This window comes from Chroicocephalus ridibundus, chromosome 9, assembly GCF_963924245.1.
Source record: "Chroicocephalus ridibundus chromosome 9, bChrRid1.1, whole genome shotgun sequence".
Lineage (NCBI taxonomy): Eukaryota > Metazoa > Chordata > Aves > Charadriiformes > Laridae > Chroicocephalus > Chroicocephalus ridibundus.
This window is the reverse complement of record NC_086292.1, coordinates 44,622,988-44,766,993: the sequence shown is the minus strand read 5'-3', so window position 1 is coordinate 44,766,993 and position 144,006 is coordinate 44,622,988. Positions and strand designations below refer to the sequence as shown.

General features: G+C 43.6%; 1 protein-coding gene and 1 long non-coding RNA gene across 16 annotated transcripts; one reads left to right on the top strand and one right to left on the bottom strand.

Annotated features, from left to right (window-relative positions):
* Window positions 1–23,832: 23,832 nt before the first annotated feature.
* Window positions 23,833–37,649, bottom strand: NR2F2 (nuclear receptor subfamily 2 group F member 2). Of its 2 annotated transcripts, none has more exons than XM_063347312.1 (3): window positions 37,186–37,649; window positions 28,602–29,129; window positions 23,833–25,463 (listed from the first exon to the last, which is right to left on the bottom strand). In XM_063347312.1, exons 1-3 carry the CDS (start codon window positions 37,226–37,228, stop codon window positions 25,189–25,191), a joined length of 846 nt encoding a protein of 281 aa, XP_063203382.1. In that variant the 5' UTR covers window positions 37,229–37,649; the 3' UTR covers window positions 23,833–25,188. The 2 variants fall into 2 exon arrangements, with proteins under 2 accessions (XP_063203382.1, XP_063203381.1); XM_063347311.1 differs by lacking the exon at window positions 37,186–37,649 and adding an exon at window positions 31,025–32,607.
* On the top strand, window positions 35,325–72,236 carry LOC134521150 (uncharacterized). Of its 14 annotated transcripts, none has more exons than XR_010072652.1 (13): window positions 35,325–36,238; window positions 36,324–36,487; window positions 44,464–44,511; window positions 49,971–51,190; window positions 53,244–53,428; window positions 54,627–56,066; window positions 56,231–56,450; window positions 56,926–57,021; window positions 58,415–58,904; window positions 60,051–60,908; window positions 69,723–69,849; window positions 70,983–71,161; window positions 71,705–72,236. It is a non-coding gene; the product is annotated as an uncharacterized LOC134521150 (long non-coding RNA). The 14 variants fall into 14 exon arrangements; XR_010072653.1 differs by having other exon boundaries at window positions 35,326–36,238; window positions 58,415–58,519; window positions 58,626–60,908; XR_010072654.1 differs by having other exon boundaries at window positions 35,326–36,238; window positions 58,415–58,546; window positions 58,821–60,908.
* The last annotated feature ends 71,770 nt before the right edge of the window (window positions 72,237–144,006 follow it).

Genomic DNA, 144,006 nt, shown 5'->3' with positions numbered 1-144,006 from the left:
ACAGTCCCTCTCCCCCCTGATTATTTTCTTTTCTTTCACAGGAAAATTGGACGGTTTTCCAAGCCCTCCCTCCCTTCCCCCCCCCCTTCCACCCCCCTTCACCGCTTCCCACCCACCCGGCGCAGCGCGGAGCCACCGGCGCTGCGGTGCGGGGGAGCGGGCGGCAGCTGCGGGCGGAGAGGGGCTGCGCGGAGCCACCCGCACCGGCTCCACGCTTCACCTCATCCCCCTAAAGCCCCTCCTTTGGCCATTGCCAAAAAAAAAAAAAAAAAAAAACAAAACACACCACCCCAAAACCCCACAGGCCTTCGCCTGTGCCGCTTGGCAGCAGCGGAGCCGCGGCGTAATAATAATAATAATAATAATAATAATAATAATAATAATAATAATAATAATAATAAGAAGTAGTAGCAAGAAATAAGGTGCATCCCTGGGCTGGATTTGCGAGGGGCGTGGTGCCCTGGGAACAGGAGAGCTGGTTTCTGGGAGAGATGGGGAAGAGGGGGGGAGGGAATTGCAAACATTGCAATATCCAGTTCGGGATTTAGGGAGAAAGGGTCTCCCGGGGGCTGCTCGCCTCTCTCCAGCATCCTCCCCCCCTCCCCACTCCGCAGCCCGGAGATGCCACCCGGCTAGGAGATTGTCACTGCAGCGTTAGGGACGAGCCCCCCACCTGGCCCCTCTCCCCCCGCCCCGCTCCGGGCAAGATGCCTCCACGGTACCGGGTGGTGATGGGGTGGGGGAGATTTATTTATTCTGCTTTTTTCATCACAACTTTGCTTGCGGGAGGGAGGGGGAGGTGGGGAGTGAGGGGAGAGCCAGCTCTCGCCAAGGTTCGCTTTATCGCGAGATGTGGGCAATTAAAATAAAAATAAAATGAAATAAAATAAAATAAAATAAACCCACCCTCCAGCTCTTGGTGAAGTTGGATTTAGGGGGTATCCAGCCCCCCGACTGCAATGTCCCCATGTTCCCTGGGACAGCTCGGTGGCAGCGGCGTGTCCTGTGTGGCCCCCCCACTCCTCCGAAGCCCCCCCCGCCCCGCCGCGTCTCCCCACATCCCTCTGCTCCCGCAAGCAGCGCCCGCCGGCACCGGCAGCGTAACGGCAGCGCCCGCCGGGGGCAAAGAACCGATCCCCGGCCCCTCCCCAGCCCTTACCCCCGGGGAAGGGGCGGGGGGGGGCACAACCCGTGGGCTCCTCCCGGCGCGACACAGGCAGCGCAAAACCCGCGGCCGCGCTGGCCGCCGGCTCCGGCCAGCCCTCCCTTTCCTTCCTTACCTAATTAGCAGCCGTGGGGAGCGCCCTGATTAATTTAAATGCTTTTTGTAACACTGTAAGGGCGAGAGATATGTCTGCGGCCGCAGACGGGTTATATTATTTTCGGGCTCAGGTTTCGGCGGCGGCCGGCCCGGGAAGGGGGGAAGCCGCGGCGGGACCGCGGAGGATGCGCTTGTGCTTCCCGGGAGATAACGTCGCCCCCAGCATCGCCCCTCGCCCCCAGGGAAGCGGCCAGGCTTTTCTGGAAACTTTGCTCCAAAAGGGTATCCTCGTGTTGTGTAACATTTTCCGAGGATTTTCATTACACGTTCAGCCAAAGGTAACACAATCATAGAGGGGAAAGTTTCTTTCCGTGGCCTTTTTCCCCGCTGCCGGGCACCCCGGGGCTGGCCGGGGCAGGGGACTCGCTGGGCCCCAGCCCATGGCGAGGGCATCTCTGGGTTGGTGGCCCGTGGAGGAAGGGGGCGGAGGGGGGAAGAAGGAATGAGGGGTACAAGGGAAGCTGGGCCGAGGTCGCCCCCACAGAAACTCCTACCGTAAAAATAAATCTTCGCCTGCCTCTGCCTCCGCATCTTCCGCGCAAATAAACCTCGGGGAAATCTCCCCGGAGCGCCTGGAAAAATACACGGCGGGTGGCGGGGGAGGGAAGAACTTCCCCCACCGCCACCCCGGCCCTCAGCCGAGCGGCGGGGCAGGGGTAAGGCCGGGCCGTGCTGCCGGGACAGGCAGGGAGCCCCCCCGCGCAGTGCGGGGGGGTGGCCGCGCACGACCCGGGGGTCGGCACCCACGCACACCCCGCTGGAAATCGCTGGGTTTCTCTGGCAAAGCCGTCGGACCCAGCCTTAGTCCGCAGCCACCAGCTGATGTTTTAAACCTGGAGGGGGGTGGGGGGGGGACGACACGGGGAATTAGTGGGGCAATCTGCACTCAGATACTTGCAACAGGTATGGAAGTATTTTACCTTTTTCCCAAGCTCTTCTCTAAAGAGAGAGGTGGTTATTTTTTTCCAGAAAGAGCTTCTTGCAGAGGGATCAACTGTTGGGTTTGTTTTCTTTTTTTTTTTTAAAAAAAAGGGAAGAAAAATGTATTTGCGTCTCAATCTTTTTCAAGGATAAAGAGACTTGAGAAGAGCAATGTAAGAGACAGGTTCAGCTTTGGAGAGAGTGTAGTCAGCCAAGAAACTTCAAATAAAGTCCTTGAGCGGTAAAAGAGAAAATGCGGAAACTTTCCCAAAGGTCACCTTTAAAGTAGCAGAGAAACTTCTCTCTCAAGTTCTCTGCTCTTGCATTTCTCGGGGGGAGGGGGGGGGGGGGAGGGGGGGCGTGTGGGCGCCGAGACTTGCCTAAAATCGATACCACTTTCTAGAAGAAGCCCGGGTAACATCTTTTTCCCCCCTCCCCAGCCCGCGGACTGCCTTGGCCGTGGCTGGTCCGGCGGCGGGGCCGTGACCGCCCCACGCACACCCCCGCGGAGCGCAGGGCTCGGCCGCGCACCTCCGCCCTCCCCACCTTGGAGGGAATAAAAAAAAAAACAAACCACCAAACAGAAAAACCGCAGCACTAGAAAAATCAAGGAAAGTTAGTGCTGGGAAACGAAGACAAGCGCTTTGATTTACGCTATCTCCAGGAAAGAAAAAATGGGGGAGAAAAAAGCAATAAAAAAATCTATCCCGGCCCTATATTACAGACGGAATTCCCGTCGTTTGTTTTTCTAATTATAACTCATTTAAAAACCATTTTACAACCTCAAAAAAAAAAAAAAAAGTAAAAAGTTTAGAAAAATCCGAGAAGTATTTTTTTTTTTTTTTTTTTTTTTTTGCCCCAGAGCAAAGACAAACCCTCCGCAGCCCCGAGCCCGGGCGCAGCGGGGCCGCCCCGTCCCGGGTCCCGGCGCCGGAGCCGGGCCGGAGCCCGCTGCCGCCGGCGGAGCCGAGCCGGGCTCGGGGAAGGGCTCAAGGGGAGCCCTCCGCACATGTAATCACAGTCATTAATTCAGTCATAATAATTCATTAGAAAGGAGCGTTAATTACTTCCTTTGCAATATTTTGCAGGTTGCAGGCGAGCCCGGGAAGGGACGGGAGGGACCGGCGATGTCCTGCCCTCGCCGAGCAAGGAGAGGCTTCGCCAGCGAAAATTGTCTTTTTTTTTCCCCCGAAAAGAATCGACCTTTTCCCTCCTGTGTTATTCCTCCTGATTTTTTTCTTTTCTTTCCTTTTTTTTTTTCTTTTTTTCCCCCCACTGTGCCTACTAGCATTCAGGTAATAAATTAATCAGGTAAAAGAGGAAACGGCCCATATTTCTTTTGAAAACGTTCCTGCGTGCATTGCCTGGCGGAGGCGGGGGGGTTTAGTACTCGGATCAGTTTGGCCTTAAAAACCAGTAACGCGGCGAGACTTGTGTTCAGAAGGCCTCTAAAAATGGGGGAAAAAAAAAAAAAAAAAAAAAGAAAATAGCAGATGCCTCCCTTTCCCAGCTGGATGTTTGGGATCGTTTAAATACCCCTTTTTTACCTTCGAGGGTCCATAATAAAAGCGGTGAAAATGACACTGGTTTCCGTACGAGGTGGAATATTTGCTGCTTTAAGGTTGTTATTTTTCGCGGCGGGGAGAGGCTCGGGAAGGGCTGCAGCACCCAACGCCGGCTCAGCTCCCCGCAGCTCCTAATGCGACAGTGTATTAACTCCTAGTTAAGCCAGCAAATAATATTGTTCATTCATCTTTTTCAAAGTTGATTTATAGCAATCGACAGGTTAAAGCGTCATCTGACTTCATTACTTTTAAAAGCTGTCTATTTCAGAACTGTCACTTTTCATCACTTAAACCGAATAAAACGGTTGAAGAAATGAATTGAGAGAGACTTGGAGATCGTGTTTATAATTCTTTGTCTCGACGTTAACATTCCTAATGACCTGACCTGCGTGGGGAACCTGTGTGCCTAACGCGGAGATTAAAAACAATAATAAGAAGAAAATCAACACACCGGGCTCCAAAAGTTACGGAAAAGGTGAGAAAGTGGCAGGGGACAGAGGAAGATCAGGACAGAGATGCCACACACGCCCTGACGAAGCATCATGTATGAACATACATGTACTGCCCACGCCCAGAAAGGTGGAAGTTAGCACTGGGGTAGCAGTAAATAATCCCCTTCTCTCCATTTCTTCCCTGCGCTCTGATCAAAGCTGTTTAAAATATGGAGGAAAAAAAAATAATAAAAAAATAAAAAGGTATCTCGGATCCATTTATCCCACTGAGTATTTTTCATACACCATTAAGGCATTATTTTTTTCGAATGCACAACCGATCATTTCGGAGAAGGTCGCAGGTATTGTAGGGAAAGGATAGACCCATAAAAGATTTTTTTTTTTTTTTCTCTTTTAGAGAAGTTAAAACAGTAAACAAAAAAATCTAAACCCCAGAAATGCAATCCGAAATGACAGTAGTCGTCAAAAGCGTTCAGGAACTTCCCTGACCACGTTCAAACTGGCTACTTTGCGTTTACTTGCCATGCTGGGAATTCACCTTTGTAGGAGTTGTGCTGCCTGCGCGCTCAGGTTTCCGTAGTGTATTTCGCTTTATAAAACTGTTGCCAAGAACAGGCGTTTATTAATAAACCCGCCACCCAAGTGCGACGGCTGCAGGTCGCTTTCAGGGGGCAAACCTGTGGGAGAGGAAGAATTATTTTAAACAAACTACACAGGTTGTCCCCCCTGCGTTTTCTTTCCCTTAATGCCGTGGGCGTGCTCGCTTGCCTGCTAAAATAATAGTGGCCCCCCCCGTAAAAACGGAGCAGGGGTGCCCGGCTTCCCCCCGGGAGGGAGCCACCTCCCGCCCCCCCGGGGCCCTGCGGGGGGCCAGGGCTAAATTGGGGTGGGCAGAGACCGCGGAGTGTCTCTCGGAAGGTGGGTGCTCCCAGGTTAACGGGTGGGGTGCGAGCGCGGATTGCTGTCGCCGGCCGGGCTTTGTTTTTTTGTAAAAATATGTATTTTTTTGATGATGGTGGTGATGAGGATGATTTTTGGCGGGGGTCGGTCCTCGCTGCGCACCCGCGGGGCGCGGCGCAGCCCTCCCCGCCGCGCCGGGCCGCGGCCGCCGAGCTCCCTATCGCCACCTCGCTGCGCAGAGGCGCAACTGCAGGGCGCGGGGAGCCGCGCACCGGCCCCGCGCCCGCGCACCCGCGGGCCCTCCGCGGCGGGGCTGCGCGGGGCGGGGGGGCAAAGCGGAGGGCACAGTTTCACGGGGTAACACAAGCCGCAAGGTTCTGGGGAAGCTGTAAAAAATAACAGATAGTTTTTCTCGCCCTCCCTGTAAGACCTTTTTTAATCATTATTTATTTCTTTTTTTTTTTTTTTTTTTGACGGTGGTGCCGAACCTTTCAGGGAGGTTGAACTCAGAAGTGTCCTGTAACGCAAACAACTACAACAGACTTGTAATTTCAGTTAAAATGAGCAAAACCGAAGGATCACTTTCCACCGGCTCTGACACGAGCGCACAAGCAACGCCTGCCGTAATTCCTGCACCAAAGAAAAAAAAAAGAAAAAAAAGAGGCATATTTAACTACTTTGTTTTGACTGATCAAAATGGCACTTACGAGACAGAGTCATTTCTTTAACTACATGGAGCACGTATAACTACGGCATTTCTCGGGATCCTTTCACATTTTAAAATCTCTTTGTTTTCCCCAGAAAAAAAAAATAAAACAAATGTAAATGGTGAAAAAAATACATCAGCCTTAGCTGATACAGTCCAAAATTCCCGCATGGTTTAAGGGAATAATAAGCAGTTGAATAAGCAAATGGAAAGAAGAAGATGAAAACGTAAATTCTCGCAATAGTTTCAGCACTCGGAGGACTCTTTTGGGAAATTATTAAAAAAAAAAAAAAAGGGAGAAAAAGGGAAGAAAGACCCCCCTCCAGGCTCACAATAGGGCCAGTGTCACATGCCTATTTCAAAGCGCCCCGCGGATGTCTGCGCGGGCCGGTTCGCAGGCGGGTGGTGCGCGGGGACGTGGGTTTTGGGGGGGTCCCTTTCGGCCTTGCTGAGGAGGGAGCGGTGGCACAGGCAAGGGCGGGGGGAAGGAAAGTCCCCATCTCTCGGCGCTGGCTTTGGGTGACCACGGAGGGCAAATATCTCCCGGCTCCTCTTCGCCCTCCTGTTTGCAGAGAATTCCTGCCCACCAGCACACATGGCGGTTGTTTAGCATGAAACGTGCTATTAAGTATTGATTAAGAGCATCCACATGTTATTCCGAGAATATAAAGACCTATTAAGAGCCATTTGACTTTACCAGAAAGTAGCGAATATTAGTTAATGAGTAATGGAGAAAATAGAGAGGTGCGGAGCGGCCGGGCCCCCGGCCGGCGGTAGCACAATTGGATTCTTTCAAAGAAAGCAGAAAAGAAGAGAAAAATCGCTCTATTTTTTAATTCCGGCGAGAATTTCTACCGGGAACAATATAACCCAGCAGCTGCGACAGGTGGAAGAGAGATAATTGAGCAAAGGCTGCTTTTGACAATTAATATTACGGAGAGATAATGTCCCCGGTCCGCGTTTGTTAAAAGCCGGGGGTGCGAAGGGGCAGTGCGAGGGGATGCAGCAACACCCAGAAATTATGAAAAACACTCAGAATTAGGAAAAAAAGAGAGGACAAAAATAAAAAAAAAAAACAGGAGGAAGAAAAGATTATGTAGAAATTCTCCCTGCCCGGTGCGGACAGCGGATCCCCCGGGCTGAGAAGTCGCCTCATCCCGCCTTGCCTGTCCTACCTTTTTTTTTTTTTTTTTTTTTTTGTTAAGAAAAGAGTATTTCAGGTAGACAACTTAATGCCCGGAGTCTTTTTTAAAAAATGCTTTTATTGCTATTGCACTTCCTACCACAAGATGCAGAGCAAGTCAGCGGAGTTTGTATTACAACTATGTCATAATGTTTCACTGATGCAAAACATGTAGCCAGAGGGGGTTGCTAATGATTCCTGGATTAGAGAGAGGGAGAGCGAGAAGTGAGAAAAAGAAAACCTGGTTTCTTTTTTTTTTTTTTTTTTAAAGCTACGTAAAACCTGCCCATTAATATCCAGCACTTGCAACATCTCAGTATCTCGCACAGACACGCGGATCTGCCATGAGCCTTTTAAACACCGCAAACGTTTTGCATATTCCACCTATTAATTATGCTTGCAGCCTATTAATTTCAGGAGGCTCTTTTCGAGAGGAGACAACTTCCAACTTTCTATGTGTGTGGCGGGGCGGGATCCCCTAGGGCCAGGGAGTTTCCACTTTGGATGGAGACCGCTGCAAAGTTGCCGTGTCCCAGCTTCCCCCCCCCCCCAAAAAAAAAAGTCTCTCCCCAGGAGACGCAAATCCTGTGCCCGTGCAGCGGGCTGGCTCCTCTCTGGGTGTGCAGCTCCCCTGGAGCGATGAGAAGGGAGGTGGGAAGGAGAGATGTTGCCGCGATTAAGGAGCAGCCTGCAGAGATGCCAAAGGGCACTGTTGGGCTTTCCTCGCCCTCCTGCTGCGCTGGACTCTAGGCCCGGTCGCAAAGGCTCCCCCGGGCAGGGTGGGAGGTTTGGGAGGAGGGATGTGACCGATGTGGGGGTGCAGAGCCCTCCTGCAGGGTGAACAAGGAGAGAAGGGGGTCGGGTCCAGCCCCGGCCCCGGGGGTGGCCGCCCCGGAGCGGAGCGGGGGCTGCGGTGCTGCCGGGCTCTGGGTGCCCGTTCCCGGCCGGCTCCCCGCCGGCACGGTCCGTTTTCTCCGCGGCCTCTCCGGCAAGGCTGGCTCCGGCAAGGCTGGCTGCGGCTGCAGCTGGAAAAGATTTCCCCCTTTGACAAGACATTTTTCTTTCTTTTTTGTTTCTTTTTGTCTTTTTTTTTTTTTTCCCTCCTGATCGCGAACCTCTGACAACAGCGTGGGGAGCGACGGGGGCCGCGGGGGGCCGGCCGGTGCCCAGGCGGCCCGGGGGGAACCGGGCGGAGGGACCGGGCATTGCCACCTCCTCTGCCCCGGCACCCACGGGCTGGAGCCGGGTACTCCTTCCCGCAGGCTCCGGGTGCGATGCCCGCCGCCCATCCTCATCCTCCCCTCTCGGGGCAGCCCGTCCGGCTCTGCCCCGTTCCCCGGGGTGGCTCCTGTCCCCGTCCCATCCTTGTCCCCTCGGCCCGGCCTGACACCCCCCGTGCGAGGCCGGATCGGGCCCGGCGGGGGCTGGGGAGGGACCTGCGGGGCAGAGGCGGGTGCGTGCGGGCACAGGCGCTGCGGAGCTCAGGTGGAACCAAAGAGCCCTGGAGCATCCTCGGCGAAAGGCAGGGGCGAGACACCGGGGGAGGAAAGCGCTCGGGTGGCGGTCACAGCGCCGGCGACCTGCCGGCCAGGGCTGAGCTTTGCACCTAAATCCCGCCTAAGCAGGACCCGCGGGCAGGCCCCAGCCCTGGAGCCCGTCACCGCGGCTGCCACCAGTCCCGGGCACCCCTCAGGGATGGGGGGGGGCGGCGGCAGGAGGTGTCCGACCCTTTTATCTCCAGATTTCGCTCAGAAGAGATGAAAAATAAAAAGTTTCAAATGTGACCTAGTTCCATCTCCCCCTCCCCCTTCCCTTTAGATATTCACGTCATCTATTAAAGGAGCGGGGGGGGGGGGGGAGAGAAGGGAGAAGCTAAATTTACGAGGTCTGGTGGGTTCTGGAGTCTGGGTGCTGGGAAACAGGTGTTGGCAGTTCGCTAGAGTGTCAGTCAACTTTTGGAGATGAAGTCATTAGGGAGGTAGTCTCCTCGGAACAATCTGGTGGTTTCAGTCGGAGTTAATTTATACCGAAAAAAAAGAGAGAGGGGGAAAAAAAAAAAGAAAGAAAGGAAAAAAAAAAAAAAAAAGCCTGTAGAAATACCGAAGGGGACAAACATAACGAGAACAGATTCACACTCCTACAGATTATGCCACTTGGAAGTCACATCCTGAGAAAAACAGCCGGCTATTGCAGAGCACCGGCGCGGGGCGGGCGGGTGCTGCGGGCGGGGGTCCGGCCGGCCCGGCCCGGCGGGGGGAGCTGCCCTGAGGACCCGGTAGTGCAGGGAGGCGGCTGAGGGGGGCGGGGGGTGTCCCGTCCAGTCCGCGGCCCGCCCCGCACCTCCACCGGCTCCAAAGGTGACAACTGTCCGGGAGGCGACTGGCCAGGGTCACCTCTGCCTGTGCCCCTCCCCACCCCCCGCCTCCTCCTGCCACCGGGGCTGGAAATTGCCAGTGACCCTGAACTGTTTCCCGGCTGTGTTTGAAAAGGGAGGCGATCCGCGGGCCGAGACAAAAGGTTTCATGTGCACAAATACAATCTACTTAAGGCCTAAGCACGGCTCTGCTCCGAGCTGATGCCGCACGTCGGCGGCCGGGCTCGCCGCCGCTCCGAGCCCATAAGCCAGGGGGCGGCGGGGAGGGGGGCGGCGGGGGTGGGGGGAGCCGCTCCGGTGGTGGAAGAACCCGGCAAAGGCGTGGTCTGAGGCTCTGCCTGTTAGGCAGGCATCATAGCATATCATTTGCTTCAAAGAGATCGGGGGGGGGGGGGGGGGGGCAGTGGTGGTGGCGGCGAGAAAGGACTGATGCTCAGATCCGATCGCCCACCCCCCTTTGGAGTTGGGTGACAAATCACCTCCGTTGTATCAACCACTTGTTTCTCTTAGTATCGCGGGGAAAGATTTCATTAATGCTCCTCCGGCCCCCCCCTTTCTCCCCCCCCCCTCCCCTCCCTCCAAATCTATTCTCTTGCTCAGAGTGTGTCTTCTAATCATAATTAAAATCGTCTCATATACATCGGCGTCTCTTGTGTGCATATTGAATTGCAGGTGACTGGGCGGAATGTTATTTCACTCTAGTCTCTCATTTTTACATTTCCACAAAAAAAAAAAAAGAAAAAAAGAAAAAAAAAAAGCAAAACAACCCCGGCGCTGCCTCCCCGGCCGCAGATAAGGCGTATTGTGAATATCGATAGAGGGGAGAAAGGCGATATTCACAATCGATCGTTTAACAGGCAGCCGTCATGCATCATGTTCAATTCCACGGCAAGCCCGCTACTTCACTTAATATAATTAAGATTAAAACTCAAGTGGTGGCGGAGGGAGCGGCTATCGCTGATTTGCAAGGGCAGCAGCCGGGATCTGATGCCCGAGCTCAGACGGGCAGGGGTCACTTTTATATATGAGTGATTTCCACGTTATATCGTATCTACGGGTCGGTAGGTGTGGGCTACGCGTATGCGCAGCGATGCGCGTAGGTTCGGCTCTGACACTGGGCAGAAAGCTCACCCAGATGACTCTTTTTTTTTTTTTCTCCTTAAAAGCAGAGAAAGATGATCGCCGGGCCGTTATTTACAGTCCCATAATTAAGCCAATATGATGGTTTTGAACCAGAAACCCAGTCCCACTCGCGGTGGAGCGAGGGGGGCTGAAGCCAAGTTTATTGTCTATCATTTCAAGGAGGGGTGGGGTGTGGGTTAATTTACGCGCTATTATTATTATTTCTGTGTGTCTGAGGCCACAAGCAAAGCATAAATCGAGGTGCTGGGTGTTTATGCCAGGCGATGTGACAGCCTGGGTGCAAGGCAAGGAGGGACTGTGGGAGAGTTCAGGCGAGGGCTGAACCAGCCTCGCACGCAGGGCTGAAACCCGTGTTTTCTCCCAGGCTTACATGGGGGGTTATCATTCGTTTCTTTTTTTTCCTTTGATTTTTTTTTTTCTCCTGATTTTTTCACCCTTTTTTTTTTTTTTAAACAAACAGACACGCTTGGTTCATTTTATTTCCCGACACCATATTCAGCCCCTGCGCCTTAAAGTCTCCTTTAAGCGATAGGTCGGCGTTTACCTCCTCTGGAGCAAATGCAAAATACACTTCAGCTTAAGGGCTGGAGAGAAATCTCCGCAAGCAGAAGCTCTGCTGAGCAGCCTGGTGCTGCTGATTATATAGTGCAACTTGAAATGATCTCAGCCGGTGGAATATTAATCAAATCAATCAGGGTTGACAAATGAGAAATATTTGAGGGAAGGTGGTAATTTACAACTTTGTTATTAGTTAAGAATCTCCCGCCTTGTAAGAGTAATTAATAACTCTTGGATGGGAACAATTTGGAGACAGAAAGGAGACAGCGTCTTGAAATAAAACAGGATAAAGAGAGGGGTTGAGAAGTGAACTGCGCCTCCGTGAAAGAGAAATTGCAAATGATTTTTTAAAAGATGTCTACGGGGGCATTATATATATAATATGTATATAATGTATACACACGTATAAATATGGCATAATCAGCGAGAGGGCGAGCGAGCGAGGGAGACTAGACAGGAAATAAGTACTGAAAAATAAATGAAAACATTGATTCTTGTGGTCACATCTCCCGTCCAAAGATGAGACGCAACGTTGGATTTCAAAGTACTTCAAAGAAATGATACCCAATATGCAAAAGTGCAAGTCAGAAACCAAAGGAGTGACTCCAAACTGATTTGAGAAATGTTTTCACCCCCCTCTCTCTCATTCACCCGCACACGCTCTCTCCAACGCCTGATAAATGTGAAGACCCCTTTTCTCCCCAACTCCCGCTCAGATGGGAAAACTCAATTGTCTGTAATGTTTATAGTGTTAACCCTACTTATCTGCAGAACCCTCCCCTCCCCACCCCTCCCATTTCACTTTCCATAGACACACATTGATTATTAGACTGTATGGACCCCCCTCCTTTTCCACAACCCCACCCTCAACAACTGACCAAAATAATGTCTTGTTGGAAAACTATAAATCATTTTCGTGTTTGAATCCCTGAAGACTCTATTTAAGTAAATAGGCTTACTGTGAAACAATGCATAGATCCAAGTCCTTCTCCGGATTGCTTCCAAATGCTGCCATCTCCAAAACTTTTATTTACAAGAGAAGAAGAGGAAGAAGGGAAAGGGGGAAAAAAAAAAAAAACAACCCAAACTTTGGCAAACTTTATCTCTTCTTTATTATAAGCTTCAGCCTTGCCTTGGTAAGCCCCAGCCTGTTCTACAAAAGGTGGCTAGAGATTGAGATTTATTGGTTTCCAAATGAAAAGATTCATTCGATATAAGAGGTTAACTCAAAGTTCCTTAAACCGTGACTAGCATTGGCAAGGAGCTTTGCCTAGTCAGCACAAAGGCAGTTCAAAGAAACCTTTAAAAATACACACAGATATACATACACACAAACACACTCTCACACTTTAGCCTCAACTGCAATTTTCTTTTCATTTTTGTTTCTTTCTGCCATTACAAAGCCCTGAGCCCCTTTGTAGGTAGCTGGAGGGGTTTTTTTTTTGGGTTTTTTTTTTTTTTTTTCCAAGCTGAACTTTGCCATTTTGGTGTTGACCAACCCCCTTTTCTTTTGCAACCAGTGAATGAAAAGACTCAAGGAAAAAAAAAAAAAAAAAAAAGAAAAAAAAAGATTAAGAAGTAAACGGGATGAGCAAAAAAAAAAAATCCTTCTAATTTATAGCGAGCAGAACAACGTTTAAAAAATAATACAACCCCAAAGAAAACCCCAAATCTGTACAAAGAGGGGGGGTCAGGCAAGGTGACACGGGGGGAGAGGAAGGCAGCGAAGTCGCCCCATGGTGCTGGGGGTGCTTGAAGCGGGGTGCGAGGCTTTGGGGTGCTGCCGTGCCCCGTGTCCCTGCGTGTCGTGTCCCTGCGTGTCCGTGTGCCCGGCCGGCAGCCGCACACAGCGGCAGCCGGGGCTGGAGGGCTCCGTCCTGTGTGTGGAGCCTGAGCTATGGAGATGGTAATGAGGGAAAATTAACCCGGCCGTTTGTTACATTGCAGAGAGATCAATGCCTGACCCAGGGCTGAGGGATAGCTTACTTCTCTAGGAAAGATATGAGATAATCGCTCTGGAACACGCTGGTGGCGAAGACAAACAGGGACCCATTTGAATATCGCCTTTAATAATAATAATAACAATAACAATAATAATAACAATAATCCTCTCGCCAGAGCGTGCTGGGAGATAAAGAGCGGAAGGTGTTTTCAGCGCTGGCGGGGTGGCGGGGTGCGGGGCTGCGGGGGGGGCGGGCGGGCGGTGCGGGGCCGGGGGGCGCCGGGCCGGCAGAGGATGCGCGGGGTGCCGGGGGGAGAAGCCCCGCCGCTTCCCGGGGGCTGCCGGCTTCCCGCGGCCTCGCTCCGCACGGGAGGAGGAGGAGGGACGGCACCTCGGGGCTGCCAGCGAACTGCGGGGACGTTAGAGTGGGGAGAAGCTGACCTTTCTGGGATTTAATGGTTTGGTGGTTGTTTTTTTTTTTTTTCCCAGTGAAACCTCGAAATAAAACATGAGAAGATGAAGGGGTTGGACAAATTCAGCTGGAGGAAAGAGTGCGAGCTGCTGTCTTAAAAGCAGCCAGCGGAGGCTAATGAGACCTTTGGGGTAGGAATAGTGTACTTTTTTTTTTTTTTTTCCTTCCTAAGTAAGACATCAGTAAACCCACAAAATTGGAAATAGTGACAGTGTAAAATGAATCATCCTCCTATAAAGGGAATAGGAAGTACAAAATACGAGGGGGTAGGGGAGGGTGTCTATCAGGCGTGGATCATCATAAAAATAATTTTCTAAAAAGGCAGCTAAAGAAGGTAGCAGGGTTCTCCCCATGTTTCGAGAGACAATACGGGCAGTGTGATGTGCTCTGACCTGCCTCCTATTGTACAAGCTCGCCCTTGGCTTCAGCGAGGGAAAGATCGGGTTTTATCCTGAATAAAGTCCAGCAAACTTTGCTGGATGGCAGCCCTTCCTCTCCCTCCTCCGTTGAGCTTCATTCAGAGTCGATGTAAAACTAGCCTGGATGTCAAAAGTCTCTTTTCAGGCTTTTCCCGCAAGATATTTCGCGTATCCTTCTCCCAGAGTTCTATTATTACTATTATTGTTATTAATTTTGTGACCCCCGCCTTTTTTATTTTTTAAGTTTCTTTTGAAGGTTAAGTGTAACCGTCAGCCGAGAGGATGAAATTTTAGGTCACGGTGCAGTTAATTTCCAGGGGTCGTTAATTAGTAATGTTGCAGGAGCTAAGGCAGAAACTTCTCGGCTGAGATTAGATTATGTAGGAAGGAAAACCCGCGAGTGGACTGGAATCCATTACATCTACAAGCGGGGACGACTTTCTTGCCCAGAAAAATAAACCTTGCAAAGAATAGGGACGGACAATGATGTCCAAAGGAAGAAATAGAGGGCGGTGGGATGATTTGGGATACCCGGAGCTGAACCGACCTGAGCCACGGCCGCTGCGGCCCCAGTGAGTGGGGGCAGCCCCACTCCCACGGCGAACCGAGAAATGTGGTGTGGAAAAGGCTCTGGGGCAAAGGGAAAAAAAATGGGGAAGGAGGGAACATCGCACTTAAGATGACTAAACGGTTTGTGATCAAGGGAAGGGGGCGGCTGGTGAAGCCGCTTTCAAAATTAGGATTATCTTTAAACCTGGGAATTAAGAGTGGCTGAATTTGGCTTCGCCTGCGGGGCGGTAGTTCGTGGGTAGCGAAGGATAAAGTTTTAACCCTAGTATCTGACAAATAGAAATAATCACCGGAATGGTTAAAAAGGCTCTGGGAAGAATCAAACGGAAAAAAAAAAAAATAATAAAAAAAATCGCGAAGCTGCCCGAAAGGGAAAGAATGGGAAAACGCACGGAAAAAAGGAGAGAAAAATGATTCTGTGATGCCTGGATATTCCGACAGGAATACATGCAAAATGAGAAATCGGAGAAGCGAGTCTGTGCAGCCTGTCTGGTCTATATGGCAGGGACTTAAAAAATTACATCTGGAGCAGAGCTGTCCTTGGCCGGCCGTTTTTACGCTTTGATATTTTATTTATTTTATTTTTTTTTTTTTAGCAACAAGTATCCAAGGATCTAAACTAATTGATTCTGGAGTTTCTTGGAATTTATCCAAAGAGCAATATAGTTTTAATTGTATGTTGCTTAAAACTCCATTTCTCGAACAGTGTGAAACAAGTCATAAAAGTCATAAAGCGTATCACTGTTTTTTCCCCCACCCATAAATACTCAGCCGACACTCGCAATTCTCTCCTAATACTCCTGAGGGGTGCAAAAATAATTTCGAAGACGTGTAACTACACCATAAACTTGGAAACAACCCGTTTTAACTGATTTAGAAGGCACTTCTGATTTTATTTTTTAGGGGACAAAGAACAAAAATATAAAATTAAGACACCCTCCCAACTGTTTCTACTTACCCGCAAGCAAGAAAGATTGCAAAATCTAATTTTAAACCAGAACAATAATGTTCCAGTCCGGCTCAGGGGGTAGAACTGGGTTCCTGTGCAAAGTATTTGTGTGGAGATAAAAAGGCCTGTAAAGTTTATATACATTTCTGTTTTCCTCATCCCTCACTTGGAATCCCAGCCAGAAGCATCCCTAGCTAATCAGCCAGAACCATCCTCAAAAAAGCGAACTTTTTTTTTTTTTTTTCAATTAACCAACAATATATTTTCATCATTAGAGGCCTTGGCTATAAATATCTGACTATTTCTCTTAAAAAAAAAAAAAAAAACCAACCCTGACAGAAGAATCACTGCCTCTCCCCCCTCCCCCCCCCCCCCCTTCCCTGTACACCCACACTTTTCGTGTCTAAAATTAGCAAGAAAACTATGCACTGGAGAGAAAGTGCAATGTAGCTGAGGCAGGGAGGCTTCATTAGTTCCTGCAAAGGCTTGGGTTGGAGCTGGGGCCGGGGAGGCGGCCATCAAAGGAAGCCAACTGCATCTTTGCAGATCATTTTGGCGCTTCAGAGAGCGATTCAGGCTGGAAATCTGTAAAATCCACGCAAACCTTTCTCCTCTCGCTACTAGGCACCCTTTGACACAGTTGTATTGAAGTTGGGGCTGGAAGGTCCTTGGAGGTCTCTGAGTGTGACAGTACTTAGAATAGCGGGTAGATGGCACAATTTTCTAACATTTAGAGAGAAGAACCCACGCTGGGAGCAATAAGTCCATTTAAAAGCCCTTTATTTAAAAGGAACAAAGATAACTGACAAACAAAGTACAGAGACATCTCAATGAAATTTCTCGAGAAGAATAAAAAAACTCTCTGCAAAGGAAAATACAAGTTCTCGGGTTTATTTATTGTTATTTTAAGTACAATACCGAAATTAAATTAAATTAAATTAAAATATAGATGTATCTAGCAAGCTCCTAGAACTGCGGATGCTTAAATCGGGTATCCAGGGTGGTAAAATATGAGCAGCTATTTGAAAGGAAGGAAATTTAGAAAATAGGGTTAATGTTTCAGAATGAATACAGCTCTCGCATGCCCGTTGTTTAAAGGAGTCCATCAAATCAGCACATGCTTTTTTTTTTTTTTTTTTTCTTTTCCAAGGCGAATCGGCGAAAGATGTGGTCAAGGGGGGGGAAATAAGACCAGGGAAGGACGCGGGGGGGTGGGGGTGGGGTGAGGGAGAAATCTGAGGTTAGGAGCTACTTTCTAGGAAAGGGAAATAATCTTAAGGGCGCTATGTGGCTGCATTTCAGTAATTTTTTTTTTTTTACAGTGCTTGAATTCAACAATGAATGGTGGCTCTTTCTGAGATCATTCCTTTTATTCGCATACAGGCTAATGGGTAGGGTTCAAAGCAAGGGCTAAGAAAAAGGAGAGAGAAATTTCAGCAGAGGTAGGCAGCATCTCCCCGGGGCGGGGTGGCTCCTCAGAGCCGCTCGCAAGCGTTTAGGAAACGACACACAGATAATTCGGGGACAATTTCCCCCCACTTTTATCATCCATCTTGGACTCCGAACCTCGACGACTTTTGATACCGAATGCACGGATCGTCGACATTTTGGGGCTGAAGGAAAAGAAATAAGTGAGAGGGGGGGCGGGGGGGGAGAGGGGGATGCTGAGAAATTAGGCATTGATCGGGGTTTGATCGAGTCTGGGAGCTTCCACTAGCAATAGGCAAGCAAACACTCCCAAAACAGAGACAGACACACGCTCCCAGCTTCACTGATTATGTTAAAAAGGGGGGGAAATAAAAGGGGAGGGGGGGGGAGAAAAAGAAGAAAAAAAAAAAGCAATAAGCGCTATGTTCCCTCGAATCTGTGGTGCTGTAAAGAAATCAGTTTCCGTATAAATGATTGTATTTGGGTGGGTGCTTTTCCGACTTATTTGTTGAGTAAATCTCTCTCACTGCGCTGAAGGCGAATCCCTGTTGATAAATCCATCATTACCGTTTGGATACAGGGAGACAGCAGCGCCACTAAATTTATCTTACATTTGTAGCGCTTTAATAGACATTTATTAAATGCTTTTAGAGAGAGACGTGGGGCGCCTGATTACGTCCTAGTTATAGACAGAACATAAAGACACACGTTAACAGCAATTTGCAAGAAGGCGAAGAGAGAAAAAAAAAAAAAGAATAAAGAAAAGAAAACAAAAGAAAAGGCAAAGTTTGGGAGTAAAGCTGCTCGGAAACAGTCAGTGTTCGCCTTTCCGTACGGCCGCTAAATACCAGCTTTTTCTCCTGCATTTCTCAGAATATTAATCGTGGCCTATATATGTGTGTGCATGTATACATGTAGAGAGTATAGGCCATCCACCCGCATGCATGCAGATGCGCCCGTATGGATCAAACAAGGCGACGCATATTTCTGTTCCGTTCACCAACACATCAGAATACAGGAGAGCATTTACAATAGATTCATCACCCTCTTTCACACTCGCCCTCCACCCCCTTACCTCCCTCCCCCCCCCCCCCGCCAGCTTTTAACTCTAATTTCAATCTTCTTCAACTGGAGAATCTCCAGGGACCTGGGCAAACTTGTGTAAAATAGTTAAACCAAGCGTGTTTCAAAGAGGATTGTTGAGTTCCTCTTCCTGCCTTAATAAACCGAAAGGCCCAGTTCAAAGAAAACACACTGGAATCAAAATTCAGAATATCGCTCGACTCACGGGGCTAGAGCAGGCTCGGAGCAACGTATGCAGTTTCATGCGTTGGTGGGCACGTAGTGCCAAACATTTCGCCCTGCTTTTTGTGTGTGGAAATCCTTCCTTTGGGCTTTTTCTCCCTCTTTTTTTTTTTTTTTTTAACCTTTCTATTTTTCTTTAAAAATCCCTTCTTCCACTGTCTCTCAGGTATAGGCTTAAAGCCACCTCTTGCTTTTATAAAGTTAACCCGCTCCTGCAGAGACCTGATCAAATTCGCCTTAACGCCGCTCGGCGCCCAACGCTCCGCACCGCGGAGCCTCCGTCTTAGGAGCAGTGATTTATAATTTATATTTATTTTTTTTCGGATGTCTTGTGAGGATCGGCTCTGCGTTATCTTCCCACCATCCGAGTCACTCCAAGGACAGCATCGCCCGGATTTCACATCTAGCTCGGAGCTTATCCTCCTCTAATACCCCGTGGGTCGCCTTTCGCGGGGGTACAGGGACACACACACACACATCCACGCAAACACAGAGTTGATCCCCGCACCTCCAGGGGAAAAAAAAAATTAAAGAAAGAAAAAAGAATAAAGAAAACCAACACGCGAAACCTTCCCCCCACCTCTGCCCTTTTTCAAGAACACTTCTTCTATCTAAAAGTTTCCAAAAGAAAATAAATACAAGTGACACTGTGCTGGGGGAAAGCTCATTAGTTCGTTGTCCGACTCTAATAAAAGAACAGAAGTGCAAATTATAGAGTTCAGCTTCAACACACGCTCTGTCAACTAAAATCAACCGAGTGCAGGCTTGATTCAAATAGCTGCGAAGTTGGTCCGCAATTCAAAACCACCTTCTCCCTCCTCCCTTCCCCTTCCCACCCCACCTCCACCCTCCGCCCTGCCGCAGGGACATTTGGTTGGAAAAATATTGTTCCAAGGAAGGTAATGATAAAGCTTAACATTAGGAAGAGAAGTGCGCAAGCTCATTTCCCCATCGGTAATCCCAATAAAACGAGCGTGGTGCTTCGCTGGGAAGGGCTGGGATAGGGGCTCTGTGCGTGTGTATGGATGAGGGGGGGAGGAGGGACAGGACTCCTGAAATAACATCTTCTTTCCAGCAAGGTAGAAGAAGAAACGGCCCCTTTGTTTTGATAATTAGCTAAGCCCAAACTGGGAAAGCAGATGTGTTTGCTTAGCTAATCATAAGACAAGTTTCTTTCAAAGAACTTCATTGAGCGATTGCAATTGTGAAGGAAGGAGAAGGATTTCATTTTCTTCTCCCTTCTCCCCCACCCCCCTCTCTATTTTTATTATTATTAAAAAAAAAAAAAAAAGAAACAAACCCAAAACATTTCTAATACGATATAAACGCTTCCGATTACCTAGACGGGCAGAAGGCAAACCCTGGCCAGCAGAGCAGCGGGCTCGCCCCCCGAGCCGCGCAACCACCCCGGGCTCTCTCTCCCTGCTGCACGTTACCACGCCAGATCTGTTGACATTTTACTTGGGGGGGGTGGGGGGTGGGGGGGGGGGATGGGTAGAGAGAGGGGAGGGGAAGGGAGGGGAGGGGTGGAAAAAAAAAAAAAAAAGGAAGAGAAGAGAAGGGGGAAAAATAAAGTTTTAATGACATGTATGACATATTAAATTAGGCAGTTTTACAATTGGGTTTGAATGCGATGCTAACTGATTACAACTGTGTTATCAAAAGGGTGATAAGATTTATAACTTCGTGAGCACAAGCCTCTCCTCTTAATGACAATAGATGTTCAATAGCAGAAATCTGCTGGTTTCTATTTTCCAAGAAGAGACGCTGTGTGTCTCCGTTGCCCCTTTATTACCGCAGGATTCAAGATCCTCTCTAAAACAGCTTGGCACTTGGAAATCCACAGGCCAGGAATACCTTTATGGTCCCTATTAACTACTGTGTTATTTACACTTTCGCTGGTGCTTCTCACTCAATACCCGTATCACATACGATGGATAACACAGCCTCTCTCCTTGCCTTTCGCTGGGTGTTTTGGGTTTATATTTTGCATTTCTTTGCTTTACAAAAGGGAAAAAAAAAAAGGAGGGGGGGGGCGGGGGGAGGAAAAAAACCCCAGCAGCTCTGTCTCTTACACCCCTCTCCTCCCCAGCTCCCTAAACCAACACATTAAGCAAACTTTAAAAACTGGGTTCCTATTACAAAGCAGCGCCCAGGACTAACTGCTTTAAAATTACTGCATAATTAGATTTAGTTGAATTTCACCATTAATTAGGCAGCCGCACTGCGGGGAGCCTTTGAAATCTGAGAAAATGGGAAAAATCATCTGAAGCACGTTTTTTAAACCCAACTTCAATAAATCCTGACAAGGCCTGCATTTCTCCGTGTATCTCTTTCCATTCTACAAAGCAAAGCGAAGCGCGCACGATCCCCAGGACCCACTAAAGTTTTAATTAAAAAATAAAATAAAATAAAACAAAACAAAATAGAAATAAAACCCATCTCCAGTTCCACATCCCGCTCGCTATCAGCGGCGGCGGTTACGGAGCGCCTCGAAACGTCCCCATTTCTCCCCTTCCCTTTTTCCTCCCTCTTTCACCCTATTTTTTTAATATTTTGCATTATTATTATTTTCGCTTTTTAAGGCACCTTCCCGAGGATCCCGCTGTCTCTGCAGGCTCAATCCCTAAATATAACACCCCGGGGTAGGTCTGACTCCGCTTCAATGGCCATTGAGCCGCGCTCGCACGGGGGAGATGCTTCCACAGGTCATTTACATGCAGATGGGATCCGAGCTCCGGGGGAAGATACCCCCGCCGGCCCCGGCCCCGCAGCCCCTTCCCGCCGGCCCCGGCCCGCCGACCCCCCGGAGGACGGGGAAGGGCGGGGGGTGGGGTGGGCGGGGGGTGTCCCTGCGCGGAAGGATGGGGGTGGGGGGGAGCCGGGGACACCCCGTTCCTCCGCGCCTATGCTCCGCGCTGCGCGGAGCGAGCAGGGCCGGGGACGCCATGTTGGCTGAGCTCATCGGACCCCGCGCTGCGCGGACTTTCCCACGCGTCGCCCCCCGCGGCCGCGCAGCGCTCCGCGCTTCCCCCCCTCCTCCTCCTCCACCTCCTCCTCCTTCTCCCCCCCCGCCTTCCTCCCTCCCTCCCTCTCTCCCTCCCTTCCCTTCCCTCCCCTTCCCTTCCCCGGCCGCCGGCGGCGCGGCCCCACGGGCGAGCCCCGCGGGCTGCGGCGCTGCCCGGCCCCGCCAGCCCCACGGGCGGGCTGGCACCGCCCGCCAAGCGCCTCCTCTCGCCCCAACCCTCCGCTTTTGTCTGAACTTGGGAGAGCCGCCTCCTCTCCGCGCCCCCTCCGCGGTTTACCCCCCCCCCCGCCTCCGTGCCCCGCCGCCGCTCTCCCGGCGGGGTCGGGGAAGGTTTGGGAGAGCGGCGGCGGGGAGGGAAGAGGAGGAGGAGGAAGAGGAAGGGGGTGAGGGGGTTGAAGAAAACCTTTCCCGAGATGTGGGTTTGCACCGCGGGCGGCTCTGCAGCTTTTCGCTGTCGTTCCGGGTCGCCTTTGGGTCTTTCCCCTCCAGTCCCCGCGCCGGTGGCAGGGGCGGTGGGGAAGGAATAAAGCGAACTAAGATCAGATTAAAGGGAAAAAAAAAATAATAATAAAAGGGAGGGTTGGGAAAGGGGAGGGGGGGAACCGCAAGGAAAAAAAAAATAAATTAGAGACTTAAAGGGAAAGAGTCGCCATGTTTAGCAGCTTTTTTTTTCCTTAAAAAAAAAAAAAAAAGGATCTCCTCAATTCCACATAGAACAAGCTTCTCGATCCCAACCCTCCTCTTTTGTCCAATTCAATCTTTGGATAGATCTTTTGTTCTAACTCAGCATGAAAAGAAAAACTTTCTTTAAATGCTATAAACTTAAAACTAACTGAAGTCCCTAAACAAATCCTCCTCTGAGCATTCCAAACATATATACATGGGGCCTGTGTGTGTGTGTGTGTGCGTGCGTGTGTGTGTTTTTATTTAACCCTGGTGCATTTTCTGTTTACTATTATTCTCTGTGAACCAAAGCTTGCTGCAAGAAACTTATAAATACAGAGATAGCTTACAGGCTTTAAAACATAAAAAGCAGAGAATGTTTTGGATTTGAAAATCATAAATTATAATTTAATGCCAATAACAATTTACAACAAATGGTTGTTTACAATAAACTAACACAAAACAAACAAGTCAAGATCCTGTGTTCTTAGTAAGCATAAAAACTTCACACACACACACTCACATGGATAGCACTTGCAATAGAAAAAGCTAAATCTAGAGGTCAGCAATCCCCTGCAATAATAGTATATTTATATATTTATATATATTTATATATTTATAGAAAAGGAGCCATGATTCAGATGTAAAACTCTGCTCAAATTCACAGTCATACGCCCCTCTGCCCCCAGTACAGATGTGTCTAACTGGAACACACTAAAGATCAGGGTTTAATCGACTTTACAGAATGATCTCTCTCCCTCCCTCTCTCTCATTTTTTTTTGTGAAACCACAACATGGTGTAGTTACGTGTGGTAAAAAGGGAGAGGGGGAAGCCTCAGACAAGAACAAAATTGCAAGCTTTCACATACAAAGCATCTGCTATAGACCAAGGGGAGGACGGGTTGGGGGGGGGGGGGGAGAGAGAGAGAGGAGGAAAAAATAAAATAAAATAATAAATGACACGCACACGCACACACGAAACAAAATATCAACCCCTTGCAAAACCACATCATCTTGCCTTCCTTCAGATTTTGGTTTCTTTGCCTGCTCGGGATAGCACTAGGATTCCCAACTGGTGTGTCCGATCCTATGCCACTCGCCCAGGCAGGTCCCCACCGCCATCAGTGGGAGCGGTGCCCGCGCAAGGGCTGCAAGAGAGGGCCCTGGAGCGACACAGGGAAGATGCATGTACGCCTACGCATGTATGTATGCAAGTATACATACAGACACATAGCCCATATGGAAAATATAGAGATGACCCGTGGTCATGCTTTCACAGTCTAAGGTTAAAAAAAAAAAAAAATAAAAAAAAAATTCCACTTGAGAGTATATATACATTAAAAACCGACTCCTCAGTGCTAGAAGCTAAAGCCACTCCATTTGAAGACCTCTCAATGACAACGATAGATGACAACTACGGAGTATTATAAAAAATCACACATACTTAAAAGAAAACTCATTGCAAACAACTGACCTATATTTACAATACTGCTATTACCTTGCTTGAATGATCTTGTGCGCGTATGTCAGACATTTACAAAAGATTTTTCGCCCCATTCTGATCATAAAATAGATACTGATCTCCAGATTTCTAATACTTTTTCACAACAATACCTTTCCTACGCAGGCACTTAAGTGTGACAAAAATAAGGGCCTTTTTTTTCCAGAAAATCCATTTTTAATTAACAGGAGGATTAGATGAATGGGGGTTGATGGTTTACCATTTCAGCATAGTACTTCCTAAAACCAGAGATAAACCACGAACTTAAGTCCTCCACCCCCATCCCGGAATTAAACAGGTAAATACACTACAATACATCTGCTACAAACTTACTGTGACAAGTAAACAAATCAATCGCCTATGGACTTAAATGACTGCAAACTATAGAGAAGTAATGTGGTTTCTGAAAGACATTTATGACAGCCAAACAAGTTTCAGATATCAAATAATATTTTAATTTCTGAATACTTTCAATTTTCCTTGGAATATAACACACAAAGACTCGACCAAACAGTTCAGTTATTATAACTTTTACAGTATACAGAAATGTTGCACTTAAAAAAAAAAACCTTCAGTTTTTTTAAACACAAAACTGTAAACTCTAAGATACTGAATCAATCACGTTATCTATAAGTGCCAACAGTGTTATTTTGTCATGCTGATTTCAATGGTATTTTTTAAAAAGGGAAAATATCAACAATTATTATAATACAAAGGGCTTGCAAATATACAAACAGATAGAGGAGTTTAATAACAATTCATGATGAACTATGTGGAACCCAATTCAAATTACAAAAGTTCACTTTGCTTGTTTGTTTGCTTTTTAAAATCAAAACCGTAGTGTGTCTTGGACACAAATTCCTTCTACCTAGAATAAATCCCCACAGTTCATTTTCTGTCCGAAATATCAAAAAACCTAGATTGGGGGGTAGTTATGTGACACGTGTGGTTCATTCGGGTCTATATAATTATAGCTCTCTCAGCTTCAAGCTAGATTTTGGGTCACCACCTTAAGTGCGCTTCCATCATTGTGTTGTTGAGGGTTTGTTTTTTTTTTTCTGTTTTCCTTTCTTCCTATGATACTTTCGTGGACTCAGTTTTAATTCTTTCAGAACATATATTTTAAGGATACACAGTTTTTTATTTTTTTTTTTAAAGAAGCCAAGGTTATATCAAAAATTATTATAGAACCACAGAATAAACTGGTTTGAAACCAGAAAAATACAAAAAAGAACAGCTATAGGTACATAGACACATAGGACAATTAATAATTTGGAAAAAAAAGACTTACTTTCTTCCGTTCTGCTAATTTTCTCCAAATTTCCTTTAAATGCACTTTAAGCGAGATTTTTTAAAAAGTTTACCCCAAAAAAAAGAAAAAAAAGAAGAAAAAAGAAAAAAAGAAAAAGCCCACCATCGGTTCTTTTCTTCTTCTTTCTCTTTTTTCTTTCTTTCTTTTTTCTTTCTCTCTTTTTTATTTTTTACAAAAAATGATAAGTAGCAAGTTTGTGTTTTTTTTTTCTGAACGACACGGGAGTTTTTAATGCATTCTGTAAAAGTTCATTTGACAGTCTCTTTTTTTTTTTTTTTAATTCACAGTCCATTAATTTTTTTCCTGTCTTCTCTTAGCAAACTTGTAACATCCTTTTACATCCTTTCTTAGCAGAAGGAAATTTAAGAAACAACCAGAACCCAAATGTCATTTGCTTTCCTTTCGCTCTCTTTCATCTCCCTTCTCAATTTTAATTTTTTTTTTTTTAATTTTCTTTTTTTTCTCTCTCGGATATTTTATTGAATGGACATATAAGGCCAGTTAAAACTGCTGCCAGACAGTAACATATCCCTGATTAGGGTTTCTATGGGGGTTTTACCTACCAAACGGACGAAAAACAATTGCTCTATGACAGAAGAGGAGACAGTGCGAAGGGAGGGGAGACGTAGTAATAGCTTCCCGAATCGTGTTGGCTGGTTGGGATACTGGCTCCTAACATACTCTTCCAAAGCACACTGTGACTTCTCCTGTAAACTTTCAACATGGGCTACATCAGAGAGACCACAGGCATCTAGAAGAAAGTGTATTAAAAAAAAAAAAAAAAAGAAAGAAAAGAAAAAAAAAAAGAAAACAATCATCAGATTAAAAAGTTTTTTTTTCCAAAAAATTTTTTGATTTGATTTTTTTTTTTTTTTTTTTACTGCTAGAATTATGTGTAGATCGTGCGCCATCACCTCGCCCCCCAGAGTTTAAGTAGGTTTTACCAAAAGGGACAATCTCTCTCTTTCTGTGTGTGTGTGTGTGTGTTTGTGTTTCTCTCTCTTCTGGAGGGTCTCCTGTAGGATTGAGAATCTCCAGGATTCGGGATTTCTAATGGCACGACAGACCTGAGGGGTTGACAAGGAGGTGCTCGCCAAGCGTAATTTCGTATATCTATATTTTTAGGGAGAAAGGCTGGGGGGCGGGGAAGGCTTGAGTCGAAAGGGGGGAAAGGGAGCCACTATTTCTCCCCCCCTTGGAAAATAATTGGGGAGAGGCTAACCATGTGATGAGAAGGAATACTAATAACTGTGATAGAAATCATAATAATAACAAAAAACTGGCCCAGCCAAAGATAATGGCGCCCCGGATCCAGCAACAGATTCTCCCCCAAAGAAGACAACGCGTTTTTCTTCAGTCTTTGAAACTGATTTAAGTGGCCCTTTAAAACTGATCTTGTCAGTTTAGCCTATTCAGAGGCAGCCATGCAAACTGTGATCTCTCTGTTCATTTGAGCTGTTTCTTTTCCCCCCTCTTTTCTTTTCTCTTTCTTTCTTCCCCCCCCTCCACTCCCCCCTCTTTTTTTTTCCTCCTCTTCTTCTTTTTAAACCTAAAGGCCCTTACAAGAAGAAAACTCCCTGATAGGGTCTGGACATTTTTTTTTCTTTTTTTTCCTGATACGCTAAAATACAATAAGTTCCCTTTAAATCAGAGACGTCTGTGCTGAAAGAGCACAGGTTGTGACCTGACCTCCCTGTGGCTTTCCTAGGCACAGGGCTAACACATGCATATTCTGCGAGTCATTAGAACCCAGATTTTTTTTTTTTTTCTCTTAAAAGAGGCTGCAGCAAACATTATATGCATCTATGTGCGTCTGCTTTACATCAGGGAGCGTTATTGGGGTGCTGCAGGAGCTGCACGCATCACCCTATTTTTTATTATTTTTTTTTTTTTTGCATGCGGCTATCTTCCCCAGAATCAGATAACAAGAAACGTTTATCTAGTTGGGAGGCAATTTACACGCCAGGCCTCACATTTTGAAAATAGTAATAAATTAAACAGTTGCGACAGGATCGGACGATTGTTTTCTCAGAAGGCTAAAAAAAAAAAAAAAAAGTAAAAAAAAAAAAAAAGTGATTGGGGAGAAAAGGCAGGATTGGAAATAAACTCCTCGGTGTGGGTGTGAGCTGGCCAGGGGCTGGGGAGGGATGTGAGCGTGTGTGGGATCCTCGCTGAGCGTTTGAGCGAGGGAGAGGAAAAATGCATCCTAGAAAACGATAGAAAAATAAAATAAGCGCCCCACGTCCACCCCTTCCCACTCGGGATCCCTCTCTCCCTGTGGCTAGATGCGCCCCGCTCATTGATCACCTTAGGACTTTAGCACGAGTAATTTGGGGGGTTGGGGGGGAGGAAAAAAAAAAAAAAGAGAAGTTTTTTATGTGTAAAGCAATAATATATAAAAGGAAGTTTAGGTCACGACCCAGAACCTGGACAAAGTCCAGAAAATGACTTCGTTCCCCAGACCCCCTTTAACACAACAAGGAACGGATTGTGAGCCCTTCTTTTCCCACATAAACTACATTTTTTTCCTGTTTCCTGATATCAGGCTTTAAAAAACTCCGATGAGTAATTATTTTACAGGTCCTGCTTCCATTCATATGTTTATCGCGTGGCCACTTTCCCAAGCTTTCCAATGAGTTACAGAAGAAATATATGTATTTTTAAACTTAATCCCCGAACTTCTAGGGCTCCAGCACATTGGGTTGCCGATGCAGCTTTAAAGTTAGCAATCTGAGATAACGTATTGCACAAATTAGCGAGCAGATTTTTTTTTTTTTTACCCCTCAAAAAAAAAAAAAAATTTAGCCTCCAGAGTTAATATCAGGTTTATTACTCACCCAGGTTAAACTCTAGTGCAAGCTAATTAGATTTCACAACGCACTCAATTATTGCTTTATAACTCAGGCACTATTTCTAGGCAGCAAAAGTTGACACATATTTCCCCCCCCCCCCCCCCCGCTTTGATTATCTAAGAAACACCTCGAGGTCTTTTCCTCGGGAGAGGCATGGTTGTGCCACCCCGGAATTACACTGCGGAGCGGCAGCTTCAGTCTCCTCTTACTTTTTCATACTATCCCTGTCTACTTATGGTAATGATCTTTTCGCACCCGCTCCTCGCTTTGGACTCTGCGGTTCCTGCTGGGTACAAATGCAAACTTTTCCCCTTCGCTTAAATGACACAGAACTGCTCACTGCCACATTCTGTTTAAATCAGAGACAGCTCTTTGGAAAGTTGATTTATTTTATTTTATGGGATAGCAGGGAACATATTTTAAACTCAGCTTTGCGCATTTAACTTTTTTTTTTTTTTTTTAATTCAATTTTTAATCCTGCAGGGCTTTTTTCCTTTCCTGGCTGCCCATAAAATGATCCTCTTTTTAAAGTGGTTTCACTGATAGGACGGCTTGTATTTAACAACATCAAACAGATTTTGCTGCTGTTCGGATGCGTGTCATTAAATGCAACAACCCAGAGCTATACTGTTAAATAAAATATTATTTTCAATGGGAAAGGCGCAGTCTCTCGTGGCGAATGGGTGCCTCTCCCCGAGCCCCCTGTTTCCCCATCCCCAGCATTATTCCACTAGGACTGGGGTGCGTTTTAGTTGTCTTTTTGTGTGTGTGTGTGTGTTTTATTTAATTTTTTTTTAATTTTTTTTTTTTTAATTTTGCATTCCCTCGAAGATGGGATGCTCAGATCCGAGGCCCTGAAGAGGAAACCACAGGGCACCGTTTCCTACAAGGAAAGAGACCGCGCTGGTTCTCGGGGAGGGCGGGGGCGGGAGCGGTGATGGGGTGCAGGCAATAACACTTTGCAAGAGCAAACAGTTCTCAGGGGGGGTCGGGGCGGGGGAGGAAGGAAAAAGGAAGAGCAAAGAAACGCTGCCTACCTGAGGTGAAGAGGACTATGGCCTTTAAACAGCTATATTCTGCAGAGTCGACATGCAATGCTTTCAGTTTTTCTACTTGCTCTTGGAAGATTCGTATGTGGTCCATAAAGGCGACCACTCGGTCAGCAGACATTGGCGAAGCGTGGAGGCCAGCAGCTGCCAGGAGCGGAGCTACGTGGAGGGGCATGGAGCACTGGGCAGCGTTGAGGACAAACAACTCGCTCCAGGTCAGCCTCAGGAGGGCCACCTGGTCTGTGATCTGGAGGTCTGGGAAGAAGGGGATATTCCTGGCCCACTCCACCGCGCTGAAGAGCATCCTAGCTGCCAGTTCACAAATGTTCTCGATGCCCATGATGTTGTTGGGTTGCATGCACTGACTGCCAAAGCGGGAGGTGGGGTAGGGCTCTGCTCTCAGAAGAAGGGAGATATATCCGGATAGGTAGGAATGGCAGTTGAGAGGGTCCCCGTTTGTCAAGGCGAACTGACCATGAGTTGGCTGTGTGGGTGGCATTCTGCCCCTCTGGACCGCTGCAGTAAATAAAGAAGAAACTACAGCTATTAATATCTGAATTGCGACCATCGGTTCAAATACAGCCTGCTTTGTGTGCTTGTGCGTGCCTGTGTGACACCGAACCAACTCAGATGAAGGGGGAACAGGCAATTTTTTTTATTTTTTTTTTTTTTCCAGCCAGAGTTCGGCCCGTACCCCGTTTTAAGGCTCCGCGGGTTCCCGGGTCAAGTAAAAGCAACGATAAAAGCTGAGCGATGCTGTCCGCTCGGCCAGGACTGCCTGAAGGAGCCCGAGATTCCCACTTCCCAAAACACACCACAATTCAGTTATTTCCCCCCTACACACACACCGCCACCCCTCCTTCAAGAGATGCAGGATACGTCTTTGTGTGCCCGGGTATTTTTCGTCGTTACACCTAAAACAGCTTATTGATTTGAGGCTGGGAGAGCGGGATGGGGAGGGAGAAGGGGGGGGAAGAGAGGGAAGAAACACTTCAGTTCAAAATCCCCGGCGCTGGTCCCACACGCGTTTCTCGCCCACTGAATATATTGTTGCTGCTGTTATTATATCCCCCCCCACCCCCCCGCAGCCTCCCCTTATTAAAAAATATCAAAGGAGGCGAGATCACCCCACAACATCCCCAGCAGGTCCCCCGGCGAGGCTGGGGGTATTATCCAAAGGCACCTTCCTCAGCTGCCCATGGAAAGTGGGCCTTTCATTTTGTTAATAAATTTACACGGTGACAGCGAGAGAAAAAGGAGCGAGGAAAAGGGCTCAGAGGCAGAGAGACGGCAAGAAGGGAGAACGCCTAAAAATGTGCTTGATTTATATTTGTTATCGCCCGTATTACAAGGTTAGTTACTCTTGCAGAAACACAAAGAGAGGAGCCCAGCAAGTCCCAAGCCCCCTAACCCTTAACCTACATAGCAGCGTCCAGACACAGAGCACGCACTGGAAAACTGCAGGCTCACATTTCTCGTCTAATTTTATATCACAAAGACTCGACTTGCAGAGACCCGAGCACCCCACACTTACTTCTGGGCTGCTCCTTCCACGCACACCCCCCCCCCGCCTCCCCGTCCCTTCTACCCCCCCTCCTGCCTCTCCCGGAGGGACGAGAAAATAGGAGGAAGAAGAGAAAAGTGAGATAATAACAATCGGGAAAGGCAGGCACACGGCACTATATATATATATATATATACATACACACACACACGCGCGGATATGTGTGTGTATATGTATTTTTAAAGGAGGAAAAATCCGGCTGGGAATCCACAGTGGAGTGCTGTAGAGCCTCGGTAGGGTGAGTCCCATTGTAATAGTAATTTGAACCGCCTGTGTAAAATTGCAATCTAAGGCAGGGTGCTGGGGGATATATATATATGTGTGTTTGTGTGTGTTGCATCTCGTGAGGCTCCGTGTGTGTGTGTACACACACGCACAGAGACACACACACACACACACACACACGCAGAGCTGCTCGGGGGACGGGGGGGAACGCTGAACATGCAGGAGGAAACATGAAGGAAAAGTAACCACACGTCAGGATAATCATCTCGCTCCTAAGCAGCGTGAAACTAAAAATCCACTTCCAATAAACCTCCATCAGCAAAATCAAAACAAACACAAATCAATTACGAGTGCAGGAGAAAGCATGCAAGAGCCCCTGCCTCCCCTGCCCACCCTCTCCAACACCTCTTTTCTTTCCTTACGAGAAAGTTGCTGTCTGTTTATTCGGGGGGTGGGAGGGAAGTGGGGGGGGGGGAGAGGAAAGGTTCTGGTTGGGTTTGGGGAGAGAAGTTAAAAATAATAAGAAGAATAATTAAAAAAACAAAACAAAACAACAAACCAAAACCAAAAACCAAAACGCAGCGAGTGAAAAAAAATTGCAAAACAAATGAAATCCCAATACCTTCCCGTCTCATGCCAACTTTGAGGCATTTTTTGAGGCGGCAGTACTGACACTGATTGCGGTGGTGCTGGTCAATGGGACAGTTCCTGTTGGCACGACAAGTGTAGCTGAGATTCCTCCTTACACTCCGCTTGAAGAAACTCTTGCAACCCTCGCAGGTAAACTGGCCATAATGTTTGCCACTAGACTTGTCCCCACAAACCACACATTCAATGTGCTGCTGCTGCTGCTGTTTGTCTCCTTGGTTCTGCTGGCTTGGCGGGTTGGTCTGGGCTGGCGTGCTGGGAGGGCCCCCGGGCCCCGGGGTCTGAGGGGTGTGCGGGGCCCCGGCCGGAGGTCCCTGCACCGGCGGGGCTTGCGAAGGCTGCGTTCCCTGAGCTCCGGGCACATCGTCCTGGGGGTCTCGCCACGCACCGACTACCATTGCCATATCTATTGGACACCGTTGCCAAACTTCCTGTTCCCCCTTTATTTTCAAAGTTTGTTTGCTTTGCTTTTCAGATCAGCTTTGCAACAGCAGTCAGTCTTTTTTTTTTTTCCTCCCCTCTCTCTCTCTCTCTCTTTCCCCCTCTCTCTTTTGTTGTTTTGCCTTTTTTTTTTTTTTTTTTCAGGAGGGTCGGCGTGGGGGGGATCTCCCGGTACCGGCGAAGGTGCAGAAGCACGGGGCGATGGAGGTGTGTGTGCGGGGGGGCGAGTTGCGAGTCGATTGTCTGGGCTCCAGGAGAGCAAAGTAAAGGGGTGGTGGGGGTGGGGGAGAGAGGGGGAGAGAGAGAGAGAGAGAGGAGGAAAAAAAAAAAAAAATCTCTTCAAAGATCTCCCTCTCTCTCTCTTAGAGCTGATCTGCAGCAGAGTAGTTGAAGGAGGAGAGGCGGGTGTCTGGGGGCCAGGTCCAGGGAAGCTCGCAGTCAGCCATTCAGGAAAGCCATCAAAATAAGAATGAATAAAAGGTTAAAGATTACACACACAGCGGAAAAAAACACGCACAGCTGAGGAGACTTTTCTCGGCGCGGAGAGCGGACGGTCTCGCCGTAGTTTTTGGAAGTCCAGCTTGCAGCAGCAACATCAACTGCGATCGCTTTGTTTTTGTGGGCTGGTGGTGGTTGGGTTGGTTGGTTGCCTTTCCTTTTTTTTTTTTTTTTTTTTTTTCCTCCTCTTTCCTCCTCTCTCTCTCTCTGCTCTGTCTCTCCTCCTCCCTCCTTCGCTCGCTTTAATTCTTCCTCTCCGCCGCTCCGCCCGGGCGCTGCTCTCTGTTCTCTCTCTCTCTCTCTCCCTCTTTTTGGCTCGGGGGTGGTGGTGGTGGTGGGGGGGGGCTGGCTGTTGGGTTTGGTTTTTTTTTTTTCCTCCTCCTCCTCCTCCTCCTTTCCTCGCTTTTTTATTATTATTATTATTATTAATAATAATAATTAGTATGATTGTTTATTTGTTCCTCCTCGCCGTCCCCGCCGCGCTGTGCCCCGCTCTCGCCGCGCTCCGCCGCTCCTCCCCGCTGCTGCCGCCGCCGCCGATGCCGCCGCCGCCGCTCCCCGGTGCCGCTCCTCCCCGGTGCCGCTCCCCGCCGCCGCTCCCGCCGCCGCCGCGCTGCCTTATGCTGCTTCTGCCGCCTCGCAAGTGGGCTCTCGCCTCCGCGCCGCCGGTGCTCACGGCGCGGGCGGAGAAGGGGGGGGGGGGGGGGAGGGGGGCGGCGGGGCGGGAGAAGGGGGGGGGGTGTGGGGAGGGAGGGAGGGAGGGAAGGAGTCAACTCGCCAGCGCAGCGCCCAGCCAGCCACGGTGATAAAAGGGGGGGGGGGGGGGGGGGAAGGAGGAGGAGGAGGAGGAGGAGGGAGCGAGGGAAGGATCACAACCCAGCGCGCAGCATCACCCTCGATGGGAAGGGAAAAGGGGAGGGGGGGGCTCTCCCCGCGGTGATTCCCCCCCCTCCCCCCGAAAAGAGGTGCCCCCCCCCCCACCCCGTCTTTCCTCCACGGCGGGGCGGGGCGACCGAGTGGCGAGCGACCGCGCGCGCGCGCGCCCCCCGCTCGCCCCGCCGGGCGGGAGAGTGAACTTTGACACGGCTTTGCCGCGCGCGCGCGCGCGCTCGCGTCGCCATGGCGACACCCCCCCCTTTCCTCCCCCTCCCCCGGCCCCGCCCCTTATAAGGGCAAAACCTCCCCCCCCCCCGCCGTTCACCACCACCAACCCCGGGCCGGCGCTTGACTGGCCAGAAGAGAGCTGTGGCCCCGCCCCTCCCCGCCCCTCATTGGGCCGCGGCGCCCCTTGCGCGGCCCCTGCCATGGCCGCCGCCGCCGCCCGCGCGGTCCTAGAGCCGCCCGCCGCCGGCACCGGGGCGTCCCCCCGTGCACGCCGCCCCGCGCTCCGCTCGCCCTTTGCTCCTCGCCCCGCTGCCCCGTCGTGTCCCCCCCCGCCTCACCTCCACCCCCGCCACCGCCGGCGGGGCGAGGGGTTAAGGCCAGCCCGGCGAGAGGGGAGCGGAGCGCCGCCGCCTCACCTGCGGCCGCCCGGGGGTCGTGATGGGGGGGAGGTAGCGGGGACGGCGGGTGAAAATCGGCAAATTGATGCTAAAATGAGGTAAAACTCCACCGAATAAAAGAAAAGCGAGCGTCGTCGCCGCGGGGAGGGGAGCGGCCGCCGTCTCCCCGTCGGGCTGCGCAGGTACGCGGGGTCCCGGCCGCCGGGGTCCCGCCGGGGTCGGCGCGGCACCCCACGGTCTCACCCCGGGCTGACCGGCGGGGGCCGGGGCCGGCGACACCTGCGGCCGACCCGGCTCACACACAGCGTCCCCGGCGCTCCGGCTCCGGCTGCTCGCACCGTGTGCCCGGTCGCCGGCGGGGTAACGGGGCATCGCCGCTCCTCCCGGCCGAAGGGACGGCGGTTCCACGCAAGACACCGTCCACCCCGTCCCCGCAGCGCGATGCGGGGGGAAAAACCCTGGAAAAACCCCGAAAAAAACACGCCACGCCGCTCCGCGGAGCGGGACACCCGCATCTTTTCCCGGGCAACCTCCACGGCACCGCTACATCGCTCTTCTCGACCCCTTTAACTTAATTTTGGGGTGTTTTTTTTTCGGGTCACACGGTGACACAAGCCCTGTGCTACAGCGGGAGCACCGCTAAATAGGTAACCGACCCAAGTACGCGGGGACAGCCCTGTATTTCCCGCTGAATTCGGCTACCGGGCAGCGGAACGGGGGCTCGGGGTTCATCTCCCGGTGCAAATGGCCAAAAGACACTCGGAACAGGCGAAAGGACGCAGAGATAAAAATAGAAAACATGTTAAAATAGACGGATAAATGCCCGCCCGGCCGATTCCTCCTCTGCAAACACACGCGTGTGTGTGTACGGTCGCATTCGAGCCGGTGACCGAGCACGGACGTGGGGACACAGACCTGTGCGCAACCCTGTAAGGGATTAATTGCCCCTCACCTCCTCACACACACTTTTTCATGTTGCCACATGCACACCTCCTCCCCCCCCCCCCCCCATCCTGCCGCAGAAATAATATATGTGGCTAAAGCCTCAGGTGCTGAGATGATTGGAAAGTTGTAAAAAGCACCCAGACTTGACAGTGTCCTGCTTAGAAACCTGGTGTGTTAAAGACCCCACGGACCAAGGTGTTCTGCGGCTCAATTTCAAAGACAAGGCTGCAGCATTCCCATTGATCCTGACGGAGGAAAAATAACCTTTCCCCGAAACAGGGACCAGGAGGGACTGGAAAGGCAGAAGTGGGGAATGGAATCTTTCCCCGTTAAAATGTGGGGAACTGCCTTATGATTTCCGAATAACCCAGAGCCGAGGAGGTCACCTTTCGGCGAGGGTGGGAGAAAGTGGGGGTTCAAAATGCGGAATAGTCACAGATTGTTGCTGATGTTGAATTTCCTGGGGGGGGGGGGGGGGGGGAAACAAAACCAAAAAACCCAAACAAAACCCCAACCAACACCAACCCAACACCAGCCTTTTCTGTCTCGAATCTGAGAAAGTAAACAGGATTAATTCGCCATATGAAAAAACATTAACGCCGTCTTAACAAACGCAGAAATCAGAAGGGAAAGCGGTTTAAACAGGACGTACAATATTAATAGTTTGAACGTATGATCGTAAAAATGAAAAGCCATTGATATACGCTTAAAAGCCGCCGTATACGCTGATTGCTCAAGCATTAATGAAGAATGCCCCAGATTAACTATTTGCTCTTCGAGGGATGCAGCGATATAACTATCTATTAGCACCATTAGATGCTTTGCTATTTATTTGAAAACACCCCTGCGAGTGGGTTAAGGCAGAACAGATGAATGTAAAAATGAACTGCAGCTAATTTCGCTAAATAGTACTCGAAACCTGAGCGCCTCGCAAAGAAGGGGGAGATTCTCAACTGTCCTTCTCTGAGCCTAATGACAATAGAAATGCCCTGTTTTAAAAGTAAGACCGTATTGGTTTTCCAAATAAACAAATGCATCCCTCCTGCCATTTTACTGCAGATGTAAATTTATTTTAATGAGAGGGAATGGAAGGATTTATTTTGCTAAAATAGAGTTGGGGATAGAGCCGGTGTAAATCTTCAGGTTTAAAAAAAAAAGAGGGGGAAGGAGGGGGAAGCTGCTTTCCTGGCAGAAAGCTGCCTAACAGTCCTCTAATTCTTTCTAGATTAAATCGCAATATGAATACAGCATCGAACAAATACCGAGTTTCGCTCTGAACTCAGTGGAAAGCAGTTACGTCTAACAGAATTCAATGAATTCCTCTTCTCCCTCAATGTAGTATGTGTGTGTTTTTCTCTTCCACCACACTGAAGTTCCATGAATAGGGAAAGTGGCTCCTATTGTGTGCCTCTGAACTTCCAAGTCAATGCAATTTTTAACCACTGGCTTGTGGTACTTTGAAAATCACCAGGGGCTGTCAGAGTTGGGTCCTCTGAAAAATTTACAGTGCTAAATCAGAGCATATGCTGTGAGAGAGGAAAAAAAATTGCTTAAGATTGGAGCAAGTACAGTATCTGGCTGCCCCCTAGTGTAAGTCTCTTATCTGCCTAAAATTCAACTTTAAAAGAAAAGGATCTCTTAAAGGGAAACGACTTTTGGCTCACGTATGCATACGAGAATGAAACTTCTGTACATTTTAATCTGATTAATTCCTAAGGATTTAAAATTAATTGGCTTGGGCACTCCTAGACCGGACTATAAGATTTCTGCATCAGGGTTTCTGCGAGCGCTGTACCGAATAGGTATTTTTAAGGGATAGTGGTAAGGGATGGCGGGGGTGGTGGTGGGGAATCCTGTTTTGTGATTTTTTTTTTTTTTTAAAACGAGGAACCGTGCCTAGCATGCTGTTGTCAGAGCAAAACACTTTTGCTGCTTAAAGTCAGATCTACGTCTTTTGCAATAATACTTAAAAAAAAAAAAAGAAAAAAAAAAAGAAAGGATAAATAATTGCCTTAAAGCCTCAGCCGAACTGCCAACCACACCTTCGGATGGTGAGTATATTCCAGCTTCTTTCCATTGTACTTGCTTAGCCAGAGAAGGGACCGGAGGGGGAGAGGGGATCTCGGCGCTATACCTTCACCACCGACCTCTTTTTCTTTTTTTTCTTCTTTTCTTTTTTTTCTACACCCCCCCCCCCCCGCCCCGAAATAAATGCTGCCAGCTGCACACGGCGACACAATTCCGTGTAGTTTAATACCTATCACTTAAGTTAAGAGACTTGTTCCCCCCCCCCCCGGCCACCCCCTCCCTCCCCACCAGGTCAGTCCGCCGCTGCCCCCCCCCCAGCAGCCCGGAGCCCAGGCAGGGGAGGCTGCGACCGGGCTCTGCTCCTGGACGCTGCTTTGGAAATGACTTTGAGGCGTTTTGCCTCCCCACCTCGGACCTGGAAGCCGATTCCGGTCGTTGGGGTTTTGCTGGCTTGTTTGTTTGTTTGCTGCTTGCTTTATTTAGCTAAAGGACGTGCTAAACTGATGGTGCTGCAATTACACATACTTGGGTCTCCCCCCCTCCCCTCTTCCCCTCCTTAGAGCAACCCACGTAACCTTAGAAACGATCGTTTAAGACGTACGTTAGCTAACATTTGCTTTTTTGGATTTTTTGTTTTCCTTAAAAGAGAAACACAAGAATCACAACACATTGCCCGAAAAAAGTGTAAAAGAAGAAGAAAAAAAACTATAAGTAAACATACCAAAACCATATTTGCCTTGTTCAAGGTCCCAAATCGCTTGCATCTTCCTTTTTCTACCTCTCCTTTAGTTTGGCAGGTGAAACAAACAAACAAAAAAAAAATAATCAGACCGCTGTTTGCCCCCCAGAAAGATGTGCCTTGGGTAATTAAAGAGAAGTCTCCTTCTTGGTGTTTATCTAAGCGATTGTGCAAACTGATAAAAAAAAAAAAAAGAGAGAGAGAGAAAAAAAAAAAGTAAAGTTACAGCCTTCAGGGGGAAAAAAAAGGAGGCAAGGTGAAGGGAATAGATTTCCCACAACCTAAAGGGAAGTGCTTTCGATGTATTATTAGCGATCAGCCTTGGGAGAGAGGAAAAAAAAATCCTGAACACACTCTAACTTTACACAGACAAGATTTCAGGGGGGGCTTTGTACATAGCTGCTTAGGAATGTGCGCCTCGCCTTTAAGAAAAAATCCCCAAGCCCAAGGTAGGAGATGTCTTTGAGTGATCCTTGTCTCTCATTTCATTCCTTAGAAGGAAGAGCGTCTCGCTACACCTTGTTTGGAGCTGGAAAGGCGAGACTTAAAAAAAAAAAAAAAAAAAAAAGAAAGAAAAATTGTTCATAACCCACCCTTCCAATTGGGGAGAAAAAAAAAAATAAGAGAGGGAAATCTCCTAACTTAATGACTGAGGGGGTAGGATGGATGCGACCGATTTCAGCTCCCCCCCCCCCTCCCCCCTTTTCCCCCTCCCCTCTCCCCGGCAAGGGAAAAAAAAAAAAAAAAGAAAAGGAAAAAAAAAAATCCAACCGCAAACAACTAGAGGCTGAACTATCAACACATGCACCGAAGGGGAAAAAATATATAGTGTCCTGTGTAGGGTCGGCAGGGAACGCAAGCACACGCTAAAGCAAGTTGGGAAAGAATCCGAGCTAATCAGCAATCTCTTTCTTTCTCTCTCCTTCTCTCCCTCTCCCCCTCTCTCTCTCTTTCACTGCCCCTGAGATCCCGGCTCCAAAGAGGTACTCCACATTTTTTCATTACCAAAAATCCGTTGCAATAATCATTTGTTGCTAATTGAAACCCTTGGAGACATTTTTCCCCACCCCCTTCACAAACATGGCAACTTTTAGACATGGGAAGCACGTTTAGTTTTATTTTATTAAAAAAAAAATAAAATAATACGGTTAGGAGGAGGCTGAGTGCTTCACCCACGAGAAATATCAGCTCGTCAGCCCCCTTCCCCGGGGGGCGGGGGGGGACGGGGACGGGACCCCAGTACAGTGAGGGCTTGGGAAAATTTGGAATACATTATACCGCCTTTGGCAGGAGAATACTCTCCAACTAATGGATTCCTGCTCCTTTTTGTGTGTGTGTGTGTATCAGTGTGGGGGGTTTCTGGAAAGAGGGGTGGTGGTCGTGGTGGTGGGGAGCCGAGCTTTTATTTTAAGAAACTGTTAGGGTAAGAAGTGTGTCATACTTGACAAATGGAACAAACGCTCTTCCATTTCTTGCTTGTCCTTGCCTTAAAACAGGAATTAAGTTAACCACAGTGCTGCATGTTAATTGCATGTTTACTGGGCTAATGAAAATTACAAAAGGGTTTTGCCACCTCGATCAGTGATGAAAAAGTATGAAGGCGATTGTCATTGCAGCCTTCGGGGAGGGCCGGGGCGGGGAGCGGCGGGGGGGGGCCGGGCACGAACAATATTGATCAGAAGAAGGATAAATCTTTTAACTGCTCGTTAATACCATAAATATGGTCTACACAAGTTTCCACTCTTGTTAAGTCTAATCAGTACATGGAAGATGGAGACAGAGCCCACTTGAATGAATTTTTATTATTGCCAGAGGGGTATTTGCATCTGTGGGCTCTCTCTCCTCCTCACTTTGTGCCCCCTCCCCCCCCCCAGCTCCAAAATCCCCCCTTTGCCGAGGAGGATCGTGAAGGTGCGCAGAAAGCATAGGAGACAAATTCCAGCTTTTTGTCCTTTCTCTCCTTTTCCAAAAGCTCCTTTTCTTTAAAGCTGAACGGGTCGTGGTGGGGAAAGCCTAAAGGGGGAAGACCCCTGCCTCCCCCCCCCACCCCCCCGTTTATTCCTGAGATCCGTGGATGAAAGGATGACCTAGTAATTCAGTTTGATGATAACCATTTTCATGCTTGAAAACAAACTGCCAAATTAAACCTAAATGGAGAGATCAGTGGGAAAGGTAGTGGGAGCAGGGCATTTCGAGATGCCCCCCCAACCTCCCCGACTGGGATTGTTTGGCAAAAGGAGGAGGGAAAGGCAATTAAATAGACTAAGGATGATTTAAATCCCAACCAAAAATAATTCCAGGGAGAAGTTTCCCCCCTCCGGTGTTGCCCAGCCCTGGATTTGAAAACTTTGGCCCAACTTGTGGCGATAGCTACAACTTTGCTCCGCAGGGGTCAGAGGTGAGGGCTATTTTAACCCTAAAAGCCTGCGAGTGACCAAGGTTGAGGCTGGGCTCGCAGCACTAATAGCCATAATTACCTCCTCCCCTTCCAGGGACATTCCTCGCAGCAGCAATGTTAGACGCCGAATTGAAGAAAATCCTGGAGCTGAACATATCTTGGGGGGTAAATAACAGCAATATGAAGGAATTTCAGAGTTCTCCCTTTTGCTTGGGGGGATTGAAGCCCTTTTTTTTTTTTCTTTTTTTTTTTTTTCCTCCTTTTTTCCCCCCTTGCCAGCATTCCCAAGGCGCTGGGTCTTTGTCTTAGAAGGAATGGAGTGTCTGAATGGTGTGAAAGGGACAGAGAGGGTCGCTTCAAATCGATTTTACTTGTCCTCTCTGTCTTTTCGGATCAACGCCCTTCAATGGACACATAGGTGCTCTTTCAACCAAAAACTTGTGCAACATTTTCTGCCTGTATTGGTGCTAAATACAATAAATGCTGGGCAGATTTTTTTTCTTTCTTCCCAAAGCAGAAAGCACCCTAATTAAATTGTTTTATATGGACAGTCAGGACAGACCAATTAAGTATGCATTAGTATAAAGATATATTCGAGAGATAAGCGCTCTATAGGAGCCCTGTCTAGGCAAGGTGTGTAAAGTGTCCTCTCGAAGGGAGGCTGTAAGCAGGGTTTCATATGGATTTTTCCCCTCCATTGCCTCCTATACTCGAGTAACGGACTGAATAAGTTAGCGAAAAGCCATTAGTGAAAGTGGTTTCTAAACAAAGTTAACAGGTGGATGTAGCTGGCTTTAGGTTTGAATAAGACTCGCACATCCATAATACACGTATAATACCCGGCCATATATTTATGCGGCACGTAATGTACATTTACAGAGAGAAACGCCTGCGACCTATAGGTTGTGTGCGAATGCACACACACACACACACACACACACACACGGAAATAAAATAAATCGCTGGGCACTTCCGCAGGCTGCAGCACAGGGTGTGAGTGAGCACACCCCCCCTGCCCCCCCCCCCCGCACATTACAGATATAACTGTGTATCTATTGTGTATAGGCACCCAGCCCTGCATCAAAGGCAGACACACGCACACCAGGCGTAGCTGTCTCGCCTGGGTGTGCTGCACAGGCAGCTCCAGCGGCGGGCACACAGCGTACAGTCCTGGGGTAATTACAAGTGGAAATATTTCCTATTCGAGGCATAGGCTTTCCCAGGAGTGAAATAACAGATCAGGACATAACATACACATACACACAGACGAACTTCTCTTTCTGTCCGTTTTATCACCCTGGGAAAGCTCTCGTGTACGGTTAACCACAGGAACCGGGCTTTAAGCTCTTCCCCATTTCCATTATTATTATTTTATTTTTTCTTCACTGCAGATTTTCCACGTCGTTCAAAAAAAAATAACAAAAGCGAAAAACCAAACCACCCTAAACAGACAAACAAACAAAAAAAGCCATCAGCCCCCAGCCCTGCCTCAGCCTGATCCTGGGGCAGGCAGAGCTGCGGGATGCGATGATGATGAGGAGGAGGAGGAGGGAGGTGGGCTGGAAGTTGCTGGGGCACCCTCCATCCCTGGGCACTTCGTCACCCACCCGCCGAGGCAGAGCTGTGGGAGCGGGTCCAGCGCCCGCAGATGCTGCAGAGTGGGACCGGGCAGTCGCCCCTTTATCGCGACATTGCACCGCAGAGGCAGGACAGGGTTTTGCTGGAGGGGCCGGGGAAGAGGGGACAGGGGGGTGAAGGGATGCGGAGCAACCGTGAGCCGGCTGCCCGGCGTGATACTCATTTTCCACCAGCGCTTTGGAATTGTTAGCCCATCAAAGGGAGATGGGAGACGGGGAAAAATAAGCCATTCCTTGCTTAGGTGCTTTAATGTCACGGTAAGCAGGTTAGAAACAGACGTTTTTAAAGCCTCGATTTCTCTTTACTGGTTACCTTCGAGGATAAATCATAACAGACTGTATGGGGGGCAAAGAATTCATCTAAAGGAGATCTCAGCAAGTCACTACCCGGACAATAGTCCACCTCCTGTTGGGTTGTGTATTGATCAGGAGAGGAGCTGAAGATGTCGCCACACTAAATATTTACTGATCACACACAAATAGCCGGGACTTGAACGATTTTCTCCTGTGAGGAGAGCAGAGAGAGAAGGGTAAATCATTTTATTAGTGTGTATAAAGCAAAGAGCACACTCTGGCTTGGAGTGTTTTAAGATGTGTCTTCAGCTGGATGAAAAGAGTTAGGGAAATCGATATGGAGTGATTAGACGAGCCAGTCGTGTCAAAGAGAGAGGCTGTGAATTTCATGGATTTGGTTATACCGGGAGGGGGAAAAAATATGGAGAGATTAAAGGGAGGAACCCATTGTAGCAGAGCCAATGAAAAAATAATATCTAATCAGACCCGGCAAAGGTAGGGACGGGATAAGACCCACATTTCTAAAGAATCACATCAGCTGGAGAGGGATCAGGGACACAGACGAAAGAGGCAAACGGGGGGAGAGCAGGCGAGTAGGAGCCTCGAAATGCTACAGAGCAAATCCAGGAGAGGCAGAGAAAAAGTCGCCTCTGTAGAGCAATGCTGAGAGACCACGAAAATGGGGACAAAAGACCCAGGAGCGAGGGGAAGGCGAGGGCTGGAGGAAACGGGCGCCTGGCTTCGAGGTGGAGTTGAGAGGTCTCCAGCCCCGGGTGCCCACCAGGCAGGGAGGTTTCTAGCAGCAGAAGCGAGGGCACAGCCAGTTCAGATGCGAGGGGTTTAAATCCTTCTCCTACAAGTTTGTTCTCCCCTCTCCTCCTTCCCCCCCACCCCCAAGCAAATGTGGTGAGTAAAATGGATTTTAGCGTTTAACCACCTCATTTTATCCACGTAATGACAAGGCTCGTAATATGTAATCTACAGATTACTGCCGTTCGAGGGTGACCACAAATGACATAAAAATAAAAATCAGCGTTTCTGCAAATGACAAAATGGCTAAAACCAAGCCGTGTTTTTAAGTGTCGAAGTTGGGGAGCTGCTGCTGCTGCAGGATTGTGTCGGTCATAGGGAGCGCTTCGGCCGTGGCTCAGGTACAGCCCTGGGGTGTCTCGGCGGATTAAGGAGAGCTTTGCTGGAGACAAGCAAATGCCTAAGTGCCAAAGGGCAGAGAGCTGGGACCAGGGCAGTGCTCTGCCCAGCGACGTTAAAATACATTCTTTAGGGGTGCTCGGGATTTTTTTTTTTTTTTTTTTTTTCCTTTCTTTTGCCTCGAATCAGTGATGTTTGGGCCGTGCTCAAACGCTGCCTCCTCTCTGGGTATTTTTTCTCCAGCAGAAAATAGGATGCGACTGCAGAGAACTAAGTCAAAGGGGCGAGAGAAAGTTTGAGCCGCGCTTTAAATGATGCTGATTGCTGGGAGGGAGGGAAGACATCTAAAGCCAGGAACGGAGAAGTAAACCCGATGTGAAAACAGCTTTTCACTTCTCCTCCAAGTGCTAATTTTGCTACTGTAAACAAACACTGAAGTTAGAAACAGCTGCAAATAGCCTGCCGGGCACCCAGGGTGGGGGGGTGGGGGGTGGGGAAATGACTTTTGGTCATCTCTCGGGCTGAATTTCACCCAAAACTTCGCTTTCTCCCGAAGCCGGTGGCTGATGCTGGTTTTAGTTGCGGAGAAAAGGGGTGTGTGTGTGGGGGGGAAATATAGGCATATTAAGCGCGTTTCATATGAGCCTATGGAGCGCAGGCAGCTCGGCTGGATCACTAATGCAACAGGAAACCTCGGGATAGACTCAGCCTAATTAACAGTTTTCCATAGCTGAAGCGATTTTTAAGAATCCCAGTGGATTAGCCCAATATGTTCAGGTGTGAGGCTACGAGGGCCTATAACTCCTTTCACTATAATCTTATAACCTCCTTACCTAATTCCTTAGATTGCAGATAGGAAGAGTCTGACCCCGGAGGTCGGAAAGAGCTTGGTTTCATTAACCCTTCCCTCCCCAGCGCTGCTCCAAGGTTAACTGCGCCAGGCTCTGCGTTTGGGGGAGGGAGGGCAGAAGAAAGGGATTTGCAAGAGGGGGTCGATCCGACGGTGGAGAGGGGGGAGGCTTAAAATGATTTCTGCTCCCTTCATTCCCCTCCCTTGAGCCAAAGGAAAAATGGAAATGGAACTTTTCTCTTTCCCATGCACCGGGAGGTACATAAACATAGAGATATTTGTGAGACAATTCATTCCCTTTACACCATTTCAGAGGTTCGTGGTTTTTTTCTTTTCTTTCTTTCTTTTTTTTTTTTAATTTTTCTGACATTTCTTTTTTTTCAAACCTGGAGGGAATGAAACATTCTAGAAACGTCAGATACTGCAAAAAGCAAAGCAAGCCTCCATCTCTAGGACCAGCAGCAATCTCTTGAGCTTCTTGTCCATAGTAGAGCTGTAATCTTGAAAGAAAAAAAGAATCCAGAAAAGCTTCTCAGACTGTATTTGCCTGGTAACACACCTGGTTTATATTTTAATAGGTAGTTACATTGTATTGATTCAGAGTACATCATTGATGTTGAAAGTTAATAACTCTCAAATTATATCTATCTGCCTACATACATAATTGCATACACAGTATAACACTGTAAGAATTTGCATTTTGCAGCACATTCTTTGTTCTTAAATCTTTTAACACATTGAATTGTTCCTTTGAAGAAAACGCTATTGAACCACATGTTTAAGGGAAAGATGCTTCTAAACTATATGTTTAAGCAATGAAATTGTTGAGTGAAATACAGGTTTCTTTGTATTTCACACAAACCTTGCCATACGCCAGTCTTAACCTATACATCTGAACTGCCTTTTTTTTTTTTTTTTTTTTCTTCTCCCAGTCAGAAGGCAGAAATATGTGAACTGCTGAGAGAGGTGGGTACTTTTTGGTAAGTATGTTTAGATACGATCTTCAGATACATTTATTGTACTTTCAAATTCTTTGGATACTAATTGAGCTAGCAAACAATATCCCAGCTGAACGTCTCAGCTCCTTCCCTATTTAACAAGCTCTTAATACAGAATTATATTGTAGCCATCCTTCCACTAAACAATATAGCTGAGGAGTCAGCAAAAAATAAAAAAAGTTAAAACCAAATTATAATTGCTGCCTTATAGCTGACTCCTCTTCCTTTCTGCAGTCCTAATGAACTCTTTAAAGGTTTTTTTTTATTATTATTTATTTCTGAGTGACAGATCAAAAATAATTAGCAGAATCAGAAGCTTGGAATAATGTGTTTCATACTGCTACTTATAATACTAGCCCAGCAGCTGTAAAAAGGAACCATTCCTTATTTATTCTGCTGTAGTTTATAAATACAGAAAGATAGATCCCTTTTTTTTCCCAGGGCCTGCCTCAGAGGTGACATAAATAGGCATTGAACTATCAGGAAAAAAAAAAAAGGAAAAAATGAAATAAAAGCGAAATAAACCCAAAACCCTGGACGGGAATAGAGACAGACCGATAGACACATAACTGCATCTGAACAACGTTACGTACCACTTTAGGGGATGGTGAAAAGAAAAAGATCGCATATTTATAACCTCATAATTACAATACATCCTTATCTCTTTCCTCTGAAAGGTTGCAGCTTTCTTGGAAATATTTTGAGTGCGTATTTTAAACTCCGTGTCCCAAGTGAAATTAAGATGGGCTGTTCTATCCAATAGTAAAATACTTGTTTGCAATTTAAGGTTTAAGTTTCAACCGCCTATCAGTCGCCGTATCATTTTCTTTATATTTTACCTCCTTACGTTTGGAGACTTTATTTAAAATGGTGCTAGTTTGCATAAAATTCTAATTTCTATTTCTAAGAAATCAATCAATATTATCCCAAACATTCCCCTGTGTTTGACTGAGGTAAATCGGATGCGAATTTTTCCCATTCAAAGGGTTAAAGCTAAACTGAAAACTTTAAAGCAAAGGGATACCAGCGAACAGTGAAAAACGGCACGTCTGCTCTCTCTTGACAAGCTTACATTATATCTCATGTAAGGAAGCACAAATTTTTGAATCTAAGACCAGTTTTAGTTTTTAATAGGAAATAATTACATGCAACTTTATTTCCAGAGAGAACGTCCCTTCCAGCTACAGTGTTTCGCTTTGATCTAAGTATTAACTGGTAATAAAATAACCATATTTTGGATCCTAAGCATATTGACGCTTAGAGGAATGTTATGCTTTCAATCAAATTCTAACTTCAGATTATCCAAAGGTATTCATCCTTCTTTTGTCAGAAACCAATTTGCTCTTTTACTCCTGCAGCTCCTCACACGTGTTTTAGTATATACTTTGTTATATTTTACAGTAGAATTCGCACTATCGAGGTGGAAAACCTTTAGGTGGAGCGAGATTATGTTCCAGCCTGGCAATTTGGGCCGTTTCTCACGCAGGTCCCCAGCCCAGCCCTTCTTTACACTTGTTGTACACCACCACCATCACTCATCTGCCGGGCCAACTACCGCGAACCTCTTCGCAGCAGTATTTTGTTTTCAATCTTCAGGTTTATTTATTTATTTTTAATTTTTTTTTTTTTTTTTTTTTTTTAAAACCTGGAGAATCAATCATTTGGACCCATCCTGAACAATTAACCTCCCCTTTATATTACAGCCCCAAGTGCAGTACTTCATAAAGACATGAAAAGGACATCCCAGACAGCAGGACCCGAGCCCAGGCTTGTCACAGAATATAAAAGGAGAGAGAAGGGGAGTTTTTATCTCTTTGCCCCGCCAACTCTTAATAGTTCTAAGTTTCAGTGTGACAATAAAACAGTTTTGATAACACAGCTCATGGGTTTCTCTGCCACATGAAGTTTTCTTAATAATAAAAAAGAAGAAACTTTATCCCTGCTAAATTAAAATAGGGCAGATGTTGGATATGGTTCATATTAGCCAGCCTTTCACCCCTTTGCCCCTGGCACTAAAGTTCTGACTTTTTCTTTCTACTATGTCTGTTTCTAACTGAAAGGCATTATTCCTGCCCCAGCTCTCTTCTTCTGTTTGTTTTTTCAGCGTCTAAAATTAAACCTATTCACTTAGTAATATACATTCTATTTCAGATTGCTAAACCTGGCCAGAGAGGGGAAACGCTTTCCAAAAAGTGATGCGCCACTGACCTTAAAAGAAAACATGAGGCAGAGAAAGCTGTTCTTAAAAGGTTTATTTCTAGAGAGTTTTGTAGCTCTGTTGACATTATCGGGATAATGGCTGTATTGCAATGGGCTTTCAAGGCCCAAGAGGTTTATGCTTTCCTCTGACCATAAGCATAATAAAATTTTAAAGGTGCACGAAGCCTCATCGCTTTAGATATTTAAAACTGGATTGGAAAAACCCTTGGGAGACACACATTAGAGTGGACAGCCCTGCTGAGAACGCAGGGGACAGACCAAATAAAAAAAATACCCCAAAGCCAAACCTAAATAACAACCCCCCTCCATTTTTTTTCATGCCAGCTCTATGAAAATCCTGGCTATTAAACTCCCAAGGATAGCACGGCTCTTTTCTCCAGGGCTGTGAAGATAGAATTTATTGACCATTTGGAGCGATCAAGTTTAGGCTAATAAAAGGCCCTCTGTAAGCAGAAATGCCCAAGTTGATGTTTGGCAGAGTTTTCACCGGTAGAGTTTATATAGGATGGGGGCTCTGCGCGATTTGAAATTACTCATATCTCAGCAGCCGAAGAGGATTTGACGTACAGAAGTAAACGTTAGTAGGCAACGGCTGAAGGTTAATCAGCATCGCTTTCTGAACTGGGAGGTTGAAAGCAGGAAAAAGTGAAAGCTGCTTTCTCCAGCCCTTCCCTTTGCTAAGGCGCTGCTAACTTTTATGATTTCTTTTTTTTTTTTTTTTTTCCCCTCCCTCTTCCTCTTTTACTATCTGTCTTTGTGCCTGAGGGCCAGTGAAAGAACACTGCAGATTCTAGATTGCTTTCAGAGTTTCCCTTTGCTGATGATGGATTACCATGTCAATTTAAACGGCATAGGATTAATTTGTTTCAATGATTTCTCTTTAGGCTGAATGCCAGTCTTTTTTTCTCTCTCTCTCCCTCCCCTTGCGCTTCATAACATAATAATAATAATAATAATAATAATAATAATAATAATAATAACAACAACAACAACAACATCACCATCAACAACAACAATAATAATAACAATAATAATAATTCTTCCTTAAAAACCCCAACCATTTTTGCTATCCCACATTAAAAAGACAATAATAGAAATAGACAAGTTAGGTGTAATGTTGCAACACAGTTATAGGTTTGAGTGTTTTTATCTCATTCTAAGGGACTGAAGCATACAGTCAGTCACATTAAAATGAAATTGGATCCAACGTTTATTCAATAAATACTTGTCTTGTAGGTAATCCAGAGCAGAGTGCTTTTGACACATAAGGACTTAATTTGTCTTGGATAACAAGTTATTAATATGGCACATTTAAACTTGCCACCTACAATAAGGTCATTTAGATCTATAATGCGATTCGCAGGAGAACTCCATAAAGGCAGCAACAAAGTTTGCAACTGCCTCCCCGTTCGTGGAGCGGACGCGCGGCTCCCGGTTTGCTCTTTTCAGCAGAAAGTTCAGAGCAAGTCGGAGCCACCTCGAGCCCAAACGGTGCGCATCCGCTCCTCCTCGCCAGACGAACACAAATGGGAGGAAGGAGGGGGGCGGGGGGGGGGGGGGGGGAAGGAACCCAAACACACATTTTGGAATGAGTAAGCTTTAAAGCTGTGCCCCGTCTGCTAGCAAACTCATCGCAGCTTTGAAAGGGAAAAAACAACATTTGGTTCCGAGTGGAAATTCGCCCGCATTTGCACCCTACCTCTTCCATGTGCTTTGCAATATACTTGCTTTTCATCACAAGCGAGGAAGCTGGAACGTAATCCACCCATAAATGTTATTGCTGTAATTTGACGGCGCTGTGTTTGTTCGTGCATTAGCCGTATATGTAAAGCGAAGCGGGGATGTACGGAGGTGATCCCCGTCCAGCCTGAACAAACAGAGGTGCTGCTGGTACAGACTGCGTCTCCAACCCCCAAATACTCTGCAATTGTTGTAAAATTTGGAAAGCTGGAGGGGGGGGGTGTTGAGTTTCAGACTTGCCCTAACCCAACAACTCCTGCAAGAGGTGCACCAGGAGGGGAATATCGTGGGCATTCGATGCAGGAGGTGTTTTGCGGCTGGCAATTCCGTCTCCACGCTGTATGCGTGAGCTTTATTCTGATGCTTTTATGTATTACGCTCTCGGTAGCTCTTGCCCTGGCAGATTCTGTCTCTTTAAGTAACTAAATCTCATTTTTGAGCTCTTCCTGGGAAAAGGATGTTACACATGAGTAGAAAAATGCAGGCAAGAAAGGCTAATTGAATGAAAAGAGAGAATTAGGTTAAAAATAGAGTACAATCTAGTATCACATTTTCACTAGTGTAACCTGAAATGAAGGTGTCTCCAAGTCCCTAGTGATGCCAGAGTGTTTAGATGTTGGGCACAGATGGAGACACCTATTGAAATGTGTCTGAAGAAGATTAATAGGACTTGTCAGTGTTGGGAAAGCACTGCTTTGCTGTAAATTTCTACTAGCACAAGATGAATTACCGATGAATGCTCAGTTATCAACCCCATCACTATCATTGGACACTAAATCAAATTGAGCAGTTATCTACAATCAGAAAATTTCTTTTAAAAATAGGCATACACCTTTAGGCTTAAACTCTCTAATAAGACAATATCCTCTATGGTACGTGTGTGTTCACGAAGGGATATGATTTAAAGTTTCTATACAAAAAGCTTCTGTTCGGAAACAAACTCCAAGTTTAGTGTGAAATCAGGGTTGTCAAACAATAGAAGATATTCAGAATCTACCGGTCATACACAATAATGTTCTGCTGGGGACCCGATCCAAAACGGGTTTTCATGCATGTCATTCGATTTTGGATCCGTCCCTATTTGTGAGAGGTTTTTTTTCATCGCTCCTCTCCCCTTATTTTTGGTGATGATAAAGAAACCTTCTCTCTACCTTAAAGGCTGAGCATCCAAATCATGTATTCATGCAAAATAGCTGTCAAGACTCAGGATATACGTATAATAATAACACCACTCCCCCCTGCCCCGCAACATATTTAGGAAATTGCGGCTTAATATAATGAAATACGTGACGAAAGAATCAATGAATGATATTTTTAACTGAAAATATTTCCTTCTGTCCTTTATAAAAGGGGAAACTGTCACAAGCAAAACTATCCCAAGCATTTACCAGCCCACTGATAAAGTCTATTAGCTGTATTTACCATGCGATGCTGATGATGACAATGGTTTTAAACAAGTCTTGTGTATTTTTAATTTCTAGGATTTCTTTCCCTCTCACCCAGGAATTCTACTACTTTATCCAAGGAGATGTATCATGGCGTGTTTTCTGAAGTCAATTTTTCCCTTTTATTATAGAGAAGGGCAGTCATTTATGTGTAGGGAGGGAGACGGGTACGGTGCCTTTATCTGATCTGTGTCCCCAGCCCCGGCTACAACCTTCATCGACGGCAAATTCCCGCTCTGGAAGATCAGGCCCTACCTGGGCTACTTCTCAGCCAAGGAATGTATCCTTCCCTTCATCTCCACATATCTTACCTGTGATGTATGCTACTTTTTGAGGAGGGAATAATACACTGATATTTACCACAAAAGCGCAGCTTCAAAGCCTTTGTGTGTTTCTCATCTCCAGCCAAAGCTTATTATTTACCACCTTAGAAATCTACCCGGCTAAGGGATAGTAGCAGTTACTGTCTTCGCTTTTACATCCTAATTTTCACGCAGCAAATGCCCTGCATTAGGGCCAGATTCTCACTCAGATGGAAGTTATTAACTTTAAGCAGAACGGAGCCGATTTCAGCCAGCCCCAGCCCGTGCCCTTCTAACTCTGTCGCTTTACAGCATCCCCTTGTTTATTTTATTTTTTTTTTTCTTTGGAGGGCATGATTCTTTAAACTTGTTTGTTTTATGCAGAGCAGCAGCTGATTCCTAACTTTTTTTTTTCCCTCCCCACAAACACATAAAGAGAATATTAATAGGGAATATTAATAGAGCCGAGTGCAGCACGATGCTAGTTAGATTGTAGTAGCTGAGAAATATGAACTAGTGAACATAATCCATAAACTCCATTTGGTTACTATAATACTCCAATCTGTATTTATTACAACCCCACTCTGATGCTTATACAACGGCAATTGCTAGATTTATACACTCTAATGGTTTCACAATAGGAAAAACCTGTGTTCTTTATCTTTCTTTTCCTGTCCAAAATAACCCCTTCCACATATACTTCAGGCTTCTCCGGACCTTGTCTGGGTTTAATCACAGGCTGTGGGACAAAATGTGCATTATTAAGAAATATAAATATTTTCAGAAGCAATCAAAGGGTTGAAAGATTGATTCGGCATGTAGATTGGATTTAATTCGAAGCAGCTTTGTTCTAATGAGGACTACTGGGATACAAAGACGGCAGCCGCTTATGGCCACCAGTTGGGAACTTCGACTCGCTGCAGCAACCTGTCAAGAATTTCAAGAAACTGCCAGGTATTACAAAGCAAAGTGGTGGGGAAGCCGGTGGTCTATTGTTTTCGGCCTCCCTTCTGCGGCTGGATTAGGATTTCATAGTCCTTGTTTTACCGAAGTGACAATTAAGGTTAATTTCTTGCTGCCCACGGGGCCAAATCCCGCAGTCCCTCACCTGGGGGGAAACCCCCATGGACTTTATGGGGGGGCTTTGCCTAAGGGAAAGGTGGCAAAGCTTGGCTAAGCCCCAAGAGCAGCAAATTTGAGAGCTCTGTAGCAATTTGTCCTGCTTCCAGAGCCGGCGTGGTTGCTTTTGCAGTGACTTTTTCTGTTAGACGTTGCCACCCGTGCTCCTAGATACGACAGAACCTTTTTGCACAGGGAGCTGGTTTTTTTTCCTCGCAAAAGCATCCGGAGAAATACAGCTCCGTGTGGGCTTGGAAGCTCCCGTGTCCTCATCGGCTGACCCAGCAGAACTGCCGGACCCATCCCGCTTCCCTGCAACGTCCAGCAAAACATCCTCGAGACGATGCTGAGCAAAACGGGATGCTTGATGGCTTTTTCCCTTTAGACTTAAGAAAACCCCAACAGTAAAATTTCCGAGGGCGCCGTGGGGGGTGTGTGTCACGTCACAGGTACTTGGGGAGCACAAGACCCTGGCAGCTTTCCTAAACGTCGAGCGTACAGTCAGAATCACAATATATACAGGATCAAACACCGACCAGCTTCTCTCTCCCCTTAGCCCACCCCCCCTCGCCTACTTTTGTCCATAAAAGCAATAGAAAGAGAGAAAGCTTGAATTTTCTGAACTGTTTCACCCATCCACAGCTGGAATTCCAAAGTGAAATGAAAATGCCTTTAAAATCAACCCTACATGGGAGCCTGAGAGAACAAGTTTTCCTTTGTTGTAGGGTATAGTATTATTTGCTGTAGGTTTTTGATATACATTCTAAATTAGGCCTGCAAAGGAATGCTTCATCTTTAATTCATCACTCTCAGCTGAAAGAGATTAGCAATGTCTAGCACGCACCCTTCGTATGGTGCTGACCTCATCAAGTATGGCCTGAAATTAATTAGCCTCATTCATTCCAAATGGAAAAGGATAATGGAGCTGCATTTTAGAGATGACCATCACAAATTGTATGCAGCATATTTAAAATCCCTCCCCCCTCGCTCCCCTCCCCATTTTAAAAAAAAAAAAGCTATGTAGATTAAAATTCTTTCCAGAACTTGCAATATGTCAGAATTATCGAGGCATTAGGAGCAGAAACCACTCAGTTTTTATTTGTGGAACTGGGAGCCACATTTTGTGTGTGTGGCTGTAAAAGCAGCACGCCCGTCTTAATGGCAGAACACCTGGAATTAATTTGATATTTCCAGGTGCTCTGGCAAACTGGGGCATCAAGCACTTGATGTTTAAACATTCTTCCACTGGCTTGCTTAAATCAATATGAAAGTGGTGTCCCTTTGTCATTCATACGTGCAAAGTGCTAGCACAAACTCCAGCTTGGCTTCAGAGTCCTACATCACTCATAATCTAATTAGAAATCAGAGCAGAGCTGAAGCAGCATTCTTTGTGGATTCTTGGGCAGCAAATAGGGATACTTGGCTTTTGTTTCCCTCCTCGATTGCATCGTTCACAAGCTTTCACACCACATCTCTAAAGGTGGTTAGGTGCCTCAAGATGTTGACAGACATGAAGGACAAGATTATTTAGGTGCCTACCCCGGGTGATTTCAAATGGAATTAAGCAACTGGATATTACTGGGGGGGGAGAGGGGGGGAGCAGGGGGGAAGAGAAAAATAGGGGGGGGGGAAAGAAAAAGCTTCTAGTGCGTATGAAAAGCTCTAATTTGTTGTCCTAAACTCTAGCAACGTGGGTGATGTTGTTTTCCAGGGTAAAATTGCCTGCAGGGTAAATTTACTGAAGTCTGCTAATTTTTACTGAGGTCAGCGGGTACTCAGTTTTGGGCAGCGCAGCTCAGCTCCTCCCTGGATGGGCACGGCGGTGGTGTGAGCTCCGTTGCTTCCCAAGAGACAGGGAAAGTACTAAAGAAAGCGGGATTTCCCACAGGAATTTGGAAGATGCCCACGTTTAAGACAATGATGAGGATTGGGCCAAAATCCAGATCCAGGCTGGATTCCTCCATCTGAGTAGTCCTGTCTCGACCTACGACCGCTGATGGATCGCAGCGACGTGGACCTCTCCCTCTCCTTACCCCCCAGCACCAGATCACCAAGAGGGGCTGAGATAACGCTGTGAGTAAGAGTCACGTTTTTCCTCACACCAAATAATTCGTTGTGAAACTTCAGATTTTGAAATAACAAGGTCAAAAAAATGGCCTGTATCTGCAATGCCAGGGCCTGGGGAATGTTCCTGCAGTTAGCACACCCAAGGCTGGGTACGCAGGGAAAACATTTTGTGATATGTGCTGTAATCACCTGATAGCCAGGAAAATTGAGAATTAATTATTTCTCTTCAACACAAACAAATATTTGTCTTCCAAAGACTCCATTCATTAAGACTGCCATTGAATCCAGGATTGAACCCATTGTTATTAATTCTAAATGAATTCAAGTTCGTCTACCATGAACAAAGCTGCTCGCCATCTGATAATCCAAATTTGCTCAGGAAAAAAGAATGAGCAAATGTTAGAAGCAGCAGGTGAAATCATACCACAGTTATTAAGCCTTCTTTCAGGGGAAGAACAGGATAGATTAAATTGTTATGTTAGGCCATGTTGTGAGTCCACGTCAATTTTGTTTGAGATCTTATCTTAGCTCAGAACTGTTTCCTCCTAAATTAAACTAAATGCTGAAGACATGAGAAGCATATTGACCCAAAGCTTCAAAACTTTGGACTCAGCAGCCTTCTGATCTTTTGTCCATAGAGTAGCGAGTTGTAAAGCTGTGGAATATTAAATAATCATGATTATCTTCAACTTGCTTAAGTTCATTTGTCATGCTGAAACACTGGCACGGATTTTCCTTACTGTTTTTTCAGAACAAGACATTGATTCTGCCTGAAAGCTGAATTCATTTGCCACTGATCTTACAGACTGTGGTCCTACACTAATATTAAGTCTCGTACACTAATCATGGTCCGTAATTCTGTCTCTGGTGCTCTGAGTCTCTCTTTTGCAAACACCTTTGTCCAAGAAAACAACAAACAAAAATCTTACAATCAAAACGACCGAACTATGCGGGTACTTCGATCAGCTGTTATCGTGCAGAAACAGTTCTTGAGATTCAGAAATGCAGGGTAAATCACCTGGGATAAGAAATCAAATTTAAAAATGAGCTGAACAGACATTTTAAGGAATAAGTAAGTTTCTAAATAAACCAGCTTTTTAATTCCACCTTTTCCGTATTAGTAGTGCGAATCAATATAGTCTGCACTTGGAGAAACCAGGTGAGTTTGAATTGTCATAATTAAATATCATCCTGTTTCTTGCAGCACAGCCAACCAAGGAGTTCTACTCCTGACTCAAGAGTTTTCTAAGGTAGGGACAACTTACTAACTTTTTACAGCAATGATTTAAGCTCCAAGTGGTTCCATCATTTTTTGGAAAACAATCTCTACCAAAACGCGCAACACAATTCATCCCCGGTGTCAGGGCACCAAAGAGATGGAGTTGTAGGAGAAATAGTATTGTTTAGATGCTTTTCAAATACAAACATAACAATGATACATTAAATAATGCAATCTACTCAACCGGACTTCCAATTATCTACACGCAAACTGTGCCTTCATTCATCACTTCATTCACCTCAGCTGTAACGCTGGTTCGTGGTAGATTTTAACACTAAGCCAGAAGTTTGAATGGGAAGAAAAACAAGGAGAGTGCAAAGCTGTATATTAGCTTAGACAAGTAGGATGTCATTGCCAGCCTGAATTTGTTGATGACACCAGGCATTAAGCAAGTAAATCTTTAGCCACTTGAAGCAACAGTTCACTTACTTTCAGTAATGACGTCCAGGAGGCAACGCAGTGGATTTACAACAGTGTGTAGCTATGTACTAATAATGGCCAGTTAGTCCCAACCACAAAATAATGATTCAAAATGGAGGTTCACCTTCACGCTGAAAAAAGTATGTATTTTTTATAATTTTAGTCTCATTTCAAATGTTCAAGAGTCTGGGTTTGATTTTTTTTTTTTTGTTTTGTTTTGGTGGTGGGAAAGGATTTTTGTCTGCAAAATATTGAGCTCACGGAATCATTTGGCCAATTTCCATCCTCACCTAGCAAGGACTATGGAGATGTTCAGTGGTACAAAAGGGCACCCAGCTCCCAGTCTGTGCATTTTTGAGGTCAGGCCTTTCTGTGGGCTGTGGTTTGTCCCCGTTTCTACCAGATATCAGTGATCTACAGCGGTTTTTCCTAAATCACCGGACATTGCAGATCCACACACACACGGTGAGCTCACGTGCTGAAAACAGAAGTGTGTTGAGCAGCCATCATAGTTCTTTGTCCCAGCTAAATTATTTGTCTCCCTTTCTGCAAGACTTTCTTTCCATACATCCTAATTCTACCATCCTTTTCCCCTAATAACAACATAAATGAGTACTCTATAGGTGTAATTACGATAATAGTTCTTTTACCGCAAATACTAGAAGCCTGTAACCTGTAATTCACTTTTTCTGATACTCGTCTATTCTAACACTAGACATGTTATTTTAAAATGTCTAGGACCTGAAAGCGAAATTTATATAGTGATATATAACAGCAATGGAAACTAAGCCTCCTCCTTAGCTCAGTCTTTAGAGCTATGTTGCATCTCTTTGCCAACTGATGCCTTGTTCACCTATAAATATCATACCCACCGCTCCCACAATGGTTCCAACATCAGAGTTAAACAGGAGGAAGCGAGATACGTCTCCATCTGTTTAATTTAAGGTAAGAATCTATGAAAACCCAAGACAGAGAAGCATGCAATGTCTTCTCTTGCATTATTGCATGGCAAATTCAGGGGAAACAGGGACATTTGCTTCTCTGCTGTGAATCTGCCGTCTCTCTTGTAACACCAGCTACCCTTCTGCGATTCTGTGATTCTTTTCCAGGGATGAACCCTCACAAGACCATGATTGGAAAGAGTGGGGAACCAAGGGCACAGAGAGACGGTTGATGCAACTGGTTCTCTCACTGTCCCTGTACGGTGGTTCAGCTCTCAGTCACAGCACAGGGTACCAGAGGCTGGAGGAACACCGCATGACCCGCTCCTGTCCTGCCTCCTCCTCGTCAATCCTGTGAAGTGTACGAAGCCCTGAGAACCAAGCCAAGGTGAGCGCATGACCAGCCGTTTGCTCCTCTCATGGTCTCTACCTGAAGCACAGCGCAAAGTTTCATCCTTTGCTTCTGCAGGTAGGAGCTCAGTCTAATTTACAGATTCAGTGTTGGCGATGAGCAAGACAGTAATGCTGAAATAACCCGTGTGAACCTTTGCCCTCTTCTAGAACTGACGTTCTTTCACCATTTTCTTTCTATTTTCTGGATGAAGCAGCCAGCACGAGGAGGGCATGCTGGTGCACATCCCACTTGAGAGCTGAAAAGAACAAACTGACAAATATTTTTAATATGCTGCAGCTTATCAACATCCCAGTGAATACAGGGTGAATGATATTTTCCATTGGTTATTCATAGATGTACACGGATACGCTGATAAACTGCCATTTAGTCCAGAGGCTGAACAGAAATAAATCGCCAGATAAAATACATTATTCCTAGTAGGTTTTTATGGAATGTGTTCTTGCCCCAGACTCCTCCTGGAACGGGCACCGTAATGCTCCCTGAGACCTGGCAGCCCTTCGAAGCGAGCATATGGTCTGCTCAGCTCTTGCAGTCCTGGTGCACGGTGAGTAAACACGCCGCAATGTCAGAGCAAACAGGAGGCTGTTTAGTAGCATGAAATTCTGTAGCCACTTCAAACTTCAGCAGCACTTCAGAAATGGACGGATTCCCCTTCTCTGCTGTGGCGTGCGCCGTTTGCAGGAGAGGTAGGAGAAAACTGAGACCATCTCTTCGGGGGCGGATGGCGTCTGTAGCCACCGCCCATAAGGCTGATGCTGCTGTGGAAGGGTCCTGGTGTGTCAGAAGTTGCATTTTCTGGTGATACTACGATTTGGCTGCTTTGTTTTTCTGAGCTGTCCCCTGATGCAACGTAACTTGTGCGGTAACTGGAATAGAGAGAGGGACCTGAAGATGAAAACCCCGCTGTTGATCAAGGCTGGCGAAGGGCGGAACATTAGCTGCAGTAATTGTATTTCGGAGGGAGTTAACGAAGCCGGGCTCGTCAACGCGAGCAAACAGATCTGGTCCTGCCTCTGCGCTTCTCGCACTGGCAGAACATTGCACTGAAATCACTGGAGTAGGGATCGGGCCAGGAATGAGTGGCTGAGTTGCAAAGCAAATTAATTCCTGCCAAAAAAGTTCAGCTATGCTCAGAAGTATGTAAAGTGTCTGATTTGAGAAGTGTCAAGTAGCATTTGTGACCAATTATCCAAGATGAAGGGGGCAGAGCTATGTTTACATGTACTAATCTTCAGCCAAAGTTTGAAAACTCCAATTCATGGACACGCATCAAATTTCCGTTCAGGCTTGGCATTTGCCTGTATGCACGCACGCACATTGCTCGGGGATGACAGGAAAACATGATTACGACTTGCAAATAATACGAATAAAAAAAAAAAAATGCTAAGGGAGCTGCCATGCAGCAGCAGCACGGTAATTAAGCCTATACTGTGATAGGCGAAAAAAATCACGGGCCACTGTATGAGTCAAATAGCTTTATCAGCTGAGCTGAAATATGTGTGGTGTGTCTGTATTGTTATTTTTCCACAACCTGTGAAGCTCTGGGAAATGATCTACACAAAAGAATAAGAAGTAAAAGCTGCCTCTGCCATCTTCTGTTTAATTAACACAGGTATACTGACTTAATGCAATTAATCGAGATAGTAGGGATTAAACAGTAACTCGGAGTTGACAGCGAGAATGTTATCGCTGCTATGGCAGAGAAGGGCTAGAAAATGATAGTGGTGACTAGAAACTTTGTGAGTGAGAACAAGCTGTTCTGGAGTTTGGGGTGGGTTTCGGAGGTTTATGCAGATCTATTGAAATCTAGGGGCAGCTGATTTTTCATGTGGCCAAGTGTTTATCTGCCCCTGCCCTTCCCCTTCCCCTCTCGGACCTTCCAGGGCAACCCCCAGCTTGGCAACAACTTTTAAAGTGATTCCTCTTTCTTCTAACAGGTTCCTGATGCTAAGGGTCTGACCTTAAAATGTGCAGTTCACAGGGCAAGAATGGGTACCGCAGTGAGCTTCTGGCCTTCAACCCTTCCAGATACAGCTATTTTGGTAATCAGAAGACTATATTCATGACGGGTGAGCGAACAGAGCCTTCCAGTGAAGGCTTTCTCAGCACATTAACGCTATCACTGCTGGATGCTGTGTCCCTCTTCAGGTTGCCTGTGTCTACTTAAGACCCTAAATGCAGATTTGCAGAAGTCTGCAGCTTTCTGTAACTTCATAACCACGCCTCAGTGCCTGCTGCACCTAAAAATGGAACCATTCCTCCTGGGCATTTCCACGTAGACTTGGGGAGAACCGCAATCACGTGCCGCCGTGAGCAGTTCAGACTTGGATTTCTCGTCTGCAGGAGAGGCACAGCCTGGTTTGCCACAATGCAACTGTCCTCATTAATGTACTTCAAGCCCTGATGTACTGGGACCACCGTGGTTGGGTAAGAAGATGGCTGACTTTTCCGGGCTCATTCTCTTGGCTTAAGAATGTTAAATTGGGTGATAATGAGTAGTAACCGTGTCTCTTTTTATGGTGAAGTTGACACTTGCCTTCTAGTAAACAGACACAGAGATGACCCTCCTCATTTCGCACAGGTCACCAAACAGCCCCGGAGATGGTAAGGGTTATTGGCCATTTACCAAACTCTGTTTGACTTGGGTTCATGGGTGAGAGATGAAAGGCGCTATATTGCATTACCAATCCCTGGGGCCACCGGGTCTCCCTGAAGAAGCATTTCATTTAGCAAGGCAACCGCTGGCCCATGGGAATCGGAGAGTTAAGAAGAGGAGGATGCAGTTTCAATTGCAAATGCTTCCTTAGGGCAGATGTCTTAAAGCCACACGGAAACTCACTGCTTCAGTGTCCCAATAATTGCCCCAGGACACTCAATGGCCAGCAGATTTTTCCCTTAATTAATCTCCCCTTCTTCCCACCAAAACATCCATTAGGTTACTCCTGGTGTTTCTGCCTCTGCCCTATTCTGTTTTGCTCCACCTCCCTGGGGGAGATGCCTCATACCTGGGGCAAGCCCAACGTGGCGGGTATGAACTGTTACCTTTTCTAAGAGCTTCAAAGTCTAGGCAGCACGTGTTCTCCCTGTCTCCCAGATGAAATAAACTGCCCTGGTATCGCACGTAGAGCTGTCGGGAGCTTGGGAGCAGAGAAGCCTTCTCCCAAACTTCCCAAACTTTTTCAATATCCTAGAGCCGAGATGCTGACTGATTTTCTTGGCTATAGTGGAGTGGTCCTTGCTATCAGGGTAGTCCTTTTTACAGATGATGGATGCAGTGCTTAATGCTGCAACGGTTACAGGAAGAACATCTGCTGCTCAGACAGACCAAGAATTCAACCCGGGCCCGTTCTCAACTTCTTACGATCTCAAAATCCAGTGCTGTTCCAAATTCATCAGCACTGGTCAAAATCCGCTTTCACTTTCCTCCCTTGCTGTTTGTGATGCGAATCATGAGATGTTCAGGAGTCGCATTTGTTGTTTGAGAGTTTTACATCATGGGTGTAACACTGCATCTGCTGAGTCAGCAGTTCTTTATGTGCGTGTTTGTTTATTTATTTAATACTCTGTTTCCAGCAAGTTCTTGTTACCCAGTTCCTGCTGACAACCAGGGAAGAGGCACAAGTCAACTGAGAAAATGAACGACTTCAAGGCAAGTGAAAAGAATAGTAAATGCAGGCCATTCATGTGACAGGATCCGATTCATTTTTATGCCAGGGAGATTTTTTTTAAATGGGACTTCTCCCAGTGGAGAGCTCACAATGCTCAAGGCCCGCTTCACTATAAAGACAATACATAATTATTTGGGCCTTATTATTATTTTTTTTATCACTCGTTTTTCCAGTCATGTGGAGCGAGGGCACAGATGAGATCAGGACCCAGTTTATTGCCTTGCACTGTTCAGATCGTACACTCACTGTGCTGTACGAGCCTATAAAAGGTCCTACCTGTCTGCTTTATGGAGGCAGACAAATGCACCCAGGCGGAAGGTTGAAGTGACGGGTCTGAGATGGCAGAACCCATCAGCAGCAAAAGTGGCAACTCAGCCTGAGACACTCCTGTCGCTGGTTGCTTTAGACGTCTTTTCTTCTTACGTTTATTTTGAACCACTGAAATGATGAATTGAATAAATGCCACGTCCTTTGAAGCACTATTTATTGTGTTTATAGAAAACAGATTATCTGTTCTCTCAGGCTAGTGGAGGTTATTAGGAGCGATAAACTCATCAGGAAAAAATGTAGGGTGGGTGTGACGGAGAAACTTGTGTTTTATTGCGCAGTGCCATCTTAATCCCTGGTTGTGGCGTGACAGACTACGCGCTCTCAGTGATACTGCGCCATCCTGTTCTCTGCTTTCAGGCTGGGCTCATGAGTTGGATTTGGAAGAAGCAACTTTCCTGCAGATATGTGGCTGGAATACGAAAGCTATTCCAAGGTAAGCAGATTTTTGTTCAATTTGGGTTTTATGCAACGTATAAAGTCCATACGACGTTTGTTGTTAAACCTAGCCTAGTTGTGAAACTGTTTAACCACGACTTGTTCAATCCAATAAAGCATACCTGTGTACCATAGCCACACCTGCTCTAGTTATATATTAGAATTATTTCACCAGGTCAGCCCTTTGAGAGCTGGCATTTCATCACAAAGGATTCTATAACACACATCGGTTGTGCTATCTCTCCACTTTCTCATGAACTGGGTGATTTTCTTAAGTCTATTTACATTTTACTTTATCATAACACTTACATATTTTCTTATTTTAATAACTGAGACAAAAATAATAATTTTTAAATAATTTTTACAAAAATAACAAGAGCTACAGAACAACTCCCAAAGACTGAATGGATATCTGTGATAATTTCTTCTTCAGTACTTGCAGGTCTTGGGTTATCTTATGCAACTTTTCCACTTTGACTGGAGCTTTACTCTTTGGTAGTTTTGCTCAGACGCAGAAGGTAGCGATAACAGATAACAGCGTATTAGAGGTTTCTTTACAGATGAAATCAATGAAGTGTCCTGAAGTGTAGTAACTACTCAATAGCAGCAACTTCTGTGATCCTCTGTGCTACTGCTGCTGCTTTGAAACAATTTATTTAGTCATTTGGACTTTAACTACTCAGACACATTCCTTCCTGCTGCAACAGCAGTGATACAGGAAGGCGCGTTTTAAACCACGCAGTCGTGTCCATCCTGCATTTCATGAGGGGTTATTCTTGTCTCAGAGATGAATCATTCAAATACCCTTCCGCGGATTCCAGGTGAGTTACTCACATTTAGATGCTTCCAAGTAATACACAGAAAGGTGCTGAGAAAATTACGAGTCTCTGCCTAGTCAAAAAAAAAGAAAAAAAGCTCAGCGAAAGTAGATCCGAGGAAAATACTTGTCCTAGTGCTCAAAATCTTTCTAAGGAGACCTGGGGCCAAAGGGCTTCTGCCTTCAAAAATGTGTGGCCATCAGGAATGCACAGAGCTTGCTCTACTGACTGACCCATCAGCTGCTCTCTGTCCCCAGAAACAGTTCAGGAAATGACTGAAAGTATCTGAAGAGATAAAAAGGATAATTAAGTTTCATTGTGGGAATAAGAGGGTAATCTGTCCAGACAAATCTAGGACCTAGTATTGAAAAATGTAGAATCTGAATATAAAAAAATGAGTAATTTTGAATAAAGATGTCTATCAGGACTGTAAATTCAGAGAGTAAAAAGGTAGCTTTGCTTAATAGACCATCTCTCTCTCCATCTTCCTCTAACTCATTTTCTTGTTCTCTTTCTTCCTTTTGTGTGATTGCAAAAAAATACGCGTGTAAAATCTGATATTGAGAATGCTTGAGCTTCATTTCAATCTTCTCTTCTCAAACTGTTTTGTTCCACTGCGAAGATTCCCCCTACGAGATAACCTCAGCCATGACCGCACTGGGCTCGCGGGGCCACTTACTCGCAGAGAGAACAGCTATATTTTGAGGAGCCTCTGAGGTAGCCAGCTCCGCGCTCTTCTGAGGCTCTTAAAGATGTTTTGGAGCTGGCATGAGAAATCACCTGGGACTCAGAGCAGATCACAAGGTGCTTAGGATGATATTTTCTCTGGGCCTTTTTTCGCTGAGCAGAATTGCTGCACTATAAACAAATGCGAGTTTTGCCTCATTCTTAGATACCGTGAGTTATGAAAGCCCACTCTGGATGTAATGAATGTATAGATCATTCTGACCAGATCATAATCTACGAGTAAATAATGTTCCCCAAAAATGTATAGGTGAAATAAAGAACTTCTTGCTACTGTTGCTATATTGGTATCACGGATTACTGATGAGGCCAACATGATCCTGAAGCTCTGTGCTACTGATGTTTAAATACAACGCAGAGCTAACTACAGGGTTTGGTGAGAAAATTCCTTCCTGGATTAGGATATTGAGGATTTATACTGCTGGAAACAGAACAAGAAACTATACAAAATTTACCTGTCCCTAGACTTTATCACAAGCCATAAACTTCTGTTCGCTGACGCGTTCATCAACACTTATGAAACTTTCCCATTGGGCTTCCCTGATTTTGGTAGTGATATTAATAAGCAAATCATACAGAAATTTTCAGAATGAGTAGGATGTGATATAGCAAACTCCTGTAACACCTATGACTCTTCACTGTCCGTGGAGGAAGCCTGAGGATACTGGGTTGTCTAAGACCTATGGCCAATTGTTAACACAGTCTCTAGGCCATGGGAAGGTCAGATTTAAAGAAGATGGCACTTAAGGGACATCTGCGTGACACATGCTACAGTGTCCAGAGATCGGAGTCTATGTATTTTGCTCTAAATCTAGAGAGGAAGTCACTAGAAAAAAAAAAAGGGAGAGAAGCACGGGGGAATAAAAGTACTTTTGAAAGAGAAGAAATCTACATTTCAATGAAAATCCTTTCAAGGCATTTCAAATAAGAGTCTGAGAGAAATAATTACAAAGTTTGGAGAGAAAGAACGTTAGCTTTGATATCTTTTTCTTCTATGAAGCAATTAAAATAAGCAATTTTTCAAATACTAAGCAGAAAATTACTAATGGCTGAACCCAAAAGCTTTCATTTCCTTCTTGGGGCCTTTATTCTTCTAAAAAAAGACAAAAAAAAAATGTGAAGGTGGTTTTCCAGATAGATTAATGCATAAAGCAGTCGCTAGTTGGATGTCATAAAAACTACAGCAGCATAGAATAGCTGAGATTAAGAGCTAGATCTAAATCATGCAACAGTCCAGTTAATATCAATGTCTAATTAAGAAATGCATAAGAAGTCTGTAATGTTGATTTGATGGAGAAAAACTCTAATAGGGTTTCTTTTGGAATTTTCCATTTCAATTGCTGTGTAGACTTTTAATGGATGTCCTATCCGGTCTTTGGTATTAGCAGGAATCACGCTCAAATTAAAACCAAGGCCTAAAATGGAACACAGGTAGACAAATTAGCTCATCTGCGAAGCAGTCTGGGTAGAATGACAATGTGAGCTCAAGCCGAAATTTTAGTACAAATAAAAGAGAACAAATGTCTCAAATCCGGTGTGGAAACCCTATCTGCTTATCGCTTTAAACAATTTAAACCCCTGTAATTTTAAACAATGCAATGTTAGCCCATTTCCCCGCCTCACTAAGCCCACCGCAATCCCTGACAATTCATATTTAGAAATCCAGACCACTAAGCATTATTAATTAGCCTTTTTAAATAGGAAGGCTTTCTATAGTTATGTATATTAGTAGTACGTAGAGGTGGGCTCTTCTTTGCTTGCAATGGGATTTACAGCCCCCGGTTCCCTATCACTACCAATTAATGCCGTAAATCTCCCACTCCTCTCTGGGTAACTAAAGCTCTTAAACTCTTTGAGCAAAACTAAACCTGCAGCATCCGCTGCGTCACACACCTCATCCGGGATGTTCGGCCTCTAGGTATGAAAGGGGAACTGGTTTTACGCTGCGCGTCACTAATGCCCCAAAGTTGTTAAACCAGGAGCAGTGTAACTGTGTTAGGATGCACAGATCCGCACCGCAAAGAAGGAGAAAGCATAGCGCTGGATTAAAGCAGCAGCGTATTTGTTATCACCACTTTGTTGTTGACCCAACAAATCCGGAGGGAATTATCTCAAGAATCCAGGAAGACGGCTAACTCAAAATAACCCCTCTGACCCAGGCAGCAAGCACACTGGGGAGTAATTTTTAAGTTCATTAGAACACATTAAAATACAATACGTTGGCCATGGTAAAGCGAGGCATATGATTCCATCTGTCTGCATATTTCTTTCCAGTACTAAATCCATCCAGAGACCTTTCAGAGTTGTATCATTAAGTCTTGCCACTTCACTTAGCAAACAGAGAGTGGAAGAGACGCGGTAAAAATCAGAATCACAACGAAAGTTTGGCGCTTCCAAGTCACTGTCGTTGCCTGAAATGCCAGCGATCCAAATTCATGCCTGGCATTACTCCGTTGATCAATGAGGCACAAATACATCATATTTAATAGTGATACCATGGCCCTGAGGGATGCTCCAAGGATTTTTCTCCTTGAGAGAGTTGGGAAGTGAGGCATCTGCCGTCTGAAGGGTACAGAAGGTCTAATGTGAGGACATTCAGGTCATCACAAGAGTCTGACTTTTTTACCCGCCTCTTGACTGTATGACTGGGGAGGTGCCATGGGTAAAGATGTTTTCTAGATGATTGTTCAAATGGAGCACTGCTCTAGCAGGGCGCTTTGTCTGCAAGCTTGGTTGGATTTATGCAATACTTAGGAAAAAAAATGAGTAGGAAGCAGACTGCCTTTTGCAAAAACATGCAAGAGACAAAACCAAACAAACCTTAACTTGTCCAACACACTTGAGAGCCACAAATTCTGTTACAGTTTTGCTAAATGAGAAGAAAAATTCTCCTTTCCTCCATAAAACCATCCTTTTAGACATTACTGCAGTCATGACCTCACCGCAGTTCCTGGATTCTTTCTGAAAAGATTAAAATGAACTAATACACCAGTGATCTCATCACAGCGTAAAGGACATCTTACACAGGGGGAAAAGAAAAAAATCAGAACTCCAGTGCTTCATTTACATTGAGTGTAGAAAAAGCACCATAACCTCATTGTGGAGAAACACTAAGGGTACAAAGCCAGAGAGGCATTTTTCCACCTTCTTATGAACTATTTGCATTTGTCCTACCCGATCCTGCCTGTCGCACCCATCGTCCTTTTAGCTGTCTCCACATCTATTCTCTTTCCTTTTTTCCTGCCTTTATCTATACATTCCCTTGTCTCTTCTGTGCCTTTCTTACACGTTTTAATGTACCCAACCACTTTGAATCGTATTCACTACTATTCTCAACTACCTCCAAACTATACTTTGCAGAGTATACGCATACAATCATGTTACATAAAAGTACTGACACATACTTCATCTATAGCTCATATTACTCTGGGTAAGAACACCTTTCCTACATGTATATACAGTTTTCAGGTCAACGGGTCATGGACTATGACATCTCTCATCTACTTTGGAGCTGTTGTATCTGCTAGCAAAAATCAGGAGAATGAGTAGGGAGAGATGCTTTGTTTTCTTTGGTAGGAGGGCCTATAAATTACTGTTCCTTTAACTGAGGATCCCACCACGTTTTTAATGTATCATATACTGAGGTTGGAAACTAGAAAATCTTCAGAACATGATGAGTATAGTGTTAATAATGTAATCTTACCTCTTGCACCCAGAGCTACACCTCAACTCTGGCTTGAGATCACACCCTTAAGCAATGAGGTGACAAACCGGTTTCCTTTCTCAGGCTGAATGTCACGTAACTGCCCAGGGGCCCGTTCCGGTGGCGGTAGCGTCCCCTGACTTTTCAAGAGGAGTTGTGCTGTGCAACCCCTTCCCACCCTGTAGGCTTGGCAGGAGGAGACAAAACTGCTCATTTCCCTCTGTGGACATTTCTCAGCCAAGGAAGGAAAGCCACGAGGCATCAGACCGTAGGCTGGGAGGCACCAGAACACCCACCTGTTAGACACTGACAAAGAAACCTCCAAAAACCATTAAGAGGAGATGAATTCCCAGGGCTAACGCAAACTGGTATAAAGGGTGATGGTGCCTTTCTACCCACGCACAAGTTTTGTTACCCCTAGATGAGGCAGCAGACAAACAAATCCTACCCCATATGCTCTGCAGTTGATAGATCTGCTTTAGTGAAGAGAGCCCCGATCAGTGATGGGCCAACAAGCAATGCAGAGCACCTGTTACCAACAAGAAAATAGTGGGTGAAGAGCTCTTGTAATTCCTGGCCCCAGGAGCCTGTCTGAAGGCACAGGTTTCCCAAGGCAGAGGGGAGCTGGAGAACTTGGGATGTACAGCGAGATCTCACCAGGTCAGCTCAGTCCAGGCCAAAAGACTGGGGCAAGGTCCTCAGCTCTACTCCAAGTTCATTCCCCTATTGATTGTGAAGAGGTATTTGTAGTATAGATCAGGACCTTGAACCAAGACTGGCCTGCCAGCTGAAGTTATACAAACTAAATTGTATATTCCCCAACTACAGATAAAACCAACAGCCAATTTTAGCCTAATCATCACTTCTACGAGAATAAAGAGGAACTCTTTGAGTTTCTATTTCACAACAAGTTCCCTTGGATATAATTCTTCCTTTCCAGGTTAAAGAAGGGCTGTAGCTAATACATATCCTGAGTCATAACGTGGATTTGCACCCTTCCCATTAAATATAGCTGGTTTGTGTCCAAAGCATCACTTCTGTTCCTAATGCTCACTTATATCGTTACAACTTCTACATTAGTTGCAGGTGTGAAATGCTAGTGATCCAACTTCTCTTGCTGTCAGCAGGAGAGTAATGTATGTCAAAGGCCCGATTCTCAGAGGTGAGGTCACCAGGATCTCCGTTTGCACACCTGCTTTGCTAAACACAAAACTCTTGGAGATTTGCAAAGCTTCAACATGCACAAAATGGGATGAGTTCACTGGGTTCCATACATAAGAAACTCTTTGTGCTTCTCATTTAGTGAGAAGGTTGCAGAATTTTCCCTCTGTGCAAAGTATTTGCTGTTTTACAACAGACAGCGTTTTGGTAGTCTTCATATGTGGGTACTTGTATGTTCTATAGTAATAAGGAAAAAGGCCACATTTCTCCATGTTACATGATATAAGAGAAGTCAGGATACCAGCAGGTTAAAAAAGAGCCCAATACATTAAGCAGCTTCAGAAAGTTACTGGTATTCAACGTATCCCCGCTTGGACCATGCAGATGTTGAGATGAGGAGACTGCCTGATCAGAGCTCCTGGGAGGATGATGCTCCTGGAGCCTGCCTTACGCAGAGGCATCCAGATTTGGTTTTGAGGGCTTCAAGAGAAGCATTCAAATATTTCTATTTCCTGCTGTTAGTAGATTTCTTTTCATACCTCAGAAAAACTCTTCTGATTCTAATGTGTTTGCACTTGATGCCTGAATAACGGTTCCTGCTCAGGAACCTCTAATACACAGTATTTTCTACCTTCTGTATTTTACATGAGCTCAAAGACTAATCGTATACATATACGCACGTAATTCATTCTTGATTTCTGATAATCTAGAATATCCTTCAATATATTCAATAAAGATTCCCACGAGTAATTTATACAGACTATTTTTCGTCTTCATGTATGGTAAATATTTGGCCTTTTAATGTCATCTGGTTATGACATCATGATTCTGTTTTTTCTGGACTTATAGGACATTTTGAACATTTTGGAGCATCATTCACCACTATGCACTACACTTTTCCTCCTTCAGTTGACTATTTCTGAAGTTTTTTGGGATAGTGGAACCAAAATCGGTCTTAATATCCAAAACGAGAAAATGGAGTTGGTCATCAGCTACATGTTTTGTTAAATGGAATTTAGACCTACCACCCCCATAGCGGCTTAATTTAATTAAAACGAAGTGATTTCAAAAACCCATGGGGTACTGGGGAAAGCCATGAGCAGATCACACAAGTCAGTAGGTTTCATAAACATCTGAGCCCCCAACCCTGAGACTGTGCTGCTTAAAATGGACATCTCCTTAAGGAAGCTCTTAAAAACAATTTTCAGAAGGATCAGAAGAGGCGCACTTTTAACACTGAGGAAGGGAAGCATTTGCTTTTCAGAGAGAAGTTTGATTCTGGAAAAGACTCATTATTTCGGTATGTTAAGGGAACTGCGCTGTGGCAGACAGCACGGCTTGTACGGCTCTTCAGGGAAGTGGTTATTGAACTAAGAGGTGTCCTTTTCCCCCAAAATTTACACCAGAAATACAGAGTAAAAGTTTGTCATGTTTCATCAGACTGACTTCGTTGCCTTTCTGAGTAATAGAAATTACATTTGTTTCCCTGGGCTGTAGAATATGGACATAATAAACCCACAAAAAGAAACAGGGAAAAAGAAGAGATACTCATTTTCTTGGGATGAAATACAGAAAACTTGGGCTTGAAAAACGTTTGAGTATAATATGATCTAGATTTTTAAAGAAAGTTTAAAGAAACATTTTCCAAGTGCATGCCTGTTAGTTTTATTTTCATTTTTGCTGCGTATAATTATGAGAAACTTACAGACAAGTCATAAGATTTTTAGTTTCTGGTGAGAATTGCCTTTTCCAAGATAATTCGGTATGCTATTACTTTAGCCCACTGGGTATCATGTAGGAAAGGTGTAAGATTATGCACATGAATATTTCTGTCTGCCACTTATGCGTGCTGAGACAATATCAACTTATACTTTCTTTTGTCATTGGTCCTTATTCCGTAGAGGATAGTCTTAATTACCAGCAAGACAATTTGGTAATACCATGTAAAGCGTTACAGCATCATTTCTGTGATGATTTACACCTGCTAAGCATCCAATCACTGAATTTTAAACTGTATTTTAAGTTCAGAAGATAGGGAATATTTTTTCTACAGGACACTTTCTATTTTTAGTAGAAATACTGTCCTTTGTTTAATTTATTGGCACAGTTCTTCTAAACGATAAGGCGCTTTTGAACGTGAAGACACCATTTTTGCACATTTGTGCTGCCCTGAAAAATTAAGAGCACACTTCTGTACTGGCTTAGATCAACTCAAGCCTAAACGCCTAAAGGCTATTTTCGACAACTGTGCATGAGGGACGTACCTTTACAGGGATTCTAAAGAATACGAAACTAAAAATATCTCAGTTGCAGAGCAAATCCACTGTATTCCTTCCTCCACTTTGTGATTATGGTTATATACGTTTTTTTTTTTTAACCCTTGCAGGTTTATTCCGAAATCTTCCATTGACTCCAACAAACTCTGCTTTCTGCTGGATTAAGGAAGATGTTTTGTACATCAGATCTGCTGTCCCACTAATGAAATGGGGAATTTTATAAACACAGCAGGGAGGGTAAGTGCCCAATAGAAAAGATGTCAGATGGACATCCCAAAATTACAGTCTACTTGTAACCGAAATAAAACAAGGAATGCTTACTAATGAGTCACGAGTTTCTTTATAATTGCTTTCACATTTGGGGTAACTTTTTCGCAAATCATCTACAGAAACCCTGCAATTCGTGGGACTTTTGATCGTGCTTATGATCAGAACAACACATCTCATATATGATAAAATTACTTATGTTGGGAAGGATTTTCTGCTCCTCAAATTACTTTTCTGGGGCTTTATTTCAATCACCAGCTATTTTCTTATCCTCCTCCTCATTTTCTATTTCTAATATAAACCCAGGAGTTCTTATCAATTTAGAAGAGAAATAAAACTAAAGAAAATTCAAGCACGGTCTATTGTAAAGTTCTAACTCAGATAATAAGAATCTGTTTTGCGCTGTACTTCTCTCATGAACTCAGTTTTCCATAGTGCATTCAGTGTTGTAATAATGCAAATCAAATACAATTTTAATAACTCCTTCCATTAAAATGATCTATTAATGTTTTAAGACTCCAACACTTATGAGCATGATTTTAATTGCATGATTTTGCTGCGGGCAGGTTTTATAGATCTGCCTGATCTTCAGATATTTGCACCGTTAGGATTATCTTAAAGAAATTAATTTTTGGAAGAGTTTCAGTCTCAGTGACAACAGTTGAGTACGATGGTGGCTGTCTTGTGGGTAATTGTGTGTATCTGCTTCCACGCAAAGGAAAACTAGATAAATTTAGAACTCTCTGAAAGGAGATGGCTGAGGTTTATACAATGACAAATGTTATGAAGGGCGTTCTGAAGAGGGAAACATCTACGGACTATGTTAGTGTAAGGAGCAAAAGAGGCTTAAAGTGAGCACAATTTTACATTTGTTATGCAGCACGATTAAATTGTGGGACTTTCTGCCACAGAATACCAAAACCATAATCAGATTAAAAAAGGGCTAGAAATTCACGGAAGAGTTCCTTTGTTACCATTAAACACTCTTGTTTTATGCAACTTCTACTGTCAGTCTCTGTAATGCACTGAGTGATAAGAACAAGGAAAACACATCAGCAGAATTAGTTTGTTTGGCTTCTGACATTTCTCTGTATATCTGCTAGGCGTTTCTGCCGCAGACAAGGTGACAGGCTAGGTGGACCTTTGGTCTAACCCACCACAGCCACTTCTAGGCATGACAAAGCTTGTTCCCGTCTCCAGAAACTTGTGAAAAACCTCAGGTTCTCTTGTCATTCTGTGGAGCGGGATGAGGAAAACGAACACCATGGGCCTTGGGAAGAAGGTAAGCGGGGCAGCAAGAGTTGCAAAGAAAGCATTTGCTGAGTGACTTATGAGGGCCCTTACCTTGACATGGTCCCCAGGCTTTATCTCTAGTGGTAGGCTCTTGGCCACTGGCATGCCGGCTCTCCTGCCCGTACGTGCTGTTCTTCCCCTTGAGCATCACTTGAGATCTGCAGCAGGAGGTTCCTTCCTTCAAGATGAACCGAAACATCAACACAATCTTGCACTCTTGATTCAACATTTCTTCTTGAGAGAATTTGCTCCAACTTTTGTTCGTGGCAAATGCCTACATAAGCCTTGAACAAATGAGCGTTAAGAAGTGGTAATTTCCTTTGGGGGTTAGAGAATTGCTATTTACTGAATGCTGTTAATTGTATGCTGAGAAATGATTCCTTGTCTGCAAAAATAGCATGTTCGTTAATGAATAAGGCTTTAATCACTCCAACAGTGTTAGTTCTCCTGCCTATTTGCTAAATTCTGTGTTTGGCATGACAGGTAAGAAGAAAATTTCCTCTGATATATCAAGTATGCATTTTCCTTGCAGGATGCGGTCCTAACGGAAGGACTTGCTGAAGAGTTTACACACTGGCAAAGAAATAGTACAAGTTGCACAAAACCCGTGACAAATTTTTACTTCATCAGAAACAGTTTAGATCAGTCCTATTTGAATGTAACAGAAAGGACAACAGGCCATACATATACAGGCCTTGAGAAAGACAAGCTTTTACATGAATGGATACCAAGAAGCATGTATCATTTCAGCAGTATTTGAAATTTTCAGTGCCAGATCAACTGAGAGCACGATGTTCTCAATTTTCCCTCCTCAGAAGCCACTCCAAGCAAGAACTCCCTGAGATATTGAATTGATGACAAAAGTGGATTTATGCCTGGGATTTTCCATGAAAACTTTGTATTGAAAAATGACAGACAGGCAAAAAAGTTTGGAGGGAACAATGTGATTTTCATGAGGTTTCTCAAGTGAAAAAAAGATGTTAAAGACACTTCAAAATTATTGCAAGCGTCCTGATATTTTTCTAAATGAACATCTATTTGCTTTGAAATATGTTTTGGTTTTAATTTTTAATTTATAAGTGAAAGCAAAAAATGAAATATTTTTAAATTACTGAAGCAAATGACTCAGTCTGATTTTTTTTTTGTTTTAGCAGGTTATTGGTTAGCCAGAGAATTAGTTGAAAAAAAAAAAAAAAAAAAAGAAAACTTGAAAACTCCCAAAGGACACAAAAAAGCACTTCCCTGCCAGCTATAAAATGACGGAAAAATATAATGACACTTTCACTTAGCACAAAGATTTAGTAAAATACTGACATTTTCACAGAAGTTGCAGAGACTTGAACTCGGACATGCTTGGGGTTTCTTTCCAAGGGGGATGCTTACATATGGTAAGGGATCATGTTTTTACTAGACCTGGTCATGCATATTCTTAAATAGGTGGAGGTATTCCAGCCTCTACAGGGGTTATAGTCCCTGTTTCATAGGCTGTCACAAGAAGGAGGGCGAGAAGCATGAGCAGGAATTTCAGTTTTAGTTCAGACTACTGTGTTTAAACAGAAAATTATGATTAAATCTTAAATAATTTAAAAGTGGGCTATCCAAGGAGAAAGAGCCCTGGGTGCCAGGAAGGGTTAAGCTTTGTAGCAGGGAGAGGGAAGGCCTGTATAGCTACACTGTGCGGTGATAAAGGTGTAGGGCAAGAACATCCTTAGTCTGCTCAATGTGTCGGGAATTTCTCTTCTGAACTATTCCCTCCACCTTGCTCCAGAACACCCTCCGTCCTTTTATCTGTGAGCTATCTCGAAGTTTATTGTCTGCCTATCGCCTCGGCTGAACCACGCTAATAGTCAGCTAATTACATGTGAACACTCTAATTTGCTTTATGTCTCTCTCGAAAAAGCGTGCGTGTGCAGGCATGCACGTGAGTAAACTTTTCCTCATGCTATAAAATTGCAGCGCCGTGTAGAATTGGTGCACCAGCCAAAGCATGATAAAATATGTTGCATGCTTGCTGCCCTTCCCGTTGCTTTCCCCTACCAGGCCACCACCAACGCTTGTCATTCCTGATTTGCAACATCACCTGTTGCTCCAACACCAGGCTCCTCTAGACCAGAAACTGGAGCAAAGAAGAGAAATACGTGTTTGTCATTGAACTGAACTGAGAAGAAGGAAGAGGAGAATGATAAGATCATAGCCTGCAGCACTTTGTTTATGAGAACATCCTTCCAGTGATATATGTCTGCACCAGGTGAAAGTATTGTGTCACCCCTAACATATTTTAAATGCCAGGGCTGTCATGCAAGAAGACAATGATGAACAAGTTTAAACAGAATATGGTATTGTAGCCAGGTACAGAGGGTTACCCTTTAAAGGTCTGCACTGGTAGTGCTTCTTAGCAAAATGTTTCCGAACTCTTTTACGTTCCCCTACAGAACCTCTCACACAATTTAAACTAAATGAAAATACTTCTGTTGTAGATAAACTGATGGGGTTATACAAAAAACAATGCATTTTCTTATGCAGGTTTTCCAGACTATTTCACATGTCCTCCCTGCCATAATATCTGAGCTCCTTGGACAGGAGCCCTGCTTTGCTTCGCACACAGGCAAATAAAGGTATGTCTACACTGTGCACTGAAGAGCAGAGACTGGCCCCAGGTCACTCCACGTTAGGGGTTTACTTGGACTAACTTCAGCATGCTCCTGTGGACGGAATTCCCGTTAGCTGCTGGAGCTCCCCGACCACATCATCTGGTTTAATTTCACGCAAAAGAATTCAGTTTGCATGCTCCAAGACTGCCTTGTGTTGTGGGGCAGGGTAGGCAGGGTCATTTGGAGGACTCTCTTCAAAAGTGCACCCCTGGGCCTAAGCGAAATGCTAACGTCGAAGCACCTTTTGTCACAAAGCAGGTATGCCCAGAGCTATCATCATATGGCAGTTTTCTTCCCAGATATTTATCTTGAGCTCAACTGCACGAACACCACCACAGTGTTCTAACGCTGTTGCACAACGTGACTCATTTGCTCAGACTGACAGCTCAAATCGAGCCTTGGGAAAGCCAACATCCAACACATGATATTGAATATGGGCATGACCATATCCACCTTGGATTCAGGTGAGAGAGCTTTAGCCATATCTGTCACATGGGAATGAAGGCAACAGTGACAGCACAGAGTTTTAAGTCTTTGAGGCAAGCTAAGGTCAGAGCCACTCCACAAACCATCCAGGACACCATTAAGAACGTTACAAGAGAGAGGAACGGGAGCTTCTGAATGCCTGAAAAAAATTTCAGTGAGCTAGGATTTCTTAAGCATTTACGGAGGTCCTGTGTGGGCTTGTGTACCATGTTCAGCATCTCCCCATCAGTTTTCCTTTCCGCAAAACAGAGATTACCTTATTTTTCCTCACAAGGTTATTAGGAGGATTTTCCAATTAAGGCTCTTTATAAATGAAAGTGCCTTGCAAACAGTATTTAATCACCTGACTAAAAATGGTCCCCAACTTCTTTGGGCAGAACGTTAGTTTTTACGGGGACTAGTCGCAGTGCCCGGCTTAACATAAGGCAGCGGGATCATACGCTGCATCTTTAAGACATAGTTTACTTCTGAATCAGTAAATGTACTAGACAAAGCAGCCATTATTTATGCATTCCTGCATACATGGCAAGGTGAAAATAATAGAATAAACATCATATACTTCATTATGATATCGGTTTACACTTCCAGGGTACACAAAAAGAGGCCATTTCATCAAGCTAATTGCCTGAAAGTAAAAGAGAGAGAACTTTAGCTATTAGTCTATTATGGGGCTTTTTTCTTAATCACAAATAGGGGCCGTGTGTCCCCAGGGGGATGTGTATTCTAATTTACAATTGAACTACAGATCAGAGCAATCAATCTTGTGCAGCACTTTTACAGTGTAATTGCTGCAACATAACAAATAAAAAAAAAAAAAAAAGCAGCCGAAGTCGAGTTTCAGCTTGAGGTGGAGATATTTACCAGGCATTGGTTCGGGGTGGGAGGGAGGCAGAGAGAGAAGAGAGGCACCAAAGCCATGAATATGCAATGAGGGCTCATTAGTGCCCCAGTGTTGCCATGACGAATGGCATTATCCCCAGACTGGTGCAGCCTAAACATGAATTTTATAACGACCCATTTATCATGACTTGTCATGGGTTTCTTTACTGTACTTCCTACTGACTCTCACACCTTCCACCATTATCACCTCAGAATCCCTTCCTTTTGTTATTTTATCTTATTCTAGCTTAGTTTTTGGTAATGATTCTCCACTGATAAGGAGGAGAGGACTGCAAATAGCAATAGGCTGGTGTTCAAGAGCTTAGAGCTTCCCAAACCGAAGACCCTCCGCCAAATGCGTAGGTGGTCTTCAGTCCACTTACTAGTGGATAAGTGTCCTCATTGTCACAAATATCTGCAATCTTGTCAGTTGACTCAACAGAAAGGTCTCGGATTGACCGAGCATCGAGACAACTATCTTTCCATTCTGGCAGATGTGATGGATGAATCTGTTTTGTTGACCTAGGCCTGTCTAAAAGTGCTCCTCCTCAGCCCGCTCCAGCGATGTGCACGGTATAAAAATCCACCTCTCATCTTTATGTTGATAAAGGAACTACATTGGATAAAGAGGCAAAAACTGCTTTCTCCCCAGCTTCAGTTAAACTAAAAAAAAAAAAAAAGTACTAGCTGTAAAACCTAAGTGATAGGAAAAGCATTTACCTTCCAGGAGTGAGAGATATTCGTCAGCTCTAAAGGAAAACAAAATTACTGCAAAGTAATTAGCGTCTGGCTTTAGCTCATTTTTGGTCACTGCACGTTGTCTCTGTTTTACTGCTGTCCCTTTGGCCGACCCGATTCCACATTTAATATACCACTGCTTATAAAGAAATCCCTGTGGCTCAGAAGGCTGAATTGCCACTGCTGGGCTAGGGCCTGCTCTCTAGTATATAGAGGCTTTCATTTCCCAAGTTATGAATCTGACATCCCATGGCCAAATCCATGCCAGTTTATTTCTGAGAAGTCTGTCCTCATTATTTACCCCAAATAGTTTCACTGTCAGTATGCCTTTTTTTCCACGATGAAGCGGCTGGAGTAGCTGAAAGTATCAAGCCTCTCTTTGTTGGATTTTACACTTTTGCTATTACAAGAATTTGTCTTTGGGGAGAGAAAAATCAAGCAACTTATTTCCAGCTATTACTTGGATAGGACTTCATGTTCTTAAACAAGTTGTGAGCTCCAATGATCTCTGAAAACAACTCTCCCGAGGTCTTACATCAGGATAGTCCTACAGTTCTTTCATTACTCTACTGGATGTTTCAAAATATTAAAAGGCATCTAACATCCCAGTCCAGCAATTTATAGACTCAGAGTCTGGTGCTGTAGCCCTCAAAGCCTCTATTTCTTCCACAAAATCCGCACTTTGCTATTATTGTCGCCAAGACAGGCACGTGCTTCACTAGAGTAGTTTGTCAAAGCAACAGTCCATTATCCAAAGATTCATCACAGGTTCCCACTTCGGCACGCGATGGAAGAGAGCCTGGATGTCAGGAAGTGAGTAGAAAGGAAAGCTTCCTCTCAAAAAGGTGCATTAGGTAAATGGCACACCTTGATTAAGCTGGGCATAGCTGATTAGGCCAGAGCATGCTGATGTGTTCTTGCCATTTTTTTTTTTTTTTAAACCCATCTGTGTTCCTTTGGAATATATATACATATATATATTTGTAGTTTTCTAAAGCCCCAGGCAGCATTTTGCACAAGTCCTTGACCTTTGATGGAGAACCCCAGCTCCCACTGCAATGCAAATAATGTTTTGTTAATTATCAAGAGACAAAAGAGGAAAAGAAATCCCTCCTAGAGCAGCAAACCAGAAACAACTCGCTAACATTGCAGAAAGTGTCCACTGCCTTCTCTGAGACTCAGGACACAGCAAATATTACCATTATTCCTAAGAAAAATGTTTGCGCTATGACCCAGGTGATCTGGATCACCTATTGAGTAGAGAGAATGGAGAGTTGTCAGAAACGATACGGCATAATTAAATTGTGCTTTTTTAACTACTATTCGGAGTTCTAGAACTTACTGCAGTCAGTCTATGAGGTCAGATCGATATGCCGGATTGCCGAGCCATTATCTGCTGTTTATGTGATAGAATAAACAGATTCCTGTTTGAGTTGTTTTTAGTGATTCACAGGTCCCATCCAGGGAGCTTATTCTATTATTTTATACCGATACTTGCAGGTCCCTTAGGGAAACAGGCACATCTTTCTTCCACTCACCTCATCAAAAAGAGAGACGTTGAAACAAAGATTATTAAAGGGCAGCCAATGCAGATGACATCCAGCTCTATGTCACTTTAACATCCAGTACCACTACAATCACGTCAGAGATCTCTAGGTTGGGATCCACAACCATATGGAGGGCAGCTGCCTAAGACAGAGAAGCGTTCGCTATTCCTCAGTCAATCCACAAATGGCAATCATTAAAATAAAATAATTGCAATCCTTAAAATATTGAAGTCCTTGGTTCTAAACCAACAGGCCTCTAACGATAGGAAACACCCAAATTTCAGGAGGAAAAAGACGGCTTTCGTTGTCACATGAATAAAAATATCGGCTGTGAGACTATTTCAAAGAGAAATTAAATATAGTCAAGACTCTAAAATGGAAGACAAGCCTATAACGTGGGACTAGTTGTTTATCCAGAATTCAGAGGAAGTTTAGTAACTGACTGCTGTAGGATCAGAATCAGGCTGTGAGCGAACTCGCCTGAAAATTCTGCTCCAAATGTATATTTTAATGCAATAAAATCCCGAGCACATAGTAAAAACATGCAAAGTTATCGTCAGTTGTTGGCTACATTTACAGATAGAATTTACAAACTTAAGATGCAAAAAAATTAACCTGGAAAAGAACTGCAGGTGTGATTACTCTATAATGCTGTTCAATATCTGTTCAACTGACATATTTACAAGAAAAACTAAAAAAAGCAGATACTGTTGCCCTGCATAAAGCAACACGCTTTTAAAGACATGATAAAATGCTATCCCTGAGCACAAAACTCATTCTGAGTGAACACGTAAGTGTCTGAACACGCGGGTAGTGCCAGGAAGGTGTCCTTCTGTGCTTGTAAAGACCACCGCTTGTACTACGTAAACCCCATTAGTCTTTTTTCGCTGTTCCTTTCTGGGGAGAAATCCTTCCGTCCTTCCTCAGCTGTGTTTGAAATATGGCCTAACATTTTTTTTCTCCCTCCGAAGCTGAGTTTTAGTCATCCTAACGAACCAACGATCCTTTCCTCTGGATAGACTTCAGCTTTGCCTTTAAGCTTCCTCCGCCTTTCCCTACGCAGAGCCAATGGCTTGCCGCTCCCCGCTTTTAAACAAACAAACAAAATGTCCTCCTCCCCCCTCCTCCTTACTTTCTTTAATGACATCTTCAGTCATTAATGAGTTAATAAAAATCTCAAAGTCATCTGGGAATAGATAAGGGGAAAGAAAGAAGAGTATTGTACACATAATGACAGGCTCCCTGCTGGCCCTAAGATGTCATGGGTCAGCCATGTCAAGAATGTGTGTGCCCAATCATCTGCTGATTTTTATCAGCAAGGCCTCAAGCAGAATCTGACACGGCCAGTTTGGGAGTTACAATGAATAAACAATGACTTCTTGGATTGTTGGCGGCTGTGTGATAGAGTGAGAGGGTTTATATATACTAAAACATGATGACATTAGCAATCAATATACCAATTACGGGACAAGTTATTGGACGAAGAATGCACATGTCTTGAGCTTTGTGCACTTTGAACATACTACCAGTGATGGAGACCACAGAAATAATGTTCCTTAACCCTTCACAAGCTAGATACGCTAAAACCTGATGATGCCTTGAAGTTTATGAGACCATGTGGTAAAAAGAAAACCTGGTCTGCTTTCAAATAGAAGACATAAGCCTCACAAATTTCTTTTTCATTAGGACCTGAAGGAATAAAAGAATAGATTTTTCAAGTGAGCAGTTGGATGTCGGAACAACGGATTCTAACAGATTTAAACTGTTCTCCATAAAATTTCAAAGGAAATCAATTTCTTCTCACCCAAACACCACTAGCGTACTACACAAACTTCATCACCAAGAAGTTAGAAAATATCTTTTGTAGAACAGTTAGGCAAATATCCCAATAGCTTTCACCTGCCTATTCTGCAATAGAGAAAGGAAGATAAAACTCTAGTGTACTTTTCTCTTATTCCTGTGCTACTAGAAATGCGTTTTTGCATCTGCTCAGTGATCATCCTCTTACTTCTTTTAGTCAGCTCAAAATATTCAGTGTTCATGAGTTTGTCTTCGGTTATTCTGGAAGTGATTGTGAAGATTCAATGCCAGTGTTATAATTGAAGCCAGAATAAGATGCGGTTAAACAAGTCACCTAATTCGAAGTACAAATGTAGAAGACAACTGAGGTGGGGATCAACACGGCAGGCAGACCCGCTGTATCTGGGGGTGCAGCAGAAGTGTTGTCTAGATTCAAGTTAATGGACAATGGAGAGTTCACACCATTTAAGATGGACAAGCCCGTGATCTAACAAAAAGCTCATGGTTTTTGCCCTGAATGCATCATTAAAATGATGTGGGAAAGACAGATTTTATGATGGTTCTCCTTCCTTTTCTGCATAGCCTACGCATGACAACTTTTACTGTGACCTGAGAAGCAGCGATGCCACATACCCTTTGACTTTTGCTCAGGTGGGAACAAACGAGGCAGGGCATAAATATAAAATTTAACTGTGTCTGCTGGGGCATCAGCCAATGCAGTAGAAATTGTGCAGAAGTAAGGAGGTAGAAGAGTTCAGATATCAGAGCGGCACTGTGTACTTAGTGTGGAACAGGGGCTGAATAAAATCTTAAGATACATCTCTTACAGATCAGTTTCGTGATGTAAGGGCTAAAGCGTTTCTCTAAATCACAATCAAATCTGGTCCTGCTTCTCAGAGCACTAAGCACTTCTCAGAGTTGGGTTGGACCGTAATGGCAGAGGGACCAGGCTCAGACAAAGGGGGAAAACCAGATGCGACTGCATCTGCATCTGGTTTTAACTGCAATGGTTACGAAACGTTCAGCTGGATCCTTTCAAATGGCTCTTCCCTTTCCATTGAGGAAGTTCTTGAAAAGTTTGGAAGTGAATTTGTCCAGCACGTCTGATATGAATAACAAAATGCTTTTAAATGTAAACGTTTCATAAAATAGCACTATTACCATACGTTACAGTGAATACAGTTAAAAAAACAACTCAATAATCCCTCCTCTGTAATTTACAATTAACTTTTTGCCTCAAGGTAACAGCTACATTCACAAAAATAATGGTAATAGATTGACCTTGTTATGAATGGATAACAAGCTGGAAACAATATAGTTTGTCACAGAGCATTAACTGTTACTGTTGAAATTGTAAATAATGCGTATAGAACTTACAATGTAAACGGTTCCCCTTAAAAATATTAATTATGTCGATTAAACACTTGATGCATAAGGGATTATTCTGAAACCTGTTTAAGTCCATGTCAGACGAGTACACCATTTTCTAAGATCCCATTCCCAGACTACTGGGGGGGAAAAAAAAAAAATCTATGGCTGTGCTCAAGGTGGGTAAAGGGCTTGCGATGGAATATCGCCTTAAATTAAAGATAGGCGGCTGCTTCTTTTGTTTGGATTGCTTGCATGCTTTTTCCACTGAGTACAGCATCAAAAGATTAGACTGTCTAGAGACACCGGGCTCTTCCGAGATGCTTTTAGGCTGCTTTGGAAACTAATGAAAAGCAACCCCCATCCAAGAGCACTGGCCACTCACTGGAGGATCTCTATGGGATACAGAGCACTCTGCTGGCTTTTATGCCACTTTGTAATCACTGGTAATGGGTACAGAGGAATACAGATAAATTTTTACACCCGGCTGGTTTCTCACACAGAAGTGGTGTAACTCACCACCCCCAAGCCAGCGGAAGCTCTGAGGGCTGATGCTACTCAACCGATCTCCTTGTCGGTCCTTCGGAGCCAGCGCTGTGTTCATCTGGGAGAAGATTGCTATCACATGGCTTTAGAGAGTGATCCAAGGCTGGTATATAACACACGGCATAGAAAAGATTAGACTTTTCTCCCAGTGCCTGGGGACCACTAATTCGCAAACAGGAGATGAAACCAGATTTCTGTGCTTCCCAACCACAATAAGTGCTCCTCAGCTGTAGCTCCAGACTGGACTTAACAGCACAATACTTCAGTGGTCTGGCCAATTACCATGTATAGACTGCTGCATTATAAAGGAGGGATTCCCACTAGATTATCCACATGGAGAAAGTGATATTAAAACGCCAAGCCACCAAGAGGTCAAATAACCAGTTGCCAGAAGTTAGAACAACTAGACTGGGGAGCAGCAGTATCTGAGGAGCTGGCGTGTGTCCCAGGACTGACTGTCACACAAGTGAAAGAAAAGACAGCTGGAATCTTTTTGGATTGACTATTATTTGATCTGAACATAGTGTAAATCTATCACTTCGGTTTTTCAACCAAACGCCTGAACTGGGAGTTGAGAAACTGATTCAGTAAAATATAAGGTCTCTTTATACCTCATTTTTCTGTGTGTGAGCTTCATCTACTTTGTTTAACTTTATCCTTCGGGATCAAGGACTGTTCAGACAGTCTGAGCATAAAGAGTCTGATTATAGTTAGGGCTCTTCCGTGCTCCTGTAATCCAAGCAAATACATTACATCCTCTCTTGCCAAAAGGTGTGTTCTCCCACCTGGGCAGAAACAAAGTCACTGCACATGCCTAACTGAGCAAGCACCTCTTCCCTCAACGCGGTCAAAATCCCAGCACAAGGCTGGGTAAGGAACGCTAGGATTTCTCTCCACCCGACGCTTTTCTCTGGGCAGCTCTTGTTTCACCTTCCGTTAAAGTTTAGCTGTTTGCTATACGTTCGGTGCCATCTCTTTAAAGATGTACATCTGAATGGGCAAGAAAGTTAGGGATTAGCAGTGGGCAGAGGTCAAGTCTGTCAAGACTTTAAGCATGTCGTTGGTTGTAAAAAAGATTACATTACTGGCAGCTCTTTGCCAGATCAGTACTTCGATGCCAAATGTTAATCCTTGCTGGGGACAAGATGGCTTGTAAATGTTATAGGAGAACATAGCTTTTCCTGTAGAAAACAGGCATTTATGGTTAAAACACAGGGATTATTTTCTCATGCTTACGTTTGCATTTCATGCCGATTCACCCTTGCTTGCCAGGAGCTTCGCTTCAGTACTTACATTTAATCGCTTAAGAACTTTATTTGTATAGCTGAGGAGAGTATGGTTGAGTTCTTAAAGCACTGGGGAGCAGAAGAGCCAGAGCTCAGCCTCAAGCTTTGCCAGAGAACTTGCTCTGACACAAGGTAAAGCCTGTTTACTTGATGAACCTTAGTTTTCCCATCTGTAAAATGGAGCTTCATGTAAAAAGGATCCTGTAAAATTTTATTTATGACTGCCAGAAGAACAGCGTTTATTGGATTTATAAAGCAATCTACCTATTTTAGTGTTGCTAATGATATATCTGTGACTTTAAGTAATGTCCTTTCCTACAATTAGACAGCTTTGGATGAGCTCAATTTTCCAGGTCAGGTGTTTACACCAGGACAGCCACGGCATAAGCCAACGCCAAGATTTTAAAATAACAGCAGACTCAGTTAGCCCAAAGTTTATTCTGCTCTGGACCATGAGCATAATTGGGTGTAACTAGCAGCTGTTATTAAATGTGTGTAGGACACTGTCTGTGACTAAGCATAGTCAGGAAATTAATATTGTACCAGTAGATCTCCAGCAGCTGACTATGCTCGTACAGCTACATCCCAGTGCCCAAACTGTAGGAAGTCCTTTGCCTGTTCCATGTGAAAGGGAAGCAAGCAGAGCTGGGTGCAAATTGCAGTCACATCTGCTTTTGGCATCTTGAGAGCCTCAATGCCTTTGTCCCTCAGTTTCTCATCCTATTTGGGGGGTAATGAAACTCTATGCTAAGGCAGAAATCAATAAAGCTTTGCTTTAAAGGCTCTAATGAGGTCAAAACCACTAGTGCCCGATGCACGTGGGTTCTAGAGTAAAGGGCACCATGTAAGTTCCCAGGTAGATTTGATAACAGAGTTCATAAAATAAGAAAAGCAAATTCATTCTGGGGAAACCTGAGCTTCCAGGTTTCATGCCACATACACTTAGTAGCTACATAATTAGAGTACTCTGGTAGAAGGGGATTCAACATTTTCTCTGGCAAGAAGTAAAATATTATATGCGGCCCACTAAGTATTAAATTGTGTTCAGTTTCGTTATGCAGATGGATTTTTTTTCCTTCTCTTCTACTCTTTAAAATGTTTTGAATTAAAATAGCTTACTCAAGGTCACCGAAGGCATATGGTCCTGCTCAAAACTTTAAACAAAACATTAGTTTTTACAACCTTTTGTAATTTGGTATTGTATACAACATGGTTATAGACGGGGTTTCTGTAATCTTTGCAGTGGGTGACAGAAATATGAGAGCCAAATTTATAAGCCATTTAGTGAAGCATTTAATCAATTTCATGCATAGGAAATAACTCCGATTGCTTTGCTTTATCAATCTTGCTTTCTCAGAGACCTGCAGTCACCCCAACCTCGAAACACTTCAGTGCGTGTGGGGGGAACCATATGCAAAAACGTAACGCTGTACGCAGCGTCAGGAACTTCTGGGGGCTGCTTAAATTTACTTGCCAGCATCAATAATCCCTCTTGAGGCTGTTAATATATTTCAGAAGGAAGGCAGAAAAAGCCTAATATTTATAGGAAGTTGCAAGGCCTCTTTTTATAGAGCTTTTCGTTACGCACCCTTTGTCTAGAACGAGCCTTTGACACTGTGTAGTTATGCAGATTAAGTTTGCCTCTAATTCTAAAGTGCTTGTGTATGTTGCCTTTAATCACTTGCAAACACTTAAAAAAAGCCTCCCTGCATCACACATCCCTGCTTCCATAAAATACGAACAGCATATCATTTGACAAATTCAGAGACACACTACTTGAGACGACGCTGCTCACTACGGCCATAATAAGAAAAACAACACATTGAGTCTAGACTGTCTCGAAGCCTGTGTAAGAGTTAAAAGTCACACTTACCCGCGACTGTAACTAGGGGAACCGTCTGGGGGCTTTAGCTTGCAAGAGACTGAACTGAAGGATTAGAAGAGTTCCTCTTCTGGTCTTCAAACCATGGCTCTGGATGGACCACCTGACCCTTGGCATTGGGCAAGCAGATGGCAACAACATTCCCCACCTCTTCCACAAGGCAACTGGTGAACCAGAAGATCCTTAGCTCTGTTCTTTACCTAGTGGCATCTGTACTCACAAGGAGATGGGGTAGGAGTGGTCTACCAGTATAGGCCAGCACAAATTCCTATGCTTTCTACAGGAAAGTAAAGGAAAATATTGTCCAAACCAACCTCATTCACTTCTCCTGCATCTGAAATCCCTACCTGGAGTAAGAGGTAGGGCTTAAAAGACTATTTCAGAGCTCGCTTCCCCCCCCCCGCCATGTACCACAACACCTTGTACAATACTCTAAGCAGAGTGCTACACAACGACTTTTTTTCCTGAGTGAAAAATTCCTGAAGGAGCAAAAAGGCAATCTCTCTGATAATCATCAGCTGCTCAACTATATTAAATTTAGACAAGGCTACAATAGTGCCAGAGTTGTCCCCTGCCCTCTAAAATTAGAACTGAAAGAATGGTGGGTGTAGCGCTAAATATATAACTCATTTAAAAATAATGTGCTCTCAGGCTTGCCTAATGCTTGAAAAACTGATCATCATAAATCCCTAAAGATCTGTTTGCGCAGCCAGCCCGCCTCCACCAGCCCCAAACATGTTTCAGTAGGATATGTCCTTTCCTGAACATCCACTTTTCTTCATAGTATATAGGGAAAAAAAAAAAAAAGCAGTAAAGGTTTGCTGTAGTTAAACAATAAATTTCCTATTTATCTGGGAGGACAAGAGTTTAACCTGGCCTCTCCTTTCTATATAGAAGGAGAAAAAAAGGAAGAGTTAATATTTACTATCTCTCATAAGAACTAGTCCTAGAAAGGATGATAGAGACCAGCCATTTGAGATGATCACAAGTGTGAGCTTTAGCCCTTCAAGCTGTAGAAAAACCTTAACAAACTTCTAAAGAAAAAAAACACCAAACAACAAATTAAGACACTTCTATTGCTTAGATTTAGCAAAACCTAGTGCTAATAATTTTGGAATAAGTAAAATAAGCAGGAGGGACTAAGAGCAGTTTTGCATAAAAGCAGAGCCACGGAAAGCCTATAGGAGAGCACCTTCCCTTCTTGCAGGGTCAGAGCACTTTCAAGCTGGAAGATGACCTCTCCTTTCCTTCACCTCTCCTTTCCTTCACCTCTCCTTTCCTTCACCTCTCCTTTCCTTCACCTCTCCTTTCCTTCACCTCTCCTTTCCTTCACCTCTCCTTTCCTTCCCAAATCCCTTCTAATAAGACTTAAGACCCCCAGAGAAGAAGATGCATCAAGGGGAACAGCCCTGGTGCTGCACTGAATTTATAGCCAGTTGGGACCTGACATGTAAATTGGCCCAAAGGAATGGTGGGACCTTGGAGGACTCAGAATTCTCCATCTCATGAGACAAGGGGTGTCTTGGAAAATCGAGGCTTTTATTTGCCAGCTGTTTCTCTTTTTTGGTTATGTCAACTACCAGAGCACCTGCAGCAGATGGTGAGCTTTTGAGGAGTGACTGGAGGGGATGGGAAATATTTGCTTGGGAGGGTTTCATGGAGGTACCCAAAAGCACTCCCCTATTTGGTGTGGTTCTTCCTTGGGGCGGGGAGAAGAAATCTGGGCTCTATAAAAAGCCAAACCCCACTTAACTAGAAAAATTAGATGAGAATTTTTTTCTTCTTTACTTTATTTTTTTATTTATTTATTTTAACCTATGCTCATGGTCTTCTGTAGGGCTGTGAGAGGTGCCTGTGCCACAAGGAGTGGGTCTGGACTTGATCTGCTGCAAATATAAAAGCTTGTTAGGGAAGCAAACAGGTCATATTACACTATTCTTGTACCTTAAATAAATCAAGAAAGGTGTAAATGTGCTAGTCATGAACTTATTTCTCCCTTGGGCTACTTCCATGAGATGTTTCTTTCTCTTCCTTTCCCCCCTTGTTCTACCTTTGCTGCTTTGGATGGCATCAGCTTATTGGAAGGGTTTGCTGAAAATAGTAATATTAAAACGGCATGTTTTGTGTTTGCTCATCTGGAATATTCTAGGAGGGATTAACTCATTTAATTCTTCACCCCATAAATTTGGGGTTCCCTTTCTAGTTTTGTCTTGCAGAAATGTTAAGGCAATAAAAATATAAGTAAAAGAAGCTGCAGGGTTTTTTTTTTTCTTTTCTTTTTTTTTTTTTTCCTAAATAGAGATATACCTCTTGCAATCTCAATCACCCAGTGAGCTGCTGTTTCTTTTGGGGTTTTTTTGTTTTTTTTTTAAGAATAGCAACTGAAATAAAATTATCTATGCTGTTCTGCTGTAGGAATACAGTTCCTTCCTGGAAAAAAGTTTCTCACAATATGAATGTAGGTTTTTTGGGAGGAGAAAAATAATATGGGAACTCGATATTTTTTTTTTTTTTTTTTTTGAAGGAATCCTGCACGTGGATGTAGCTATGAGCGGGGCAGCACAGAGCTCGTGCCTGGGGCCGATGCTGTTCACATGCGGGACATCCCGTTTGATGTCAAGGGGTCTGCAGTTGACTGATGCTCTCAAGATACTCCCCAAAACTCAGCTGGCAGGAAGGCCGTTCCCCCCCCTTTATCTTCGTATCCCCAAGGAAGTGGAAGTTTGGATTTGTTCCTCCTCTTTGCTCATGAGAGCGTAAACTTAAATCTTACCTCCAGGAGAATGCCTTAATTCTCAGTCAATGAGCTGTTTTGGGGGAAACTGGTGTTTTTGATGACCCTTTTGGACTAGATGACCTTTAAAGGTCCCTTCCAACCCAACACATTCTATGATTCTATTCTGAAAATGATTCCTTTGCTGCTCCTAGGAGCTCTTTGCTACTTTTTTGACTTTTCTGGACTTGGTCTAGAGTCATTCAATTTTTATTAATGAAAGTAAATGAGAATTAAAGAAATGCTGCTGCCTGCTCCCTCTGCAAAGGTGGATTTCTTGCAGCAGAATAGACACAGCAATTTGAAAACCTCAAACAGTTTTTTTTTTACTGTTTAAAAAAACACAATATTTTATGGATGTAATTTATACACAGAAAAGAAGAGGGCTATTCCCAATATTATCTTTATCTTCTAGACATAAATAACAAACAACTCCGGTAATCAAAATTTACTGCAATTGTAATAGGTTTTGGCATCGTTTATGTATCGCAGGGAATGTTAACATAATGTTGACTTTCAGGACGGAGGCCAGGTTTTTTTTGGTGGTTGTTCTTTTTTTTTTTTTTTTCCCCTCTTTTAGGCTGGGTTCATTATTAAGAAAAAGTCCAGTATGCTTGTGGCTTTTATGGCATTCGAGAGATTAATTCTCATAAATAACGCTGTTTATATCTCCTAATCAGAAAGTTGAAATTATCTGTGACAATGTGAACACTAAAAAGTTGTATACTATGAAAAGATTTCAATAATTAATGCATGCACTATCTAGAGCAATTGACAGTGAGGTCATAAACATAATGGGCCATCTGTGTTTGATTTGTATCTGAAAATGCTTAAAGGGAAAGGCAGGTAATTCAGGCTTCTCTTACAAATGTAGACAGGCAAGATTTTTCACCTTCTCAGAAGGTTGTTGAACCATTTCATTGCTTTAAAGAAGGAGGGGAAAAAAAAAAAAAAGGTTCTTCCAGGCTGGAGACTTTTAACGTGCTTTCATTTTGCTCCTGTATTCTCTGACAAGCAGACCACACCAGTGGGACTTTTAGTTTTCTTTTAGAGTACACGGAGGGCTGTCGTTCTCCCTTATTTACTTTATATTGTTTGCTCTATAAAAAAATGCCACTTCAGGCTCCTGAGCAACCCCACTAGCTCACTTTGCATTCTGGGACCTGGGTTTAAATAGTTTCCTTTGGACCTTTCCAAGTTCAAATCTGCGCTGGCCTGTTGAAAGACAGCAAAACTTTTTTTTTATGCAGGGATCTGGCTCGTTGCACCTTTATGACCCTTCTCTGGATTTGTCCCAGCTTGTCTCCTGAACCTTTTCTCCCTTGTGAAAGTCGAGGTTCAGGTTACCTGCATATCTGGGATGGGATTTAATTAAGCACTGGATTTCTGCGCTGTAACGGGGGCAAAAGGATTGTCCCGCTATCGTTAGGAATAACTCTTTTTATCTCTGAACTTCTATGCGTTGGCATAAGGCCAATATTGAGCTGGAATGACTCAATAAATAAACAACCAAATACCCCTCTTGTTTTCACTGGCTGATCTGATGACAGTCGGACTCCTGCTCTTGGCACTGACAGAGGCTCTACCGAAGGAAATGCCATTATCTTTCCCGTGCCAGGCAGAGATTAATACATTCTTAGAAATTGAATCCAGACAGGACTTCTAAATGATTTCGTGTGACCTCCTGCGTATCAGGGCTATTAAACACTACAAATTACCTATGATAAGACCAGAGATTGCAACCTATTTAAAACTCTGTGCAATTTTTCCCTCTGCTCTACCCTTTCTTATTGCCCAAATATTAAGTGTAGGCAGAGAACAGGTCACAGCAAGGTAACTCCTGTGTCTAGAGAAACTGGCTGAAATATATCCCGGTAATGCCATGCTGTAAGAATTCCCTTGCTGTCCCTGATAATCTGATCTGGGGTTAATTTCCTTCTTGGATCTGAAAGTAGTGATCGGTGCGATCCTGAGCGTGAAAAGAACAGACACCACCTACCACCTGTGAGATCTCCCCATTGCCCCCGAAATTTTTGACCACTTTTTCAGTACCTCATCCCTGTCATTGCAAGATCTTTGATGTAGCCAAGGGAAAAAGTACTGGAATAAAGCAAGACCAGAAGCTGACTTATATCACCAGAGTGTGAGAATTAATTCTTGATGTTGCAAGTACCTGTCTGATGCTCAGGACTCTGAAGCATGACTATTTTCTTCATATTGAACCACACGGGTAGTAAAAGAAGGCAAGGCCCCAAATTCACGGAGTAGTAAGAGGAAGATTTTGGTCGATGGATGCTGCGGCTGGCAATGCACTTCTCTCACTTGCTAAGCATCCTCCTTCTTTCCCCATATCCTCGTAAATACGAGTGTGTATAAATCACTGGGTGTTCCAAGTCAGACCATGAAGAAGATAAATTCCGTGTTGCCTCAATTAAAGTGCATAAACACTCTTTACCTATGTTTATCTTCAGCTGTACTGTTGTATCTACAGATTGAAGAATTTCTAAGAGCTACAGCATAATGCTTTTTTTTTTTTTCCCCCTTTTAGAGAGCAAATTTTGTCTCAAACACTTCAAGCCCGCTGGCCTCAAAGTTTAGCAGTTTTCAGAACTGGGGAACTGCATCTAACTTCAAAGCTGAGTTTCTGTAACTTCTGTTTCCGCTTCTGCATCTCGGCATGTCGTTGGCAGCAAGGTCAAATGCCCCGTGTTATCCAATATTCTCCTTGCGTACAGATACCACCGCTTAGAAACCAAGCCCTCCTCCTTCCTGTTCGTTAAAGCGCAGAAGCTGAAGTTACTTGTTGCAGAGTAGTGCTTGTTTCTAGCACCTAGACTGTTTTCATCTCCTATGGTCTTACTTCAGTGTTTGTCTCCCTTTAGAAAGTAGAGTTGGATGCAGCTCCCTGATGATTTATCTTACCAGTGTTCTTTTGCAGAGACGAGATAAATTCCTTGTTTCCACTTGGGCCTTTCTTTTTTTTATTCTAGCTCTGGGCTCCAGGGGGTTTTGGCCTCTTTATGCTATAGCACTGAGTAGAGGTGGAGATTAAATCCTTCGGGTTCAACTGTTTCGAGACAGTTTCCCCTTCTATGAAAAAAGCCTTCTTCCCCGACTTTTGCTGTATTTAGCTACATTACAGTACAGAATAACGGACTGCTCTGAATCAGAATCTTGTCCCCTGCCATCCTCTGCTAACGTAACAATTCTTCCTGTCATCTACAGATTTTATTAGTACAATTTGATGTGAAAATCTCAGAATACATTTCACTACATTGTAAACAGCGAGTTGGGTCAAACCAAAGCCAAACCTGACCCAAGCACAGACTGTGCCAGATCCTTAGGGAAAGAGGGCTTTGTACCCTCCTGGTTTCATAATCAGAGGTTAAAAGACACCCAAAGATGATTAATATTACTCAGTGAAGTTTCATGTTTTTTTAAAATCCGTATATACTGTTGTTCTCTGCAACATCTATGAAAATGGGTTCCATCATTTAATTTGTGCTGGGAAAAAGACTCTTTTTTTGTAACAGGTGCCCCATATTGTATTATGAAAAATAATGAATAATCATTCTCTACTTACTTTCTCTACTCTATTCCAGATTTTATAGGCCAGATATCATGTCCCCTCTTTCTTTTTTTTTTTCAGGTATTCTTTACTTAAAAAAGGCAGCAAAGCGTTGTAATCTTCTGTATCTATTTTGAGCCAGAATGACCAGAACTACCATGGATTTATACACGGCAGGAGGATATTTTCTGGGTTTTCAATCTCTATTCATATTCTTGTACCTTATTTTCCCTTTTGTGGAGGGAATTGATGCTTTACAGGGAATTATGCAAAATCACCGAGATCTTTCTGGCATAGAAGTGTCTAGAGCCTGTCTGTGTGTCTGTATCGTACTCGCATTGCTCTCCACCCAGTTTCTCCTGTTTTTCTAATACCCTGGCACTTAATACAGTGAGATCTTTTAGCTTGGATAGTTTTGGATAATTCTCTATCATTTGTCCATATACGATCAGCACAGTTGGTAACAGACTACCGAGGGGGGACCTTGCTCAAAACCTCTCCCCGGTCTGAAAACTGGGTATTTATTCTTGTAACCATCTCATCTTACAATAGCTCTGGTCTTTGCTGTGAAACCTTCTCCAAATCTTCCTAAAAACCTGTGTACTCTTCTGGAGATGCACGTGCGTTTGTTGATTCCTTCAATTCCTTTATTATAAGGGGTTGGTGCAGATTAGGGAATGGTGCTGAATATCGCTTGGCATTAAAAACTGTGGTGGTTTTGCTTAGTTAAATTTAAGATAATTTGCAAAGGAGAGCATGGTGTTCTACTTAGCACCGTGGTCTGGCATTCAGGATACACAGGTTATACTCTTTCTCTGCCAAAAAATGTGTTTTACTGAGCAAGTTGCTGCTGTGGCGCAGTTGCTCGGGGGTGCAATCACTACTTATTTCTTCCTTCTCCTCCTTCTAAACTTTCCAGGATAGGAATATTTTGTATGTACATTTTGTATGTACATTTCCTTAAACCTTGTTGTTTGGTAACTCTGGATAATGTTGTAATCCAGGCTGATAATGCATTTGTTAAGGTCAAATAGTTCGATAAGGGCATTAGGTTACTGCTTTTAATCAAACTCTATTTCACTCTTTCAATTAATATATTTTTTTCAAATTTTTGGTGATATATCATCTCAATGGGAATGTTTGTTTTGGCCGCTAAATCAACCAGGATGCCGTAAGCTGTTTTCAAGTTCTGTGTTATTTCAAGTAAAAGTATTTTGCTGCTATTCTGCTGTTTGGAAGAAGCTAGTTGGAGTCCACCGCTAATAATGCTAGCAAAAAAAAGCAACCAAGGACTTTTTTCCTGAGGTTTCACGAAGGTGTGATAATTAAGAATTGTGAAGAGAACAAAAGACCACGGTGCCTCTGCTCTGAAGGTGTTGTTCCTTAAGAGTCTGAGTAATAACTGTTGGGTCAGTGACCATAAAACAGTCCTATAAATGCAGAATATAAGATCTGAACGGGGGCAGTGCCTCACAACAATTATGCCGGCAGCTAATGGTAATATCCAGTGGGGTACCCGTCCTTCCTCCCTCGCCATTTAAAGTGACACCATCCCCACTTTCACTCTGCATCTATCATAAAGACACATTGATTTCCTTTCGGAGGAAAACACATATTTCTTCCCTCCTGCTAAGAAGATAAATCTGACAGATTTTAATCATATGTAGTTGTTCACAACTACAGAAATGTTTCCAGTGTCATAGATGAAAACCTTTTTTTTTTTTTTTTCCTCCTTTCCTTTTTTTTGAAAAAGGAGGAGGTTTCTGGAAGCTAAGTTTATTTGGAGAGTACACCTGTGCTAAAAATCTTACTATATGCACCGGCAGTTAACATTTCAGAATGCCCTATGGGCAGGTTTAACTTTACTGCCCTCCAACATAATGCCTGTCTTGTAGTGGTAACCATGAATACTGCTATAGTTAAGGGTCTGTCAGTGGTTCTATCATAAACTCCCCTGTTTCCAGGGTTTTTATAACTCAGCCGTAAAAACTCTCTCCAAGCTAAAGCTTAGCTTACCAAGGCAGACCTGATTCCGATCTTGGAAAGGCAGATGATACATATCCCTCTGTCTCTTCTGAAATTAGCTATGATCCCCAAGGAAGGGCTCTCACGAACCATGGGTGCCAGGCATGTCCAGCAATATATGACAGATGAAGGGGGAATAGTGTCTTAGAAAGGCTTTCATCCTCTCCAAATGGTAAATAAATTGGCCTTGTCGCTTTGAAGCAAGAGGAGTTAAACAACACTGTGCTTTCCAATTTAAATTGCATTTTTACTTTAGTCTTTTATTTCTTAAAGTAACTTTAGGAGCTCATTACTTCTTAGCCTGGGCCACTGGCAACAATCTGATAGCATTTAGAAATGTGGAATATCACTCACTATTTAAGTATTACTCTGGATTTAAATCAGTGGGAATGAATGTAGAAGTGGGTATCCCAAAGAAGATCAGTCAAATCTGAGCCAATGTTCAGAGCAACATAGAAACCAGGGCTGTTGTGACCCTGCAAGAAAGGAAGCAATCTTAAAAATGTAAAATTACAATTTAGATTTCTGCTTATTTGGCTGTAGACTTAACCCAGCTTGTTGCAATGAGCTCCAGAAGTAGAGCAAATGTTGGTGCGTAATAATAATATTCTATAATGGCAGCTAGTATAGATTTGGAAATAGGTTATACATTCTTCAGTAAAATTAGAATGTGATAGATGGATGCTAGCCGTATTATGGTTCTGATGCTACGTTAAGTCCACTAAAAAAAAAATACAGCAAATTCTGGATACTGGAAATGGTTTTTTTTGGGAGCAGGAAGAAGTGTTCAACTCTGCCAGGATATCCACAGGCTTTCCATTCTATGGTGATAGTTATCTACTGATGCTTAAGGTGCTCCAGTCCTCTTTATTCCATTCCAGAGTGCCTCAAAGCTGAACACTCACTAAATATTTTGGATTTGAACCTGCATGTACATCTGGTCAACAGCGAAGAGAAAATAAAGGAAATACCTTGAATGTGACTAGATCAAAGAACAGCAGGCCAGTGCTGAGTCCTGCTGAAGTGATTGGCTAATATCGGCTAATATTTGACTAATAAAGCCCCACCCCTGATCGTTTTAAACCTGCGCTCTATTACTGGAAGTCAGTTAGAGATTCTTCAACCGCCTGAATTTGGTGCATCAAGTCCTTCTGCACCTCAGTCGGAATTCAGCCACGGTCTCCCATTGGGTAGTAGCCAGTGGGCTAAGCGGCTGAATTTGATGTGGTTGCATTAGACAACCTGCTAGAAGAGCCGACACCTTCACATATTTATTCCTAGTGCTGGGTTATATCTCTAGTATTTGACATTTTTGCTATATTAAAATTTGGGCTCTTAGGAGCAGGAAAATAGTGACTCAAATTGTCGCCTCTCCTACGGTGGTTTTATTTCTGGGTGCCATACGAGGCGTGTGGCGTCTATTGCCGCTCCTGTGCCTAAGTGAGGAACAGGCATATTTGCTTTGCCCCATCCTCCTGTTGTCATTTTGGTAAAGCTCGTTTGACTTGACCGGGGGAATAAACGTGGGCCATGACGTGAGCTGGCACTGCCTTCAGGGAGAGAGGGAGAACAGCGGTCCAAAGCGTGGTTTTCCTCGTTTCTCCCCTGCTCCGCTCCTGGGACGGCCGGTCTGCTCTGTGCCTCCGACTGCTTCACGCTCCAACCCAGGGGGGCAAAGGAGAGGGAGGGAAATGCCGATCCGTCACTTCCAAAGAGCAGTTTATAACAGTCTAAGGAAGAGCTATGGCAAATGAAAACAAATTAAATGGGAAGGGGAAAAGTGCCTTTTATTTGCTATTTCTACGCTGATAATGGAACATTAATTTAAACCAGGACCCTTTTTGGAAATGAGTCAGGAGTAAGTCCTGGCCAAGGCCATTCTTACTTTTAAACAGTATTTCTGCTTCTGTGTTGCAGGGAGCTTTTACGGCTCCTGCCCCTAAGCCAGATCATTCAGGCCTTAGGCTTCTTTAGATCTAAGCCAACAAGACGATGTTCTGGTGACCAAGCTTTTTGCTAATGCTTCTGCCTTTATGAATCTTCTCTCTCCAAGATATCAAGGAAGTTTCTCCTTTTAAGGAGTCTAGTCTCCCAGTGATCTTGGGGTGGATTTGCACATTTAAGTCCCATCAAATGCTAATAGGAATTCTTTGGTCAAATCCTCTCCCCTGTCCCTCTTCATGCCTCACTGGGAGAAAAGAGCCATTAGTGTGTTTAAAAGTAAATTTCAAGGTTTCCTTTTTGTGTGTTCCAATGGCGGAGGTTTATTCCTCTCGTCCTTTTTATTTTATTGTGAGGCACCTTGAGTTATTTGCATGATAAGACACCCTGTAAATGGATTATATTGTAATGCATTGTGTAGGTTTAATGCTGACAACAGCTCGCCTTGGAAGTAAGATAGCAACTTAGATTTTTAGTTTCTGATGTGCCGTGCAGAGAAATGCCTTTTGAGAAGCATGAGGGAAAGCAGGAGGGATGAGGAGGAGGCAGCTGGAGTTAAGTTGTATGAATAACGCGAGGGAAGGCTGGCGTTAAAGAAGAGTTGAATACATTAACTTCTCAGCCTCCAAACTGGAGAGAACCAATGGCACACACGCGAGTGGCTCTCCCCTCTCTGCCGTAGCAGTTAATGTAGTTTTTCCCTTCATTTTTTCCAAGGAATGACAATACTTTCTGGCAACAACCTTTCATACGTGATGAGTGTACCTTCGCAGTCACTATGCCCAGAATGTTATGTCATTATATACTACCTACTTACAAACTGAAGCTGGTCCCCGGGAGAAGCCCTATATTTCAGGAGAAGTGGTGAAATGAACAAAAACCTGTTTTTTTGGCGGGGGAGGTAAATTGCTCTTACCTCTCACTGGGCTGTGTAATGAGTGCTGGTGCAGGACGTTTGGTAGCCTGAGCATAAAGCGTGGAAAACATACAGTCCCCAGGAACAATACGTTTAAATCCTGGCGGAAACAGCTTGGCTTTTCCTTCCAAGGTAAACGTGCAGTTTGCATTGAGTGGGTATGTCAGATAAGACCATAAAAATATCAACTTGGTGCGGAGACTAAAGTGCTTGTCACCTACGCTGAAGTCCCGCACATGGCGGCCTTTAGTGCTACGCGCTTGAGATGCTCTGTGAAAGTGGTGGAAATAGTCCTCTTGCCCCCTTTCATTTGCAATAATTAAACCCACCCGTTTTTTCAAACTTTGTTCCATACAACTCAAAGCTCGAATAAAATGATAGCACTTAAACCAAAGATGGCTACTCTGTTTCACCTGTATCTCCTTGGCTTAATTGTGCATGGTACCCAGCACTCTTGTGTCGGTTGAAGCGTCTTGAGTCCCTCTTCAGCTTTTGGCACACACATGGCATCATTTCGCAAGTGATAGAACTATTCATATATTTAACTGCAGTTTGATAGGTAATGGTAAATATTTTAACCAACTTTTTATTGCCTGTAGTGGTTGAATGGTGGAAGATGAACATTTGTGCAAAATTTATGCATTGGTTAAAATGAAGTGCTGCTTGGAATCACTTCAGGTTTCATTTTTTAACTCAAAGTAGCCATGAATAGCATTTTTAAAAGCACTTTGATCATTGCACTCCTTTAAAAAAAAAAAAAAAAAAAAAGGGAGGGGAGGGGGGGAGTATCTTTTGGGAAGAAGCCTTTGAAATCATAAAGTGTAACTAAACTTAGTCAGCATACTGTGACCTGTCAGAAAAGGGCTGATGCTATTCAAGCTCCACTGCATGCAGCCAAAACACTTTAAAGAGAATTCTGTAGATTTCTGTGTTTACTGACGTCAGCGTGGCACAAGATGAAGACTGGCTGCTATGTGGGTTTTTTTTTTAAAGATAAACAGAATTGCCTAGAAGAGCCCCCAAAGCATTCCTGGTTTATGCCGCTGCATTGGTGACGGTGCAGTTTCTGGGACATATTGTCACTTGATTCAGCTTTCTGAATCTGTGAAAAATCTGTGAATCTGGAAAAAAGGGAGATTTTGATTTACCAATCCATTCTTTTCTAGAAAAATATATAGAGCTGCTCGTCTGCCTGCAATTTGAATCGACTCCACAGTTACAGGGAAAGACTTGGGCACTAACTGTCCTTTATAGATGAGCGGTGTGTAAATCTGGATTAATTCTAGCATTCTGGGGGAAGGAACACAAGGATACTTATACTTCTCACTGGAGTGCATGGTCTTTATGCCATTGCACTCCTACATTGATAAAGAGACGCTGTACAGTTGCATAGCCGGCACCAGACTCAGGGCAAGAAACTTTTAATATTAGTTTAAATTAAAACAACTTGTGCTTTTAAAGAGAGGAAGAGGTTCTTTGTAAAGTACAAATAAATTCTCCAGCTCTCTCTGTGAAGACGTCACTAACAACTCATTTAAACCCCTCTCATAAAAAGAGCGTTTGTGTTCTAACAAGAAGTTTTGCAATCTGGAACAAAATGTTTCTGATTGGGGAGTTTGGATCTCAGCTGCTCCTGAATGACTCCAGATTTAATTCCATTCTTGTCAGTGCTGTTATTCCAGATTTGCATGAGGGCAGTAGATCATGCTTTAGAGAAACCAGTGTTACTGAACTATAATTTGATTAAAAAAACCCAACGCAGTAGAACCTTCTGTTGTGCCTAGAAGCGGTACTCTTACGGCCTTTCACAGCCGAAAGTGCCTGAAGCAGGTGAAAGCGAAGCCGTGCAAGCGGTGTCACATTTCATGAGAGTATCTGGCACGTGCGGCGCCTTTTCCTTCTGTGGGTTCACCTGTTTGCGTGGCTTCTGTGCTATGCGGAGTGAGTGTGTTGTGTGCGAGATAGCCTAGGATGCAGTAAACGTGTTATAAAATAAATCAGCCCCGCATTTGATATCAGAAAGAAATTTTGCTTTAGACGCAGGGATACGCAGACTGATATAACACTACTCTTAGCCGAAAGGAAAACAGAGTGATCAAAATTGACAATAATTCTTCCATTAAGTGACAGATAAAACTTTAATTAAGACAGCCTACTCGAAGCTTGGGATGCTTCATGTGTGACTAATTCTGACTGGCAAAAATATTAATTTTAACAAACACCAGTTAGCAAACTTTTGTCTGTTGCTGAGAAGATGGTTGTTGCATGCAAGGGTACGTGCACGCCTATGGATGTATGTGCATGTAGGAGCGTGTGACATCCAGCAAAAGAGCGTGATGGTTTTCACATAACCCATAATATTTAATACAAGGTTGTTTGGCATCTAAGCAACGTGTCGAAACACATGCACGCGTGAATTTCTTAGTAAGACGGGGTGCACTTAATGTACATAAGCAGCAAAAGGCCAGTGGCTAACGAGCTATTCGTAGACGAGGCTGCATTTAGGACGTTTCAGTGTGCCCAGGTGGGCACCGATTTGGGATTTCTCCATTTTTGTGCGCCTAAGTTGAGACAAACTGGGTGAAAACCCGGCCCCACTGCTTCAAGCTCCTGACAGCCCCAGGGAGAGGGGGCCGTCCTCCAGCTGACTCGTCTGGGGCTGTTTCCACCTCCTGGAGCCCTGGAGTTTCCCCACGGCTCGTAGCCTCAAGGGACTGCACGGTTGCTTGTCCTGAGCCACATCAGCCTGAGGTCAAGGGCATAACCCGCCCTCCAATTTTTGGGGACTAAGGTTACACCACTGATGTTACAGGAGAGGTGCTAAATGGCAGAATCAGCTGGATGGAGTGGCTACTTTGGAGTATTTTAGCCCTGTGGCTTGAGCACTTGGGTTATATTTTAGCAACTGAGATGACCATTCTTTACAGATATTAAGAATGCAGAGCCTTCTGAATAGCGGAAAATTTAACATTTCATGGATATCACAACTCACGCTCTTTTTTTCAGTCATACTAGTGTGGTGTAATTCCTTTTTTGCCCTCTATTATCCTTTTACACTGCCACAGAATGTACTTTCATCTTTTGGAAATGACCCTTTAATGTAGTGCCTAAAATTTAATTTAGGATATTTTGTTCTAAAAAGTGTGAGCTTTGTTTCACAGGGATAACACTGGGCCTTCCGTGTTTTTTTTATTGCGTCTTTTAGTGCAAAAATGGTTTTTAAAGAAAATGATATTTTTTTTCCTGAATGCTCAATCTGCAAGCTCTACGCAGCCTTGCAGACCAGGCTGTGCTCCTCCTGAGGTTTGAGCTCTTACTACCAACACAAACTCTGATATCACATCCTTCCAGTGATGGCTGTGTTGCCTCCTTCATGCTAGAACAAGCATAATGTAATTAAAAGTTAATTTGCTTTGCAAGATACGGAAAGAAACATGATTCTAAAGCACCTTGGAAAATTCTTTTGAGAAACAAACCGATTTTCTAATAGAAGTTTTTCCCCCCCCCATCGTAAAGCAGAACTTTGAATTTTGAATGAAGTTTACCCTCCTGTGTGGGCCCTAATATGGAAGCTGTTACCCACTCTCATCCCTCTGAAGCTTTCAAACCATGTTTAACTGGAACATCAGAGACAGTCCCTTCAGCTGGCCAGAATAATTTCCGTTCCAAACATCTTTATAAAGACATGCAAGAGCAGATGCCTGTATCTTTTTATTGTCCTGGTGCCTAATTTACTTGACTGTAGTAGCTACAGATGACTTTTGCCTGTATTACTGTAAATTTTAGAAATTTTTCTGTGTGGTTATCAAAGTTTTCTTCCATTCCAGCTCCTGATTTTATTGCCTAATGCTGGCAATACTCAGTTATCTTTATCTCATCTTGATCTATGCTTTTTATTTGAGTTGCAAAAGACCACAGCCACAATTCAGCCTAAGAAGATAAACTAAAGTAATTCAAGCCCAGTGAATGGTTTTATTCTCTTGTGTTCATACTTTCATAACTTACTACTTGTCTGATCCATTTTCAGCTGTAATGTACATATAATCAACCTTTTCAGACTTCTCACAAGAAAAGCTTTTGTTCGCTGTGCCGTAATCAGTATTAAAGGCCTTTAAAACGGTGAAAGTCAATGACACTGGCGCATTGTCCAGATACATTGTTGTTGATGAAGCGAACAGATATTACTGTGAAAGACCAATTTCATCACAAAGTTTTTTTTTCATCTGTGGTGATCACAACATTTTTCACATATTGTTCTTCACAATCATGTAACTTGGTGCCCACCTCTGATATTTCATTCTAGCTGGGTTATTTTTTTTCTTCCCCAGAATGATTTGATGGCTCTGGAAAAAAGCATTGAATGGCCTCGGTCCATTAATGGAGCCTCTACAGACACCATTATATATGGGCTATATATATTACAGCATTTGAATCAGTGAAGAAAAAAATCTTATGGCAAGAAGATACTTGATCACCAATGTGATTGTGTCACTATTGGATTTTAAACCTAAAAAGAGCAGCTCTTTGAAAAAGAATAAGGGGAGTGAAATGGTCAGGTTTTCCTAGGAGATCACTGTACTATATGCCTAATTATAAACCTAAGACTGGTTCGAAAGATTTCAAGTCCTTTAACATTAAGTTTGTGATTAGAATCTTTGGTGTTTGGGATTGTTGGGGAGATAATCACGTATTCTTCTCCCAATTTTTAAATGTTTGTTTTAGACCCATTGCAAATTAGGTTTCGATTTGAGGTGTCAGATAGAAGCAAGGTCCTTTAAATTTTACAGTCGCCAGTTAATATGCAGCGTGCGCTGGTCTCCACTGCTTTATAGCCTCTTAACTCACATTTGGATGTCAACATTTGGATCTAACGCAAAGGTGGGGAACATCCTCACGTCACCCAGAGCTGTCCCATGGAGGAAGAAAACACTAACTGGAGTTTCTGGCTCTGATTGCTTGCTGTTTGCCCTCAGGGTGTCCAGCTGCTGAAATACAATCTCATTAGTTTTCAGCTTTGAAGACAGTTGATTTTGGGGCACCTTTTTGACTGGGATACCCAGTGGAAGTCCTTATAGAAGCTGGCATTCAAAACGAATTGCATCTGACGCAGATTTATACCTTGATATTGTCCTACAACCTATTTAGACGGAAACACTGCTACTATTTAAACTAAGTCAAAGGCTATTAGGTGCAATGGCTTTTGTTAGATCCCATAGTAAAGCTGGAGAAACCAGACAGCTATTGGGCATTGGAAGCCTTCCTTATGTCTGAGACACAGCAGCAGACTTTGCTAACTACAGTTGAAAATAGTTGCCACATGTTAACTGTAATAGTCAATTAGACAGTCGCTGACAGGGAAATGGTTGGTATCCCCGAGAAGAGAATAAAGCAAAAGCCTCTTTTCAGATTTTCCTATTTCTATCTTTTGTTTGAAATAAATATTAAACGCCTATTTCCTCCCCTCCCCCCCTCCCCCACCCGCCCCCCAGGAGAATAAGTAGTGTTTTGGATTTTTTCCATCATTTCTCTTTTTCCTCCTTTTGCACTCCTCTTCCTTCTTCTCCATATTTTTCCTATTTTTGGACGAACTCTTCCAAATCTTCAGTTCTGGAGAAGTTACAGAAGGGAACAAAGGAAAATTTAAACTCTCTAAAGTGGTTGAGCTAGTTTCATTTTTCTTTCTGCTGTTATAACTTTTCCAAACCAAACTGAAATTTTGGATATCATTCACTTATTCAACTAAAGTAACAAAAAGGAAAAATGAAAGGAAAAGGACAGGGAACAAAACAACTCCAGCACTTACAGAAATACCTCATAAACAGTAGGGAAAAAAAGTCACATTTTGTACCTTGTCAAGGGGAAAACACTTGAGTTTTGAATTTTTTAATGAAAAAGTTCTTCCATTTTTCAGCTGCTCTGAGAAATCCAAAGACCTCAGCTGTTTTCATCACCAGTGTTACTGCATTTCTACTTGTCTTGGATCTTGCTTTTACAAGATGCTATCGCTGCTATGCTGCGTCTCTTCTGAATTAACTGAGCTTTTCAGCTGCATATTTTAAGTCTACATGAGTCAAACGTTCATTGGACTCATCAGTCATCAGCCCCATATATCACTAATGCCAACTTTGATACTAAGATGACTCATGTCCTAATTATTTTGAATAACAAGTGTGCTCTTGTGGTAAGACAATATGATTTTGCTTGTTACAAAATGGATCAGCAGAAAGTGGCCACATAATGCAGGCTTACAAAATGATCATGAAAATGCATGTTGGTACAAAATTGCTCACTCTTCCTTATTTTCACAAGGATGACTGTTTTTCTGCCCCCCCCATGGGTCCATTAAGCAACCCCCGGCTCTCTGTAGATAGCAGGTACTTGAAAGTTTAAACCTGACAATCAAGTACATGCTTTTAAATTACTTTTATGCTATAGAATTATTTCACCTGTAATGTGCTATGAAAAATAACTAGGCAAACGATCCACTAAAGAGGCTATGTTTATCATTATTTTTGTGATTACAGTTTCCTTTTTCATCGTTCAACATCTGTAATTCAGTAGAACATTGACACTACTGCTTTATGTCCATTGCATCTTCTGGGCCTGTTAACAAAAATGAGGAAAAGAAACCCCAGGCAATCCTAGTGAGATGGAGGACACATTAACACTCATCATACAGGAGAAATGTGAAGCCTGGGGAGACTACTGAACTGTGCTGGGCTGTAGATCATAGCGAATTCAGTGGTGGCATGTCCTGTTCGGACACGGCACAGGATTACGAGTGGAGTGAAATGCTTTGGATTGTAACTGCCTTTCCTATCCCGGTTTAATCTACCACTTCAATGATTCAATACTCCAAGAATTTGCCAAGAAATAGGTGGTGCTGTTCTCTGGTCTCCTTCAAGTGGTCTCATACCGATACTTGAGCAAGCTACTTTAGAGTATCTCTATGCTGTGCTTTAGGTCACTGCAGACTACATTTCCAACATCAAACTAAGGCGGCCAACTCTTATTTGCAATCTTTAGATGTTATTGTAGTGGTTGTTATGTTACAACAACGTCTGTCAGATTCATACGACCAGGAAGACTGTTGTGCAGTTGTTGCCCCCACGTCTTGTAGCTACGTGTTAATAGGTGGAATTACAGCTGTTTTACAACTGGGTTTTTTCCCCATCAGTCAAAGTACTTCAAGGAGCAATGAGCAAAGTTTTGGTTTCAAGTTAGCGTCTTTGAAAGTTTATTCTTTGAGATGTGAAGTTGTCCAGACTATCCATGTTGTAAGTGGGAGACAATGAAATGCTTGGCAAAGTTATGCCCCAAATCCCCATCAGCTGAGAAGAAATCGTTTCTAAGACGAAGTTGCGTATTTCAGCTCAGATGGAAAACTGAAGAAGGTAAACCATAGAGGAGCATGCGGACCACACAAAATGTAAACAGCTAGCTGATCTTTGGCCTGATCCAAACAAACACTGTTGAAATAATTGAAAATATGCCAATTGACTTCTGTGGGATTTACAGCAGGTTCTAAGTTGGCAACCAACCTTTCTAGCAAACAAATCTTGTCTACTTTTACATTTCAGGCTTATAGTTAATCAAGTTACTGAGACAGAAATGTCTTTGGCACGAACGCGTTTCTCTGTTTCTTTTCTCTGCAACTAATAATGTTTCCCCAGAAATTGCTTCCAAAAAAACTCAAAGGCCAGTATTTAGATAAGCAATATCAAAATGCTTCAGCATTAAGCTGTGATAAGTATTTCCTCCTGTTTGTTGTAAGAAAGAAGGTTTTACACAAGCCATGTAGTCTTAACTTTCACCAAGTTAGATAAAGGTTTAGTAAAAGGATTTTGTGCCCTTTTAACCCCCAATAACCAGAGTGCATCCTGTGTGACCATTCATTACATATGAAATGGCTGTAATTTATACCAAATGGGGTAGGTGAATTCAAACAGAAAGATACCATCGATGATAAAAAGATAACACTTCTCTGTAACAGATGCTTCATTTTATGATGGAAACGGGGAAGCTGAATGCTGCAGGTGCCGGGCTGACACTAGGCCTGTGGAGAATCATTAGAGCCTCCTCAGAGATCTAGGTTTACTCTGTGTTTAATCAGCCACAGTCAGAAGAAATGGCTTCATTTCAGCTTGATGAGAGCCAGATTACAAAAGGAAGATAGATGGCCAATAAGGTTCATCACTATAAGCATATTGTCTTAATTTGAAGAAACAAGCTGGCATTCTGTGCTGAGGAAAAGTGAAGTGCAATATGGCTAGTATCAAAACCTAGTCATTTCAAGTCTCTGTGCTCCCCACAATGAAAATATTCTGGCTGTTCTCCCTTTGACTAAAATATTAAAAAAATATTGCGCATGCTGCAAATGACCACATTTACTCATGAGATACTGCTGCTTTGAGTTCCAAAATGCTGAAACCTATCAAAGTAGTTTTGCTCATCTTAACGATTCTCCAGCCACTTATTTGTACGTACGTATATTATAAACATAAATATATTTGGGTGTATACACAAGTGAAAAGGTTTGAATTGACTATTGATCAAAAAAGGTCTCTGAGCATAACATGAACACGCACCTCCTAAAAGGGTCATGGTGTAGCCATCTATCATGACTTCCCACGACAGCCATGGGGACAACGAGACTGTCAGCTGGGGCAGGAGGTTTGCTCTGATGGGGGATGGGACTTTCAAAAAAAAAAACAAAACAAAAAACCAAGGAACCCAGACCAGGGAACTCGTTCACACAAAAGATAAACAAAACTAGAGATCTCTGCTTTCCGAATGAGATGCGTGATTCATTGCTATTGCTTAGCTTTTCCATAGGGCTGGGGTTTTTTTCCCTCTTGTACCTAGACTGACTTTTTGTATAACCTATTTCTTCAGCGCTCTCAAGAAGAAAGAGTGCTCCTTCAAGCCAGGGGAGCTCTCAGGATAAGAGTATGGGAGACAAACATGACGATGGGAACAGTATAATTTTTACTGTTTATTTTACAGTAGAATCCAGATGGTTTTATTAAAGTCAGAACCTTTTAGTATCAGGCAATCTACAAATACCTACAACTGTGATTTTTCAACTTGTTTTGAATTGTGAATCCATAGGAATTTTCACTTCTATGGTAAATTTAAACACCCTAACAACAGGTTTACATTTCTAAATTGCCTCTCACAGACCTCTTAAAGGAAGTCCTCTGCCCCAGGATCACCCAGATCAGTCGTGCAGAGCTTGAGGTGCAAAACAGCGGAGTATCGTAACTATAGTCAGGGAAAGCTGGGGACTAAATTTAAGGTAAATAAAGAACGGTAGAAAATGAATCCCTGCCCCAAAAGAATCCGTGGGATAACAGCTTGATCCATAAAGCCTTGGAAATCAGAATTCCCCCCCCTACACTATAACTTACCGGATTTTGGAGCAGACCTAAAGGGGTAAGAAAGCAGAAGGCATTGCATAGGAAAGACACGGAAAAATGGCAGGATTAAAATAATGCTTTAGCAAATGCTATTGTGTGTATAATTTAGTAAATGTAATGAGCAGGTCACAAGCAAGAAGTCTAAGATGGGAATTTTCTCTGTCCTGCAGAATACGAGGCTGATGGAGTGTTTTGAGGGGTGAAACCATGGATAATTTATGGAGTTTGAGAAGTTTTGAGACTTACTGCTCGAGGGAGAAGTGGACAGTCAGGTTTGGTTGATTCGGGACAAAAACAACTGAGAGGAAGGAATGGTTAGGGGGAGGTCTAATTTGTAAAGGTCTTGGATTAAAATTTTGTACCTTGGTGCAGTGGACGAAGAGAAGAAACTGACGGGAAATATGAAACAAAGCATGATAAACTCAGAAGAGCTGGGCCATGAGTTGGTCTTAAACAGTATTTTTCACAAAGTCCTGGAGGATATTGTGCTTTGTTTGAGGCATGCTACAGCCCAGAAGAGTCACCATGGCAGAGGAAATGGAAAAAAGATGAGCAGAGGACTTTCCAGAAGCCAGGGCCTGAATAAGTATTCTGAGATACGTAGTATGTTATACAGAGCAATAGTTTTCATTTGCTTTTGTCCTTACATCAGGAGCACTTCTGTTTCTTTTGGTGTTCCTTTAACTTTATAAAAAATCTAATTTATTTTTTTCCACCTTCCTTTGTTCTAACTTCACCCATCTTTGCATGTGAAGATGAAAGTGAAGCAACTCCTACTGACTTTACAGGTCTGAAGGGAATTAGGAATTTGACTCACCAAAATTATCTCTCCTCCCACATTTTTTTTTTTTTTTGCCCTGAAACACTGAAGAAACACACTCCTTCGTCCCTCACACATTTTCCTAATGTCTATTTGGGCTAAAACCGGAGTGCTCACAAGCAAGCAGCCACTTTTAAACAGCTCAGACTACGCCACATCTGTGTTTCTGCAGTACCTGCTATGCTGCTAGTCCGAGACAGCTTGAACTGCCGTCTTATTTTATGGCTGTACTGACACAATCCTGCAGTGAACCATGCGACCCCTGAAGTGTTTAGAAAGGTGCATTTGTGTAAGGGAGACTTTTTTCCCTCTGGAGTCAATCAGAGGTTCCTAGATAATCTCTCATGAACGCATTATTGACTCGTACCTTTCTCTAGGCGAGGAAGGCTGCGTTTTTCAGAAAACGATACGCTGAAGCATTCACAAAGTGGAGACTTAGGAAGCTTAACAATTGGTAGAAATATTATCATCAGCTATCACGGTAACATTATCCAGCCATTCCCACCCACAGATACACATGCACGCACGCTGGATTTCGGCTTAGAAAGCCCTGCAAATAACGCGCTGTAGGTGTGTGGTCCTCAAAGTGTTTAAATGTTTGAGGATGAAGTGAGCAGGAACATCTTGCATGCACCAGCTGAAAGAGGGTTGGGAGAAGCGGGGGGTGGATTTCCCTGGACAGATGATAATTCTCTATCCTGCTATGTGCTGCCAAACTACCTCAACTAGCGGGGGTTTATAAACTTTTTTTTTGGTCTCTGAAGAGCAGATCTTCTAGTGTTTTTTGGAACACATCAAATGCAGTACAATTAAACAAGAGAAAAAAATATTCCCAGGGCCCTTCATTCCTTTCCTTTCCCCTGTCAAGATATTACTTAATTTAAATGCTGCCAAAGTTAATAATGAAAGACAACATCCTCCAGCGTGTCAGAGCTCAGTGCCCAAGCAGAAAAGTGTGAGTGGCTTTCTGTACTCTTACCTTTGCTAACCTGGAAAAAAAACTAGAGCAAATTCAGCGATACTGTAATTAGCAGGATTTAAAATGGTCTCTTCAAGTCACTTTTCTTGGCCCAGAATTGCCCAAGAACTCAACACTTGAACAAGTATCTGATGTGCCTGTGCCATCACGTGGAGCCTACAGTGTAAGGCTAGAACTGCCACCAAGTTGGTTGATCCAGGTCTGTGCCACCCACGGGTACCCCATAGAAACAAACTGCCTTGTAACAACACCTTCCCCTTCCAGAAAATGATGGAAAGTGGACGGAGTACAGGTCAGTAACACATACCCGGATTTTGTGAATATAACCACAAGGGCGTTTTGAGGGGGGGAAGGAAAGGAGTTGGTGCCTGTTGGGGACCTGGGAGGTTTTGGGGTGAAGGAGGTGACAGGAGTGAGGACAGATTCCACATTTTCTCCCTCCTCCACCTTCCCACAAACCTAATACACTGCTGAGGCGATGAGCAGAGCAATGAGCAGTGCCAGACCTCAGTTCATTGCTTTTTTTTTTTTCCTAAATGAAACTTTTTTCCCTTTTCTAAAAATAATTTGTGCGTGAATCAAAGGGGGAAAAGAAAGGTAATGCACAAAGATACAGAGCAGCTTATTAATTAGTTTGAGGTGCTCTCAATGCTCCTGTATTTATGGAAGGGCTAAAAACGTAAAATACCGAGGTGATATTTTTGCCACTGCTGGGCCTGTGGAACGTCACTGCAATGTGCATACACTCCATGCCTGGGTAACTCACTCTTGGTGTCATCCCACTTGGGGTCAGACAAAAACAAATGAAGGTTGCCCGAAAAGATTCGAGGTTTTGGCAGTGAGGCTGGGGATCGGGATTTGTGCTGGATTTGTGCAAGAAGGAGTATTCTCCCACAGCGCGTCCGCTACATGCAGGTAACGTTCGGTGGCTTTACCCTCCCCTTTCCCTATCCTCGGAAAAAGCCTATGCCAAAGCCTTCTTGCAGGGGGTACTTCATGTTCTCTAGAATGGCAGCCTTTGAAGGCTTGCTGGTGCAAAATGGATGTCCTTCCAAGGTGGTGCCTGTTCTCCCTGGTCTCTAACAAGACAATCGTAGTCCCTACTCCAGAGAGCAAAGGTAGAGTGCTGCAAACCATAGTATTCACCTGCTAAAGGTCAAGGTTAAAGCCTGCCTGGATGTAGATCGGCATACCTTAATCACACAAGCCTAATGGCCTTTTTCCGTAGCCGATGGAGCAGAACATCATGTGATGTCTATCACCGGCTTCCCGGGTACTGCTTACAGCTCAGTCATGGCTCTGAAGCAGAGATTGCGCTTCCCTCTCTGGGCGTGCAAGAAGACACCTTAACCACCTCGGCCTTGTGCCTCTGATACCACTATGTGGAGCCAGGCCCACCTGGGATACCCTAAGCTGCAAGTAGGTGGTAACTGAATCCGCTTTAGCAACCCCAGGAAGGACCTGCAGCAGTGTTTAAACCCAGCGACTGTTCTGCAGGAGCATACTGCTTCTGGGAAAGGCCATTCATCTCCTCTAGGTATGGCTGTGATCTCTGGTCTTTCTCCTTTAGCTATGGAAGCTTACACTTTAAAAGAAAAAAAGCAGGAAAAGAACCGAAAGTATACCTAGGTTGTTAATGAAATCAGCTGGGGAGCACTGCACATACGTGATGAAACGGAAAAGTTGCATCTGCCTTGTGCTGCAAGTGCCAAGAACAGGTTAAACGTCTCTCTCCAATGCAGTCAGTGACATTACGCTGAGGATAGTCCGGCTTCTGTCTGTCCGTAACCTCTCTCCCCTAAATAGCTACTGTTTATCGGCTACAAGCTTAGGGGAGTTAGTAGCTGGTTTTTGCTTTGATGAGAGATCATGGCCCGTATGGTACCAAAAGGTACCGAATCAAAGGGGAAGTCATTACTAGTTTTGAATGATTTATGAAACTAGTTACTCTCTTAACTACAATTAAATCATGCAAAGCTTCTCGAGAGCAGTGAATGGCCGTGCCTGGATCCATCACCCGAATGCCATGTACCTGCTCTCCTGCTGTCTGTCCCCTTGTTTCCTTGCTAGGTAGAGGGAAGAAAAAAGGCTGGTAATTTATGACTCCTATTAATACAGTAGGCTGGATGTGTTGACAATATGTCAATAATTATTTCTGGCAAGACTCGAACAGTATGGTATGGGTCTCTGTAGGATGACTCATTTTACCAGAAGACAGATATGTGTGACTTGAGTTTTATGACAGATGTCAAATATATCGAAATGTGGTGTGAGGAAGATCATCTTATTGGCAAAGTAATGAGAAGCCAGTGGGAAGATTAATGTTAAAGCTGAATTGTGTGGTGCCTCCTTCACTCTGTGTTTTTGATAAGTGATGCTGGGGCAGAGGGGAAGGGGTTATCCTCTGCCTTGTGTGGGCCAAAAGTGGGAGAAGTTTGGAGGAGCGGTAATATTAACCAATGTGACACCTTAACTTTCATGGGGAGATCAAAAAATAAACAGCTTTTTGAAGGGGAGGGAATTGTTGCGGGGGGTTGATGAATGCGACAGTGCTAGGGGAACGGCCAGCTAACCAGACAGCGTGGCCTAAATCTTTCAAGGTGACTGCTGTCGTGACAACTTAAATGGGTCTTATTTTCAGCAAGTGCTAAGCCTCCCACCTTCTGAAAATCAAGCCCTCGTGTTTCACGCTGGCTGCCACAGAGTGGAGATCAGCTGCCACCTTGGGAAGTATAGGCTCAGAAAGCTTCTCCTCCTGCAAAGCCAGCGCAAGGGAGGCTTTCTTTGCAGAGTTGGGCTCTTGGCCGCTGGAAAGCAGTTCCCTGTCCCAGGCTCACCCATCGGTGCACCTCCGTCAAGTCTTTGGAGCCCTGGTGTGGGCCACCACGGTCCTCAGGTGCCACCAGAGCGGTGGCTGCAAAGGGCTCACCATCACACCTCTGTGCTGGCAAGCCCTCCCTCCACTTCCTTCACCCTTGGCTCCTGCTGATCCCCCAGATAAGGGAGTTCACACAGACTTCACCTTCTGATAAGAGCTCTGGATCCCTGCCTTGCTGTGGGCAGAGGGCTGCAGGCTGGCACCACTTCACTGTTGCAAAGGCCACCTCTTTTGGACAGAGAGGTCCAAAGGATTAATTATCCCTCCATTCCTTGCTCCTGATGGAATGATGGTGAGGAGTTGCCTCCTCGGGCAGTGAGGGAGAAAGTCTCATTCGTAGTGGAGATAGAAAAAAACCCCACCCCGTAGCTTGATTTTTTCTGGTCCTGCAAAACCCCTGCTAATCCTCCATGGGCAGGGAGCAGTCGGTTCCCCCAAGCTGCAATGTTATCCAGGCAGCAAGGTTTTGGGGAAAACCTGCGTTGCGACGCCCAAATATTTTTTTCTTGTTTGTGCAAGAAGGCCCCTTTTGAGTGACACGGGTGCTTCAAAGTAATAACAAGGTCAAGCTTGAAAAAAAAAATTATATACTTTGAATAATTGAGCTGTATTTTTAGCCCTCACTTTGTGATCTGTGTCACATATATATATATGTGTGTATGTGTGGCTCATTTCCCTGTTCACCAGAGACGCTTTTGCCATATTCAGGTTTGCTACCTAGAGAAGAGGCACATGGGCGCTTGGTGAACTAAAGGCACCTCTTGACTTTTTTCAGCCCCAAAAAGAGTTGCAGGGTTTTGCTTGCCTTGTCTTTTTCTTGGAAAGGTCATGATTATAATTTCACCACAAATAGGACAATTTTCTTCCATTCAGCTCTACTAGTGGCACAAATTTAACTATATTGTGCTAGCAGGCACTGATATATTAATTAAAATATAGTCTAATTATTTACCCTAGTTAGTTCATACAAATCTCAGTAGTGTAATCAGTGGAGTCCCTTAAGGATTTTTGCCATATTCAGCAATAGAAATGGTTTCTCTTTTTTACTCTTCTCAGGCATAGAGTTAGTTTGGGGTTTTTACTTCCCGGTCAGTGGTTCAGTAGCTGCCACGGCCCTGGTCTATGCAGAGGGATTGCGCAGCCACAGTCACACCGACCGGTGCTAATAGGTGGATAAAGTTATTAAAAAGTTATGGTAGGAACTGCGACAATGGGGTGAAGCGATTCTTCCCAACCCTGACTTTTAGGAAATTCCTGACCTTGTTTTGGTTCCTCTGCGGTACATTTGGTCACACGTAGCCAGAACGGTTTCTGGGAAATGGTGCTCTGATGTGCTTCAGCGTGAACAGATGTGGAACAATGTTTACATGGGGAAAATGTTCAGCCTATTTCATAAGGAAGGGAAAGGAATGCCTCCTGGCAAAACGGAGGCAGAGCACTAAGACGATTGGGATCTGAGCCTTTATTAAAAGGACAAGAGAAGTTGACGTCTGGAACTGCAACACAACCTGGGATGCCCAACTTGTGTATACTTAGGGATTATTTGCTGTCGGATGTTTATTTTAAACACAGGTGGTATGAAAGTTGCAGATGGCATTGTTGAGAGGGAAGGAAAAAACATTCAAAGCAAAGAGGTGGAGGAGAGGAAGGATGAGGAGAAGCTGAGGAGGACCGAGACTGACCCAACCTGCAACTTGTAATCCTGGCAATCTCATAAATGCCTTTTCTCCCTCTGGCATACAGCCATCAGTCTTCAAACCCTTTCTCCAGAGCACAGAAAATTGGGAAAAGTGGGTCAAGAATTCCTAGTTTTCCCTTTGTGTTTTTCTTGCATTGCAAATCCTCACCTTCTTATCTCACCTCCATTTTTTTCTTTTTCTCAACGAGAAGATCAAGCAGCATTGAAGAGAAGAAACTACATCATCTAAGCTGCTGGAAGAGACAGGGATGCAACTCTATACAGCACTTCATGCGTGCACTGTAATTAAAAAGTGCGTCCTTCCACCTACTGAAGAGAGGGGCTCGACAGATACAATTTGGGGTATCAAATACCAAACCCAAGTTGTCTGTTGTCGGTGTAAGCAGTGTGGGTAGCACCTGCGAACCAAGTTCTCTGTAGGAATTCTGTCCCTCCTTAATTATACACTTCTTGCAAACAATCACTGAAAAGATCAAACAGGAGTTAACGCATGGGCTGAAGAATCAGGCTTCTCCAGTGAGACAGCACAAGACTATATAAAAACCTGCCTGAAACAGCAGAGTCATCAGCTGTCCTGGTAGTGCAGCCTGAATTTCTTTGGAAATCAGGTACCCTTTAAGCACATTTTCATCATAATATAACCAATATACCTTTTATTACATTTCCTCTCTCTGTTCTACTTCTGGTTTAACCATGTGTGAACCAAGCTAACATGATTAGACACCTTGTTTTTCACCAGTCATTTCTGTTTGCAGTCTTCCATAAAGTGCTTCAAATGAATTTTAATATGTTGATGGTACTTCCTGGAGAGATTAATATTCATAATAAATACCCCTTAGAAATAATCTTCAGCAAATCCTTTTGACAGAGGAGTCAGGGCTGCTAACGACAATAACTACTACGAAATGCAATCTGGTCAATTACTTTAATTAAATTTCGCTCTGTAATGTCTTCTCATTTATATAGTAAACTAATAGGGGAAAAGTACATCATCCTCATTTGCCTCCACTTAAATGTCCAAAACTGTTTCCTTATGTTTTGTTTTAACATTTGCAGCTCTCCCGGCTTCTCAGAACATTTGAGATAATTACGGGTTTTACAAATAAAGCTTATTCTTCACCAAGAAAGGTTGAGGCTTTCTTTTGAATATGCTTTCCTAGAATAAAAACCTTGGCTACACAGATCCTAATCTGGTATTTACAGACTAGCTGATTTTGGATGGTGCCAGCATTCCAGTGTAAGTGGTAGAAGTGTCTACATTTCATCAAATGCTTTTTTAATTATATCGTTTGAAATTGGAGTAAAAAGGAACACAGCTGTCTAGAGATTTTGGTAGCACACAGGTTATAATGAACTCATGAGAAATAACAGCAGCAGTCTTTTTAATGCACTTTACTGCGCTAAACAAGGAATTTTACACTGTGGGCTGCATTCTCAGCTGGAGTAAATTGCCATATCCCTGATTTCCTCACTGTACGATGGTCTGGTTCTGAGCTCCTTGCTTAAAAAATGTGAACTCTTATTTTCAACAGCTCATAGAACAGAAGAGGATCTGGCCTGGGTTTATTATGGTGCAATCGTGTGTAAATATTAAGGTCACCTGTTATCTGGAAAAACACATGAATTAAGTTAAAATCAGTAACTCCCATCCCACCCCGTATCAGTAAAATCAATAAAGCTGTTTCCATGAGCACTGCGAATATTCACGTCAACAATCATAATAAGGCATACGGGAACGTAAGGCAAACATGTATGCCAATTTAGGGACAATTTTAGGGGCGGCGTGATTTTGGGGAGCTGGTGCCATTAGTTCTGCCACAGCACTAGCAGCAAGTAAAGCTTCAAGAGGGAGAAACAGCTCATTTTTACGACGGGGTAAACTGGGGAGGGGCGGAGGGGGGAGCCCCTCTTCCTCTGCAAACGTCTTAGATGCCGAAGTAGAAACCGCAATTTTTTTTTCCCTGTGGTTTCACTGAACTCCTGTAAACTGCAGCAGTTTCTTCAGCGGGCTTCCAATTTCCCTGACGGCGCTATAAATTTTGTTGGGAAGATGAAGTCCTACGGTGCAATTAACTCCAAAAGTGGTACAAAGCAACGGCGCGCAGATACCGGCCTGCAGTACTTAGCACTTAACTCTGAAATTCTGATAAGCCCTATCAACTCAGGGTTGTGTTTAATGTTCACTCCTGCTTATATACTGAAGATACAACCTAGCGGTCACAGTGTTAACACTCCCCAATATCTATTACAATTAGTTTTTGATTAAGAGGCCTAGCATGGCTTTTGAAGCCTTTTATGTTGTGTCAAATGGCTAGTGATGGAGTGAGATGCACAGACACCTCCCAGTAACAAAGCATCTTGTAAAAGGTTTCAAGTGAACTATTTTATCATCCTAATGGAAACCAGATGACTCTAACTCCCCCTTTAATTTCAACTATTTACTGAAGAGTCCTTGTTTTGAATTACTTAAAGATTTATTCCAAACCACTATCTCATGCATTAAGAATCACTAATAACAAAGCCATTCCGAGCGGAGCAAAGCTTTTAAAGAATGTGACTATGCCATTGCATTTATTCTTAAATTTAAACCGCGGTTTTTAATGGCTTTCACATTTTTATATCTCAGTTTATTTTCTTGGCATGGTTTTTTTTTTATTATTGTTATTTTTTTTATTTTTTATTTTTCCTTCCCTGAAATCCTGAACACATTTTTCTCCAGACGTGCTGCAGTTTCCTGCCCTGCTGTCGGGGAGGGCAGGCTGGAGCCTGGGTGGTGGAGCATGTTGCTCCTTCGCCCCATCCTCCCCAGAGTGTCTATTTTGGATCTCCTCGGTGGTTTTAGCAGAGGAACGATTGCCAAATGAGGGCCTGGGGGTGGGGGGGTGTGGGGGGAATCGTGTCCACCAAGCACTGCTTCGTTATTTCTGCTGAGCAGTAAAATTTTCAGAGGACGAAAGTGTCGCTTCGCGTTAGCTGTTCTGGCCTGACGGCTGGAGTCACCCCGGCTCGGCAGCTCTCCCCTGGAAAAACGGGAGGACCGGGGGGGATCTGCTTCCTCTGCCCTTGCCCACTATCTCTTTCAGGCTCATCCCTTCCTCCCAGCCACATCACTCTCTGCATCGCTGCAGAGGGAACCCTGAAATAACCAGGATTAACTGGATTAGCGGCGCAAAGCGAGTCTCCTTTCTCTGCTGCTGCGGTATCTGCTGCCTGGGGTGCAGACCTCCCCATTTCCGTGGAGCCTTGCAGAGACACAGAAATTGCTCTTAATGAGCACGACCATGAACTGGTTTTCATCCCAAAATGTGACACTGTTATTTACATCTGTCAGTATTTTACCGAGCTCTCCCGCTCCCTGTGGACACTACCTTCTAAGATGTTTCAGGCAACACAGCTGCAATATTCTTTTGCCAAAATGCCCTTTTGGCTCAGACTGTAAAGTTCTTCAGTATATATTTTAGTGGCATTAGAAGGATTAAATAATGGTATAGTTAATTAAAGATAGATTTTCTTTTTAGGGTAAATTTATGAGAAAAAGATACATGTTAAGAAAGGAGAGGGTGAAGAAATACAGCTGTCCGAGAATAAGAATAGGTTGTATATTAAAGTGTACTCATTAAATGTCTTGAGAACCTTAGCTGTATTGAATAAGGAATTTGGACGAATAGAAGATGGTCTATTTCTAAAAACGTTAAGCAGAGTTTTGTTGCAGTGCGTACCAATAACTATTGACCTTTTGCGACCGTGAATCTTCTGAGCAGAGAAACAAGCAGTTAACAAATCAAACACCCACTCCAAGTGGAGAGCTCTTCATCCTTCACAGAGATTTCTGCTGTGTGAATATGTATTTTCAAATCTAGATCAAACAGAGGCCTTTTGTACCAGCTTTGCATGTGTTGGTCTTTGGACAGAACTAGAGTTCGTGGCGTAGCGGGAGGGAGGGAGGGAGTGAAGTGCTTTAGGTGGAATTGAGCCTCAGGTCATACCAAACAAGAAGCCAAAAGACAAGGCATGTTTGGCATGTAGTTGCCTGCATCTTAAAAGCATTAAGAACAAGGATGTATCTACAGCTTGTCTCCTCTTATCCTACTGTAACAAGAAATACTTGTACAGTGGTGGATAAAACAGGTATTAATTAATAGCTGACTATCATTAACTAGACTTCAGTATCATGAAGTAGATCTCATTTGACAAACAGGAAACAGGAACCACAATTAAAAATAATGGTCACATGGCCATGAGATGATAGAAATGTTAATTCTCAGTTCTTTAGTCCAGTTATTAGTCTGAGTTGCACTGTAAGCCCGAGACTGCCTCTAACTATATGCACACATAAATACTTGGCATTTCTAAAATCCATATGCTGGCACACGGAGATGGTGACTTCTGCTTACCATTAAGAAAACTTTAATAAATTACAGTTTGGTAAAAGTCAGGGAGAAAGGCTCTTCTGCCAGTATAGCATGAATTTTCTGTTACATCTGCAGGTCCACAGAAGACTCCTGGTTCTCCAAGTCCATCATCAGAAACCCTTTCTGTTGCAGCACAAAATATTTCATCTACTTTTCTTTGGCTTCCCTACTCTGTCCTCTCTCCTATTGCTCTCTGCCTGTACCTTCCCAATGCTCTTAAATGTTTCTACAATTTTACTCAATATTCAGATAGCGCTATTTTACTTAATACTCAAAAGCAGTGTTCTTGTTAAGCACTAGAAGAGTGTAATATTTATCCGTAGAAATATTTGTCTACATTTTCCCACAGTGTGAGTACCATGATGATTACTGTTGAAGCGTTTGGAAGTTCCACTCCCTCCTAGTACGCAGTTCTATGCGCTTTGTACCATTTTTAGTTAAAATAATAAGTAAAGGTAAGAAGCCAACTGATTTGTGTCCATTGGAGTTTGCGTTACGAAAACATGCCAGGAGAGATGCAATTAGTCTCAGATCCGGCTGCCTTTATTTCCTAGCCTGAATGACCACGGCCCTATTTACAGTCAAGTCAAGTAGGACTAATTGCGGACCTAAGAGCGAGGCCTGGCTTCATGGTAATTTTGGTATTGCTCTGGAATAAACAGACAGGGCTGCACAGGAAAGCTACTGCCGAGCTGACAAGCCAAAAGGAATTGAGCAAAAAAAATCTCACTTTTTAGGAGGTGGGAGAGAAATGCTGAGACTTCATATTTTAGAAAAAAGGTGTCGGTAAAACTTTTACCGTTGGCAATTTGAAGTATATTTTGCTTAGGATCAATAGGCAGCTCCAGTGAGCATTGACAGAATGTTAAATCCAAATATTCATACATTTTAATATCTTTCCAGTAATGAACAAATGAACAAAGGGAGGAGCTATTTTTTTTCTTTTTTTTTTTTTTTCTTTTTAAACCAGATATATTTGGGGATTAAATCAATTCTTTAAATATTTTATATTCTGCAGAGTTGTCAACAAGACAGCATCAGTCTGAGAATCAATTGCAGAATGAACAGCTGTGCAATACTTTTTTCAGCAATTCAAATAACTTTACTCTCCATGAATTAAAAAATAATTTGTTCATAAGCTGAGAGAGAGAGAAGAAAGAATGAGAAATGAACGCCTTAAAATTAGGCTCCTCTAGGTTTAATTTTTAGATGCTTTTTAAATACTGGTCCTTGCCCTTTCCAAAGTTATTTCTATCAGCTATTTTCCTAAGCTTGCTGTAAACTGCCAGTTTTCCTCTGTGTTAATTATTAATATGACCTGTTTATGTACCAGTTATCCAGCTAACCATTAATGTCTGTTTACTCATTGATGACCTTTGCAACTACACGCCAGGCTCTTGGCCAGTAAATGTCAACATTTTTTAATAACCTAAAAATACTCTTCATTGCTTAAGATTATCTACCTAGAATTTTTTTGACGTGAAAAACAAAAATTAAATACCACTTGTAATTCACAGATGTTTGTACAAGGCTATTTCTGCCAAATGGCACAGTGAAAATAAAAAAACAAAAAAAAAATCTTCACTGATATTCTTTGCTTCTGCTTTTGGTTTAACGTATATTACAACAGGAAAAAATATGGGTCCATAGTACAGGCATAATACAATGCTTTTAAAAAAGAATTACTGTAGGTAAATCTTTATTTTTTTTTCCCCTTCAGATTTTCTGTATTAACCTGAGCACAAATAAGATATCTCTCCCGTATATTTTACTAATAGCTAAAGGCTACACTGGGGACACAATTGGATTGAAGCTGAAAGTGGTGACACTAATTTTTACCCATGATTACAAACTCTATGTATATTTTTGCTCTCTAAATGTGCCTAATTTAAAAAGACAAGCAGTAGCCCAGGATGAAAAAGAATTTGAGGGCACTTCCCACTCAAATTGATGTGTAGGATGGCCTCATCCAATCTGCTACGGAGATAAGTGGAACAGGCAGTTTTCTTCTTCCTTGGTCCACTAACATCCTTTCCTAAGAAGAGCCTTGAAATATTATCTTTGTGATTACAATTTGCAGGTCTGAAATTGGCTTCCTATTGAAATATTTTCAAATATTAGCATCATCCCAGCCATAAGTAATGGTGATGGCATTTACAGAGATTGCAGCTTTGATACATACCTAGGTATATGTTCACATTTTCTCGTTCATTGGAGTTCTAACTTCAGTAAAAATTAGGTGGTGTTTTTTTTTTTTTTTTTTTTAGTTACAGCCTTGAACACTTGCTGTGACTGTCACTTCATGTTGAATTTATCATACAGAATGTAAGTTGTAAGGCTGAGGAACAATCTGTCATAAGCCATCGTATCAATAATCTCTGAAGGGCTTTGTTTTGGTCCTGGGTGGGAGGTAAGCTTTCTGGATTTCTACCCTCAGTTGCATAGACCATTTGGGCTCAATAGTGTTGTTTCAAAGGGATTTGTCTGGGCTGTAACACATTTACTGAAACGCTGTGCTTCTGTACAGGATGGTTATACAGTACTTCAAGCATATAAATGCCTTTCAGGTTTTCTGTACTGAATGATAACTCACCTTGTCTTTCTCGGTGAGGTAGGTAATAAATAGAAATCTGGACTGTAACTGAGACATTCTGACTTAGTTAGATCTTCTGGTGTCCTGAAAAAGACAAGTAGACTCAATTACCATGCCAGCAACTACATAAAGATTGTCAAATTAAATCCAAAAACCTATGTTTAAATAACGGTATGACAAAACCTGAGAAAAGGCAAGAATATCAAGCTCTTCTGACATTTTGACCTGAAGTTACAGCACTGTGGAAACAAAGAAAAATACTCTTTAAAACGTGCGTTATTATCTCAAAAGACTGAGGGGCAGGACTTGGTCAAATCCATCTTAGCCTAGAGACGTGGACCAGCCGTGCTGCAGCCATTAATCCATGCTGTGTTCCTGCTTTTTATTGAGATAATGCCCCGCTTTATTTGATAAACGTGTAAATATGTGACTATAAGGGAAAAATAATAATACGCTACACTTTCTCGAGACTCTTTCAGCCAGCACCTTAATTAAGCCGCCAAAAGCCTTGTGAGTTGGATAAGTGTTATATTGAATTAGCGTCACCCACCACTGATACGGCGCTATCCCAAGGTTCAAGCACAACAGCTGTCTAATGGTGTATAGTGACACTACGCACCAGGGTAGAAACCGAAGCAGCATACCACATCCGATTGAAACTGCAGGGAGACCTGAGAGACGATTTAATTATTTCTGTTGGAACTTCTTCAGAACATTGGCTTGGCACCCCAGCCTTGCAAAGCCTGCCGTGGAAACTTTAATGAGCTGCAGTTGTAGAGGGTAGGCTTTCTTTTAGATATCATTGAAAGACAACAACTCAGCACACCTCAGCATCGAGCTAGAAAATGAATTCAGTGCTGACTCAGAGGATGGTGCATAAACTAGAATCGTCAGCACCATTCCTTGCAATAACTAGGTCTTCCTTGGAGGTCTCTTATCTAAGACTGACCTAGCATGACACATCGTAGCTTGTGAGACAAGGGACAAGGCTCCAATGTAATATTCCCGTGGGAAGTGGTGTTCTGCGTTCATCTACTTTTATGTGCAAAGCAATGACATATTTAATCAGGGCTTTCGCCCCCCCCCCACCCCTCAAGATGCTTATTATTTATAGGGAGCTGTTTAAATTTTCCGGATAAATATGTATTCGGAGTCTTTCCAAGCTATATAATGTGCTCTATAGATCAGAGCAACTCCATTTAAAACTGTTTTTTAAAAACACAAATTATAATTTGATAGACTGGAACAGCTCTATTGGTTTCATAGATAGCTGGGCGTTTATTTTCCACTATAAAGATCATAATATTTACCCAATGGACCAGAACAGATCCTTCTTAGCCTTTACTCCCTCTATTATGCCACAATTATTTAAATACAGATTCTGCTTGCATTACTTATTTTGTACCCAAGTGGATGGAGATCACTTGGGTGAGTGAGTAAAAGGGGCAGGGGTTGTCTCATACATCCCATCATCTTCTGAAACACTGTTTAAGGATCTAGGTGTAATAGGAAGAGATTAAGAACTGATAGCTTCCATGACTATTTTTATTTATAACGCGTTGCTCAGTTCTCCATCTAGTTCAGCGGGAGGGTGGGTTATTCAGCCATGTGTTCTGTGCATTGCAGGGGGGAGATATTTTAAATGCCTATATGCTGACAAGGTGAGTGGTTAGGGCATGATTTTGCTATATACATATATATATGTGTGTGTGTGCCTGTATATATATATATATATGAAAGCACAAGAATAATTTCCATGATTATTACTTTCCTGCTTTATTTTCGTATGACCGCAGAAGGCAGGAGCATAAATCCACGCGGTGGGGATATGCGCTATCTTGCTATTTATTTGTGGAGAGCCAACAGAGTGCTTGGTACCATAGGGACTGCAGAAGAGGAGACAGATGTTCAGAAGCACTTCCTAGTGGTATAACTAGAAGTTACTTCCTAGCGGTATAACGGAGATGTTACTGCCGCAATAGTTTCCTCATGTGGGAGCAATGCTACCTGAGACTTTCAAAAACCTGGGGATGGATTTACCCACTGAGGCAAATTTGCCACTGTCATTGTCATCAGTGGGCATTGCCTTGAGGTTCCCTGGTGCTAAACGATGGCCATTTGCATAGATTTTACATGCCCTTTTATAACACTTAATTCATAATCTCTGCTCCCAGATTTAAAGGAAACATTTTATCTGCATCATATTCCCCTATTTTGGAACAGGATTTATTCTTCCTTTAATTTCTTTTAATATTTTTGTTTTATAATAAACGAATACGGAGAGCCAAATGTAACCATTATGGAACTAAAAGCGATACATATCCAACCCATTTTAACTTGCGGCGAAAGATATGATCCATCAGCTTATCCCCTTCTCTAAGTTATTTTCATAGACTTTGTGTCTCCCTTAGCCAGCACGTCCTCACAGCTGTCAATATGCAGCCACAGCAGCAGAGGTGCAGCCCATATTCGGTGTCCGTGGTTTCCTTCATTTAGGAGGTTAACCAAAGACGTTGCATGGTGATTGCGTTTTTTGCCTACTTGTGATGATGGCTGAACTGCAGGATGACTAAGCTGTTGGATTTCTCGTTTTTTACATTGTATGTTCCACCCAGCTCTGTGACTCCTTTCTTTCTCAGCCCCTTTCTTCAACGAAAATGCCCTGTCAGCAAGTTCCCAGTCCTCTGTCATGTTCTGCCCATGCCTCCCCATATTCAGCTGGTTCAATTCCAGCTCCACTACAGGCCTCCAAAAACACAAAATATTTTCTTTCTTCCAGGAAGCTCATTCTGATTTATATCCCAGATGAGCAACTCAAATAGCATATGAACAGTGAAACACAGTTTGGGTTTTGAAGTTATACTGAGTTACAAGAACTTCAGTTTCCCGAAATTCAGGGACTGTCTAGTGTGGGGTCTGAGCCAAAGCTATTCTCTGAACAAAATTATGTAAGAAGAAGTTTTTCCCAATTGAAAAAGGAACAGATGGATGTCAAATATTTGAGTTGCAGAGATGCGAGTCTCATTTTCCTCCAGGTAGTTACAGTAGTGGTTACACGGTCAGCGTTACGTGGTCAATCTAGCTGCATGCTGCAGATATAAGGCAGTTTTGGCCTTAGCTACATATATTCTTGCAATCTAATTTGCACTTCCACCAGTTATCTGGCCAGATTAACCTGACTGAGAGCTAATGTCTTTTCTGTCCCTCCATACGGTTGGTTTTCAGATGCTTGAATGAGCTGACCCCGGTGAGCGTGCATCCGCACAATTGCCAGCGCTGGTACAATGGGGACTTCAAGGACATGCAGCCCGTGGTGAAGATGAAGATGAGATTGGCAGCAGCCTGGGCACCAGCAAAAAAGCCTCCGTCTGGGCTCCCTTTTGGCCAGGACAGCACTACAGTCATGGAAGTTAGGCCCATCCATTAATGTCTGTCTAAACAGGGTCATTGCAGGGTCTGTTGGAGGGATCTAATTAGAGGTCTGTTTTTTCTTTAAAAGTCCTCGCCTAGTATTTCCCTTACTTTTCCAAACACTCTGAAGTAGACAATACATCACAATGAGGTCAAAGCGGAGGAAAGGGAAAAAAAATGAATCCCAGCAGCCCCAGAACAATGACAGTTTTCATTTATTATCGAGAAGTCATGTGAGTTTTAAAGTCACCAATCATCATCAAGAGAAGAATGGAGCTAGATGCTTGACAAGGAAGATGCTGTCTGTGGCAGCATAATATTCAATTTACTGCCAAGGCTACTGACTTCTGAAGCAATCGGAGAATAAGTGAAATAATTGATTTCTTACCTCAAAGGTAATATGGCATCAGAATTACACTAGCTATGTTCAGTTGTCTTTTTTTTTTTTTTAAATGACTTTCCTGATTCTATTTTAGTCCTTGAAAAACTAGAAGTTCTTAAGGCTGTCTTGGAGCCGTACCATGAAAAAAACCTATCTTTCTGAGTGTATCAAGGGTACAAATTAAAACCTAAAATACATGCCTACCAAAAAGCAGTTTATGCTGTCTGCCTGAGATTGCAAACAGCCTGCAACAAAATCGAAACTGCCCTTTGGCTTTAATTATATTCTGTCCCCAAACCAGCACGTTCTTGTTGAAGTTTTGGGTGGGGGTCCTTGCAGAATGAGCTGAGGGCATCGGATTTCCTTAACATGACCCTGCCCCATTCCTATGCCTATATATTGTCTATTTAGGGAAACATTCCACTGTCCTTGCTCATGCTGAGCAGTCCCATAGATATAAATCATTCTGCTGGGGAAGCAGGCACAATTCAGCGTGACTAACGGACCCTTCTGTGCTGATGAACATTAATGGATGTGGCATCATACAAGCTCCTGTAGCTGAAATCAGGGGAACTGCTCATGGAGTAAAGTGCTACTCACTGTGAGTAAATGCAGCAACACATCACCCATGGATAAGTAAACTATTTGGGATAGGAATCTATCAAATTATAGAAAAGCACTTTACTGAGCCGGGTGGTTTAATTAAGTCTCAACTTGTACGTTTCTGTCAATAATCACACTTCACAGTTGGAAGGAGCTGCAAGGATAGCAAGCCAACAAAATACGTAGGTGCAGTTGTATAATCTTACAATGTGGGACTGTCTTTCTTGAAGTAATTGTCAAACAAGGTCAATAAGGGGTAGTTTTTAATGCTCAGCAAGTGGTTAAATTTGACAAACTTAAATATTTTCCAAAACAATTTATATTTATTAATGGCTACTACAAAATCCATTTGCCCATAATCAAGCGAAACTTGAAGGTGCTGGCTTTCTTAAGTGCTGAGAGTCAACAATATTAAAGTAAATAGTGGAGGACATTCCAAGATAGTATTAACACAATTGATTTATTGATGATTGCACAATGGGAGGTTATCTTTTGTTAATTGACTCTGTAAATAAGCTCATAGGCGTCTCAAGTGAAGAAAAAAGATCTATTGCTACGAGAAAGTCTACAGGGTGAGGCAGCTATGCCACTCCATAAAGCGTCTGCTCTGCTGTAAAACTCCTTGTGGCTGGATAATGGCTGAGAGGCATTTCTAACAACAAATCCCAGCAGGTGCTCATGCACACATGGTAAGTGACACTCAAAATGTTGTTAACTTGGACTATCCTGGAAGTGAACTAATTCACCTTGGATTTCATAAAAAAAGACAAGGATGGAAAATGGAGGGGCCATCCTGGAGCTCACAGCTACATTTACAAATCAGGCGATGTCCATACAGCTGCCAGATCTCATCTTGTACTATTTGATCTTTCCAGGTGATAGTTGGAAAGTCTACTTCTTCACTCTAACCCAGGACCCACCTCTATCACCTCAGGCCTAAGGCCAAATCATTGCTGGTTCATCCAAGCTATGCTGCTAGATACCTCCCCATGACATGTTATTATTGCTTCCCTTTGGAGCTCCTTATCTCCACCATGCTCTTTCCTGATTCGAGCAAGGCATGGCCCAAGTTGGGTAACATTTTTACCGTGTCCCTTTCTTGTTATTGCTTGCATCAGTACCTTTATGGTGAGTAGCAGGGATACAGCTTATCCAGTGGCTATGGACTATCTTGTTCACTAATTTCTAGCCTTCTTGCCTGAACAGCCCAGTGGAGACAATTTGGTAGCCTACTTTTCCCTCCTTTGGTTTCCATTTTCTTCCCAACACTGTTTCTTTCTCTCTTTTTGATCCTTCGCTGTTCTTTTTCTGTCTGGTAATCTCATTCTCAACCCACTCTGACCCTGTCTTGACATCAGGAAAGAGCCATAATCAGTCTGAATGTTCTACTTCACTTGGTGTAAGATCCAAGAGGGAAAGTCCTTTGCTCCTAAGTTAACAGCCCTGATCTCTGAGCAAACATAAGATCTGCTTTTGGCTGACAAGAGCAGATAGATGGGTGGAACAGGAGCACTGTGGCCAAGAGCTACTGTGCAGGGACAACCCAGTAGAGCGTTTTTATTCCTCATCTGTAAAACGTCAGGAGCTTTCAAAGACATTGGCTTCTTCTAGTCAGTGACCCTTATGAATCACCTGCACTGAGTCATACTTCTTTCCACGTCATATCAACAAGTTCAATATACAAAAACCAAACAACCTGAGCCACTTCTCTGGGAGAGCACCTAGTCTGTGGGAACAAGGGCTGTGCTGTTTCCTAATCTCAATAACAATTAAGACATCAGATTAATAGGATCTTTAAATGCTTTGATGGATACAGGTGGAATGCTCTCTGTTTGCATTACTATAAAGCCTATCAGTACCCTTAGCATTAAAGGGCACAGGGGAACATAAACTATCAGGGTTGCAAACAAGAGCAAGCATGAAGTCTAGAACTAAAAAAAGAGATGAAAAAACCCCCCACATGTAATTGTACATGTAGCTTCTGAAGCTTCTGATAGACGTCGCCGAAGCTTGAAGTTTACCTTTGAGAGGACAGGGAATTCCCTTCCCTCATGAGATGTAGTTTCCTTTTTTATCTCCTTCCCCTTGTTCCTCGACACAAAAATGTCTTCAGTGGTTCACTTAATGACTGTAATGCCCTTGGTTAATAGGATTTCACTGCAATTCCTGTCCTTTAGCTTGGCACTGGAGCCCAGTGTGCATTTAGTGTTAGCTGGGTATTTTAAAGTGCTGTCCGTGTGGAAACAGCATGACAGCCCATTCTCCCAATATTCTGAGTAGTAATCCTTGGAATTACCCTGGATCAGGCAGAAGTGAAGATCTCCTCTAGAGGACTCAGATTTCTCTGCTGGGATCACAGCTCATGCAAAGATTAAAGGCCATATCCACAAAGATATTTAGGCACTTCAGTAGGAGTGAGGTGCCTGGATACCTCTCACGGGGCTGCCCCTAACTGCCTTTAGCACACCTGCCTGAGGGGAGTCACAGCACCGAAACTGGTGGGAAATGCCCACTGATTCCCTTTAAAACAGTTGCTGGTTTTTTGTGGGGACTCCGTAATAAAGTTTTTCTGGGAGAAGCACCGGCTAAAGGGAACCCTTTCTGTCCTTTAGTTGGAAGAGGGTGGTGAACGCCACATTTTTTTCCCCAATTTTTACAGTTCATGAGAAGATGAATTTCATATTTTTCTTTTTAATCATCTGATCTGTCGTGACCCCTCCTGTACACTTCGTGACACCAAAGTGCTTTTCCATTCTTCATTCCATTGCTTTGGGATCTATAAAAAGAGCGACAGTGTTGAGGGATTTCTGAACAGACTGTTTCGTTCCTGTCACTGTCCCGGGAGGATTAGACTTGTGGAAGCTTAGAGTTAGGCTCATACTTCCCTCTATCCAAATGCTCGGCTCAGAGATAACAATCTTTGGTCAGGAGGCCTTAATATTCCCGAGACAGTGCTTGGGATGGTGTGTTTTCACATTGCCTCTCTCCGTCGTATTTGGTACACTTTTCCCCATACGAATTCAGTAATCCAAGCCATTCTCTGGAAGCATCAGTGACTCCCATTTACGTCTTTGCCACCTTTTCTAAGAATGCGCTCATTTCATTGATCCCATGTTTCAACGCAGCAGTTGTCCCTGCCATTATCCTTGACCTAATCATAGCATTTAGGGATCCGCGTGTCTCATGGTCACAGATGAGCACATGGACAGAAACTGCCTTACAGACCTACCCATATAGCTTGCTTTAGATCCATGAGAATGGCGTGCGAAATTCCTATTAGGTCCAGTTTCTTCTGAGCTGCGAGGGCCAAGATAGTTGTACTTCATAATCTGCTGGAATGCTTCTTCGCTGGCTTGGCATAGCCGGCCCCGCAGAGGGAAGAGGGGGGAGAGGATGTGCTCCAGCCCTAAGATCAGATGTCGGGCACAGGTGCTGGCAGCGGAGCAGCGCCGCAGCCCCCGGTATGAAATCACAAGCTGGCCTCGTTCTACGGACTTTCTGAAAACAGCCCAAGATTGTGTATCATGAGTTATGATGGCGATATAAAACTGAAAACCTGGCTGCATCTGTTAGTTAAAGTCGCTGCGAGAGTCTGGGAGGCTGCTAGCTCAGTGTTTCGGCTAAATCTGAAATAGGGTGGCTGCACTTTACCTTCCTAATTAAACTCCCTGCTCGTTTTTGTTGCTCAGGTTAATTTTTACTTCCCCTTTCTCTCACAAGCTGACATGGATTAGTGCTGGCAACAGAGACACCTATTCACTGTGTAAACTTTGGATCTGGATTCATATCTTGCTCTTGTCCCCAAATGTTGTAAGGTCCTCTGAGCTGCCACTTTCTGTCCCAGTGGCCACATGTCGGAGGAAGGGAAGAGATCTCCTCTCACAGTGGTCAAAGTTTTGGTTGACTGGAGACATATGTTGAGGCAAGGCTGTAATTTTTGTCATTTTTTTCTCAAATGGGCCAAGAGCATATGTAAATACTGGTAGCACACATCTGATTTTGCACTTTGCAAGTGAAGAAGCAGTTTTGTAGACAGATACAGAGCATGTACAATCTTTTACACCTTTATTTTGATAGTATGTACATGGGTTTTTTCTCAGGGTCTGGCTGCTCATAGATGTTCTGCTGTGTGTTATTTTCTCATCTTGTATCACAAGTGAAGTATCTGGTCCTGTTCCAGTGCAAATGAATGTTAGACATCTCCTTGGCTTCCAAAGGGCAATGTCAAACCTAAATGAGGAAGAGGTAGAACGGTGCTGGGATGAGACACTCCTAAAAGCCTCTTAAGTGATCCAGAAAGGAGCATTCATAAGTGCTCCTCTTCCCTCTAAGACACTAATGAGTCACTCCTTAATCACAAACTGTCTATGCAGAGCACTGCCCTCCTGACACAAGAGCAAGCTTCATCTCTGCAGACCTTTAAAATAAGTCCTCTAGGCTTGCTTTCTTTTTACGGGAGATAGCTGACCCCAGTGACCTTGCTCCTCTCCAAATCATGAGTTCATCCTATAGATGCGAGGGGATGTAGTATTCCTTTCATTCCCTGTCCTAAACCCTGGTCTTGGCCTTAGCGCAGGCTGCCCAGGAGACTGCTGTGTCCTGTCCCTCTTCTAGCCCTGGCAATGCTCCTGCAGTGGGCAAAACGATCCTTTTACGCAGTTTGCACATAACTTTTTTTTGATGTTTGAAGCACTTTGGGTCATTTGGAGATAAAGGGTATGCCATAACTGGAAGTCCTTATTATGAAATCAATAAATAATAGCAGAGTTACCTCCTTGCTGTTAGACTTGGTAATTTTTACCTCGCTTGCCACATGCACAACATGGCATTATTTTTCGGTTTCCTTCATGCTCTTGGTGGCTGAACACACCATCAAAAACGATTCTCGTAGAAATTTTTGCGTTGGCCAAACGTTTTCGGCACAGGAGGGGCCTTGCAGAGTTGAAAAGGGAAACTTGCCTTCCTAATAACTCATAGCTGTTGTGGCTACTATGTAAATCTCTTTATCCAATCAATCAGACATGAAATAAAATACACTGACCTGATGCTTGGCTAGCATGTAAAGTCACATGAGGCCTGGGGAGTTATAGGGCAGAAGAAGGAGTTTTCATTCCCCGTTTGTAAAATGATATCTGCTGGGCTCATTACGCGAAAATATTTTGGGGCCTGTGTCTTACAAGGTAAACTTGCTCTATTGTGCAGAAGAACATTCACTGAAATAGCTAACATGGATCATCTGATGACATTAGCTTTGTAAGTAATTTCCATGATGTCAAGGGTACACTGGAGATTAAAGGGGGATTAAGGCCTACTTGCACAGTCAAAGCATCACAGTAAATTGACTTGACTTGGCAGGCTGCACCTAAAGTTGGCAAGTTTTCACTAACTAATCATATAAAATCCAGGTTTGTGGTGTTAGTTAGACTACACTTTCACAGAGGCCAGGAAACGTTAAGCTTTCAAGGTGGGAGGTTTTAGGAGCTAAAGGAGGAAAAGGGAGGGGAAGACTGTCAAGGAGACTTTTGCAACGTCAAGGTGCCAAGAGGTGCTAAGTAAAATAACGACCCAGTTTTGCTGGAGAAGGCTCTGCCTTTCGGGAGCAAGCTGGTTGGATTCCTACCCAAAGGGCTTTTCCTCCAGCAAAGTTTATTTTTTCCCTCCCTCTCGCTGTCACAAAACGCAATCTCCTCTGAAAGGATCAGACCCCGCACAGGAACTTCACTGAATAAAGATGAGTTTATATTTTAAAAAGGAAACAGCTGGATTGCAAAAGCAAGGGAGGTAGGCAGCTCTTGTTTCATTAGCTAAGGGAAACTCAGGGCCCCAGAGGAGAACAACTGGGAGAGCAGCCATGACAGAGAAAAAAAAAAAAAAAGGAAACAGAAGATCATAAAGAACTAATAATGAAAAATGGAAAGTGAGAATGAGCCAAGAAAAACAGGCAATAAATAGATTTTTTAAAAAAAGAAGCTGGGGGGAGAGACAGAAATGTAAAGCGACCAAGCAGGAAAAGCGCAGGGCAGAGAGTATGGATTTTCTGGAAATAAAATAAATAATTCTGAAATTTCTCAAGAACCTGATGAAAAACTGGAAGCTGATCTCTCGATCTCCAAACTGGTGGCCGCTTCAATATCAAAACAAAGGAGGAGCACTGTGTGCAATTGCCTGGCAATTTGTATGCTGCTTCCGCTGGAAAAAACCAGAGTGAGTTTGGCTGGGCAAGAGAGTCCAGGCTCCATCCATGCTGAGGAAGTAGGGTCCTCTAAGAGCAGCTTATAAAAAAAATGCCTCATGATTGTTTAGAAGGATCCAGTCAACTGTTTATCTGTGCAGTAATCACTGGATGATGAGTTGGAGGTAACCTGGGTGTGGGACTGTGCGTAGCGGGAGTCTCTGAATGGTTTCAGATGAAGAAAGAGTAGAGATTGAAGGAAGAGGGGGCTAGGAAGAAAAACAGATACTAGTCTGTCCTTCGTCTTGAAATCTGTTCATTGTGATAAAACATATAAACATGGCCAAGACTTCGTAGTCCAAGAGAGAACAGATTTTTTTTTTATTTTCAGCTGCCCTTCAATTAGATCCATAATAATCCTACAGCTTTATATGGTTTACAGACGACACTTTGCCCAGCAGAAATGGTGCTATTCTTTAAATTGTGCTGTGCTCATTAGGTTTTAATAGGAGCAGTTGTTTAAAGGGTGGGTGGGGGCGGGAGGGGGAATGCACTTGGTGATGCATAGTGGAATGTACATTAATCTTGTTAATGACAACACAGTTAATGGCTGGCAAAACATTACTTTTGAATTAACCTTTCTCTTTTGCAGGCTATACTTGAGAAACAGAGCCAGGACACCGAAGATACAAGGAAAGTGCATGAAGACAGGGATACAGGATTTCCTATGATTTTATGTTGTTCTTAATTAGGAAGCATATTGGCAGCAAATGCTAACATGTGTTGGGATGTTTAGCTGTAGCCAAATAAATGTTTTCTATTACAACTCTGAATTCTTTGCCTAGCCAGAGCCCATGCTGTTCTGTTCATGTCTTACAAAATCCCTTTATAAGTCATTTTGGGGGCCAATTTTCTGTTGGCTTATACAGCAGAGTTACTTTGAACATATGCACTCAGACTCCAGAAGGGTCGTTGTCCTCATTTTTTTTTTTTAAATTCTAATATTTTTTTTTTTGAGTGATAAATGGGGAAGCCCTTCTTATGAAATGCTTCTGCAACCCAACTAAACAATAGCCTTTACTGAGCATGCTCACTTAAAGTAAAAAAGTAAGGAATGGATATAACTGGTTTTCTCCAGTCACATGTTCACACATAGGCTGAATGAATAATCCATAACGAATCATTTATCTGACATTTAATCTCTTTCCTCTGTTTATGAATGGTCTGCAAATACTCTGCTGGGTTGGTTTTGTTTTTTTTTTTCTTTTTGGTTCTGTTTGTCATTTCAAATTATTAGTTAAATAATTTCTGATCTGGCGTGTAGGTTATTTGAGAACAGTTTGCTGTGACTATTCACAATTTATAACTCCTGTTACTTCAATGATGTGAACACATAACTAGGGTCTGACGTGAGCAGTGCGGGTCTTCTGTTGTGTAAACGGAAATTTAGGGTTTTCCCTTTGGAAATAGCCTGCTACATTTACTTTGATTATTATGTGAAATTTTTCTTGATGATCTAGCCACCTCTAGGTAGGAAATCCGGCTGATGTCTCCCACCTCTGTGTTTGAGTCCTATGGTCAACTTATTCTAGTAGAGGTTGAAACTTTTCTGAAACTGGTTATCAGACAGTATGGTCCCCATCATAAGGTAGAGCTCCTGCCTGCACGAACCAAGTAGAACAACTGTCGCAGGGGGCAGATTTAAATGAAAAGGGAATTTAACACAGTCTTCTGAGTTGCTGCATTAGCCTTCTCCAAGTCCAGTGCTTGCTCTGGTGGAGTCTGACAGTGTGTTATCATGCGCTCATGTAGGCAGGGGCCTGATTCCCTCCTGCGAGGGGTGGAAGATCATCAGTCCATAGGTGCAGAAACACTGTTGATTTCTTTTGGAGAACCAGAGGGCTGGAGTGGAACGTGCTGAGTTTGGTTTACATCCATTTCACAATATCTTTGCATTCTTCTCTTCCAAACTTCTAAGTTACAAAGGTGGAGAAGATAAGACATAGGTCTTCTTGCGAAGAGCCCCAGTGTGTCACGATTGAGGCACTCATCCTAATAAAGCCTTCAGCATTAACGTGAAAGAGGAAGATGGAAGAGAATACCCTTGTGATAAAGATCCTGTCTGGATTCAGGACATCCTTCATCCTTTCTGAAACAACAGAAACACTCCAGAAAGCTGGAGTGACACAACATATAAAAGCAGAGCTGCAGATGCAGCTAGCGGGATTGACTACCAGAGGACAGAGATAACTTAAGTGGTTAAAGGTAATTCTGGCTAGTAGGGAAAATAGAGCAACTAGTCACTAAGATTGTCCATGAGTCTGGACAAGGCTCTTCTCCCAGCCTCAGTGTCTGGTAGCAGAAGAGTTGCTGGTGTTTTGAGCTGTGAGACAGTAAAAATTGTTTTGACAGATTTCTGTGAGTGATTTGTAAGGTTACGTGTACGAATTCATACTCTGGGCTGACGAAGATTTTTTTTCTTCAGACCCTTGTGTAAATAATTCAAGCTAATTAGTCTCAAATAAAGTATATCAAAGTTATGAATGTACGCTTCTTATGTTTATTAGTGCACTGTTTGGCTTCCATCATATTTTGGTTCTAAGGTTTTGTGTTTTTTATGATCAGAAAGTTCTTTGCTTCCCTTAGGTGTTTATGAAAAAAAAAAAGGAAAGGAAAAGAAAAAGCATTTATCTGCCATGATTATTTTGCACAGACTCCCTTGCTGCTAGAGGGGGAAAGAAGGTGCTCAGGGACTGCCCATTAACTAGCATGTATGAAAGACAATGAACAATGGAGCTAAAAATAACTCACAACCATATAAGTGTAGCAGTTGTTCTGTGTTGCTGCAAATATCAATTTATGGTGAAAAGAAGGAAGACAAGTTACAGTATTTAATTACTTGTGAATGCGATTAGCTGCTTGAAAACTTAAGGACCATATCATATCAAAATCCCATACCATAAAAAGAAACTTGCTCTTAATTTTCTTCTCAAATTGGACCCCATTAATCACTGTAAAAGTTTCAAAACCATTTGGCTGAAGAACTCGGATAACAGGAGGCTTTCAGGAGGTCATGCTCTCTGATTGGCATTCTTGACCCTCCGTTGTCTCAGTTTCCCATCTCCTGCCTTCACTCTAGCTGTAGTAAGCTAGCTGTCTCTGGGCTAGGTTGCTCTGTTACCCGTGTGAAATCCTGCGCGGGCTCATGTTGCATTGGACTGGAGCGTTGAACAGAGCACGCAGGAAAGAGAAGTGGCACCAGCCGTTCAGCCAGGCCTTAGAGTTCAGCTTCAAAGAAAGGCAGGGGTTGCAGTGGGGTGGTTGTGAACCTAGCAGAGATTACAAGTAGACCTTTGGAGTCCCGGCTGACATTTAAAGGCTTGAGGCCTGATGTAGAGCAAAGAAATGTCAATCTTTAAAAGAGTGGACTGGGCTAGTTAGTAGGAAGGAATGTCAAAAGAGACTTTATAGGCGTCTCTTAAAGTTGAAGTAAATGTATTTCATTCCTTTGATATGAGCGTGGTTTTTCTTGATTTACCTGCGAATGAACACCACAAGAGCTAGAGTTGGTTAACAGACGCTTGAAATGACATGGGGGAAGCACAGAGATTGGGAGACCGGTTAACAGTTGACTGAGGAAACATAACTTGTAAGCCTGCCTTATATCGGAGTTAAATCATCCCATCTGATGTGTTGGGAGCTGGATCTCCACACTTGTTCTTGTGGCTCAGAGACACATTTGAACCATAGAGTGGTTATTCACACCTAACCCTTTTTAGGATCCCCCATTATTCTTATTAACAACAGCGAGCGCTACCAAGAAGAAAAAAAAATATCATTCTTCCGCAAAAAGGTAAAAACATAATAGTGAATTAAAGTTCTAAATGATAGGACTGTTAACATAATGCCTTTTGTCTAGAACGAACTATAAAACACACATATATACAATGGAGAAAACCCTGTAAATGTGTAATGGACAAAAATATATATATATAATAAAACTGTTGAAAGAATGCATTTTCTCAGCACCAAGGCTATCCATAAAATTTTTACAGTTTTCCACTATATAACATTATCCTTCATAAAAAATGATATTTTAAAGCAAAAAGGTTGGCAAAAGAAACAATTGGTAGTTAACGGAAGGACGGGATTACAGCACTGTGCCTTTGCTGTGAACGGTGGAATAGAAAATGAAAAACATTTGGGGCATTATATGAAGCCCAGCAGTCATGCTCCATATGGTTTGAAGAGTTGAGCAATGCTTGACAAAGATTTTACGACTTCATTTTCTTAACATTGAATATTATTCCTTCAATCTAGGCCTCCCACCCCATTCCTTGTCTTAAATTTCTCCTGTTTTTCAGACAAAGAAATCTGTTTTATTAGTATGTATCATTTATATAGAGTTTAATCACATCTGGTTTAATGTGCTGTTTTGTTACCAGCATGGCCTTTCTGAGGAATGCCCTGTAATCAGGGTACTGAGGCAAAATTGAGGTAATCTGGTCCCCAGATCCTCTAGCAACTTCCTATGTGACCTGATGCGAGTTATTTCATCTCTTTCTATTTCGGTTCCCCATCTGTAGAACGGAAAAAATAGTATTTCTGTATATCAGACATTACCGTGATAAGTTTTAGGATAGATAGCTAGAGTCATCTGTATAAGAGGACAGGTCAATATTTCTGGATAATTGGATTTGGAACACAGAACTTCCTGGCTCCCAAACCTGTGCTCAGACAGATCAGGAGATTAAAATTTTATCTCTTAGTCCGCATCATGACTTTCAAAAACAAATATTGCTCCCCTCTGTCATAAAATACAGATTGATTAGTTACTCATTCTTCAGTCTACAATCTACTGCCATGTGTGCTGCCATCAGTAGAAGGAGGTCCGTAACCTTCCCCAGAAATGGATGTGGATTATCCTTATTTTTATTTGACGTTTGAATCATTGGGCACAGCTGGGGATTGGGCCAAGTTGTACGTCTGTAATGATGTGCGCATTCATCATGAAATGAGAATTCCTGCTGCAAATGCGCACTGCAGAAGCAAGGGTATCTGTGTCTCACCTCCAAAAAAAACAGTTAGGAGGTCCATGGAGATCTCAACATGAGTACCCAATCCTCTACATAGATACAAGCAGCATGTTTACTGTTACTACAGATGACCTAAACTGAAAAATTCAGACCTAAATCCAAACATTTTGAAAGTCTGAGCATTTGGATCTGCAGCCTTAGCTTGGATGAATCCCTAAAACGGAATTACCGTTGTCATTTATTACATCAATTCACATACTACGCAATACAAAAGAGATCTTTCCTGAAACACCACTTTTCATTTCATTTATTTTGCTTCACAGTGAAAGGCAGCATTCTTCTAACCCTTCTCCTGCTGTATCTGAGTGCGTGCCCTCACATGTGGATCTCACATGCAGCGGTATTTCAGATGGCATGTTCTGTATTAGGTGGATAGAGTATCACTGGTGGTATGTTTTATCCCATAGACTCACTACACTGGAGAGCACTCAGCTGGTTAATATTTCATTTGGATTCTTTTCTCTTTTCTTTCCAACCATCTATGTAAACTTTTAGACAGCCGGTCTGGTTTTAGGAGGTGATTTCCTTGCTGTGGATTAAGGATCCATTTGTGAGTCACTCTTCAGGCACTTCAGAGGAGTAGATTTCAGACCTGAAAGAATGTATTGTAAACAGAATAGTGTGCTTTCAAAATTAGCTCACGTACCAAATTATGTATTTACTTAATACACCTTAATGGCTTTTGAAGAAGCCATTAGGCTCTATTGCGTAAATAGTATGTATACCAAAATATGTATTTAACCTAGATAGGGCAGTTTCCCATTGTTGGTTTTCCTTCCTTCTTTACAAAGTTTTATCTTCATGGCCTTTTTAAAGTCTATTATTCTTGAAGAATTTATCCTCCAGGAGATTGTTTCGGACGGTGGCGGCTGAGAGGGCAGGGAGGAGAAGGGGTTCTTGAGTTTTAATGTGTTGAAAGGAGAAATAGCTGTCAGAGCGGCTAATAGGACTTTGCAGACTTTGGAGTGGGCAAGGGAGAAATTCATGTATTATTAAGCAAAATAATTTTCTTAAAGGGAAGTATCCCACAGGGCTCTGTGTCCTGATCCTAATTTAGGATGTTCCTGCATCAGACAACTTTCTGTTTTCACACTGGGCTGACTGTGAACGGCCCTACCTCTTCACGAGAGAGGTGTGCAGAAGAGAAAGAGCCCCTTCTTTGCTCCCGCTATCGAGATGCAGGACCTGCTGGTGCTGGAGGCACCCTGCCGTGGTGGGACCCTCAAAGGGCTCCTCATGCCCCTAACCCCTCCGGGTCAGGATACAGTCTGACACTGCCAGCTTGGTAGTTCAAAGAGGCCCTGAACTGTGCTGGGATTTTGGGCAAAGAACTTAAGCTTTCTATTTGGTTCGCCATTTGTATATAAATATGGAGAACTGAGATAATGATCCTTGACAGTGGCTTTGTAAGCATCACTTGATTGGAACTGAATTAATAGCAAGAATATTCAATGTGAGTGGGCTACTAAATGAGTTGGAAATAAATGAGTGGGAAATAAATGAGGAAATAAGTACAAACAAGCTAAAACCTGCTGGGTTTAACTCTACCTCCTGTAACCGGCACGGAAAGTAAGCCATAGATCTGCTAATGTCACAGGTGTACTCACAGCTAGCTCATAATGGAAAAAATATCTGTAAATAACTGCTCAGTTACAGCAAATGCCAAAAATTACAGTCCATGTTATTCACAGGTGATCCCACCAATCCTAGTCACGTTCATCAGTTTGGAAATAATAACAAACCCATATCAAAACTGCAGAAAAAGATGTTATCTTGCACAGAAAATGCAATGAGAACTAGCAGCTAAGTGCTAAAAATAGAAGTGTTGTATGAAGCCTTGTAACTTTGGCATATAGTCATGAAGTGCAGAGTGAGAGAGAGAGCGGAGAGCATTCCCGGCACTGGGCGAGAAAGAAAGGAATGATGGACACACAGGGATAACCAGTAGAGAGGAGAAGAAAAGTTTTCTAAGTTTTAATGGAACTTATTATAGACTTCTGTGTTTTTGTGGGCTCTGGAAAGTTCCTGTGTACATTAATCAGTCTATTAAACAAACACTTCTGCAAACAGTCTGTGCAAACTCCTCACGTTGGTTCACCTGGGTCAACTTGCAGGACGGAAGGGGGCAAGAAGACTTATCGGTCTTCTTAAGAAACTAGTTAACTACAAGTAAAATCAACATCATGAAAATGAATTCAGCGTTATGGATCTCTGACATAAATCGCTCTCCTGCAAAAATCTCTTTTCAGCAATCCTCTTGCCGATGTGACTTCAGGCAGGTATCTCCAGTTAAAGTAGGTTTTGGATATACTTGAAATTGTCCTGACTTGATTTCTAAAGGAAACCAAATTAATTCCAAATTTAAAGTAAGAAGGGCAATAAAATACTACTACTACTACTAATAATCACGAAGAACTGGACTATTGCTAGTAGGCCCATTAATGATGCAGTTTTTTATCGTTAACTTGAATGCGCGTACGAACAGAGAAGCACACCAGAAATGATTTGGTGCAAATGCATTCAAGCAATGTTATCAACGGCAGACCGAAAATGCAATTGGAGCTGTATTGTTCTTTTTCATTGACTTTTTGTTGACCACAGGAAAAACTGGTTTTAAAGTACAACACAGTAACACAGTCTAAAGGAGTGAAAAACTTGCAGAGCCAGTTTGAGTTGTAAGGGCGTGCTAACTTGTGACCCAGCCGTGATGGTGGTTTTAAAATCAAATCGAAACAAAGAAGTTCTGTTGTGCTTTACCCATATTCCCTCTAGGAAATCATACCCCGTCTCCTCCGCTCTTGTCCCACAGACCTTCCTCCCACCTCTCTTCTCACCTGCTGTGCCCTGCTCTCTCCTCTTGTATCCGTGACCGTTGTACACTGTCGCTTCCCTCAGCAGTGACCATCCCACCCCTTCTGAGATATCTTGCACTGTATATTTTCTCCACTTTATTTATTCTTATTCTGTTTAATAAAACTGTTCATTTTTTTTTTCTCCTGCTTAGTGATTGACTTCAATAAAGAATTTGTTTTTTTGTGCCTAGTGTCTTTTTTTTGGTGAAAGGATGAAAAACTTCCCTATAGAAGACTACTGTTGTATATTTACATTGTTTTCTGATTTATACAATTATCATCCTGAAAGAGTTTTAGATATATTTCTGGACGATACAGGGTTTCCAGATAACATATTGAAAGGTCCTCTTTGAAAATCAAAGTAAAACATGTTTCCTGAAGTTATTTGCAAAGTTTGACCAGAACTACTAAAAATATGGCTATACCCCTTTTATCCCCTGTGAAATAGTAATTTTAGTTTCAGTGTTGGGGGAAGGAAGAGACAAACTGAGCTGTTCGATGGTTTAAATTAGCCACCATTTATAGGATAGAGTTTTGGTACTTCATAAAGTTTTTATCCCAATGACCCATTTATCCTTGTTAATCTGTAGCTGCTCCCTTAAAACCAGGCAGTTTGCATCTTTTCTTTTTTTTTTCTCAGGTACTGGGAAATTATTCATTCCTGGTGTTCCATCAGGCATGTCAGAGACAAATATTTCTATGTGCATCTGTACTTGGGCCACCCATCCTGAATATGCAGTTCGGCTTTTCATGCCAAAAGTTTCCTGCGTTAAATTTCATGCTGCATTTTCTCTGGGTTACTTACAGGTGCTATTTTATTTGTTTCTATTAAAAAGCAAAAGTTGAATTGTATTCCTAATCAAAAGCATTTTTTTTAGGACCTGCTGGCCACTCTGAGGTAAGTCCATCGCGTCAGAGAAGTGCAGCCTTGTCTTCACTGAAAGGTTGTGGCTTCAATTGTAGGAAATTTGCCTACAGAGCTTCTGGCAGACTATTGATTGATAACCTGACATATATTCCTGTGTTTACAGATTTCTACAATTCTGCTCACAGCAAGGTTTAGAGACATCATCAGTGACCTGTTTTCATATATGTTCGAGGAAATCAGGTGGCTTCCAATCATATACATGTGGATACGCACAGTTTAAGAGAAAATGGGGTGCTGTTTGCTATTATCGTTCCTCAAAAATTCATAAAAATGTGGTGAAATGCTTAGACTGTATAACTTATTCGAAAGTATTTATCCAGCTCTGATTTCAACAGATGTCTGAACAACGGGGCAAAAAACCCCCCACCCTGTAACAAAACATCAGTCTGCTTGCAGACTTCCCAGGCGAAAGTTTTTATGGTGGTCGGTGGTAACATGGATGTCTTTTTCTCTCACGCTTTTGTAAAAACCACTTATGTTTTTAAAAAAGCCGCCTTTTTCCCTTATGCAGTTTGCTGCTGCCCTCTCTGTATTGGCTGATTTTCAGTTGGAGGTTGAAGATAGTTACTTTTTCGCACTGAGGACACCTGTTTTTGAACCCCATGTTTCAGCTTAAAAAAAACGGGGGAAAAAAATCCACAGCGAAACATTTGGATCCATCTGGTTAGATGCGGAATGTTACGATCATCCGGACATCCGGATAAGATGGCAACCGCCATCAATCAGTTTGGCAAAGGGCAGATTTGCGCTGGCCCTAGCTCTTTCTGGATGGTCCAGAGGTTTTTGTTTGCCTAATGGTATGCTTGGTCTCCATCACCACCAGTGGGGACTTTCCTCTCCTCCAGCGATGGCAACCCCTCCACTGCTCTCGCTGCTCGCCATGCTCTCCTCAAATAGCCTCTTTCCACAGGGGATGAGCAAATCCCATTGTTTTACATCATATCGGTGCAGCCACAGGCGTGTGTCTCCCGTAGCAAGAGAGGGAATTGTGTTTCCTCCTGCCTGTGCTTGCAGCACGTGTGACCCGCTCGCCACCCCCAGCCTCTCCCAGCCCCATCCACCCTCTGCCAGCTGGGGCTCCGCCGGCTGCAGGACTCAAACCAAAGCCACCTCCGTCCCGGCAATCCCTATGGGAAGGAAATGGGATCGTGCAAGTGGGGAGAGGAGCTACCCCGGGTGCGTTCAAGAGGAGGGAGGCTGGGAGGTGCAGGGTGTCAACCTTGTCCCTGTCCCCGCGTTGATGCTGCCGTTAACCAGAACGCAGCTCCATGGGAAAATATGCCCTTAGCACAGGGACTGGGATGGCTCTGTGGTCACTGGTTTTGAAAACGCTATGTATTAGGTCTGTAACAAAAATAGCATCTGAGGCTCCATTTCATGGTCAAACCTTATTTAATAGGGCACGCAGAGCATCCCACGGCAGGATGAAGGTAGGTGCCAAAATCCCTCCGCAGTCAGTGTCTCACACCCCATGACTGCTGGGCAATGGCTGGAAACCCGCTCGGTACCGCTCCGTGTCATTTGATGCTGTACGCTTCCATATCTGGCCCATAAGCACAGGCTGAAATTCCTGAGCATGTGCGTAAAGTTAAGTACTGAAATGCTTTGCTGAATAGGAATTGACTGAACATGTGCTTAAGTATCGCGCTGAATTACGGCATTAATCATTTTTACAGCTGACAAAATCACTGCCCCAGAAAAATATTCTCCAATTAGAATACGCGGGATTATTTCTTTCATTTGTGTGAAATAAGTGTGTTCCCAGTTGTACCGAAAGTGTTCTGTTTTCTGCGATATTAGGAATCATTTTCCATAAGATTTCATATTGCTTGAGAGATTTTGGAGTTGATCTGGTCCCTGGATCTGGGTTTATATTAAGAAAACATTGTAAGAAAAGATGTAATGGGCCAAAAATATGCACTTGCTTTTTTTCACTGACTTCACCTAAGGGCAGAACTCGGGCCAGCGTGTGTGTGTTCATTAATCCTCTCTTGTGGGAGCTACTTTCTTTCCATAGCTCATTTTAATTTGTTTGTAGACGCTGAGTGTAGTTTCTCATATGGTAGAGTGCTCCTTTTTCTTCCTTATTTCCTTCACAGTCTTTTCAAAATAAAGTTCAAAACCGGAAAAAAAAAACCCAAAAGAGAAAAACCCAAACCAACAAACCAACCCCTTTTGTCCGAGCAGCCAGTTAAATAGATAATAATGGTAATTTTTTTGCTCTGCTAATGACGGTAATATTGATATTTATCAATAACAAATAGCACACAAGCGCCTGGATGAATAAGAGTATTTTGCACAGCGGGGTTTTATATCTATATGTGGAACACCGTGCGGCAAAGGCTGCTCGCAGGCGGGCGAGGGAAGCTGAGCGAAGAATTGCCTCGCAGCAGAGCGCCTGGTCCCAGCCGAGGGGAAATTTAGTCCAGCCCAAGAGCAGAAATAATCCCTGCAGTAAAAAAGCCGCAGAATCTGTAATCTCGCTATCCAGCCTAACAAAGACGGTGCGTCTCAGGGCTCAGCTAAGGGAGCTCTCGCTGGAAACGGAGCGGGGCTCGCTCTAGCTAATTTGGGAGTGGGAAGGTCCAAGGAAATCCTGCCGGTCATCGGAGCTAAGCCCAGGCAGCCTGGATATTTCCAACGCGCTCTTTAGGCTGCTACGCAATCCCTTTGGTGTTCAGCGTGTTTTATTTTATGAAGTCTGCAAAAGGGACTTTGAGAGGCGTTATCTTCGGGAGATAAATTTACAGCTGCTTTGCTTCCTATATTGTGTTTACATTTTGAACCTGAGCGCCTGAACATCACCTGTTGGTAAAGCTGACTCTGTAATTATTGATTCTGAGGCTTATGATCGTTCGTCAGACAAGGGGAAGGGGGAGAGGGAAGGGTGATCACAGAACAACCAGCTATTCCAAGACCTTCAAAGGTGACTCACACAGAAGCATACGGCCCAAATACCCTGACGGAGCAAAGTGCCGTCCCTACGGCGACGTCCCCTGAGCTTGTTTACTGAGGCCAATTTAGGACGCGACCTTTGAATTCTGTTGCAGCAAATTACTTGAGGAATAGCTAGAAACATGTATTAGGTGTGTTCTCATTTTCAGAGTCCCCGGATGGAATAGGGACCTGGTTGTGGACCGACCACCTGAACATATGTGGGTGCTAAAGCTTGGCGGGAGGGTGGCTGGAGAGAGCTTAGACGCTTGCTCTTGGCATCGCCCATGGGTCTGACTCGGAGCATGGCCCTGAAACAGCCCTGAATATGGACGAGTCCAGGAGTGTCCCTTCCTCAGATGCCACATACATCCAGCTCCGCTGCTCTAATCGCAGGATCACAGTTTGTTATGCTTATAGTCACTACCAGATCCAAAGGAGACAATATTACCTTTTTAAACAAAACAATAAAGCAATAAACGAACAATAAAACCAACACTCCAGATGTCTTTCCTATGTTAGATAACATAAAACTAAAGAACAGCCACATACATACACATTTTTCTATTTATTGTTTTAGTATCAGCTGCAACCGCAAAATGTTTCTACATGAGTGTCCACACTAGAAAAATCCCAGCTCTTTGAATCACAGTCGTTTGTATATTTTATCTTCTTAGGCCTGAATCAATCTCCTCAATAACACAAAAAAGCTTTTAGTTTGCATTAGTTTTCACTTGAGTTTTCAGCAGCAGCACCGACATGTGCGTTCCCCTCCCGACGTGTGTTTCGCTTGACATGCTTCATGTTACAGAGACTGTGCGAGAGACTTTGAGACGTGCTATGTTTGATAGAGGAATTTATGGCCATTTTCCTATCTACTGTATGTTTACATTTTGAATCTGTGTCGAACATTTGTTACACTCACTTGTTGTGTCTTGTCTTAAATTAGATCATAAACATTTTGAGGCAGGGACCATGTCTTCCTGTATATTGCTTGTTTATTTAGGCCCTACTGTTATGGATGTGGGACTGACTGGGGGTGATTGTAATAATAAAAATAATACTGCTAGAAATTCTTCCATCCTGATAAAGGAATATGCAACTCCTGCTATCAGTACGTATCAGAGTAGGGTGCTTAAAAGAGATTGTAGAGGAGTAATCATCTTTGCAAACGCTTTGAACCTTAGCGTTAGGAAAAGGGAAGGGAGAAGAGTTATATTTTGATTTATAGAAGGCCCTGGCAAAACCATTCCCAAAGTTGCCAATATCCAAATATTCCTCACAGGCTTGCATGTGCACCTAACAAAGGTTTTGAACAATTACCCCTAACTGCCCTCTTCTAATATTCTGGTGAACAGAAAAATCTTCATTATAAGAACACAGGGCTTGTAAATGAAAGGGATGAAAGCTCATGAAAGGACGGAGGCAGACCATACGTCATCCCACACCTAAGCACAACGGGATGCATTAAGGAAGCATTTATGGAGAGGCATTCCATCAAGTCAAGGTGTCAGAGGACATATGGTCTCTTTCACTATTAACTCAGTGAATTTCCATACCTTTCCACTGGTCCGTATTAATCTCACTTTGCGACGGTCAGCTTTGTTTGAGACCGCTCAGGCTTTGCTCTGAAAATGCCCAATATGCACATGCCAAATTCATGGAAGTGAATAACTAAGTCACCTCTTTGAGCTTACTTTTTGCAAAAGAGAAAATAAAAAAAAAAAAGGTTAAACAGAAACCTTTTCAGTAATCAAGACAGAAATGAAGAAATGCGGATAGGAATGCTTCGGTTTATCAGTGTAGATACCTGCTTGACCCTGCTTCCTGACTAGAAAAAATTGTTAGTATATGCCTTTGAAATAGCGTGTAGCATATTGGTACCAATTTGTTTGGCATGTGAAGGTGTGCCCATCCGTCTTAGTCATTAGTCGTGATCCCAAAGATATTACCGGGATGCTGGTACTTGCTAATAAAATGCACATGTAGAGATGCCTGTGACGAATATTATGGCAGGCGATGGTAGAGCCAGGAGGTAAGGGTGACGAAATTAAGTCTTGCTTTTTGCTCTTCTAAAACCAGATAGGCTTCCACCTTTTATCTCCTCGGTTGGCTTTGGGGACCTATGGAGAGGCTGAAGCAAGGGGAGTCTTCCTCCTTTTTGGAGGCTTTTCTGCACTCTTCCGTGGATACCTGTGTAATGTCTAAATTTAGGTAGAGGAGAGAGTGCTGTAAACTCAAAGCTAAATTCCCCTCTCTGTGGATCTATATTCATCTCAGAAGATATCATGCAGACACCTCCATCGTCAAAAAGATGCTGAAAAATAGTTCATACACATATGATCAGCCTAACTAGAAGTTATTATTGTTCTTTTTTAAGATGGACTCTGTTTTTATTTTTGGCATTTCTTCAGCTAAGCAATGATTGAAGCCCAAAATCTCTGCAACTTCTGTTAGGGAAAACTTGAATGTAATGACATTGTGTTTTTCTTACAAATAATTGAAATAATACTAAAAATTCCAAGAAGCTCTAATGCTGGGGGCGGGGGGGAGAGGGAAGGAATTTGTGAAAGTGCTAGGTGGGAATAAGAAAGCTTTTAAGACAATCATTATAATAATACCATCATAATAATGCCTTTATCTTGAGGGGGAAAAAAAAAAAAAGAAAAATCATCAACCAAGTAACCACCACTGAACCTGGGACTAAAACAATCTCTCTGAATTTTCAGTTGTCATAAAGCAGTGGTGTTTTCTGAGGGAGGGAAAAAAAAAAAAGACAACAAATATATATGTCTTGGTTTTGTCATGTCATCTTGTATTTCACAGCAGCTTTCTCCTGTCCTAGAGACTGCACCCAGGCTCTCTAAAAAGTCTCGCTCCTCAGGCAGAGTGCTCTACACCTTTGGATTGAACCAAATATTGCTGTGTTTCGTAGTTTAAATTCAAGGCTTCTTTCTTGAATATTTAGAAGCATTGATACGGTAGAATGGGAAACCCCCCTGTATGTACCTATTACGTTACATTTTCCCAGCAGAGAACATGTTGGCGTGTCCTACCGCTGTATACTTCCTAGCCCTCCAGTATAGTCTCTGTATGTACATACATGTGTGTTTAATATACGTAAAATCCCTAAAATGTTTGCACAAAGAATATTGTTATTCCCTGTACATTTTATCTGATGCTTACCAGGAAGAAAGAAACCTAGTGGGATGAAATTTGGAATGAAAAGTCAAATGAGCGTAGACCCTTT

Coding starts and splice junctions, on each gene's coding strand:
- NR2F2 (XM_063347311.1), bottom strand. CDS start 31,454: ATGGCAATGGTAGTCGGTGCGTGGCGAGACCCCCAGGACGATGTGCCC. Junction 29,130..31,024: donor AGTTGGCATGAGACGGGAAG/GTATTGGGATTT, acceptor TATTTACTGCAG/CGGTCCAGAGGGGCAGAATG. Junction 25,464..28,601: donor CATAGTCCTCTTCACCTCAG/GTAGGCAGCGTT, acceptor ACTTTCTTCTAG/ATGCCTGTGGTCTCTCTGAT.